This window comes from Cygnus atratus, chromosome 4, assembly GCF_013377495.2.
Source record: "Cygnus atratus isolate AKBS03 ecotype Queensland, Australia chromosome 4, CAtr_DNAZoo_HiC_assembly, whole genome shotgun sequence".
NCBI classification, from domain to species: domain Eukaryota; kingdom Metazoa; phylum Chordata; class Aves; order Anseriformes; family Anatidae; genus Cygnus; species Cygnus atratus.
The window spans coordinates 32128634-32258414 of NC_066365.1; the positions used below are offsets into that span (position 1 = coordinate 32128634).

At 42.0% G+C, this 129781-nt stretch overlaps 3 protein-coding genes and 1 long non-coding RNA gene across 21 annotated transcripts; 1 reads left to right on the forward strand and 3 right to left on the reverse strand.

Annotated features, from left to right (window-relative positions):
• Positions 1-13114: 13114 nt before the first annotated feature.
• Positions 13115-15466, reverse strand: TLR2 (toll like receptor 2). The gene has a single exon (XM_035549031.1). It carries the CDS (start codon positions 15464-15466, stop codon positions 13115-13117), a length of 2352 nt encoding a protein of 783 aa, XP_035404924.1.
• A 6397-nt stretch (positions 15467-21863) lies between these two features.
• On the reverse strand, positions 21864-29322 carry LOC118249208 (toll-like receptor 2 type-1). Of its 8 annotated transcripts, none has more exons than XM_035548952.2 (5): positions 29002-29322; positions 28646-28916; positions 26478-26609; positions 25538-25607; positions 21864-24608 (listed from the first exon to the last, which is right to left on the reverse strand). In XM_035548952.2, exon 5 carries the CDS (start codon positions 24602-24604, stop codon positions 22223-22225), a length of 2382 nt encoding a protein of 793 aa, XP_035404845.1. In that variant the 5' UTR covers positions 24605-24608; positions 25538-25607; positions 26478-26609; positions 28646-28916; positions 29002-29322; the 3' UTR covers positions 21864-22222. The 8 variants fall into 8 exon arrangements, with proteins under 8 accessions (XP_035404845.1, XP_050566292.1, XP_050566294.1 ...); XM_050710335.1 differs by lacking the exon at positions 29002-29322 and adding an exon at positions 24785-24941 and having other exon boundaries at positions 28646-28787; XM_050710337.1 differs by lacking the exon at positions 26478-26609 and having other exon boundaries at positions 29002-29198.
• On the forward strand, positions 28761-35616 carry LOC118249278 (uncharacterized). Of its 2 annotated transcripts, XR_004779002.2 has the most exons (4): positions 28761-28901; positions 28996-29189; positions 32843-33002; positions 33616-35616. It is a non-coding gene; the product is annotated as an uncharacterized LOC118249278 (long non-coding RNA). The 2 variants fall into 2 exon arrangements; XR_004779003.2 differs by lacking the exons at positions 32843-33002; positions 33616-35616 and adding an exon at positions 30152-30291 and having other exon boundaries at positions 28996-29875.
• Positions 35617-42641: 7025 nt separating this feature from the next.
• Positions 42642-121573, reverse strand: TMEM131L (transmembrane 131 like). 10 transcript variants are annotated; one of them, XM_035549049.2, is made up of 35 exons: positions 121369-121573; positions 121073-121143; positions 114085-114128; positions 88150-88221; positions 87068-87191; positions 85895-86011; positions 83532-83642; positions 77693-77770; positions 75674-75827; positions 73401-73459; positions 72928-73036; positions 71866-71971; positions 71088-71241; positions 70266-70436; positions 69912-69981; positions 68027-68144; positions 67136-67277; positions 66034-66143; positions 64213-64285; positions 62058-62200; positions 61259-61401; positions 60744-60930; positions 59541-59726; positions 58105-58254; positions 56902-57518; positions 54882-55036; positions 53466-53590; positions 51717-51874; positions 50764-50949; positions 49581-49659; positions 48429-48514; positions 46981-47101; positions 45517-45605; positions 44535-44677; positions 42642-43059 (listed from the first exon to the last, which is right to left on the reverse strand). In XM_035549049.2, the coding sequence occupies exons 1-35, from the start codon at positions 121490-121492 to the stop codon at positions 42781-42783; spliced, it is 4854 nt and encodes a 1617-aa protein (XP_035404942.1). In that variant the 5' UTR covers positions 121493-121573; the 3' UTR covers positions 42642-42780. The 10 variants fall into 10 exon arrangements, with proteins under 10 accessions (XP_035404942.1, XP_035404958.1, XP_035404969.1 ...); XM_035549065.2 differs by having other exon boundaries at positions 67136-67274; positions 121369-121525; XM_035549076.2 differs by having other exon boundaries at positions 42649-43059; positions 48429-48511; positions 67136-67274; positions 121369-121525.
• Between the last annotated feature and the right edge of the window lie 8208 nt (positions 121574-129781).

The window sequence follows — 129781 nt, forward strand, 5'->3', positions numbered from 1 at the left end:
CAATAACAAAAATCTACTGCCTCACTAAGTACAGGCAAGTCTAGATTTCTGCAGCACAGCTCTTCCAGGTGGCAGTTGTTATGCTTACGTTCATGTGCATATCATTTTTGTTTGATTTGGTGGGAAACATTTAAATAAGTCAAATTTGAAAAACAACCACATGCTTGCTAAAGAGAAAACAGCCCTCAACTTTTGCTTGCTTATGCGCTTCTCTTACTTGCCATCCAGCTTTTGGCCACTCAGTTTATGCTTGTGTAGTTCACACACAGGTTACGCACAGCATAACCAAACATTTTCCTGTGTTTGTAACAACATGCTTGCATCTTTAAGAGCAAAAAAGAAGGGAAATCAGACAAAGACATAGAACATGTTATTTTTGATTGGGGGTGTTATTGGTGGTAAAATAAGACTCCTTTTCTCTGAGCAAAAAAGTGCTTTCATTTTGATTTGCTGTCCAAGGACATCAACAAAATGAGTAGCCAGCCTTCCATTCCACATCAAGGCTTGAAAGGCAACAACAGCTAGCAAACCTTTCTGACAAATTCTTTGAGTTAAGGATGGGTGCTTGGTCCCTGCTCCAGATACCCATGCTGTTCACAGACATAGAGCTCGGAGAGAATTGCACAGTTTTGGTAGTAGAAATAAAGCAAAGGATTGCAGTGATTGCCTCCCTCCCTCCCCTTCAAAGTGCTTTGAAAACATGAAAAAAAAGAAAAGTTTGGTTTCTTTTTAAAGGAAAAAGGAAATGAAGGCCAAGGGGAGCATAAAAACAGCCCTAAAAGGAGAGGGCATTCATTAGCTTGCTCAAAAAGAACAAAAAAAATAAAAAGCAGCAACTACTTACTAGATGCAAGAGAAACAGCAACAGCCTGTAGCTTCCAAAAGAGCCTTATCCAGGCTTATCGAGAATGTAAAATGTCTCCTGATGAAAAAAGGCATGCTGGGGAAGGCTCCTATTTCAAAGAGGCAAAAGCAAAAAGTTGCAGCAAAGCAACCAAGGCTCAGCTGTGGATAATTTTGGCAAGAGGGAAGAGATTGCCCCTCACCAGATGGCTAGGTATAAAGTAACATGGGTGTAATCCTAGCAGAAAGTAGGGGGAGGGAAGTAAGCAAGAGGTTTTGCTAGTAAGACTTGGCCTGGACTAAAATGTTTGTGGACCAGTCTGACAACTGTGCCTTTTTTTTTTCTTCTAAAGGATAGCTGACATTTTGGGGTTAACTTCCATAAGATGGGGAAGCAAGTTAGAGAAAAATCATCATTTCTCCATTATTTTTCAGAATTCCATCATCGTTGTTTGAGATTGTTGAAAATAACTATGGAGCCTGTGGTCTACTAATTCACATTGTAAAAACACGATTTTCAATAATTTGCATCTGTGCTCAGATAACGCTCCCATTTCCCTATTTCACTCACAAATTTTGCGTTCCTATAATACACTGAGGTGGAGGCAATTATGTGCTTGCAGCTGTATTATGTGCTCTGGGACATGGGGTGGCAACCACAAATGCTACTCAGAGAATTATGATCCTTGGAAAACCATTCCTACCCTATCCTAGCCTCTCCTATCCATTTTGCTCAGCATAAGGGCAGGAGTCTAACATATCAAATGGGTAAGGAAGGAAAAGGCTTATTAGTGTTCTGACTTCGTCTTTTCCCAAAGGAAAATTCTGACTATCAGGTACTCAGCTGATTCTTATAATGCAATTTGCATGCTGTTGGAAGCTGTCCATTGATTAAAATTAAATAAATGTGATATATGCGAACAAAATTGTTCTCCCCTGGCATAACAGAAATCTTAAAATATCTGAGGTAGAAAGGCAGATTTGTCATGGTCTCAGAACGGTTTCAAACAACAATGAAAAAAGACATACTTCTGGTCCTGTAGGTGATTGCCCATTTTACTGATTATATATCTTCTATCGTGTGGCGATCATGTCGTGAGAACTTACTTGGAACACAGTTCCAAAAAGAAGCAGCATACTTCTGACAGCATTGATTTCTATGTCCCAACAATGAGGCTAAACTTGAAATAAGGTTGTGCAATTTGCTTGATATGGAAGTCTCTGCCAATTTCGAGTGTGCTATCAAGTATAAGCATATTAATTTAAACCTAAGGAAAACCCAAGCATCTGATTTATTACTGCTCTCATGCATATGTTTTTGAGTATTTGAATATGTCTACATCAAAAGAAACTAGATTTTTAGAAAGCCAGTTAGCTTGTGTTGCCAAGTTAACGAGTTCTGGTGAGGTCAGTCTGTCACAATAAATCTAATTATTACACAGTTATTTTCTTTATGCATGCAGTTTTCCCCATATGCTATAAGATGGGAAGGACAGTGGGATAGTGCTCTTCTGCTGAGTTTGCTTGTGATACACATTCTTCCTTGCTCAGAGTGGGGGTATGTTGCGAGGGAGGCAGAGTACAGATGGACATTTTGCAGTTGGTGCTTGTGTGACCTGTTTAATCTGCATAATTAGAAAATGGGAAAGTTGTCTATGACGCTGATGCTGACTTCACTTCTAGGTCTTTTTGAGCTCATTTAAAGTACGGTAATGAGAAAAACATTTTACCTTTGGGCAGCGATCTGATTTGTCAGGAAATTCCTCTTGCTATGATGGGTGGATGAGGAAAATTTGGAATAATATGATCCAGATGTTAAAGCTTCCATTTAGCAGCAATGCATATGTATTATTTTATGGAATTGTCCAGATGGTGACCTTCAAGTATTAACAATAAATCAATACTGGGGTTTTCATCTGTAGGACTAGATCCACATCTTTGTCCATATCTACATGACAAAATATTCCTGCATTTCAAGTAAAGGATTGTTGTATTAAAAATAACAACATGACAAAGATAAAATTCAATACGAATTTTTGAAACAATTATGAATTGCAAATAATATGTACCAATTGATCTGCTTTTAGCATCACCTGAGGTTGTGACACCACCTTTACATTAACGAGGGCTCCATTTTGGAGCTAACACTGCAACAAGGATCTGTTATAGATTTATATTAGAAAGTAGCTAATTTACAGAAGATATATGTCCATACTGTTTTGGGTCTGCCACTGAAATTCTGAGTCCACTGCCAGCCTGCAGGGAAAATAACCCACACCACAGTATGAAAGCCCCCTGGAGAGGGATTGTGCTGGACAGTGGCAAGGCAGGTGGGCAACAGGGAGCCTTTGGTGAAGGCCAGGAGAGCTCAGCTCAGCAGTAGGGACTGCTGGCCTGTGGCATGCCAGGAGGGTTGTGTGACACAGAAGGAGCTCTGACATTTTTCTGGACACAAGCAGCAGAATATGGTCCTGTACCGCCAGTGCTGCAGGGTCAAGAACTGTGTGCCTGTGATGGGGGCCAGTGATGCTATGCAGTCATCTTCTGCGGGTGTTTCTGTTAATTTATTTAAATTCACAGTGTGAAATACCAGTCTGCTCAATAGTTGCATGTTTTATGGGTTGGGGGAGGATTTTGGGGGGGGGGGGGTTACTCATTTTTCATAGAAGAAGGAAAAAAAAAAAAAAAAAAAAGAATCCAGCCCTGCTTCAACTTTCAACTGAAATCTAACAAAATTCTCTTTGGTTTCACAAGATGAAACACACGTTCCTTAGCATGCTATTTTTTGGGTTAAGAAATGAGATTTGTCTTCCATAGAAGTAACATTTTTGTTTGCAAAAAAAATCCCACTGCCCCACACCAAATGACATTTAAAACTATAACCCCTCAGATATTTTATTTTTATTTAAAATGCAGGAGCTAATGCTACAAACACATTCTTGTTTTATCTTTGGCATCATCAGGCTTGGGGAAAAGTCATGGGGAAAACTGACATAACAGGGCTTTTAACTATTTAGTGGGTTTCAAATGCCTGTGTATTGGAAAATAACTAAATATTTCCTCATGGCAGGCAATTTGAGCAAATGTAATTCATTAAGTTTGATATCACCTAGTTAAAAAAAAAAAAATCAGTAGTGTGGTCATGTAGCTGAGCTGCATCCCAAATTAATGCAGCTGAGTGTGCCTCTCTGACAGTGCATAAGAACATCTCCCAGGCTCAGAGGCCAAACTGTCTGCACTGATTTTAGAAGTTGCTCCCGAAGCTTTAGCCCTGCAGTCACCACCATATGTAACTTGAGTTAGAAAATAAACTTTAATGGTTGTTTCAGTAGCACTGGTTGTGTCCAAAAGACACTTTAGCTTTTGCGGATAGAATGTGTGGGTCTGGCAAGTTGTATCTCAGTGTTATAATCGTTTGCTAGACTGGGATTACTAATTATTTATGGGGTGCAAGACAGACTAACGTTGTTATTCTAGGGCCAAAGGCCCTATTGTGTCAGATGCTGTACAAATCACATTTTTGTGTAAATTTTGCCATTTGGCAATCTTTTAGTCAAACCTAATCATGCAAAACGGAGCTGTAGGATGTCATTACTTTGAAATGACTGTCTCAGTTTTGCCCGCAGCTAGTCACACCGCTGCAGATGTGGGTTGTTCCTCTGCATTTCACCATCAGGCTTTGCTGGTGGAGATTTCTGCCCACGTGGGGAGTTCTCACTTCTTACCAGTTACATCATTTTCAGAGCAACCCACAGGCCTCTGTCAGGAAAAACTCCACAGCCTGTTCTTTTTTGGTGGTTTGTCTTTGTGTAGGTTTTTGTGTTATGGTTTTTTTTTTGTTTGTTTGTTTGTTTTTTTGGGGGGGGTATTTGTATTTATTTATTTATATAATTTTCTCTCAGTTTTGTTAGTTGAAGAAAACCTGTAGACGGAGAAGATCAGATTAGAATTCCCCTGCACCAAGCCTTCACAGATTACAAATAGGGCCATTAGCAGTTGAATTTGAATGCTTCTTACAACTGGAGTATGAATAAATTCTCCTAACTCAGTGTTTATCAAACAGGCCATGCAAATGAAAAAAAATATATATATTAATCAAGAGTTCAAATTAAATCCATCCCATCATATTTTTTTTCCTTCTGCAATCTTTTACCAACAGCAGTCATCTCGGGTCTTATGGAGCCTGGAGAGGAATGCATATCAAATAATCTGAATTTATTTCTTAAAGTCTCATCTGACTCTCTAAACAGAGGTCTGTATTCTTCCTTCTCCAGTCTTCTGGAGTTATCTCTAACTTAACTCCACTATTTTTCACCTGTTCTGGATTATGTCTCCCTCCTTCACATTATGTTAGCAATCTGTTGACCGTTACCATTTCTTGTGACAACAGAAGCAAAACAAATAGTTCCTGTTTTTATGTTTGTTTGCTTGTTTGTTTTTTCCCCGGACTTTTCCCTGTATTACACATTTTTATTCAGATTTCATTAAGGGAGAAATATAGAAGTTTAAAACTTCAGTGGATTTACACAAACACTTCAGTACGAGTCACATATTCAATACAACACTTGGCATTTTGTGCCACTCTGCTAAACACACAAGGTCTTATAGTGTCTTTCCTTTCTCTTATCCATAGGTTGGTCTACACATGGTTCATCCTGATTTATAAACTGAGTTATGCAATTGGAATTGTGGGTTATTTAGCCATAATGTTTACCATGTTTGGATTTAATTTATTTTCTGGGTAAGCATCTTCAGGTAAAATTGGGATTGGCATCTGTTCTGAATTCCTCTTGGATATATATATATATTTTTATTATTATTATTATTATTGAGTGAAATGGCTCCAGGCTGGTCTTCTCACCACCTACCTCAATATATGAAATCCTTTTTTATGTTGTACGGCAGCAGGTTCTCTTACTCCTTAATTTTTATTGCCACTTAATTGGTCTGAGATTTGGTATTTGGTCAGTTTACAATTTGTGTCTGTGATGTGAAGAGAAGGGGGGAAAAACCTGAAACTTCATAGAGCCACTGTGTTCACTGACTGAATACCTTAATTTAACTGCTGAGTAAATCCTCAGTCCTTCATTTACGTACCTGAAAAAAGATGAGACATAAAAAGAAAATATACAGGATAAAAATAGCTCAGCACACTCATACCAAAAACACATTATAGTTCTTTCTGATAATTGTGCTTTCCCATTCTACCAGGCAATAATGTTGCTAGGGGGGTCTCCTCTTTTTATTTTGACTATTTCCCAAGACAAGACTATATGTGCAGATGGTTCTAGACCCAACCTCTTGATCCAGCAAAAATTTTTGTCTGGGTAGAATGTGATTTTATTTTGTGCGTGTGTTTGTCAAGGCTTTCTGCCTGCCTTGCAGCAGCCCAGTCAGAGCTACTGTGCGGGGCTCTGTTTGAGGTGCCGCCTGACCAGAAATTCCAGGCATTCCTCAAGAGCATGTAGAGGGACTACATAATGCATCTGCTCGAAGTCCCACACTGCTTGGAAGTATTGGAGATACTTTCTGCACATACATAAATCAGCTGTTCTTTTAAGTGTCAGATTTATTGCCCATACATTGTACAGTTGATTCACCCAAAAGCACATAGCTCTGTTGGAACATTTTCCCGGCAGAGATGTAACAGCCTTGTGTTACCAATACTGCAAGCTTTATTCCACTGAGGTAATTTGTTTAACCACCTAGCTTCCCCCACCAGTACATTTTAAAAATGCAACCGCAACATTTGCCAGGTCTGTTTTAAAGGTTCTTACCTTGTGCCCTGATGCAGCAGAAATGACAAGCCTTTTTAAACGTTCATTGATAAGGTCCGTTTTTATGAGTAGCCCTGTTTCAGACTCCCAGGACACACAAAATCTCAGATAAACGAGACTAATGTCAGCATTTTTGCCAACTGTGACTATTATTTGAGGGGAGTGGGGTGGGTGGGGAGGATGGTTGTTAAATACATCTTGCTGCAATTTAGCAAAGATTTTATTCAGGAGGTCATTGTTGTTTTCAGCTGAAGAAACTTAACATATGTTTTAATGGCATCCTACACTATATTGAGATTTGGCTGGTCTTGTTGCTTCTGCAAAACAATGAAATATACTTAATTGTTGTGTATGATAAGACTCTCAGCAAACTTGCTTTCTAAGAAAATTTTTTGGCTTGACCTTCTTGTAGCAACATCTCATATTTGTGGCTTCAAAAGCAGTTCTTCACCTACTTTCAGCATTGTTTGCTATCAAGCATTCAAGCATACTGATGCTTCAAGTATGAGGGTGTTTGTTGCTGAAAAATAAATAAATAAATAAATAAAGTAAACCTGCAGTTTGAGGAAAGCAGGAGGAATCTCTTGTGCCCTTGGGCTCATGAGAAAAAGGTCTACCAAATGCTCTTGCAGTAAACTAACCTCACTTTCCCTTAAGGGGAGCAGTTTTTCTGCCACAGACAAACCGCTGAACTCCCTTGTTGATCTCATCATTAGAAGATTAGACTTCATGAAGTAGTAGCCAGTGAAATATGCCAGTATCTGATCTGGGATTTCAAACAGGCCGGTCCCTATGTACAAGAGACTACAAAATTTCCTTAACTGCCATGGGAAGACAAGCTTCTTCCCCAAAGTCTGTGAAAAACACGTTCTTTCCTTTTTATAGTTTCTTCTTGTATAGTTTTTCTCATATAGTTCTTATAGTCTATTTTCCCTTTCTAAATAAGGTGACTATGTTAACACAGTTCTCTTATGCTGTTATGTCTCAATTTCTTGAAATCAAGCAGATTTTGTTGTTGTTTAGCTTTTTTTTTTCTCTGTAAACCTGATCGTGGCATTTTTCCAACATCGGTGGCATACCAACCAGAAATGTGTCCAACAACATCTGTGTGGTCTGCAGGCAGAAAATATTTGTGGTTATAAATGAAGAAAGAATCATTGAAAATACCTACTATATCCTTTCCGTGTAATTATGGAACTCTTGTTTTCTCCTCTTTTGTGCTACATTAAAATTAACAATAACAGCAATAAAAAACAAGGGAAAGAAAAATAAAAAGGAAAAAGCACATACAGAAACAGCACAGCACAGAAGTAAAAATAGGTCTATGAAATATATTTTGGTTCTGTGACACAAATTGAGTCCATGCAGCTTTTTGATAGACAAACCCATGCAAGAATTGCCATAACCCTACAGTTTTATGCCAAAATCTGCCTTCCAGGTACTTTGCGCACAGCCTATTTGGTTGTACCTGGCAGTACATTTGACCACCCCAGACGTGCTGGCCCATCGGCCAGGTCTGCTAACTCAGGATCCTGTATACTGCAGCCGATTTCCTCTGGCTGTGCCTGGGCTGTCTGAAGAGTTCCTATAAAGCAGCTGTGGAGCCCTTCTCAAAAGATGGCACATCCATAGGCTGCAGCCTGGCTGAAGAGCCCGTGTCTGATACTCAGGGGTACTAAACAGCTCAGCAATTTGTATTCCAGAAACTAAAAGGAAGGTACCGCATACGTGCTGGAACACTGTTACTAATCACCCCCTTCTGCAGTTCATAAGCATCTTGGCTTCTTCTGTGCTGGAAAATATGAATACTGGTCTGGATGTTCAGGCCATTGGCTTCAACTTTAAAATATTTCTAAGTATTCTAAATATTTTAAGTTATTTGAAACTGCTGGGTTATAAAACCAGGCAGTATCCATAATCAGTCATTAAAATTATCTGTGGATGGTTTGACTAGGTTTGCAGATGAATATACTGAGTCTTGTTTACATCTGAAAGATTTGTTAACAATACACCTGATACCAGGTTTCATGAATCCTGCATCCGTGGTTGGTGTGCTGCTGGCAAGACAGAGACTTCCCCATACCGCAGTGAGAAAGTTGATTTGAAGAGGATGTTAAGTAACCCATATCCTTTCCCTCACAAGTGTGCTTTTGATTTGGATTTTCTAAACTGTACCCTGATTACTTGCTAATTCTTGTTTTGATCTGCAGTAGAGGGATGAGATGCCCACATTAAATAAATGGAAAAACAATTATTATTAAGGAGCAATTATATTTAGGGAAGATGATAGTTCTGTTTGGCTTTATCTTATCTAAGACTCCAAGCAAGTTAAAAAAAGAAAAAATGCATATATATTTTCCTCCTTGGTTTTAAGACATTCGGAAATCATTTATATAATGAGAGGAACATTTTAAAGAATGTAAATCATAGTTTTAGAAAGACCATGCAGTGGTATTTGCTCTTTAAAGTAGTAACAAGATTGATATAATCCACTTTCAGAACAAGTGATCTTTTTATTTTGCCTCCTCTTAGTAGTTAGTAAACTTCCTTTTTTCTCTAGCAAATGAAATAACAGTTGGAGATCTGCTGTTGCATCAGTAGAAACCTGCTTGAGTTGAAGCAAAGTTTGACTTACTTCTTTGAAGCCTATTTTAAATACGTGTGAGGAGGAAATTCAAATTTAGCCTTACCCCTAAAATATATATATATATAAATAAAATAAAATAAAAATAAAAAATAAAAAAGAAGTAAACTAGAAGAGTTAATGTAAACTCGAACAGATAATACTTTTGCTTTAATTCTGGCCTAGAAAAGCACCAAGATTTATCTATTGATAAATTTAATCTCCAGTTTTCTTAAAAACAAGTTAGGTGGGAATGCACACCTGTATTGCATGGGCAACTTTTGGACTGGCTCTGCTACCTGATGGCTTGGTAACCAGTAGTTGTAGGTAAAATCAAGACATTAATTACTCCCTGGGTCTATAACAGGACTAAGATTATTAGTGAGAATGCACAGAATTGAATATTTACCTGTGTACAGTAATATGCATAGTATGTTCTTAGTTTTAAAAGACTAGAGAAAGTAGTTGGTTGAACTCTGATGTGCTATGCACACTTTTAGAAGATAGTGCATCTTTTTACACTGCAGCAAGACGGTATAGCATTTTTTTTATTTCCTCATAGAATTAAAAGTGAGAAGATTATGCTAGGGAAAAAACAAACAAACAAACAAACAACTCATTTTCTTACCATGTATATCCCTTAAAAAAAAAAAAAAGGAAACAGTGCCAATATTTAAAGTTTGTTTCATTATCAAATATATTGGTAGTGGCTTCTAGTTGAAATTCTGACTACAGAAAGTAGTGTAGCAGACAAGGAGAATTTTAGGTCTGATAATGGTTTTGTATACAGCAGATTCTGAAACATGGCACCCAAACAGTTTCATCATTCAGTTAATGTAAGGTAATATGAGATTACCATTAGCTTTTTTCATATTTTTTCCCCCACCTCTTTCAAGAACTGCTGTATAGTAACTCCTATGTCTTCCAGTGGCCATTTATAGAAAGCTCTAATAGCAGCAATGTTTATGGAGCACACGGTGGCCAGATAGACCTCCCTGGCATCTGAGATTTTGGCAAATATTTTGTGCTGCAGAGTTAGCTGGGGATACATATCTGGTGGCAGAGGAGATGCTCCAATTGCTCGTGCTGTGAAGGCAACAGAGGATGCAGATGATTTTTCTCTTTTGCTTTTTTATGCCCACAATTGTTCAAGTTGTCAGTTACAAACTGGCTTAACTTCTAAAAATTGAGCCACCCCACACATACCTTTTTAAATTAATGTGTGTTCAGAAATAGAACAGGTGCCATTTAGTGACCTTACTGACAAAGTGTTTTCCCTGCTTGATTTCTGAACTGCTGCAGAAAATACATCACAAGTAACTTCCTCCTACTTACTATCCAACAGAGAGGAGCTGTTTTATTTGGAGGGGATTAAGTCCTGTTTGACTTACTGTCATGATGCTCAAAAGGCCCAACTTCCAATAACCAGCTTCTCAAACACAGGAGGAGGGAGTTAGGATCTCTAATCACCAATTACTTATGTTGCTATTGCTTTTTTTTTTTTTTTTTTTTTTTAAATAAACAGATCAAAGTGGATGCATAACTCTTCCTGCTTAGCAGCTGAATGTTTGGCTTCTAAAATACCCTGGCCACACCATAAGGAATTGAAACACAGTTTGTTTATGCAACAATAGCCAGCTCTGCTTAGGAGTCCGAGAAGGTAGTCTTAGAAGCTAATTTCCCCAGCCTTGCTAAAGTAGCTTTTGAACTCAGATTAAATATAGTCAGTATTTTAAGAATCTTCACAGTGTCATTAGAAGTGACAAATACAGGTTAGCTTTACTTACATCTTGATATATATGAGAATAAAGCAGAGATTGTATGAAGCCATCTAAGTGAAGGTAAGGTTTAGATACTAAAAATAGGAAATGATACAACTGAAAAAAAAACACAAACACCTTAGGTAAATGAAAGTGAGAGCAAATATTAAGTATATAGAAGGCAGGTGGCTTTTTGCTTAGATGAACTAGCAAGGTTAGTAATTTTTGTAATGCTTTAAGCCTGTGTTCACGTATGCAAAAATGGATGTAAATAAATTTTTCTTTTTGTGTTACACTGATAGAGTTGCTTAATTGTGGGTGATAGGGACGAATGTTTGTCCTCAGTCTTCTATCTGGCTAGATAAGGACAAGAGGACTTCTGCTCTCACTGAAATACTGTCTGCACAGAGAACCTCCTATAAGTAACACAAAAGGTAACTAGCTATGAGATGAGAGTTTTGGGGTTTAAAGTCAGATGCAAATACTCAGGTGGCTGAACAGAGATTTTGTACACTTAGGATGCCAGAGACTAAAACACAACAATAAAAACATAACATGGACATGATCTATAAGGTCCTCCGATGCTTAAAGGGGGCCTAAAAGAAAGATGGAAGAGACTCTTTACCAGGGTTTATAGTGATGGGACAAGGGGTAATGGCTTTAAACTTAAAAAGGGTAGATTTAGATTAGACGTTAGGAATAAATTCTTTACTATGAGGCTAGTGAGGCACTGGCACAGGCTGCTCAGAGAAGCTATGGATGCCCCATCCCTGGAAGTGTTCAAGGCCAGGCTGGATGGGGCTTTGGGCAGCCTGGTCTGGTGGGAGGTGTCCCTGCCCATGGCAGGGGGGTTGGAATTAGATGGTCTTTAAGGTTCCATCCAACCCAAACGATTTTATGATCTAATCCCAGATACAGCAAAAAGCTCTGTATACATTTACATGGGAAGGCTTTTAAGGTCTGCTTCTGTACATACCTGGAAACGTCTGTTGCAAGTGCACTGTACCTAAACCCTGACCTGATCAAGTAGACAGTTCTCCCTCTCATCTGTCAGACAAGCTGTTAGGGTTCATCTGAAACTTCCTGTGTCTGCAGGACAGGTGTCTCCTGAGATACCCCTTTCTTCTTCAGTCACAACTGAAGGAAGAGGCTGGTGCCTGTGTCTCCATTTATTCCACTTCTTCAGCAGTTAGAGTCCTTGTCCAGTCATCTTCTTGAAAGAACATGGGCCCTACTGGCAGCAAACAAAACGTTTGAGGTAGGACACTACCCAGCCATTCTGGTTTTGTGGACTACATTTACAGAGAGAACAGAAATGTGGGAAATGCCCTCTTCATGCTGATGCCAAGGCTGTTGATTAGAGAGAAGAGTATGGTCTTGAATTCAAAGACTACATATATATTAGTAGCCCACACTCTAAGTGAGCACTCACAGAGCTACATATAAGCAAGTCAGAAGGGTGTTTGGACCCTACTCTAATGCACCTGTTCCCATGCATGGTACAAAGAAACTATACTGAAAACATCCACAAGTGCCTTTCACCAAGAAAATTGTCTGCCATAGAACATGTACATTACAGCAGCCAGCACTGCAGTGTGAAGGTGCATTTTTAGATTAAAGTTTACAGCCATGATTCTCAGAAGATTTGGACATTTAACTTACAGTGATTGTGAAATACTGTTGAGAATATGTCCTCTTAACTAGGATGAAAACTGCATGTGATAAATGCAGTAATAAACTGCTGCATAAACTAACCTTTACTGCACTTGATTAGAAGCAGTTTATACAAAAAATACAGAAACACCCTTGGCTAAGCAGGCTCTTTCATACAGCTATTGCAAAGATTAAAGTATATAAACTACATAGCCATGTATCCAAATAACTTTTCATCATTAAATATTTAAATGAAACTGCTTTTGTTAATAACGCTGGTTAAAACGCGTAGAAAATTCATGACTACAGTAACAAAAATAAAATAATTTCACAGCAAGTAACAGAAATCTCAGTAGCTCAAACGTTTGTTATAAAGATATGGGTAAATGATGGACAAAGAGGCAAGGGAAATGAATCCAGCAAATATTTTCTACATACTCAGTCTTAAATGTCTCTGTCTAGGATTTTAGAGCTACTTTCAAATTAAACCAAAACATCTCCTGCTGCTCTTCTTCATGAGGCCACTCCAGGTAGGTCTTTGTGTTCATTATCTTCCGCAGTTTGCAGAACCTCTTGGGAATAGCTTGGCTCTGGATGGGCTCCAGGAGGATGAGAATCGCCGCATCATTGTTCTCATCAAAGAGGCGGAAGTGCGAGAAGTCCAGCTCGTACTTGCACCACTCGCTCTGCACAAAGTGCTCCGACAGCACAAAGAGCGTTTTGTGGCTCTTCTCGATGGAGTCGATGATGTTATCCACAATCCACTTCCCGGGCACAAAGTCCCGCTTATGGAGGCACAGCCTAAAGGGGGGACACGCCTGCTCCAGCTCCTGCACCATGACGTTTTCCACCCAGTTGGAGTCGTTCTCGCTGTAGGAGACAAAAGCATCGTAGCAGATGTCCTTTGGGGGGGCTCGCTTGGGCTTCCGCTTAGCTTGGAGCCACGCCCACGTCATTCTCATGTACCAGACTGCATGGTACTTGTACCCAATGGCCACCAGGATGAGGATGACCAGGAAAACCACAGCGCAGATCAAGGACACCACCAGGGACCGGTGACACTCCATCAGTGAGAGCTGCACGGCTCCAACCTGCACCCCCCTCACCGCCAGGGGAGAGTCGCAGATGTAGCTTTCTGGCCACCCCACGAGCACCTGGCCTATCCCTGCCTGGTGCTGAATGAAGGAGAGGAATTCACAGGAGCAGATAAAGTTATTGGCGCTGGCATCCAGCAGCTCCATTTTCCTGAAGGACTCCAACTCTTCCTTGGAGAAGCTGTTGAGCTTGTTTCTTCTGATTGACATGGCCACCAAGTTAGGAATGCTTGCCGCATCAGGCAAGGCCTTCAGCTGGTTTTTTGCAAGGTACAGCTCTTTGAGAAATGGCAGATGCAGACTAAACTCCTTCAGGTTATTTGCACTGATGTCCAACACTTCGAGAGTTGAGGGAATGCAAGCCGTTAATTTGGGAATTTGAGTACTGGAGAGATTCAAATATTTCAAATTTGCTGGCCACTCACACACATCTGGAATCTCACCAAAATTGTTTTGGCTAATGTCTAAAAGAATTAAGTTTCTTAGATGAGACAAGCTTTTAGCTGTCATTTTTAAGTCACTCAGTGAATTCTGACTTAAATTTAAAGTTCGTAGTAAAGGCCAACCACCTGGACAGGCTGAGTGCTCCAAACTCTGATCTCCAAGCAAATTTGCACTAAGGTCAAGATACTCTAATGACAGAAGTTGTTTTGAAAGCCTGCATGGTACCAAAAAGACCTTGGTATTTTCAACTGTGATTTTGGTAAAGAGAGATAGTAGATCTAGTACAGCCTGAAGATCTGTAAACAAATAAAATTCCTCTATAGATAATTTCTCTATTGTCAGAACTGTCAGAGACTGTGATTGGTTTGCTTGAACTTTTAAATCCCATTTTCCAGTGCCCAAGAGTCTACAGTCTTTCATCTCCACCTCAACTAATTTTGGCACATTTTCTAAAATACTGACAATCCCAGGCACAGTAGCATCTGTGAGTAAGACCTGTTTAAAAGAAATTTTCTTTGCAAAAGACAAAGATATAACTCTCAAAAGTTGTATTTCTTCAGGTATATTGAATGCTATTTCTCTAATTTCTAACCAAATGGCAGAGTGCAGAAGGTCCCGAACAATTGCTGAGAACAGATCTACCCTTCTTATGCTTATGATCATGTGACTTATCTTCTTAATTGATTTCAGACTTCCAGGCTCATACAGACTGAGATTGCTGCCCTCGATCCACAGCTGGTTGAGAAGCGTAATGCCCTCAAAGTTTCCTTGCCTTATTGTGGAGAACCGCGGGTTGCCCAGGTGGAGAGAGCTCAAGTTTCTCAGGCTAGAAAAGGGAGAACTTTCCCCCAGGTCGCTATAGCAATTGCCATGAATGTGGAGGTGCTGGAGTGAAAACAGGGGCTCAAACCACCCTGGGGACAAGTGAGCCAGGCTGTTATTTGACAAGTCCAAGAGCTCCAGTTTCCCCAGGGAGACAAACGAGTCCTCGTCTATGGAGCTGATTTTGTTGGACTGCAGCAGCAGGGTTCTCAGGTTCACAGCCTGCTGCAGATCGTGTGCTCGGATGTACTTTATCCTGTTGCGGGCCAAGTCTAACACTGTGATTTTGTCCGTGAGCCCCGAGGGAATGAAGTCCAAGCCCATGGAAGAGCAGTTGCAAAACTGTGTGGCATCGCATGAAGGACAGGCCTGCTTCAGGGCTTGTTCCTCAGAGAGACTGACAGCCAAGACCATGTACATGGCCCACACTTGCCAGGTATGTGTAGACATTTTTTTTGCCTAAAATATGAAATAGAGAAAATACAAGATGATTACTTAGTTCTGAAGTAGCTACATTTTGGATAATAGCTATAACATAACCCTTACTGTTCCCTTTAAAGACACTGTGACTATATCAGTTTTTAATGCATTTCAGAGATTACATAGATTAGTCAAATAAGGGACACTCTACATACATATTCCACAATCACTTGATAAATGCTAAGTATATTGCATTAATTTTTTTCTTTTCTCCTAAGGGTTCCAGTTTTGGAATTAGGACTATCAAATTAATTATTAGTTGTACACATTTTTGACAGATTTAGCTAAACATCTGAATAATTACAACATTCTTGCTAATATGATCCTTTGCCTGTTTAGAAAATAGTCCCCATATATCCCATCCCACCCCCAATCCTGTCTTAAGTAGTTTTCCTCTGGATCTGTGAATATTACTTTGTATATTCATTTTTTTACTATGAAGAGTCTTGCATATGTGATTCAAATCCTGGTCACATTAAGAAGAGCCTGTGTCTTGTGGGAAATAGAATTACAGAGTATCCTGAGTTGGAAGGGACCCACAAGGATCACCAAGTCCAGCTCCTGGCTCTACACAGGACCAAAAATCAGACCCTGTGTCTGAGAGCATTGTCCAAATGTTTCTTTGAACTCCGGCAGGCTCGGTGCTGTGACCACTGCCCTGGGGAGCCTGTCCCAGTGCCCGACCACCCTCTGGGTGCAGAACCTTTCCCTAGCACCCAGCCTGACCCTCCCCTGTCCCAGCTCCATGCCTTCCCTCGGGTCCTGTCACTGTCCCCAGAGAGCAGAGCTCAGCGCCTGCCCCTCCGCTCCCCTTGTGAGGGAGCTGCAGGCCACCATGAGGCCTCCCCTCAGCCTGCTCTGCTCTGGGCTGAACAAACCAAGGGACCTCAGCCACTCCTCATACATCTTCCCCTCTAGTTCCTTTGCCATCTTTGTAGCCCTCCTTTGGACGCTCTTTGATAGTTTTATGTCCTTCTTATATTGTGGCACCCAAAACTGCACACAGTGCTCAAGGTAAGGCCACACCAGTGCAGAGCAGAGCGAGACAATCACTTCCCTTGACCAGCTAGCCATATGGTGCCTGATGCACCCCAGGGTATGGTGGTCGGCCTTTTTGGCTGCCAGGGCACACTGTTGACTCATATTCAACTTGACATCAACCAGAACTCCCAGATCCCTTTCCACAGGGCTGCTCTCCAGCCTCTCATCCCTCAGTCTGTACATATAGCCAGGGTTGCCCTGTCCCAAGTGCAGAATCCAGCACTTGCTCTTGTTACACTTCATGTGGTTTGTGATTGCCCAGCCCTCTAGTATGTCAAGATCTCTCTGCAAGGCCTCTCTACCCTTGAGGGAGTCAATGGCTCCTATGAATTTACTATCATCTGCAAACTTTGGTGTTCATTCAAGTCCTGCTTCCAGTATGTGGATTCAAATCCTGGTCACATCAATAAGAGTCAGCATCTTGTCGAAAATAGTAACTTTCACATTTAATATTCATACCAGCATATGTCTAATCTCACTTCTGGCAATAAGGAGAAGCTGGTTGAATATGTTTCTGTCCCTTTCTTCTGCCTTAGGCTATTCTGGGTATGCGTGTGCTAGGAGCTGGGAGCTACGTATTTGTCTTGATGTCTTTGTAGGCCATCATTACCATGCTATGATCAGTCTGACACTTGATACTGAAACTTAAGCTGGGAAAACTGACCACTGTAAGCAGCTGACTCTTAGCTCTGCCTTTTTACCGCTACATCTTCCTCCTCTGCTAGGGGCTTTTTCTGCTTTAGGTCTGTGTGGCAGATCTGGCTGGTCAGGCCTAGATGTAAGGAAGATCCAGGGGCTCTTGGAGCTTCCTGCAGCCAGACCACTTGGCTGGACTAGATCAACTTTTTCTCCATCCTCATAGCTTGTTCCTCATCTTCTAGACCAAAATGATTCAAGAACATCCACACAGTTGTAAATTCTGTCTCACTTCTCTTTCTCCTCACATTCATGCCTTTTATAATACTGATTTGAAATGGCTTATTGTGTTACAGAGCTTGCCATAAAATCCAGCCTGGCCCCCCTTCCAACAGAGACATTAGATCTTCTCTCCCTTTGAGGAGTTGGAAAAACGATTCTTAAAGCCTGGGAGGGCTGTTTTCCTTTCAAAACACTTATTACATATTGAGTTATAAATCTTTTTTGTTTATGCTTTCTTGGCAAGGATCAAAGAGCACTTTTAAAGCATGAGACAACATTCCTCAGTGTGTCACAAAACCCCTGGGATGTAGGTATTTTACCAAGGGTGAAAAGAATGAACCAATTCCAAAAAAGACCAGAGAACAGGTTCCCAAAGGTCATCATGGGATCTACATTAGGTTAACTGGGTTAGATGTACTCACTGAGGAGAATTTTCTCCTTCGGTCATCCCACTGAGACTCTGTGCAGAAGATCTACTGTGGTTTGAATTCATACCCCAGTTTGTTTTACAGTAGCTGACCTACAACAGGAAAATTTAGGCAGACAAGTCCTACCATTTCTAGTTGCGTTATTTTTAGCCAGAGTTGCTTAAAATCTTTCAAAAGGGGCAGAATTTGAGCATATGGGGAGAGGAGGAAAGGATCTGGATAATTTTTTCAGTCCTTCCATCTTTTCCCACCTAAAAGACTACAAGCATTTTGACCTCTTCTGCTATTTTCCTTTAATCTCTCTTTTTCTCTGATATGGAGTTTTGCATCCTGAAGGACACATTCATCTCCCCAGACTTCAGATGCCCACAGCTGAGGTGGTCACTCACTCTGTCCTCCAAAGTCAATCAAAATAAATAACAACTTTCAGGGGCAATTCACTTCATGTCTCTTAGACGCCTACATTAAGATGGGATGCCTCCAAGAGAAATTACACCACCAGCTTAAAATGGTTTAGGTATCTAGATATTTAAGCAGGTGAATCCCACCCAAAGAGCTACAATATGTAGTCACAATCACCTGCTATCCAGCTGAGGCTCTTTTACAGGGCTTCTTTGGTCACATGAGGCTGCCTGGATAACACAGTACTGTAAGCCATAGGAGAAAAGCTGTGGTTAAGATTGGTTTCACAAGCAACACACTGAAGTGGGATTTCTAAAATGAATAGCAAGCCCAAGTTGCTGTCAAACCGCCCACTGTTAGAAAAACAAGCAAACAAACAGAAACAACCAGGCAACACAGTCCATCGAAATCTATCTATAGGTAAGTTATTTACAGATGGAAAATTGGCAGAACAGAAGGTAACTGGGCAGGTACTAACTACATTGGAAACACCAGCTGAGCCCAACAACTCTCCTCCTTACCAGCAGGAACTGAAGGAATGAACCCAGTTTGGTGGTACAGGAAGAGATTTTTTCTTTATTGTCACTTCTTATTGTCACTTCCCTGAGCACCTGTTTAAGGTTGTTTTGCTTGTCTGTCACATGGGGCAGATACCTGGGGAAATTCCATTCCTACTCTCATTCATTTTCAGACATTCTTTTCCCCTTCCCATTCCTGTCTAATAATGCAGTTTCCTGACTTCCAGGGTCCTTTCAGGCCTCTCCACATCTGCTCAGAAATACAGCCCCACTCCCTATCATCAATCTATCAAAGAATCACTTGTTCCCCATTGCACTGGACAGAAAAAATTGCCACATAGAAACTGAAACACAGCTAATATGCGGAAACTTGCACAGATCTGGTTGTACTGTAAGACACAGTGATGAACTAAATTTTCAAAGTGTTTCTAGTTTATGGACAAAGGATCCAAGCCATCAGACATGCTCAGGGTTATCTTTCCTGGTCCAGACCAGTAGAAGTATATGCACATATTCTTAAAGAAAACAAGTGTCAACAGACCAAGGTTCTATAAACGCTGATAAAGGTGAATTTAACTGCGTGCCAATAGCATGCAAATTGTTTCCGGTTTGGGAAAGAGTACCAAGCTAAAAGAGAGCTACTAACTTCTAGCAGAGCTGCAGTCTGAGGGGTCACTGGTTGGTGAAAGGATCAAGCCACAAGTAGATTGGGAAAGTCGTTACTTCCCACTTGGTTGTGTGTGGATTACATACATCCTGGGTATTGCTCACCAGCATTTCCTTAAAAGTATATATGCGTATATACATACATACTCACACATGGCTGTGCAACGGGGTGGCATGACATAAGTAGCTAGCTGATCACACAGCCCCAAGACCTTTGCTTACTTAGCTCTTTCCTGGTTGTATTCCTAAAACAAAAGCAGCCCATATTCACACCTAGCTTTCCCTGGGCAGGTGGTAGTGATGTACAAATGGCACAAAACAATGAATGGGACAAAACACACACAGGGCACCCTCTCAAGAGGAAACTGAGATGAAATGACACAGCCTGACCCAGCTTGTCTTTTTTTCATGTGCTGCTTTCCTCTGTCGCCCTTTCCTGAAGGACGTTGCTCCCATCAGCATGTCCCGGCTCTCCCAGGGAGCCTTCCCTCTCGCTGCCTGCCTGCCATGCAGTCCCACCAGCTGCCTGTGATTGCTCCTGCCAGGAGTCAGAAATCCTCCCCACTGTCCTGCTCTCCCACAGGAGCCAGACCATGCCCAGCAGCCCCAAGCATCCCAAATCTCCCATGCAGAGGAGGACAACATGGTGGCGGAGATTAGATAGCCCAAGTGCTCCATCCCCACTTCTCACTACAGCATTGCAGCCTCACTCTCTCCCTGCGTCTCCAGCCTCCACCCGCCTGCAGACTTACCTCCATGTAGAAGACATTCCCTGGTGCTCCAGCTCTGGTGCCTGTGTGCCAGTTAACTTATTTCATGTTTCATCTCTCTCGGTGATCACTCTTCACTCAGCTAGCTCTCGTGCCGCTGTCGCCTTCCCACTTCACTTCTCAACTTGGGCTATGCAAGCAGGGGAATTCCCACCTAGAGGATCTGATTGGCATAAGATCAGTAACGCTGTTGGTCTTCTTTAAATGCGTGAGCCCATAAAATTCTGTGTCTATGGTGAGAACATACCACATAAAAGTCAAGGTTTTTCTTACCTCTGCCTGACCTTCTCTGAAACGTTTCCCTCCTTACCTCTAGGCATGCAGCCTCCTAATCAATCTTATCTGTGCTCAGTGTTTGCTATCAGATGATTCACTCATCACTTGCCTGGAACTCAGATTTGATTAGCCCTTGAGCTATTCTGATCCAAGAGGGTGAACAGAGAAGTTCCGTTGTAGACTTTGGACTAACCATAGAGATGTCATTGTAACAGGAAAGTAGAACCGAAAGTGGAGTTTGCATGCTAACCCCCAGAAGCTGCAATCTTGTGTATCTATGCAGACACATGCACACAGAAGTGTTAATATGTACATATACATAGGCACATACACAGATACATATATGTACACATATGCCTGAAGAGACACACATGTATAAGCAAATTTCCTCATTTTTCAACCACTTACTTGGACTCTCAGTCCATACATCAAGACTTGCATTTCACCATAAAATAATTGCATGTATAAAGTTTAATCAAGATTCATCTATACTCTTCTGTGCTTACACTCCAGCAACACAAGAAAAGTGGAGCATGGAAGTGGCGAGTTATACAAACTCACATATAAATTTATCCCTCCAGAGACAATTCAGCTTTCCACAAGCAGCTCTAAACACAAGAAACCCACAATAAATCCAACTGCAGGTACTCAGGGTGAGACCAGCTATCATAACATAAACATCTATATCTACCTGCTTGTCACAATTCCCTTTCCAACTGGTGAAGAGCAATGCAGTATATCCAGGACGTATCTCACACTGAAGTAGAAAAGATGAATTCCCTCTTACCAGTGTAGACTTTCTGCACTGGTTACAGAGGCAAGTGCGTAGGGGTGCATGGCCCAATGATTAATTAAATGTGCTGTGCAAAATAGAAGAGCAGAAACCAGTCTACAGTACCATCTACCCCACTCATTAGAAGCACATGCTTGCACACCACAAAAAGGAAGCAACTATTTCTATTTGTAGGTAAGGACACGTGGTAACCACAAAGGGGGAAACAAGAATCCCCAGGGAGAAAGAAGACTAAGAAAATTAAAAAACAATTGATTTAATGCCTCCGAATTTCAAGTTATTGTACAAGGTGCCACAATACGTCCTTGACCATTATTGAGCAAAACCCAACCTGTGCATGGTGGTATGGACTCCAGCATGAGTAGCCAGAAAAACAGTGTTATGAACAGAGATGTACATATTCAGTACTGTTTGTTTCATGTTCCATGGCAATGGTAGGGCTTCAGAAAGCATATTTTGATGTAAATTCTCCGTTTTTTTCTCAGAATGTAATTTTATTAGCATTCTGTGCATGATGGTGCTGAAAAAAAAATGAAAGAACAACTGACACGGGAGTATTGAACCACTTGGATTTATTTTCAATTGTAAACTACAAAGGGATTGTCAAGAGCTAATCAGTGATATGATGACAGGAGGAAAGAGTACAGAAAAACACTAAATTCAGCTAAATGTATTTAGAAAAGTATCGAAAATCACACATGGCTTCCAAATATCACCGTTACTAGCAGGGAAGATCACAATATCAAATCACTGGAAAGCCTTAAGTGGCTCTTTTTCATTTATTAACATGACTATCCACAGGAAAGCTAGTTTTTGTTAGGCAGAAAAATAAGAAAGATAAATTTCTTAGCAGGAAGAAACACTGACCTATATCCTTTGTGTAAATACACTGAAACAAGAACTACTAAATTGTCCTATGATTTCAAAGCTGCTTTCAAGTTTTCCCAAAACATCTCCTGCTGCTCTTCTTCATGAGGCCACTCCAGGTAGGTCTTTGTGTTCATTATCTTCCGCAGTTTGCAGAACCTCTTGGGAATAGCTTGGCTCTGGATGGGCTCCAGGAGGATGAGAATCGCCGCATCGTTGTTCTCATCAAAGAGGCGGAAGTGCGAGAAGTCCAGCTCGTACTTGCACCACTCGCTCTGCACAAAGTGCTCCGACAGCACAAAGAGCGTTTTGTGGCTCTTCTCGATGGAGTCGATGATGTTATCCACAATCCACTTCCCGGGCACAAAGTCCCGCTTATGGAGGCACAGCCTAAAGGGGGGACACGCCTGCTCCAGCTCCTGCACCATGACGTTTTCCACCCAGTTGGAGTCGTTCTCGCTGTAGGAGACAAAAGCATCGTAGCAGATGTCCTTTGGGGGGGCTCGCTTGGGCTTCCGCTTAGCTTGGAGCCACGCCCACGTCATTCTCATGTACCAGACTGCATGGTACTTGTACCCAATGGCCACCAGGATGAGGATGACCAGGAAAACCACAGCGCAGATCAAGGACACCACCAGGGACCGGTGACACTCCATCAGTGAGAGCTGCACGGCTCCAACCTGCACCCCCCTCACCGCCAGGGGAGAGTCGCAGATGTAGCTTTCTGGCCACCCCACGAGCACCTGGCCTATCCCTGCCTGGTGCTGAATGAAGGAGAGGAATTCACAGGAGCAGATAAAGTTATTGGCGCTGGCATCCAGCAGCTCCATTTTCCTGAAGGACTCCAACTCTTCCTTGGAGAAGCTGTTGAGCTTGTTTCTTCTGATTGACATGGCCACCAAGTTAGGAATGCTTGCCGCATCAGGCAAGGCCTTCAGCTGGTTTTTTGCAAGGTACAGCTCTTTGAGAAACGGCAGATGCAGACTAAACTCCTTCAGGTTATTTGCACTGATGTCCAACACTTCGAGAGTTGAGGGAATGCAAGCCGTTAATTTGGGAATTTGAGTACTGGAGAGATTCAAATATTTCAAATTTGCTGGCCACTCACACACATCTGGAATCTCACCAAAATTGTTTTGGCTAATGTCAAGATTATTCAGTTTGGGTAGATTAGTTACATATTTTGCAGTCTGGTTTAGGGATTTTAAAGAATTTTTACTTAGATTTAAAGTTTGCAATGAAGGCCAAGCACCTTTACAGATTGTCTCACTTAAGCGATTATTTACAAGCAAATTATCATGAAAGTCAAGATACAAAAGTGATAAAAAATTTCTTGCAAGTCTGCATGGTACCATGAAAACTTTAGAGCTTGCAATGCTGAGTCTTTTCAGTTTACTTATTTGTGACTCCAAACCTTCGAGGTCAAAAAACAGATAAAAATGCAGAATAGTCATATTTGTTACTGATACTGTTTCAACAGAACCTGGTCCACTTCTTTCAATTTCTGTAGTATTCCATTTTCCTTTCCCCTCAAGCACACAATCTATTGCCTCTACCTCTCGCAAAGATGTGATTTCTTTCAATAACACCATTATTTGGCTGGCATATTTATCTGAGAATGAAGCTCTGCTAAAAGTCATTTTTTGTATCATTAAAGGAAGTGTAGAATTCTGCACCAGTTTTTCATTTTCTATGTCCAATGTAATTTCTCTAATTTCTAACCAAATGGCAGAGTGCAGAAGGTCCCGAACAATTGCTGAGAACAGATCTACCCTTCTTATGCTTATGATCATGTGACTTATCTTCTTAATTGATTTCAGACTTCCAGGCTCATACAGACTGAGATTGCTGCCCTCGATCCACAGCTGGTTGAGAAGCGTAATGCCCTCAAAGTTTCCTTGCCTTATTGTGGAGAACCGTGGGTTGCCCAGGTGGAGAGAGCTCAAGTTTCTCAGGCTAGAAAAGGGAGAACTTTCCCCCAGGTCGCTATAGCAATTGCCATGAATGTGGAGGTGCTGGAGTGAAAACAGGGGCTCAAACCACCCTGGGGACAAGTGAGCCAGGCTGTTATTTGACAAGTCCAAGAGCTCCAGTTTCCCCAGGGAGACAAACGAGTCCTCGTCTATGGAGCTGATTTTGTTGGACTGCAGCAGCAGGGTTCTCAGGTTCACAGCCTGCTGCAGATCGTGTGCTCGGATGTACTTTATCCTGTTGCGGGCCAAGTCTAACACTGTGATTTTGTCCGTGAGCCCCGAGGGAATGAAGTCCAAGCCCATGGAAGAGCAGTTGCAAAACTGTGTGGCATCGCATGAAGGACAGGCCTGCTTCAGGGCTTGTTCCTCAGAGAGACTGACAGCCAAGACCATGTACATGGCCCACACTTGCCAGGTATGTGTAGCTGTTGTTTTTTGTTTTGGTTGGTTGAACATTTTGCTGTAGGAAACAGAAAGGAGAGAAGACAGTATCAATTTTGGGTTTGGACAGCAACTGGCAACAATTAGAATCCTGTGCAGTTTTATTAGCAAATCCATATTCAAATTTTATCTTGTATGAGATATCATGCAACATCTGTCCTATTTGAGCTGCTGAAGCCTGGAAACACAGCATACTTATCTCTGAGGTACAGCCATATAGTGTCCCAACAGCCATAAAGGATGACTCTTAAAGTCCTGCCTTCTCATACACCCATCTGCTACAGCTCCTGTCTCCTAAGCCTTCAGCATTATGCCTCCTCTTTGGAATGAAGTTACGACTGGATGTTTCAACCTAAGAAGGGGAAGACTGTTAGATACACTCACACCCTTCGCAGCATTAAACGGTCCGTCGAGTACAGCTACCAGGAAGTCAGAAACCAAAAATTAGAACAGGCTTATGACCACCTAAGTGGTACACACTGGCCCTTTCGGCCCTAAGAACAGGCTGCGGCTTCCTACGCTGCAAACCTCTGCGGAAGAGACCCTGGGGTCTCCCACAGCAGAGCCTCAGGGCTTCTAAAAAGCAAAGCCGAGTACACTTCTGGCACGCCCTTTTAAACACTCTGCAAGCAATTTACATTCTTTATCAGAAAGGCTGAACAAGCTGATATCCAACCCAACAAAACTATCACCCTTTTCTGTAAATCAGTGCTGGGAGTAGACGAGAATTAGACATTACCGTCACCCTATAAACTGAACGTAATTAGAACAATACTGATTTTAATTTACAGAAGGGCTGTGTTTCCTGCCATCAGTGCCAAAGAACATTTCACCGTTGGCTACACCAGCAAATAAGTCACTTATTAAAGCTCACAAGCTGCTCTAAATGGTTTCAGTACTGACAAACAGCATCACCCAATGCTGAATACACAAAGAGTAAATACTTACCTTGTGTACTGCACATTGCATTTCTCTCTTCGTGTACCGATCTTGTACAGACCAAGTAGTCACCTCATACCTGTAATTGCAGAAAGAGCTGGAAACCCTTCGGCAGGTCTGGAGCTAGAAAATATTTCAGCCTGTGCTCCTCAAACAAAACCTTATTGACAGCTTCCCAATCTCCACTAACTACTCAGGCAATGAAGCATATTGCTGTGCATGGCTATTCTTTAGTGGCTGCTCTCCTAAGGAAATCACGGCTTCTGAAGAGTCAAGATTGTCCACCATGCGTGACACTGACCTTCCGGCTCACAGTCTTGCAGTGTTGTACATTTTTGTACCCTCTGCTCTGCAAGCTGAAATTCAGCAGCAGATCTCTCTCCTTCCGACAGTCAGCTCCCATTGCTCAGAAGGTGATGCAACCATTTAGCGCAAGTCATTCTTTCCCAATTGCTTCCTGAGGCATTAAGGGCAGAAATAGTTTCAAGGCAGAACGACATTCTGCTCCCTACCTCTCTACTTTTGGTATTTATTGCTTGGTATGTGTTGGGGGCTGTTAACTGGACTGAACAATGGAAGATATCAGCACAGCCAAGATGTTTTGTTGTGTGGGTTCTAAAAATTGTTTAAATATATATATATTTAATTATAAATAATTTGGAGTCAAGCTGTTTAGTCAAAAAGAATAATGGAGAAACACACAGCATCACCTCCTTTCCTAGGATGCTGTGGTCATAAGTTATCAACAACTACAAAACGCATAACATTGGAACAATACTTGGTCTCAGAAAGAAGACAGCTTGAAAGAAAGTATCCCACTGTAAACATCCAAGACAATTTTGAAAGGGAAGGCTTGATGATATTTATTTTCGCCTGACTGAATGGAAACGCACATCTGGTCAAATGACCAAGCAGGCTGCAAGTATGAAGGGGTAGGAAGACTTCTTACCAGCACTGAGAGGGAGATCCATTAAATTCAAGCTCCAAACCTTCTGACAGCAGTTTCTATCTTTTTATATTTTTTTTTCTGAGCACAGAAATTGTCACAGTCTGCTGCGCACTTGCTCCGAGAGGTACCTGCCTGAAAGCAGACAGACACACTGACTGCGGCCACCTGCACAGCCACACGTCAGGGGCCCAGCAGCATCTGACGGCTCAAGGTTGACAAAGCCCAGGCAGAAGCTCAAGTGCATCTGAGAGCATGCTTCAGTCCCACTACCTTAAAATTAGCATTGCACATAAGGTTAAAAAGTTGCCAAAAGTTCCCTAAAGCTATCTGTTCCCTCTTGCACCTCTCAGCTGGAATAGCTCTTGTTTTTAAACAGGGGAAACTTTTGGTTTTCAAAACTTTTCAAAATGTTAATTCTGAGTTTGGCACAACTCATTCCTGGGTTTTTGTCATCAAAATTGCAACTCCTCAAGAAAGTTAAAGAAGTTACATTTGTGAAGAGCTTTCAAGATACATGTGAGGCTACGTACTTCATTTAGTGCATAACAAGCACGCTTTCTTGTGTCTTACGGAGTCACTATCATGCATTCATGGAGACTTTAGGTAGGTGTCAGCTTTTTTTTCAGAAACACCAACTGCCTCCCAACATTCAGGCTCAGCCTACTCTCATCACGCTTCTAAACTGGAACTTGGGGAGTGATTCGCTTGTTCAGAAAGCATAGGATGATAATACAGACCCAGAGGTTGCATGCAAGAGTATAAAATGAGGCATAGGGATGTGGTTTCTGGTTTCTTCCAGAAAGAGAGACTGGAGAGACTCTGCCCCTCTTCCCCTGGGGACCTTTCCCAAAACAGCTTGGTTCAGCAAGCTGCTTAAAAAGCTGAGAAGTCAGGATGGGTGTTCTGCTTGTTTCCATCTGTAGGGGAAAAAAAATAATCTACACAACTTCCCCCTCTCTCTCTCATTCCAGGTCAATTTGTGGGGATTTCTCAGGTTACCTGGAGTCAGGAAGGTCTGACAATTCACAGTGTGGCCAGAAACACTGGAGACTGGGCTCAGAATAACTTCTTTCAAAGTCAAAGTAGGAAAAAAAATCCCACTTTTTAAGGCAAGAATAAAATTCATCTCATCTGCTTTTTCTCCAGAGCAATCACATGTTCTGCATTGAACAAAGTTGCATCTGGTGAGTGCTTTCTCTCCTCCTCCACGTCTGACTTGAAGCTGTGATTATCCTTCCTCTTTTGCAGTGCTTCACAAGGGTGCATGCCTCCACCGACCAGCATACTACGTTTTCCCAGCAGAATGGCACAGAGCTGCAACAAGCCTGTACTCTTGTAACTGCAGCTGTTCCAAGCAGAGACCCCACACTGGCCCTTGTCAGAAGATATGTAGGGGTGAGGGAGAGCTGTGCAGGCCATTTTTGAAGCTTTAAATGTCACTGTGTATCTGACGGCAGCAGATGCAGCACCCATTTCCCTCAGATGGCTATGCCCTGACACCCAGCTCCAGCCCTGGGCTCTGCATCACTGCTCCTGCCGGAGGGACAGGCTCCTACCTTGTCCCACCTCCAGTATTAAATCGCTGCTGCCGGGCAGGGCAGCCACAAATGGAGGGAAGGATGTATTAGATGGGTGTGGACCTAAACAGACATAAAAAAATGTTTATGCTTTTGTGTGGGACAGAACCCTACGGAAATAGGTGTGCTGGTCAAACACCATGAACCAAGCAACGCTAGTCTGTGGGGGAGCTTGGCCTCGGGACCAGGCTCCAGCTGCCAGAGCCCTGCAGCCCTCTCCTCCTGCCAGCCCTGGTGCCACCCCCCATGGGCACGTCTCTCTCTTTAAGTCATTTCCTCTTCACAGTCCCACTGGAGAGAATCCTGCAGCTGGTCCCCTCCCTTCCTCTCCTTCCTCCTGCATGGCAGCATCCACGCTCCAAACTGCTCTCATTTTGCTCTTCCGCTTGGGAGATTGAGAAATGATGAGCAAGCAGCACGGGGCGGGGCTCACCAAGGGCAGGCGACTCCCTCCTTCTGCCCCTGCCTCGAAGAAAATGCAGAAAAAGCAGGGCAGGGAGGGAGTTCATGAATCCACTGGCCAGCAGCAATTTTAGCAGAAATGCCTTGCGAATTTTTACAAGCGGTGCAGAGCTCCTTCCTGATACTCACCCCGGTGACTAGGACGCGCCAGCTTGTCTGCAGCAGCGCAAGCTGGGCTGAACCCGCAGGGATCTTCTCCTGACCCCGCCTCGGAAATGGCTGGTGAGGAAAGGTGGTCAAATCTGTGCTTGCAGTCTCTGGAGCAGGAGGTATGAGGCTTGTGTAATCGGAAGCAGAAGGCTTGGCATTGCTTCACGGTTCTGCAAGCAGAGCCTTGGCATGCACTGCTGGTGCCTATGCTTTAATCTGACTTGCAGCACTTCAGGTATTCATCTTCAAACTAAAAGAAAAGAAAAAAAAGAGTATTATAATGAAAAATGATGGAGTTAAAATTGCTTTTTCATAATGTTCCCTATCAGGCTTACATTGACAGCAGCCGAATCCCCTGGTTAGACCTGCAGATGCAGCTTAAATGTAGAAGAACAGATTCCCCTTACTTTTCTTCTGCAACATCCTCGTTCATCTTTTCGTTGGGCAGAGTGTGAGACAGTGTTGTGTACCTGACTGCACATTCAACAGCCAGCCTTTTGGACTGTCTTTGCCAAGGAAGCAGGTTTGTGATATTGTTCTGTTTTGTTTTTTCTCCTCCTCTTGCTCATATCCTTTCTGAAAGCTCTCAGTCAGAAATGAAGCTGATTTGCTGCCTTAGCAGAGGAGCAGCTACCAGGGAGGGTTGCAGGCTGTGACACTCACAACACAGAAAGTTCTGTCTTTATGGAATAGCTGCAACAGCGTGACTCAACAGCAGAAACATCTGAATTTCTCCCAAAATAGTCCTGTTGATTTTTTGACTCCCAAGGAACTGCATCAACACAAAGAAACCAACTAAACAACTCAGCACCTTTCTTACTCTGCATTTTAATAAGTGAGATGAAAACAATTTTTTTTTTTCTGACAGGAATGTTAGGATTTGCAGTTGATACACAGCTGTAAAGCAGCAAATACTACAGCAAGTTTTGACACCCTTCCCTTGCAGAACATCATGACAAATGCATAACAAACCCTGTTATCCGTGTCACACAAATTTGTTACTCCAAAATGAGACAGCTCACCTGGCATGCTGCAGGGAGCAAGGCAAGGTATAAAGCAGATGCCACCAGCCAGGAGACTCCCTCGGTGTGCGTGCAAGTTCATCAGGTTACGTACGACTGCCTCTGAGCACTGCCTGGGACATCCTGCACCCCTCAGAAAGGGGCCTGGTGCGCAGGGAAGATGCAGGGATGGGGACCGCGCTTGCAGGTAAGCGTCCAAGAGCCAAGACATCAGCTTTTCCTACAGGCTAGCTTGGCTGCATCGACCCTTACTTGTATTTCCCATACCCATAACCCAAGATCCCCACACATGCTCCACAGGGAGCCTAAACAGCCTGTGAAATGTAGGAGCCCAAAACACAGCCTGAGGGCTGGGCTCCCCCTTAGGTACCCTGCAAGCAACAAGCTGCAACATGGGGGGCAGGAAGGAGAGAGGAATCACATCTCTTAAGCTTACTGTTGGACAGATTCTGCTTCATTTCAGCTCACCAGGAGGGAAATACGCTGTCACAGTCTGCCGGGTGCGAGCCATCACCAGCAGGCTGTCGTTAGGAAGCGAGGGTTTAACATCCCAGCGTTGGAATTTCCCGTGAAGGGGAAAAAAGGCTTCCCTCCACTCCGAGGAAAAGCTTTTTCAAACATGCTGGGCAAAGGGACACGCATGCCGGGAAATGTCACTTTGGGAAATGTCCAACAAACTGTGACCTTGCCTAGTGGAGATGGGTGTGTGGACACGTGTTTTGTGCCTGGCTCTGCCTTGATACACCAAAAAAAGTGCCCTTTCTCCCCCCCCACCCTTTTTTTTTTACGTGGAAGAGAAACATACGTGGGAATAGGACCAAGTCGCCGCAGAAACAGCCAGAGTTTGTTTCTTGCATGGAGATGGAAAACGCTGTGCTGGGATGCAGAGATACATTTTTAACTGCTTGTTACACAAAAATAAAATAAAATAAAATTCTATTTAACAGTCGGGCAACAACCTGAGCAGGAAATGAATCAGGTCATTATCATATACTATAAAAATATCGAGATGTTTGTATTTTTTCCAAAAGAGACAATGCCAGGATATATTTTGCACAGGTAGCTCAGGCTTTGCGTCCAATTACTGCCTCCCTCTGTCTCCGATGCTATGAAGTATTTCAGATGTGACAGTGCATCTCAGGAAGAGAAAACCAGACCATCCCAAATCCTTGTTTTCAGCTTTTAAAACCTCAGAAGCTCTTTCTTTGGTGCAGACACTTTTCTTGCTTTATCTGCTGTCAAAGCACGATATTTTTAAAAAATTAGGCAAAATCTAAGCAGCTCTTCCCAAGTTCGTGTGTACCAGAAAAAATGATATCTTTCACGAGTTTCTTGCAAGGATTAATTCTATTGTGTTCTTTTGAATTTCTATTTTTTTTTAACCAACTTTTTTAGGAGCTTGAATAGAGCAAAGTTTTAATCAGCCATGAAAAATAACGTTACTTAAAATGAAAAGCTTGATCGTAAGATGGTGTTAATAATTACTTGAAAAGTGTGTGCCGAATCTGATAGAGCCACCAAAACACCTTCAAATAATTAGATATTTCCACTATCTGACCATTCCCTGACTTTCCAGACTTGAATATGATTGAAAACAGACATCCTGAGCTGATTTTCAAGTACGCACTCAGCTATTTTAATCATTCCTCCTAAATTATCCTCAGATTGCATTTCTTGCTCTTCCCTAAGTGTGAGCGTAGCACTACCAGCCTAGTAATACTGCAGTCAGAACTCGCCCTGTAGCTGCGGTTCCTCTTCTGCATTGCGCCTTTTTGCCTTTCTCACAGTTTTCACAAAGCAAAAAATAACCTGTGCTAGGAGATCAACCCCCAAAACAAAGTGCTGTCTAATACTGTGAAGTACCCACCTGTAAAACTTTGTCGAATTCAGCTCAAATAGCCAGTTACCTGGACTACTTCCACAGGCTGGGCAGCGGTGGCATGGGCTTGTGAAGGATTGGTCCTATCTCAGCGATGTCCCATTACCCCAGGAGCGATGGTCCAGAAGCACTGCTGACCCTTCAGGCCTTTTAGCAGGACATCAGACCTCTGGCAGAGACTAAAGCCCTGGTGCGACAGGTGATTACAAGCACAGAGTAGAAGAAAACAAAACAACCCCCCCTGCTCTTAACCTGAAATCAAGTAGGCAGCCTGTACAGGTTGCAACAGGGGCCATAGTGATGCTGAAGATTTTTGCAGGTCTTTAAGAAGCGTAGGACACATGGTAACGCATTCTTTTGGGCAATCTGATCCCTAATTTGCATCTTTTGGGTGGAAGAGATATCAAAGGAAGAGGAATCACAGGAACTATAGGCAAAAACATGGTTAAAACAATCAACTTTCATGATAACAGCTAGAATTATAAAGCAAGGCTAAATTTGTTCAGCGGTAACCATAGGATAACAAAATCTTAAATCCTCTCTACTGTGGGAAAGAGCATCTCTCTCACCTTGTCTCAATGCAGGGGATATTCCTCCAACCCTGAACCCGTGATGAGGTTTGCACCTGCAGGCACAAGAAGAGCTTTGTTTCTTTGGGTCCCAACCTCCAGCACTTAACAACTCTCACCCAGCAGGCTGGCCACCTGGTTGGCTTTCAGCTTAGCACTTACCCAAGTGTCAGCATACAGATTCTTTTTCTATTTATAGAGGTTATGCTACGTTTGTGTTTCTTTCATGTGCTATTATTATGACATCATTTTAAATTAATTTCCTGTCTGTTCCATGATTAATAGTCTCAGCAAATTTCCTCTGGAATCAGTCCTTCAGAGCACCTTATTTCTCTGGGGTTGGTTCCTTGAATTCTTTGTTCCCACCTCACTTCTAGGATCAAAAGGCCAAGCAAAGTGTATTGAGGTGCAGGATCCTCTGCTGAGAGGATTCCCTCTCGGCCCTCTCTCTCGTGTCTCCACATCTCCATCTGTGATAGTGCCTTTGCTGTTTGCACTGCCCTCCAGCTGAATGCTATCTTCTAACAGTCACTAACAAAAAAAAAACAAAAAACAACTAAGTGGAAGATGGGATGGATAGGGCAAAGGCTGGCTGGCGTCTTCTCCCATACTGTTCATAGTTCCAAACTTTGCTGTAAAATCAGTTTTCCTTACACTTACCAGCACAAAGCACAGCCTTTGAATGACTTTTGCTCACTTTCTGCAGGCTGAGGCTTTGGAAATCCTGTCCCCGGGCCAGGCGGCCCCTTCTCGTTCATGGGGAACACTGCAAGGAGCTGGAGAGCTGGCTGGCTAGGCAAAAAGCTGTGAGCTCGTAATGTCTCAACAAGTAACAGGACAACTTTGATACCACTGACTCACTGTGGGTAGGTCAGGTCTGCAACTGCTGCAAGGATTAAGGGAGGAGGGAGCGCTTTCACCCGTCCTGGCTCTGTGCAGCTCCTCCTGCAGAAAAAGCCTCCCGGTGGCGAAGAAAACGCTTTGCGCCCTGCTCTGCCTTCTCTTCCCCATAGGAAGTCCCCAGAAAAACCCCCCCATCCCCCAGAAAGGCAACTGATCATAAAATAATCCCTCTCTGTTTGCTTTCCGTGACGCTGCTGGCACAAGAATGAATACGAGCGCTGCCAAAATTAACAAGCAGGCATGGCAATCCCTCCTCTTGCTAGAGAGCCTTTCCAGACCTGCCTGAGCTTTCTTCTGGTGGCTGCACACAGAGGCAGGCTTGAGTCAGAGCCTATCTGCAGGAAAGAGGCAAGCGAGCACCTAATCTGACGTGACTAAAGCGCCCGAGGGCAAGGTGCCAGCTTTGCTGGGCGGCTGACCTCTTTGCTCACAATTTTTCATTCGGGTGGTTTGCTTTGGCTAAGCATCTTCGGTAAACGTCGCGAAACACCGAAACCAGGAAATAATAATTCTTTTTTTAAAGGAAAAAAAAAAAAGGAATCAAAATTACTAATAGATCTTTCTTTGTCCTTCCAGGAACCAGCCTTACCCAGGCCAACACACACCATCTGGAGTGGAGCAGGGCCTCCTCGGAGACCTGCAGCATTGCTGGGGTACCCAGACACCCCACGCCTGGGGATTTCCTGCTCCTCCAATCCTTGCTTTTCCCTGCAACTCTTGGCATGAAAGAGAGCAACTTCAGAGCACCAAAGCTGTGCCTATCACCCTCTGACAGTGCCTTTGCTCTCTGATTAGATGGTCCCCTCGTGCATTTTGAAGGGGAAGGCAGGTAGTCAAGCTGCTTCTTTCTCCCTCCTTTTGGGGCATGAAGCAAGAAGAAGGGATGAACTGGAGACAAGGAGGTCCCCCAGCTCTCTGTCCCTGCTGGTGGAGACCTGGTGCAGAGCTGGGTCCCCACCGACACGCGCACTTAGTCTGGCCTGAGCTTGTCAGGCAGTGGGACAAGGCTGCTCCATCACGCAGAGGGGCTGGCTCTGGAAAGCCACAGTCTTCTGTTTGAGGGGAAGTCACAGATCTGCGGGAGAGAAAAGCCAGCACAAATGCTCCTTTTCCTACAATGAGCGGAAAAAAGAAATGTGGGGCAGATCACCAATGCCTGCTACTGCCTGCTCCCCTCCTGTGGAAGAGGGAAATTTTTGGAGCCGGAAGGTTCCCCACACCTCTCTAAGTGCTGCAGCTGAGATACTGAAGAAAAGGTGCTGCTTTCTCCTCTTGTGACTGTTTTCTGACGGGCAAAAAAGCATGATCTGGGAACTGGAGTTAAGCCTTGCAGAAAAGACGGGTAGCGGAGATGGATACAAGGGAGAGCTTAACCACAGAACACAGGCAGGGGTGGCTGGCACCAGCAGCACTGAGGCATCCTGAGCATCCTCAGAGTGGGGAATGCAGAGGAAGGGTACCACCAGCACCAGGTCCAGGGGGTTCATAAGCATGCTCTGGATATGTAACTACTGCCAAAGGTGTGTGTTTCAGTCAAGCCAACTACAAGGTTAGACTCCTTGCAAACAAACAAACACGCACACAATGTACAAACCAGGCAAACAGAAGCCATGTCCTGAAAGGCCGTATTTCAGTGAGATGGATGGAGTTAAGAGTCATCGCGCACGTAGCGGCATTCCCCTGTGATATTGTGGGCTTTGGCCTCGAGAGCAGAGCAACGAGGCTCCGTCTGCAGAAAGAGACAGACTTGAAACTAATGTTACATGTTTGTGGAAAACAGAAGCAGCTGTTTTGCAGACAAACTAATAAAAGTCGGCATCTCTCGTAAGAACAAGATTTAGCTCAACTATAACTCTAAAGTATCTGCATTCCAAAATGCTTTGGAAAAAACAGACTCTTCTGCCTTCACAGAATAAGTTGAACAATCAAAAAAAAGAGTTTTCAAAATAAGTTGTGCAACTGGAAAGCCGCTTTCTGAGTTTACTGAAGCTGGTACACAGCATTTCTACCTGCTGCTGGGCAGCTGGGGGTTTGATTGCTTTAGACATGATAAATACAACCTGTCCAAGAGACCACACTGAGCTCTGAGCCAACTTGTACCAAACTAAGCCAGGCGTCCTGCGGTCTTACTTCTCCCCATCACCTTCTGGAAGTTAAAACTGATATCTGTGATTAAGTGGGTTGCCCTAAACAGACAGGGATGGTGATATAATTAAGATATCTAGGATATCTACAGACAGATATCTGTAGATCTATATACAGATCTACAGGCTCTCTCTCTTCCTACCATGAAATACATCCTTATTAGGCTCTCTCAGACCTCCAACTTTCAGATTTTTCCTCTCTTCTCCTCATATCTTCAGTATGTTTTGAGGCAACACTGAGTCCACAGTAGTAGTAATTAAACAAAAAACAAACAAACAACAAGAAAACAAACAAAAAACAGAGCAGTCATTAGGCTTTATTCACTGCAGGAATAGATGGGGGAATTTGAAATCACCAAGTCAGTCCCATTACTGTACGGATACATTTGGTCTGTCATCTATTAAAATGCATGACTGTATGTGCCTGGCAAGTGCTTCAAAGTTGTTCTTTTGATCTTTACAAAGATAAAACTGTAATATTTTTGTAGGTATATAAGAACATTAGTTACTGGACTAGTTAAAAACCACTTAACTTTTGAAACTGGTGCCATCTGTTTCCTATTTTTATTTATAGAACAAAATACTCAGCCTCTGAAGACTTCTCTAACAAGCCCTCTCTTACAAAATATCAGTGATGTTTTGGCCAAGACAGCTGAGCTCCTGCTCGACGGGTTTGTGGATGGGGCTGGCCATCCAAACAAAGGACTGCGAAAATGAGCAAACAAGGAGAAAGTCAGACAGCAAGCCACCTAAGAGCCTTTCACTCATCCCTCAAGTCAGCTCTTCAGTAAGAACACTACCTTGGTTAGGCTTCAGGCTTCTCTATTATAGCAAACGGCGTATGAGATTCTTGCAACCCAACCCAAACCTGCACCTTACTGAGCTTCATGCAAGTCCCTCTCGGGGATGCACACAGGTTTATATTCCACTGAGAAAACCAGTAAGTAGGAATTAAAAGATTTGTTATATTGGCACCTCTCCCTTAAGGATTTGGAAATGTTTTTATAAACAATTATTTGCAACAAGTTTTAGTCATTAAACCGACAAATTATCAAAAAGGTTTCAAGTGGAAATAAAGCTTCATTTCTCAGGGATAAAAAAAAATAATACCCTTAAACCAACAACCTACCAACCAATGAACGTTCAGGGCATCTCTCAAGGGCATGCAGACACCTTTCCTTAGTGGCATTGTGAGCTGAGGGCTTGGCACACCCCTACTAATTGCAACAGCACAGCAACTGCTGCAAGTCGCATGTTGCTGTAGGGTATCAACCTACATCACGAAAGTTCAGCTATTACAAAGGAAACCCAGGACCTCACCCACGAATACCTCTCAGAAGGCAGAAATCCCTCAGGCTGGGGCAGACAGGAAAGGCTCGTGCCCCCACTAGCTCAGGCTGCCCACCACCATGTCCTTCATTTATGTCCCAGCTTGCTGTTGCCATCAGGAGCCCAGAAGCCCCAGCCCAAAAGTTGTGGGCATTTCAGGCCACGCAGACACACGATGTTCAGGGCTGCAGCTGCAAGCAAGCTCTGCAAGCTTACAAAGAGGAAGACAACTACGAGGTAGTGGTGGTGGAAGCAATAGCAACATACTGGGAGAAGGTGACTGAACAATATTTGTGCTCACCAGAGCGATGGTGTGGCAGGGTGCTGGGGAAGTGCCCGAGCTGGGCAACTGGGCCTTGGTTAAACAGAAGATGCCTACAGTCTGGTTTCTTTCAGCCCTGGAAAGAGCATTCATTGCGTGATGAGGATGTACAGACCAGAAAACACTGAAACTCGGCATTCAGAGTCATTTGGAGAGTGCATGACCTCAACACAGTACTAGCAGTGGGAGCCCAAAGGCAGGTGTAGGCGTGATGTCCTTAGCTGACGAGAAGGGGTGACAGGTACAGCACACCATGGGTCACAGCCCTGAGGAGAGCAGAGAGGAGACAAGGGCTTCCACGCTGCAGGATACACAGGGCAGCAATGAGATCATTTTCCATTGGCTCGCAAGCGCTGCCATCACCCTGCTTCGCCCCTGCAAGCACGGCCAAGAAGTGAGCAATATGCTCCCACGGCCACATTGTCATCTGAGGAGTGTGATGGAAAGGTTACCGTGTTTTTTGTTGTTTCTGCGGGGTTCCCTTATCAGTTTTGACATCTGGCTTGCATGCTCTGGTGTTTCACGCATGGCACTGCAAAACACCTTGACTTTAACAAGGCTGTGCCGAATGAATGAAGCGAAACCCGCCTCTCACTAAATCAGAACCAGAAACCCCAGCAGGCCTCATGGGGTGTCGATGGCCTCACTACAACACCTAACCCGCTGTCCTGCGCGAGAAGAAAGTTATGTTTCTAGTTTCGAGACAGCCCCGACCCAGCACATCCTGCTTCCCCCGGATGCCGCGGAGGCAACCGCCTCCCTTCCACGTAGCTGCTTCTGGAAGCCGTGGCGAGTCCAGTGCACAGGCTTCCCACACATCTGCGCTACGGAGGACGTGTGAAAGCGCTGACTTCCCTCCACAAACTGTACATTCAGTCAAAATTAAAAACAAACAACCAGCTCCCAACAAACCAAGTGTTTCGCCAGCGCAGTTTGAGAAGCGAGGTCTGGCCAAGCCCGTCACACCACAGGCTGGGTCCGGTGGACGGAGCAGCACTGTCCCGAAACCACCGCATGGGCACTGGGTTTGCTGAGGAGCAGCTCTGTGGTCGCTCCCCAAGGCAAGGCACACCTCAGGAGGTGCACACACACATGTACCATGCTCAGCTATGAGCCAGGCCTGCCTCCTGGTAGAGTGGCTGAAGACAATTAAACAACCAGCTCACGCTGGACAAGCAGCTCAACCACTGGCTCATCCAGCACCAGTTTGCGGGCCGGGGAGCCCCATGGCTGGGGTCGGCTCAGTCCCTGCTCGCCCAGGCCAGCACCAGCCTGCAAGCAGTGTTTGAGTGGTCCCAAACAAAAGCTCCAGAGGCACGTGGCCCAGCAGCACCAGCAAGGCTGCCGGCAGCCCGGGGCGCTGCCGCCCTCCACAGCCACCCCAAAATTCAAAAGCGTTTGAGGGGTTGGGCCGCTGCGGTTTAAGTGACCGGAAAGAAATGAAGCAAAGCAAAGGCCGGGGAAAAAGCGAGCCACATGGTGTACAAGGCACAGTGACAAGGGTGGCTTTTTTGTTGGGGAGGCATGGAGAGAGACTTCTGCAGGGAAAGCCACCCCAGGGATGAAGGGACAAGCATCAGCAGGGGAGCACCTGGGTCTGTGCCTCTAGTGATGACCACAGCAGTGGGTGCAAGCTCCCAGGACCTCAGTTGCAACACCTCTTTGTAGGGCTGGGACAATAAATCCTCCCCCGTGCTACTCCACATCCCCCAGCTCAAGGAGATGGGGAACAGTGCCAGGCCTCTCGCCCACCAGAGCAGAAATGGGCAACTGCTGCCAGAAATGCTTGGGCTTGCTGGGACACCCACCTCCGCCAGGCCAGGCGAGCGAGCCTGTCCCCCTGCAGCCACGCCGAGTGGGCATAACTGCTGGGGACGCTCAGCCCACCAAAGGTGCTGTGAAGAGCACACAGTAAGCCCTGCCCCGAGCCCTGACAAACACAGCAAGGCCGACCCAACAATGGGATGGGGCAGAGGAAGCAAAGGTGCAACCAGAACGTGACCATGGTGACGAGGACGTGCCACCCTGCACCTGTCCCACAAATAGCTTACAGCAAGGAAAATATGTGGAAAGGGCAAACAGGGTGACTCAGGGCCTAGCACAAGCAACGGGCGTTGCCTGAGACTGGAAGGGAAAAGAGCAAATGCTGGAAAGCAACGCCCCATCCGCCACCGCAAAGACCAGTCTGGCCACTCCGGGTCCCTCCCTGCAGGAGGTAAGCCCAGTGGGACCAGCCCCACTTACCGGCAGGGTCCTAGGGAGCACTGCCCGCTCCTCTTCCCTCAGCTCCAACACAACGCTGTGCAGGTCTCACTAATCCTGCAGGAGAAGCTAGGACAGCTGAACAGACACTCACTGTTCTCAGAGTCCCTATAAACCCTCACAAAATGTGCCGAGAATATTCCCTGGATCCAGGATGGAAACTGGGGACACACCAGGCAGACTTGGCTAAGACGCCCGGCACAAATCAAGTACAGCAATAACTTCAACCTCCGTACCTCCAATTCCCAGTGCATGTCCATGAAGCCACATGGCTGCCTGGAGAGGGAGCAGGTGTGGCTGGGGCTTCTCCAAGTCTCTTCTTGGGAAAATGCTGAACATCCCAAGCTTATGTAGCGTTCACACCAGGACAGAAATCCACACTGAAAGCTTGTAACTGCCCATGATTTCCCCCCTCCCTCCATAACCAAGCACACTAGTGAACTGTGCAAGATACTATTTTATACCACGATTCTTGTTTTTCCCTTTGCAAACTGAAGCATTTCTTCGATTTACTGAGAACTTTCACAGAAGAGTCTCAGAAAAATGGTAACAGTTTCACAGAGATCGGCAACACTCAAGACCCTGCTTAAAAAGAATTCCTGGCACAAGGCAATAAACTAGAAATTATTTTGCTCAAGACAATTAGATGTCTTTATAGCTATCCATTCAAGCAGCCTTTCCAGTTTTACTCTAGTAGAATTACAGTAATTTTGGTACAAAGAAATTTGTAGTGGAATTAATTATTTCATCTTCTCCTTTACTGTAGGGGGAAGATGATTTTTAATGGAGCCCAAATCCACTTGTATGCCGTGGATTGCTCATTAAGCTATAGATGTCTCCTGATGGCAGCAATTATTCCTGGTAACCTTAATGAGCTTGTTACATTCCTTTGTTATTGTTATGAAAAGTTATATGAGATACTTTGCCTAATACTACCCAGCTCCTGGGGGAATTACTTCTTGATCTGTTCTGGTTTGATTAAAGAGAATGATTGTTTTCTTTCTCAGCAGTATTTCTCAAGTTGTTTGTGGCTCATTGCCCTTGTCTGTTGCTGGCACTTTAACCACTCTAACAGAGTTTTTCACAGAGCTCTTTTCCAAGCATTTCTAATTTTTGTTGTTCTCCCTGAACTCTCCAGTGTCTTTGCTGGGATTATTTTGTTTGTTCTCTCTCAGCAATTTATTCAGCCTGGAACACAACACATTGCTTAGAACAAGAACTCAGTGCTGATCAGAACTCTGTGGGTTTTTTTTTGTTGGTGTTACAGTTTGTTGCAAATCTAAGAAAAGCATCTCCTTGTACTGGTGCTTGAGGGAAAAAGCTTCACTTCAGTGCAGGGACATACAGATACCATTACAGCGATGGAGTTAACAGAACAAATTGGGTATGCTAACCAAGGGCAGCTTTGAGCATCCTCTGTTCTTTCCAGTGCCTTTGCACCTCCAAAATTCAATGGACACAATAAAACGAACAATATTAACCAGGGAATAAAGAACTTCATTGCATTTCAAACCAAATGATCAATTGTTTTTTTTTCCCCCATGTTTATTGTGTACGCACTCCCAGTCTATTCCTCCTGAAGTCTCCTGCCATGGACAATAGGTGCACAGAAAGCATGTCAGTGGTTATGCCTACTTCTCATGGCTTTGCACTGGTTTCAGGATGATACGAACATGTGAACTTTCCTTCAGAATCACAAGCAATTACTATTAAATTCCACAGTCAGAGTCCCATCCTGCAAGACACATCATGGAAAGCGGCCAAAGACTCTCGGCGCTATTTCCTGATAAAGCCATTAAAACACCATGGTTTTGAAAGCATTCAGCGACGATCTCATTTTTCTGACACTGAAACCAAGGAAAGGCTTAGAAGCACCCTCCACCTGAGCAGCTAAAGCAGTAGCTTCCAAATAACCCACCCAATCACCCTCTCTGAATTAATTCTAATACACTCTATTTGCTGTGTTTTAATGTATCTTTCAACAAAAGTTCTGCAGGAACTGTTGATTTATTGAAATGAACTTTTTATGGAAAGAGGATGTTTCTGAGGAGGTACTTCAAGACCTAGGATGGCATTTCTGACCAAAATCAGCATGTCAGAGGAGCTGGTCCGATAGCTCAGCAACACGATGCAACTGGCAGAGCCAGAATTGTGCGGGCTCTCAGGTTGCTGAGTAGCCTTGCATGCAGGTTTATCAGCTATTGCACAGTGCCTTTGCTGCTCTGCCTTCAAATAAAAACAAAGCTGAGCGCTTCAGCATTTTGTCGTCTAACAGTTCTCGTCTTCCTGTCAGGCTGAGTTCAAAGGGCGAGAGGAAAACAGGTGAAACAGCAAAGAGTAAGGAATTTGCTGAAGTTTGCAAACTCCTCAGAACAGTGACTGGACCTTGGTGGTCTCACCTCCCACACAGAGCAGGACTGTCACTGCCACTAGAGCAGGCAGCACTACAAACAGCCCCAAGCACGGAGATGCACCCACCCCTTAGGACAACCCATCCTCATGCAGCACCCTTTCCAGGGAAGCTGCTCCTCCTCCTGCTCCACCTGAGCCTCCCAAGCTGCAATCAATCTGTGACTGCTGCTGCTTGCTGCCAAGCCTGCAGCCACCGCAGAGGTTCTGCTTCTGTCCTCTTCGTAACTCTCCTTCAAGCAGCAGGGAGAGGCTGCTGCTGGATGCCCCTTTGTTCTCTTTCTCCACTTAACAAGCCCTCTTGCAGAAGACATGCCACAATTCCCTTGCTGTCCCCTTTCTTTGACACCTGAAGAGTGAAGACACCCAGACATGGTCTGCAATACCAGAACAAAAAGCTCTATGGGGATGGGCAGCAGAGACAGCTAGCACGATGGAAAGATTCAGCCCTGAACAGGGTCGCAGCCCTTCCTTGGTTGCCTTTCCCACTCCAAAGATTTGGTCCCACAATATTAATTAACACAATGCTGTTCTGTTTTGGAGAGTGGTGTGAACTCGCTCTCAAAGCAACATTTGTTCCAATTCAAGAACCAGCATTTTAAACAAGGGCAATTAATTGCACCGAAAATGCTATTGCAACGTGAAGGCTAGAAATCCAAACACAAGATATCGGGAGTCACTGGCAAGAAAAGCTCCTGGAAGAAGTGCCCACTCACCCACACTGCACAAGTGTAATATCATCCGACTGATAGTTTGCATTTTGAAGCCAGATAAGCAAGCCACAGTTCAGCCTTTTTTTTTAGCGCCAGAAATTTACACCCACAAAGAACTATGTCAGCAGTAAGAGTGGAACCACGTGGAAAATACCTGATCTGCATCAATAAGTAGGTTCCTAGCGTTAGTTTGGCACAGATGCAATTATTTACAGGGATAATTATGCACCTACAAATGCTAAAACACACCTAGTTTATACCACAAAATGCAAACTCCAGAAGAAACATGCGCAGTACGTGGTCATGGATACTTCTAAGAACCTAACACTTTTTTCTTTAAAAAATTTGGGTTTTAAATTTATAGCCTTCACCTGACAATAACAGTGTCCTGAATGTTTTGCTTCTCAAAATGCACTGAATGCTCAGACTTCAATAAAAAAAATTTATTTTCAATATAAAAGTGCCAAAATATCCACCAACATTGTAATCTATTCAACAACCAACTTACTCTAGTAATCAAAATTGCAAGCATCTTTATTCACATTTTCAAATCAAATTCCTTTCACACATTTCCACAGTAACCCGAGTCCCTTGAAAGTGGGAAATTTGCATTTCGGTTGGCTGCTGTAGTCCATATGTCCAAGTTCATGTAGGCACGGAACGGGTTAAACCTCGGATAGTATTCCTGCTTACACATAACTGCCTGGTTCTCAACATGGGTTGAGTGCTGGGTTGTGGCACTGACAGGACAGCAGCTTTCATAAACATCGCTCTGAGGTGCCCAGATGGAACCAAAAAGTCCAGACATTGGAGACAAGCTTCGGGTGCTCGAGAGGTAGGGCTGTAGAGCAAGATAAAATCATCATGGGAAACTGCAAAATGGTCTGTTTGCCAAAGAATGCATGGAAATGTACTAAATGGGAGGAATCAGCACTTAGGCAGAGAACTTGGGAAACACACAAGTAGAAAATTACGCAAGTTTGCAAAGCAATATGGTTGCCCAAAAGATTACAGCAGCATTAGTGTGCATATTCATGAAATGAATCCGCATGAGCTCCTCTCTACATGGCACCAATATCACTGTAACAGGAATACAATACTCAGCTCTGGCTGGGTTGTTAAGAAATTTAAGGAATAAATGGATGACACATGAAGAGCACCATGCATGGTTTCGGGAGTTAAAATTAAAAGAGAAGGACAACTAAGGAAAGAAAATTAAACGGTTGAAGTATGTGTCAGTACTGAAAGATTACGCACACCAGAAGCAAAGAGGGATATTCAGCATGGAAAAGAGAATATAACTGGGAGCTGGGGAATTCAGTTAGAAAAATTTCGAAAGCTTATAAAGAACCTCCTGGAGAGCAAGACGTGTTAGCCTGTGAGGAAGTCTCTTGGAGAAGGTCATGGAAGTCTTGGGACTTTTAAAACTGAATGAAACACTGAAAAGTATTGTGGGGAAAAGCTCAACAGGGAAATGAACTGAATTGTCTAATGTATTTTCCAATCTCTACCTTCTGTATTTCCTGGCATTCTTGAATAAAAATATGGCATAAAGCTACATTTATCTCAGGAAACAGAATTCTACCAGTTTTGCCACTTTTTAAATACAGTTGAATTTTTGTTTTTGCAGTTAGAAATATTTCTTGCTTTATTTGGTTAGTTTTCTTCAAAACAAACATACTGTAAGTACAATTTTTTGTTCTAATATGTAAGATTTTTGAAATATGAACAGAAGAGAAGGTGGTTGCAATTAAAGACCACCTTGAACTGAAGTCAGCCATACATTGCACTATGGGATGACATAAGCATGGCTAGTCCAGAGCATAACAGGTCAAAGTCAGCATTCAGAAATCTGCACAAATCCAGCTTAAATCACTTGGATTTCCTAGCAAAAAAAAGACTGTCAAAGTCACTGAGAGCAGCTGTCCATTCAGCCCCACCATTTTCAAATCTCTCTGGGTTTTGCTGTCAGCACTTTTTGTATTTTATCCTCATCTGGAAAGGTTGATTTTGATAGGGAAAAGTCTCAGTAGACTACATAAGTCCAAAATGTTTTTCCATATGTAAGATGATTTGCATCAATTTTCAGGCAAAAAAAATATCTATCTTGCCATTTAATAGACAAAGCCGAGCAACAACCCTGACCAACAACTGGGAAAAAGCCATGCTACCAACACCAGCACCAAACGCATACGTCAGGCTACTTAAAGGAATCACGAGGAACATGCAAGCGATAGGAAAGGGAAAGACGGGCATGGACTGGAAAGGTTTTTGAAGAGGTGCACGCAAAGGCAGCCTGGCAGTGACAACACTCACTGTGGAGTTGACATAACTGGCGGGCTCCCAGGCAGGCGGCATGTTGGGAGGCGCATTCCAGGTGGAGGGGCAGCTCTGGTCAATGAAGGCTGTGTTCTGCACTGCGGCCGTACCCGGGAAGCCACTGGGGTAGTTCATATTTTCTACAGTTTATAAAACGAGGAAGACAAAATAAGGCTTTTGCAATGTAAACACCGCTAACATTTCTGTGGAGGAATGTTGAATCTTCTTGGAGCAAGACATGCTGGAACCAACCTAAGCTTTTGGTGACTTAAGGCAGCTTCCAGGCAATGCAGCAGCGAAGCGTAACGACTTCTGTTAACAAGGCTACCATTTTGTACCAGGCACCCACTAACAAATTGCTATCAGGAGGATGGGGTAAAGAGTAGGCAATCTCTTTAACGGAGAAAGGAGTCTTTATTAGCTGCAGAACGTGCATGGCAGAGCACTACCCTGGCTTCACTGCCAACATGCCTCAGCTCTAAGCACCCGAGGGAACACCGTGCTGCCTGTGATACTGTAGCTTGACTTTTAATTATTGCTTAGGTAATGCTAAAGAATTTTAGGTTCTTGCCAGTGTGCATCCCAAGCCAAGAAACTCTAGCCTGGAAAGGTAATTGGTCACAAGAGGCCTTCTGTTTCACACACTGGAAGGCAGAAGCCTGCCAGAAGAGAAACAAAGAAAATTGTGCAAAAAAGAATTGTGTAATATTGCGGTCACAAGCATTTCTCTCTATTCTGTCTCAGAGTAAGTACTGCATGCTGGATTTTCAGGCTTAAGTCTAAACAAAGATCAGTGTTCTCATCTACCACACGCAGATTGTGATTTTTCTATAGAACACCCGGTCAGCTGGAAAGTGCAAAGTTTGGTCAAGCAATGAATGTCCAGATGCTTATAGACAAACTCCGCTTTTTTGTTTTAAAGAAGAAAGTGAGAGAGAAAAATATGCTCAGTGATAACTTGAGTTTTATATCATCTCACCTTCTGGGAAAGCACCGTATTCGTTCATCTCTAATGGACAATACATGTTGGAAAATTGGCTGTCACAAGTTGCGTTCCAGTCAATGAAGCTGTCCCAAGAAAAAGGAAAAATTTGCTGTTAGAAGCAGTTTGCAGAACTTCTGAAAATTATTTAGACATACTTAATTTACTGTAAAGCTATTGGGTGTAAAATGCCTGTAACTCATGATTAGGCTTTTCACATTCCACTTGCCATACAAATCCTGCCAGTAACCACTCTCTGCCAGTACCTAATCAGAGCGATTATCTTGCTGATCTCTTTTTCCCCCGCGGGAGGATGAACAATTTGTAATGACAGCTACCAGAGTTCTGCAACACCTAGTGGGGCTCAACTTCTTCCTCCATAAAAAGAAAGTAATTCTATTTCTTTTCGACAGCCACATCAGTAGTAGATAGAAAGTGAAATGATTTGAAATAAGAGAAAATGTAATGCATTCTCTAGCATTTCTATGAATAGCACTCAATATGGGCATTTCTCCTGTCCCCACCACAAGCATGAGAGCCCTGTTCGGCAATGTTTCCTAAACTACACATACTTAGTGAAGGGATTATACATATTTTCATTAAAATAATTCAAGTATTTCAAGAAGACTTTCAAGAGCAATTCTTAAAGATCTGACTTAGAGAGCCAGACAGACTGCTGGCCATTATTCCAAATCATCAGGACTGCAGTTTGTTGACACACCAGTTTACAGTTGAGGTTAGCAGCCTGGTTAGAAACACAAGATCGTCACTTGGGGATTTCTGCGTTACCACTCTGTCATTTCGGATGACAGGACGACCTGAAGAACTGACTGCACTGCACTGCCAGGGTATTTCTTCTCCCTAGTTTGTCGTGAATTTTGCATTAGTAAAATTTACAGCGCAGTAAGTCTCAAGTACAAGAAGGACTCGAGTTCACTGCTGTTGGAAGATCAACTCAAATCTATACAGAGCCTGACCAAATAGCCCAACCAACTTTTTTTTTTCATATACCATCTTCACACTGGGCTATTTTATTTTTTTTTAACAATGTCTGTTTATGCCATATAACATGAGTACATACTTCATAACACTCCCTCTGATATACAGAAACCATATGTTTAGCAAGAGGAAAGCAAACCTAAAAGGCAGGCCCTCTGCCTGGTCATGCAAAAGAACTGGAAGAAATTAAAAATTTTCCAGCAAGTATTTAATTAAATTTGAAAAGAAGTTCTGGAATATCTACACACGAATAGGAACACCAGTGAATTTGTCTGAGCAAAATTAATCATGATGTACTAATGGAAAAGTATAAAAAACCAGGAGATAGTTAAAATCAGATTTGTGCTGTTGCTTCTATCATCTGCCTTACAAATATTATAAAGTAGGCTTAAGTGCAGTGCTCTGTATCACAGAAACCTGAACAAAATGTTAGCCATACTGTTGACATGAGACATAACTTGCCTGTTGTGGACCGAGGGCGTTTCTTGGATCATGCATGGTATATTATTCTCAAGGTTGTAGTTTAGGCTGTTTGTCAGGCAGACTGGCTGGGCAGGCCACAAGTCTCCTGCTGGGTAAAGACCTAAACAGGGGAACGAGAATGAAATGGAAAACAGGAAGGAACCTTGCACAAGCTCTGAGAATCAAATGTCATTTGTGATATTCAGGTCCAGGCAAAAGAGAATCCAGAGATGCCAATGAACCTATTTATGTGAAAAAGGCCAATCTTTAAACAAATCTCAAAATTTCTATTTGTTAAAAAAAAAAAAAAAAATAGAAGAAAGGACCTGAATCAAGAATTTGAAATTCCACAAAACAGGGCAAGAAACTCCTATGGAGAATTCTCAAGCCACTGATCACTGGTGGCAACACAGCGCCCTTCCTCATGGCAGGACAGGCTGGTGGACATGATCCCCACCAGCCTCTCCTTCGCCCCCACCCTTCATTCGATAATCAGGTCTGAAGTCCAGCCACAGAAATGCAGCAGGAACAGTCACGTTTTTAATGCATGGGCAGTGCTGCCAGAGCTATCCATGAGCGAATACTAGGTGAACTTGCTATGGCTGCACTTAGCCTGTAGAGCAGATATTCACCATGGTACTGTCTACAGTCTGAACACCTAACTGCCCAAAGACACGTTGTTCCTATCAACTATGAAAACATAGCTGGATAAAGGAAAAAGTTCCAAATTAGCAGTCTTTATGAGACAATGGCTGCAAAGTTAACTCAATTTCATTATTTCACATGATAGCAATTCGTAATATCTACCACAGAAGCTTAAACAGCCTTTGTACCTTGCCAGACACGTTAATCCTACAGCAAAAGGCACAGCTGCAGGCAGGCAGCTCTGCTGCTTAAAGAGCTGTGAGTTTTAAACAGTTTTCAAACTCCATCTCACCATATAAAGCCTTTTGCTGTTACGAACTCCAGTGAACAAGTCAGTACTGAATAAAAATAAAACAGAAACAATAAAAACTCAAAGAGTTTTAAAAGCCTGATCTAGTCTTCTTCATTATTCCTTTCAAAAAGGGCAAGTCCTTACTGTGGACATTTGGAGAGAAAAATGGTCAAATTTGCTTTGATGCTGAACTTCATTTTAATATAAGGATCAGTGTTATCTCCCAACCATGTTACTTTTAGACATAAATCTATGCAAAGCAAGAGAAGAAAAAACAAATACCTAAAACATAAGCTGAAAGCTAAATGCTGTCTTAACACAGAGAAGATTCAAAACAACATCAAAGCTGTAAGACTGTTTGCTAACTTTGATCTTAACTTGCTTAGAAGTCATTCAAATTCTAACAACATCTCTGTGAATTTTGTGTTTACATGGGTTATTAGCAACATTATTGAAACTGCTTGACAAATAGTGTGCAAAGCCAGCTTAAGTTGTTAATTAAGTAACCGACCTTTATTCTTGTCAGGATCTGCAGCTATGTCAGTGAAATTGGCACATAAGGTTTCAGGATACTGGGGAATGCTGTTCATGTCCCTGCTAAATGAAAAGAAAATTTCATTTCTTAAATCAAGGCACTCATGTTTCATAATTCAAAGTATTTCACAGGAAAGATACAAAGATGTAAAAAATATTCTAGTGAATATCACGGTTGCTATTGCTTTCCCAGTTTCTTTCCTGATTTTCCTTAAATTACCACTGAGCAATTTTTCAAAATTAAAAGCCAACTACTAATTACAAATGCAAAACAAATACATCTTAATTATCCCACTTTTATTATTCAAGTATCAACCTATTGCAAATTAATTCAACACCTCTCCTCTTGAAACTGGAAACAAAGCTATATTCCATTAAGATGAGTACGATCTCACATGATGTTTCAATGCTCCCAACAACTTTCAGACAAGTATACTTTTATGTGCATGAAGACACAGACATATATGAAGACTAATTTCGTATTCATTGAATGCCAAAGAAACTGGTTAATATGAGTGGAAAGAGCATTTTTAAGAACCAGAACCCCAGAGGAAAAGGATTAAATTATTTCTGCTAGTGAAAACAGACAATCATGAATGAGAAGTGAAGTGAGGATTCATAGTAATAAAAACTGTAGATGCTATCTCTACAACAGCAAAGTAGAAGAAAGGAATGCGGGGTAGGGGGAAATCAATTTTCATGCTGTATATCCTAGAACATTAATTTCATTAAAAGAATAACATCAACTTGAAAGTCTCACTTCCACTTTTTTTAAAAACAATTATTACTTTAATAAAACTAAGTGCCAAAGGAAATGCAGTAAGTTGCTAAGATCTGGAATAAATTAGAGGGGAAAAATCACTTCCTTTTTTCCCCAATTTCATTTTACATTTGGAAGTATTTATCGTATTACCCCAGCACAATCCATTTTCTGTCACAATTGTACAGATCTTCTCACATACTGAACATGATTCTTCTTTTTCAACTAGAAAGTCCAATTAGAGGACCACAAAATATCGTAAGACAACAGATAGGTATGATTTATCAATATGAGACAAGTTTTCAAGTTGGTGGAGTTTCTTTAATGTCTTACAGGTGTAGATTCAAATTTATTTATTTTTTTTTTTACCTGGTATTGCAGATGTTATGAGACAGATTTAAAGTGATAGGAGTTTCAGATGGAAAATCATTTTGTGAAATATTCTCTCCTAAAGAAAAGAATGACTGTGAAAAATCAAAGATCCTAAAAAAAGAAGTATGCACAGAATATTCATTCGCGCAGATGGACTCAATGGTTTTAACCAATTTTTCTTTCAGACTGCAGTATCACTAGCTGCAAAGTGTGCTATTTCCCCATGGTCTTAAATGTATTTTGTGACTTATAAGTGATTACCAAACTTTATTTTAATGGAGAGATTCCTTGTTACTATCAAATTCATTTTGTATCTGAAATGACTTTTAAGAGGCAATACAATTTGAAAGTAAAGTCATGTGCCCACAAATCATTATCCATTACATCGCAGGTTCAGACCCATCAAATAGAAACTTCATAATGTCAAGTTTTGAAATTTTATACACATACAAATATACATATAAATGTATGCTCATTTTTAAGATTATTGAAAATAACTTCTTTCAGGTACTCAAAGCGATTTTTACTTGTGCCACTTCAGCACTTTAAATTTACTACTATCACTACAGCAATCTGGCTAGTAATGGCAGTGACAGAATCTTGGGCGTTCAACTACGTAAATGGTATTCAGGCATTCAAAAAGATGCAGTGATGAACCACAGTTGCCACTTCTCACGCCCCTGAAGTGCCTTCACTTCTACCCTGACGTAGCTCAGGCCTCCTGGCTACTTCTACTTCAAATACGCCTATCCAATTCCAGCACCCTGAGATCCGTTCTTAACTGCTTTCACACATTTCTCATTTGTGAACTTTCTTAAATAGCTCCGACAAGAAGATTGTATTTTTATGAGATTAATGTGATGTAACAAAGTCAAAGACTTAAATTGCTTTGACTAGTGACTCTCAGTTCCATGGAAACTAATTGGGCAGCTCCTCAGCACAGAGGACACCTCCTCTGTATCGTTCTAACACTCTCTGTAGCCTGGACAGCTCGTCCTCATCTCCACAGAACTTGTGGTACTTCCCTCCCCCAGTAACAAGTATCTGTCCTACTGTTTCTGAGAGGTACTTTCCCCTATAAAAGGCAAGTTACATACTCCATACCGTGGCAGCCCTTTCCATTCAGAAGGAAGACAAACTCTCCCCACTATTGTGCAGAGGTGATATTTGCAGAACTTACTGGATGGAAGAAAATGCCTGGCAGTAATCATGGGCTTTTTATCTCCGTCAGAACTGCTGGTACTGCTCCAGCTACCCCAACTCCCACGACTGGCACGAACACTTCCTGATGAACTTCCACAATCTGAGCTTGAATCAGAACAGAACTTCTCCAAACACTTCTTTTTAGACCGTTGATAAAAGCTTTCTAAAGAAGTTTTGGAAAAAAAAGTCTTTCAGTTAAAGTGAAAAGTTACTTAGAAGTGAATTTACATTATTTTTCTAAATTTCCTGATAGCAGGACAGAAAACAGTATCTACTGACAGCCTCACCAAGATAAACACGCCAGGCCCTACAACACAAGGGGCTTATGACCTGAATGACGTCCCCAGTACAACGAACACAAGTCAGGGCACAGCGCAGTTACAGGCAATAGTTATGAAACAGGAAGCAATACTGCTCATTGAAATACAAGGTTATTATTTTCAACAGGAAACATTCTGACTCTGAGAACATGCACACTAAAAGCAATGACAAAAGTTATAAGCAATGAATCTGTAAGTGATAGATTCTCCTTCCTTAGCATCTCATCAGGGAGACAATCTTACAGGCCTTACAATCTTACACCTCCTTCAGCCTGCTTACTCTAGAGGTGGCCTCAGCATTAAAGCTGCTTCAGTTAGTACCAGCAGAACCTGGACACGCAAGCCAACTGTCAGTCCTTCACCCAGGAACGATCTGTTACGCCTTCAGACTGACATCTGCTGATTTGTGCCGAGAACCACCCCGTGAAGGAAGCACACGGAGAAACGAGCAGGTATTATCATTGCCGACACTGGTCCGCCTGCCAGCCTTGCCATCTCGGAGTCAGGGTTTGAAGCCAAGAGGGGCAAAAAGGTCTTAGGAAAGGAAAACAATCCTATTGCCACAAAAATCATCTTATATTTCTTCAGTTTGACAATTAAGATTGCATACCTGTTTCTCCCTGTATAGACAAGCTCCCAGATTTCTGGTCTGCTTTGCAATTTTCCCCATCACCCTGAGGACACCAGGCTCTTATTCCAATATTTGCTCTCAGATCCGGTCTTTCATATTCGCTGCACATATGCTTCAACTCACTCTGCTCAGGGACCCTAATACAACCACACCCAAAGAAACGCATTTGCACATCACATTTCAATCGCACTTTTTCAGGTATTAAACTAACTCAAAACGCTACCAAGTCAGAATGCAGGGCAAGGAAAAGGCCGAGGAGTTTTATTCCCCACCTTTATAGAAACTTAAAAAAACATCTGTTAAGGGTTTCCCAAAATGCTATATCCCATCATACAGACTGCTACTTCTCAGCAGGAGGAGCAAGACTGTGTGTGTATGTTTAACTCCGTTCTCTAATGCACTTGCAGAAGGCATTCATACGTTACAGTAATAAACACAGTCTAGCACCGTACGGAGATCTAGGTTCACAGGAAAAATGTGCCCTACATCTATTTCATTGGCATAATTATAACCAGAATAATCTGGTTGTAAGATCTGAAGTAATCTCAAGGTTTTGCTAGTAAAATTGAAATATCTGGATCCAATCAGAGTATTAAGGGAGAAGGAATAAAATCCAGCTGTCAAGTTTCTACAGGAAGGATATGGCTACATCTTAACTCAGAAAGGAGCAACTACTGAATCAGTTGAAGGAACAGACAAAATTTCAGTAATTCCATGTTTTATCCTTCCTACCTGCAAATGTCTGCATGCTGCAAAGAATTACACATAAGCAGACTTCCCGCAATGAATATTAATTGGGTTATAATGGGTTATAACAACCTCTTCAGATTTTGCAATCTCCTTGTTAAGCCCACTGACCTCAACAGGACCACGCACAATAAAAATGAAGTCAGTGAAGGCTTTGTAGGACTGTGACCTTAATTCAAAGGACTGTGGGAGGAAGAGAGGGATTTTCTCCTAATAAGCTTTTCTGTTCTAGCACTAATTTACTATTTGTATTTTTAACAACACTCAAAATAGCTTAAAATTATAAAAATATGAAAAAACATTTAATATAGTAGTTTACAGTTGACTTCAGAAATGCATTTAAATGAACCTCAGGGAAAAAAAAAAAGCAACTTCCCAAGGCGATCTCGAAATACTTTTGAACTTAGTGCTGTTCTAACTTGTTAATGCTTATCTATGAAGCCCCAGTGATATTACACATCTGCTTCCCTGAGGTAGATAAATTTTAATCATTATGGCAAAAATGAAAGTAACTTTATCTCGTCTTCCTCTTTCAAAACTACCAGAAGACAATATTCCCTAAGTTAGTCAACACAGCAAATGATTCTCCTAACAGTGGAATAGTTTTAACAATTTTGTCTTCCTCTTTTCACTGAAAAGAAACACGACTGGATCTTACCCACACAACACAATAACGGAAAGGAAGTTAACCGTCCAAACCTCAGAGACAGCAAATTCCAGACCATAGCAGAGAGCAACCACTGCTACGCAGAATGGGGTGCGTCTATATACATACAGATTTACAAATGGATAAATATTTCTTTTGCTGGCGATATTTAGTAGTGCACATTCTTAACAATAAAGCCTCAAGCCAGGACTAGAGAGTGTTTATTTAACAAGATAAAACAATCTGCCTAATGTACTATGCAAAACTCAGCAAAAGCCTGCGGAAACATTACAGCAGCTCTGGATTTCTTCATGACTTGGTGAGGCAATACGTACCTTGTAGATATATTAACATTCTTTTTCTTATTCTTTCTAGATGTTCTATTTCTATTCCAATTTATGTTTGATACATTTCCTTCCTTCTTCTCCTGAGGTTTCTTCTTCCTAAATGCATCTTCTTGCTGAAGGTTTAAAAAAGAAAAAAAAGCTGAGAATACATGCTGAGGTAACTTCATTTTATACAGTAAAATGAACTCTATCAGATTTTCTTGCTAAATTTCACTGGACAAAACAACTCAACCCCAATTGTATAGTTACTATATGATTTACTGTCTCTCCACAGCACTTCCTCTTTCCAACACCATCCACTTGATCAGTCTTTCCAAGACTCTGTCCTTCAAGACACCAACAGATGATGAGAGAGAAATTTTTGAATTCCCAGTGTTAGCATTTCACCCCTCACACCATCTAGCCCTGACTTCCAGGGAAAAAAAAATACAGGGAGAAAAAGGAAGGCAGTCAATAAAATCCCCAATGTGCTAAAAACAAAAAACATCTGCCAAATTTATGATCAGTTTGTGTGCAAGTTCAGCAGCAATAAATCCTCCCTTTCCTCAGCAGCTGGGGGGGGGCATTCATTTGAATTACAACTGAGGAAATTATGGGGTAACTTAACCAACAAAGAACAGTGACTAAGAAATTCAGGAAACAAAAACTGAGCACCATCAGCCACACACAAAAAGGAGTCTGTAACAATTCCTAAAACAAGACTGTACCCCATCTTTTCTCATACATATTCCTCGAGCACTGTATGGACATCATCATTACACTTTATTGTCATGCAACTCCTTTCCAGTAGACAGAACACACACAAACCAAATTCTTGGATTCTTCTTATTAATTCTTAATTACCAGATGAAATTCTTTAAGTGTTTTACACTGCCCATAACACATGCAATGCATTGTGTTTATCATGTGCTCCAAAATCAAGGATACAGAATGATCCTTCTCAGCAGCTTCACAATCTGTTACGGGACTTCTGCCTGCTCTGTTCTTAAATGCAAATTTCTTACACAACCTCCTGTATTTGGAGATCAGGTCTGTGAACGAAGGGAAATACACCCATCTAGACCACTTCCTCTCTAGGATTTGCTCCCACATCATTACCATGGCTAACAACTGGCATTAGATTCCAGCTCTTCTGTGTCTACTCTGGTAAGGAAGAAAATGGCTGTGACCCAGCCAGTATCACAATATAAGGGCTATTTTAATTTTTACCCCAGCTCATCATTCTATACATCATTAGGATGCATGGGATGTGGGACAGCACAACTGCGTACTTCCTCATTCATCTGATTTACAGGGTTTTAGACGCGTGTCTCTGTGACTGTATGTAACAGTCCCCACATATACATGAGAATAAGTAACAAGGAGATTATTTTAAATTTAAAAAACAAAGATTGCAATACAAACCTCAGAAGACGTAATCTCCTCTTTTGCACAGCACAGAGTCTCTTCCTTAGGTCCCTTATTAATCTTTTTCTCGGTGGAAGGCTTTAGGTTGATCTGCTTTTTTAAGGTCTCACAGTTTTCTGTTTCATTCCTGAGAGGCACTTGCTGGTTATTCCCTACAATTAAAAAGTAACACAAGTTTGCTTGGGAAGTGAATGGGCTCCCAGTCATAACCACATTACTTTCAACCTTCACTTTGGCCTACCTCTTTAAAAAAAAAAACAAACATACAAACAAAAGCAGCAAACTAAAACACATGACTTGCGTTGTTTTCCAAAACACTAGGGGACTAACATCTAGGCTGATGATGCTGAAAATTTCAAAATCAATAGCTAACGCTGTGTAAGCATTCTGACTGCAGCTGCAAAAAGTACCTCTGTATCAATTCATGCTCATGGGCACACTACTCTTACACACATAAATTACCCCATCCCTACTCATCTCATCCGAATTTGAGCTGCTCCGGTCCCAGCCACAGGCTTTGGAGGGTAGAACTGGAAGCCAGAGAACTTTGGGCTTAAAAACAAACAGAAAAACCCTGCAAGCTTGTGGAGAAAACTTCTGAAAAAAGGGTAAAAAGTCATCCTTTCTTTAGGATGGGTGCAGCACTAGAAGTTTCTTTTCTTGAGGGGCTTATGAGGAAGTATTCTTGCGTAACGAAAGCAAAGAGATGAAGAAAAAATGAGGAGGCCATTCTCAACAGCTGGCTGAGCTGCCCAGCTGAGCCACAATCCTCTGCTGGGATCCTTTTTAGGCTTCATTTATCCTACCAAAGGAAATAATCAAAACCCCGACAGTGCAAAAATATAAATACAACTGCCAACAGATCCTTCAGCAGATTACCTTTAGTGCTTTACCACTGAATACAAAGTATCTGTCAGTACTCTTTAAATGATCTCTCAAGGTGGAATTTGTGCTAATGAAAACAATTCTAGTATCTCCTAACTGGTTTATGTATGAACATGGTATCTGCAGTCTGTACTCAAAGTTACCTTGCTATGTACATAAATACAGGTAAGATGTAATTATTGATTTTTTTTCCATCTGATTTTTTAATTTAAAGCAAAGAAGGAATAATTTTTTGCAGTTTAGGAATGTATGAAGCATCTCAAAAAACTCTAAGAAAGAATAAAATTACCCTGTCTCCACTCCTGAGACAGCACACTGGTACCTGCCATATCTAACAGGCAAGGACACAAAGGGTAAGCAACCAGTGCAGGCCAACAGAGACACACTACAGCAGGGCCCCAAATCCCTGTGTTACATACAGTTCATTCACTAAATAAACGGCCATAGACCAGAGACACCATAGCTTCAGCAAATGCCAGTCTTCAGCATATAACTACTTTGCTGAGCTCTTAAGTAAAACCAAAATTGCAGAAGAAACATCTTCCTAACCTACTTTCCCTCCAAAGCACTCTTGAGATTTTCTTAAAATTTTTAGCTGTGAAGCTAAGAGGTAAGATTTCCCAGGCAGGTTAGTTCCACTATTATAAAAAAAAACAAAAACAGTTCTCCAATTAATGACAGCATGATAATTGGCAGATTTCTGCAAAATACAAAAATATCAGAACACATTTGCTCTTTTAGGTGTTGTTATCATAGGAATTCTGAATACTTGGTATCAGTGGTGCCTGGTGATTCTAAAAATAAGGTGTCAGATTGTCAGTGGACCTGAATATTAACAAACTAGGATGCTTCTGTATACTTGAGAGGGGAAATTTGCATCTTTTAAGCAGATCTATGACAATGATTTTAACCATTAAAATACCACTGTACAGTCTTGAAATCTGTAAACCAAGGCCAACTTACGATTTATGAAACAACTTCTACTGCAAGCCATTTGCTTAGAAGAGATATATCACAGTGATACAGAAGTAATATCACACCTTGTCTCACACAAAAGAAATTCCTGACCACAACGAAGTCAAGACGACTTCACTCAATTTCACCTGATAGAAATTAAAAATAAAAAAGATACCATTATTTTTCCTAGAAATTTCTTGCAGTTCTGGCTGTTGCAGAGGTGAACGTCTTGACAAGTGACTTTCAGGTAGCTTCTTAGACATCTTCACAGGACAGAACTCCTGTTCTTTGAGCTCAACTAGATTTTCTGAAGCTTTAAGGTTAGTTTCCTTAGGAAACATACATGTTTGAAGATCTTCCTTCAGATCACACTCTGAAGAAGTATTTTTAATGAGAACTGTATTTTTCAGTGCAGTTTCTTCTTTACCCAGAAAGTTTTCTGGAAGAGTTAAATTCTTGTTAACATTTATGCCATTTGCATATTTTAGAGTTACCCAGTTCTCACTGACAACATCAGTGCAAATGTCCTCTTTTGGTGCTGAGATTTGGTTCTCTGCAATCTGATTTTGCTTCTCATCAGTAGCTGTAATGGCATTGACAGCTGCTGTGTTTGGCTTTTGCTTACTGTAGTAAACTGAACATTTGTGTTTCTTCTGAGAGTGGCTGTAGGTCGCAGGACTTCTCTTGGCTGCATTTTGACTTCGGCTGGACGAAGTGCCTACAGACAGGAAGCCCTTCCCTTTGCCTTTATCTGATGAACTATAGGAATCCATAAATGTCTTACAGCTTCCCCTGGAAAAAAAAAAAGACAAACTGAGTTGCCTTTTTGTTTTTTAAACATCTATGAGGCTGTCATAAGTTGTTTTATGGGATATTTTTGTAGTGAAATGAAGGGGGGCATATTCACAAGCTGAGATTTTGTTAGGCCTTCAATGTATCATACCAGCTAAGCACATTCTGATTTCAGTGGGAGTTGAGAAAGATTAAGTAGATGCTTAGACTTCAAATACGCTTACTTGCTTGAACAAATGCCTAACTGACCAACCAAGAGGTCAGGTTTGAGGGCCATTAACATCATTTGCTATTCTTAGCTTTCTAAGGCTGCTGCGTATGGTGTATCCATTAATTTTATCACACAACTTCTATCCTGTGTACTACTGACAATATACAAAATGAATAAACCCTTGAGTTCTTCCATTTCTCTTCTGAAGAGATAAATACATGCTGCAACACTGAAGCTCTCTGAAGGAGGTTGCTTTGAACAAGACCTCTTCTAAACAAGTCCACAGCAATGTCAAAGTACCAACAGACAGAGAGCACTGCTCCATATTAAACAGGTGAAAAAATGCAAATCAAAAGAAGAGGAAAGTGTTTTTACTTGTAGGAATCAGAGCTGATTACGTCAACAGAGTTGCTGTTCTGCTGTGATGAAGAACTAGGATTTGGCCTCTGTCTTGATTTCATGAACTCGGCTAGAATATATTGGGCTTGCTGGAAGGCTATCAGAATCACACCGAGCAGGGACAAACTGTCAAAGAAAAACAACATTGGTGTCTACAATTTTCAGGAGCGTTCAATGGAAGTTACAAAGCTTGTAACAAGATGCATTTTTCAAATATTTTGTTAGTAATTTTAAGGAAAACAGCAGATAGGAAAACACAAAGTAAGTAACAGTTCTAATGGTCCCCCTCCCCCTTTTTATTAAACATCATAGCCCCTGCTAGTTGTAGTCTGGCAAAAAGTATCTCAGCCTTGAGCTTCTTAAAGAAAAATCTAAAAGAAAAAAAAAATCCTAGAAAAGAAAACTAACACTTGGTTTAAAACTCAGAAAGAAATCTCACTCAACACAATGACAACATATCATAGGATGACACATCTACTGAGTACATGATAGTTATATCACTATTTTGTTATTTATTTACAATTGCCTCTTCTACTACTCAGAGAAAATGCTGACATAAAATGCCATCATTCTTCTGAGGTAAAACTGAAGCTGCAAAACGCCTTCTCTTTCTCTCTAGCACATTAATTGCGCCAAACATAAATCAATCAGAACGAAAAGCTCTGTAATTCATCAAGTCACCTTCTCATATAGGATATATTTTGTCAGCTGGAAAACAAAATGAAAAACTCCTGATTTTTCAAATCCCTGTAGTATCCTTCTGTTGCATCTAGAGCCATGTTACATGGTTACTCTTACTGTTCAATTGTGCTCTGTTTTCAGCGTCAAAACAACAATGCAAGCAGAACAAGTGTGCATCATGATCTCAATTATGCATGCACTGGCATGTATATGGATCACCATGACATTTGTGTTCACTCCTTGCTAGTTCTGATTTTTTTTTTTAATACGTTAAAGAAGGAAGCAAAAGGAAAAGCAGGTCCTTACTCAGGTGTCTGAAATCTCATAAATGTTAATTTTCCAGAAATACTTTAAGATAAGACATCAGTCCACTCCATTCTACCGATGACATTCAGGGACTAACAGGATCCACGTGCATCTCTATGGGTGGGGAAGTAAATCTTCTAGCAAGAGGGGTAGCCACTGGCTCTTCCTGTGGGAATACCTAACCTGTCTTCTTTCCAAGCCTAAAATGGGAGTTTATCAGCAGGAGGAGCATGAAATGCTTGTCAATTCTACCACAGGCTACTGGATCACACAAGCTCCTGCAGACAGCTGGCAGTACTCCCAAAAGACTTAGATGCAGTAGAGATTTAGGCCCTATCATCACATCTACCACAAGCCAGAAGTGCATGCTGCTCTCTCACCGGCGGGTTTCTTTCAACCTAGCCCAGAAGCTCTGAGCACATTACCTTACAAAGAGGACAGTGAGCCGCCAGAAAGACTCCTCCCAGCTGGGTCCTGGCACCACATCTGCACACAGCGGTAACAAATGGTGAGGAAGAGTCACATTGAGGGTGAAGTGGAACTCCAGATCCGCAGCAGTCACCAGGGTTAGCTCCCGGATTACCCACGAAGATGTAAAATCAGGAGTGAATCTGTCAGGAAAGTAGACAGAGCTGGTGTTATTTTTCCCATTCGCTAGGCTGAATTTCATTTTCTGAACTCATATTAATACAAAAAAAAGCATACATGACTTTTGATTTAATAGTATGGAAAAAGACAATGAAATTAAGTGATCACTGTCTGCTTAAGACTACGCAGGTGCATTAGCACCTGTTTAAGGGGTTAAGACTTTGAGGTCATCCTCAAGCAGTAAGATGTGTGTACACATACACAACACATTATTGTAACTCATTTTCCTTATTTCAAAGAGGTGCAACAAGATCAACTTGTGTTAACTGAAAGATGCTTATAAAAAGCATAGTTTTCAAGTATAAAGCCAATATTACTTTGGAAAGGGTCAGATTCTAAGATAAGTCTAGAACGAGGCTAAAAAGACAGGGAAAGCAGAAGAAAACATCAGATTTGGCTCTTCCATTCATTTCCCTTGCCCATTCCATTTTTCTGTTTGACTGCCACGTGTGCTGCTAGAAGGTGTGACTTGCCTTTCCAATCAGGAGAGGTGATACTCATTGTGTTCATAATCACAGTTACTGTAATACAGTAATGTTAACTCTCCTTATGTCCAAATCATGGCTAACTCAACAGGATTTTTTTTAAAAAAATCTGTTTTAGACATGTGTAACGTTAGGTAAACATGACTAGATGGCAATCAGGCTACTTGGAACAAAGGAAAGCAAAACAAAGAATGAGAAAAGCCGGTGGCAGAACACTCCTTATTTATTGTGACTAGTCTTTTGGTTTCATTTATTCTTTCATAAGGCACAGATAAAAGCATGCATATTGCTTTTTAAAAATAATGGGCTATTATAAAGAAACGTTATTATACAATCGATTTATTAGTATTACCCTTACTGAAAAGCATATTGAAGCTTATTTTCAAAGCTCACTAAATTTTGTGTGCGTGTGTGTTACTGGAGTGTCTGTTACTGCAACTAATTATTTCAAATTTCCACTTAAGTTAACTTGTCATCAAATTTGTCAATGCTTACACAATGCTGATCTCCCGTGATGAGTTCTGAGCCAGGAAGAATTCCTGACAGTCTAACACTTCAAATCCATATCCTTGGCAACTGTAACCATTGATTTTCATTGATGAAATTGTTATAGGGAGAGGCCCAATATTCTCTACTTTGAAGTTCTTTGTGATGGACAAAATTTGCTTGCTGTCTTTCAGTTCTTAAAAGGAAAAAAAAAGAACAATTATTTTAGTGCTTAAAAAGACTCTCGTGTTTAGAAAGAAATAGCTGCTTTTAATTTCAAATCAATTAAATATTCAGAAGAGACCAAAAATTTAATACAGACTATTTTGCAGCAGTGTATTTCTAGAATTTGTAACTATTATCAGCCAGCATTTTGAGACATCAGAACCTACACCTCTTACTACCAAGTTCTTTAGTTTCTTTACTTCAATATCCTGTTTACTTAACGTTATTGCACGATATCATTACCACTACGGAGTAATGCAGCCAGCTACAAAATCAGAGACCTGTTTCTTCTTACTCACGTCGTCTGCAGTCCATTAGTGTAGCTTCTGGCACCTTAAATCTAAGAGATCCTCCTGTACCTGGCAGTCTTCCCCCTACTTTAAGTAATTCTCTGGCTCCATAGCCTTCTACGTTGACCACATCCAGAACAGTCAAGTTGTTTCTGCCACAAAATAAAAATCAAACCATCAGCCATTAAAACACAAATGAAGTTTGCAACATCATGGCTTTACTATCTAGGTGCCAAACCAACACAACAGCGTGTCAGTAACAGAATCACTGGCCACATCTGGAAAGGCTTCCCCTAAATACAGGCAGGATCACCCAAGAACCATTCACCACTGCATTTCACACAGTGAAAGAGCTAGTTTTGTTACCATTGCCACTGGATAATAGCGCTACCTGGTAAAAGTAGTTGTTCCTTCCATAAACTCTCTTCTCCAGAGATAATCAGTTATGAATTTGACTCACTGGATTCTTAAATCCTATCACTATGAAGTTAAGTTTAAAATAGCAAAGCCACCCAGCAGGAAAAGGCTGTTGATCTGCTGACTGAAGAAGTGCCTCGGTCATACATACAGTATATATTCATATGCATTTTCTAACCCACTGATCCATGCCACAAGGAAAAAAAAAAAAATCTGAAGTTCCAGATTTAATGACCTAGGTAGGCATAAAGTACAAATAACCTTCAAGCAACTTTTATTAAACCGGAGGTGTTCTGACTTGCAAATTTTGACTATTTGACTTTGCTCCAAGATTTGGCAAATTCATTTTCACATTTTGTTGGTTGCTTCTCACAACTGAAACCTGGCTTACCTGATTAAAATAAGTGAAGCTACTCTTTTGTAGTCAACTGGTGTAAAAATTACAGCAACTTTTCTGGTTTCCAGTGGTTGTAAATTTAACCGAAGCAGCTCAGAACTGCATTTCTTGTTGATAAGATCCTCTTGACGTGCATTCTGTTAAACAAAAACGCACTTATTTACTCACAGAAAATGTGTTTAAAGATCTTAATAAAAGAAAGCACTGCATCTTTTCTTAGCACCATATAAGATATTTTTGGCAAGGTGCAATAACTCCTAACTAACTTGTTACACTAAAGTCTTTCAATCTGACAACATAAAACATCAGATAAGGTTGTTTATTTGAGCAAGTGTTCATATTACTGCACGTATTATTATAAGGAATGTATTACTTCATTTTTTAAAACAGATTTTATTTGTTCAGATGGAAAAGAAATTACACTGTGTCCTTCATATTCAAGAAATGCTGAAACACTTCACAACACAACTAGAACTGACAGTACACTGATTGCACGGGGAAATGTGGCAACCATTATACCATCAGCGTAAGACTTGCAACTTGATTTAAGTGAGAAAGGGACTGTTGGCAAATATGTTGATCATTTTAAGTCACTGGAAACAAGCCAAATTGAACTCCCTACCATATTAACTGAAGACCACCACTACCAGAAGCTGTGAGAGTCTGGAAATTATGTAAAATATATATACTTCTTAAAAATTTCAATACTGCTGTTTATATTTTCCCCCCATTAACATAAAAAAAAAAAGAAAGAGAAAGAAAACAATCCTAAAAGTTTCTCTAGCAGAACTGGGGGGGTCTCCTCTTAGAAAATCATGATTGGACACCCATAGCAGTCAAAACAACCAGAAACATCACAAAGTGGGCTCTTTCTTGGTTGTTTTTAAGTTCACAGCTGTTGTCCTAGTGTTTTTTCTGATCTTTTCTAGTCCAAAATGTTTTTATTCTTAGTCTATTTTATGAAAAAAAGAACATACAAAAAAGTTTCAGAACCTTCCCTCAACAGTTAACATTCATTAAAAGCAAAACACGTATGGATTTGCAAACTTCACTGGGTCACTCTCTACAAAGATGCACATGCACAAATGTGAGACTGACTACTCACTACACATGTATATAAAGTGACTAGAAAAATGACATTCAAAAATGTAAATATTAACAACTAGCAATTTGGCCAACAACAAGCCAAGGTCAGTCTCATATACAGATATACTGAATGCCTACGTAACCATAGATGCTCCCATAGCTCTTCAAGTCTCCACATGAAATACAGGCAATACACACACCGGTGTAAAGACCCACCACTATTTTACAACAACTCTTCACTGTTGACAAAAAACAAAGGCCAGCTTTGGTAAGTTTAGCAAATATACTCTTTTGTTTTTATAAAGTACCAATCTTTCAATAGGATCTTAAAAAGTGTTTGTAGAAACATGTACATAGCATTAAGGATGAAGCTGCAGCATGTACAAATAGCAAAGAAAATGTCAATTCCAGGCTTTCATGCAAACTAGAAATGTAAGAATGAACTCTGCTGGTACCCTGGACAGTACTCTGATTGTCAGACTGTGCCAACATCCCTGGTAGCACATCTTCTCTCTATTATCCACAACAGAACACCTGAGGGTATAATCACAGCTCAGCGCTGGCATATGGCACAATTAAGTGTCATCACACTCATATTAAAAATGAGGTAATGGAAACCACAGACAGCTGTGACATTCCAACCTGAATCTGGGAGTTGCAGTGAAACTGAGGTGAAGTGCAGAAATCCATCTTTCTCCTTCTTTGAACTATTGGCCAACATTTCCTTCTACTGAAAATATTATCTGTTAGCTTCTGAGGTCACCAACAAAAGCCTTACACCTCGTGGTCAACATAGGGCTAAACCGAAGTCCCAAAATAGAAAAACTGTAGCCTTCTCGACACGCACACAGGCATGTACACACACTCTACAGTTGTTTTCAATTTAGAAAACAACAAACTCTGGAAAGAAATTAACTGCAAAAATACAAGCTTGACAGAAAATCAAGAAAACACAGTTACACTGTTTTCAATAGTACTTAGTAAAAACTCAGATGTAATGTAGCTAAAGAAGAATTTTTCTAGTGTGTCAGATTGCTTCCTCTATCAAAGTTAAACATCTTACCCTGTGAGAACATTCATCCATGAGCCTGAACTCAGTGGTGGTGAAGTTAATAGCTTGGACATTTACGCCAAACCTAAATAAACCAAAACAAAAAAAAATAAGCATTGCAAACCTAGTCTGTCAGAACTATACTGACTTATTTTTACATAGTGGCATTTATTATCATAGAATCATAGAATATCCCGGGTTGGAAGGGACCCACAAGGATCATCGAGTCCAACTCCCGGCACCACACAGGTCAACCCAAAAATTCAGACCATGCGACTAAGAATATTTTCACAATTGCACTTTGGCAGATGTGAAATACTGGGGAAATGCATATCTGCATTTTAACAAAACACACTACAAATCAGTTTTATGTGGATTCCATGCGTTTGGAAAACAGAAAAATGCCTAGGCATTTCAGATCTCTCAGTATACAGTATTGCAAAAGATAACAATCAAGAAATATTTCTAAGTTGTATATAAAGAGAGATGTCCCACAGCTTCTTCTGAAACATAGCTGTTGAGAAACAATCATTATCAAGTCTCAATAATTTACTCACATGTCCCTCTTTCTGCTCACAATTTGTTTGGGACAAATTCACATTTTCCTCCACATACTTTGCGAATCAAAATCCCTTAGAGAAACTGATTATCTATCTGAAAGCAAATTTTAAACCTATGATACTTAAGGCATTAAGAATGGACAGAAGAAAACCAATATGTAAAATTTAGGTCATAGAGGATTAGTGGACCTCCACCCACTGAATTAGAAATTCACTTGTCACAATTTTTTACAACATTATCTTGAAAAAAAAAAACAGTTAGTGAACATGACTGCTGGTAAACCTAGATGATCTGCAGAAACAGAAGTGTGAAAATTAGGAGAAAATGTAATTTCAAACCACTAGAAAGAGTCTACATGGAAATGATATTTTGCATGCAAACACATGTAGTTACTAATGTGCCTGTCTCTATATATACACATATATACACATGCGTCAAGAAATAATGTTAAGGAAGCAGCTATACAGGGACTGGTACCCCAAATAAACAAGGTACACTTAAGCACGTGAGCAGTCCCACAGACTCCAAGCAAGCCAATAATTACTACCAACTGCACATGTATTGCAGTTTTTCAAAGTTAAGCATGACAGACAGGGCTTATTTTGGTGAACTCCATGTCCCTTTATAATCTCCATCTAACTCTATCTAGATTTCTCATTAGATCTTCTCATTTGTAACACAGAAAGTTCAAAACGACATTTAAATATTTGTTTAGCTGCCCCTAAATGTTTATGGTGGGGTTCCTGGCTCTAGACCTGCTGAATTTTTCTTCCCAGCTCCTATTTCCTCTTCTTAGAGACAGGGTTTTTACCTAAGAAAAAGCTAAGAAAAAAAAAAACAAACTTGTTCTTAAATTAGGTTCAGTTACCTTCCTCCTCACAGACCGCAACCTACAGACTGGGTATTTCCCAACCTGCTTTGCTGGGAGCAGCACATCCCCACTTGTGAGAGTTGCTCCCCACAACTGCATAGCCTGCACAAGATTGCACTACGCCTCAGATCTTAAAAGATGACAGTTTGTGGCTGGCATACACAAACTTGCTGAAAATATGTTCAGATTGTTTTTTTATCATAGATCAGTTGCATTACACAGTCAGGTGCCACACAGAGAGCTGCTCTGAACATGACGATCTTCCAAAACAGAGCAGAACGTTGCCCCCACTTAAGTTACGCTTTGAGAAATTAAAACAAACAATAAGCAGCAATCAAAAGGCATAGCAAACACAACTTTTTAAAGGGAAAACAATATTCTGAGACAGTTATACTAATTACCATTTGCTGAGCAGACTCACTGAAGCTTGGGGATCAGGGTAGTAAGAGAGTGGCACAAGCTGCAATGCAACTGGAAAGGATGACGGGTTTCTTAGTACAAAATACTTCACCTAAATAGTTTGGAGGGGAAAAGAAAAGTTAAACTACATACTTGATAATAAGTCAGCATTGGTAATGTGAGCTGCATTTTCAAGGAAATTCAGCCCGGCTTCATCAGTCTTAATTCAATATAATCACGTGCATACAAAACTGCATGGAACAGCAGGACGTCATCACAATGCCATCATTTGCAAAAACAGCTAAGAGTGTACGAAGAGTGATTTTGCATGTGCAAAAGTATAGACCTCTCCTCCCTCAAAACAACCCTTTCATTTGTATTTTGATTTGCACAGACAAACGAAGCTCTTCCTCAAAAGAAGGTCAGTTAGTAGTAAGGCGTCACCCTTTCATACGGAAGTTTGAGTCCAAGTAGGTTACATACATTACTATAATGACAATCAAATGGCATAAATGGAATATCAAGGTAATTCACAACGTGCGCATATGAGAAGCATCTCTGTATGACTGGTCTGGCACAGACTAGGTTAGTACCAACCAAAATCTGACAAATGAAGAAGTAACTGTCAGCATGGTTGCAAGACACATTGCACCGCTGATCCCTCAGTTTTCCATCTTCAACATTTTATATGCTTCTGTTATGTAAGGCCGTGGCAGAAGGAAGGCTATCCTGTATGCAGAATTCATCATTAATGACAGCACATTCTATCCCAAGTCCCTTGTTCAATTATTTTACCACAAGCATGTAACTTAGACCACAATGTGAGGAAAGTTTTAATAACCATGAATAGTTGTTAGTTAATACCTACACTGCTTTACTCCTCTCCTTGTACTAAAAATACTACAATTTGATAGCTAGAGAATTTATCAAAGAGCCAAAGGGATAAAACAAATTTGGTGTCTTGTATTAGACTTGTATGAAGGTTTCAAAATACCAATCTAGAAGCAGTATGAAAACATCACCAAATATTAACTGCAGACTCTGTTCTTTAAAGAAGCTAAACATTTTATCAACTCAGAAGAAGTGTAAGAAAACCATCTTTACCATACTACTTTTAACTGCTGTGGCACTGAAGTTGAGTGTAAGGCCAGGCTCCGCAGTTAACCGTGGCAAGAAAAAGGCGAGGGACTCCTCTTCAGGCTTCTTCTGGTGAATAAAGCGAGCTGATCCTAAAATACTTCTCCTGCTTTATTGGCAAAAAACACAAAGATTTTTCTCTTTTTCTTTTTTCTTTTTTCTTTTTTTTTTTTTTTAAATCAAAGAACAAAAGATGATGATTTGCCAGGACCTATTAATTACAGCAACTAATCCTTCCTTGAAAACGTTCTTCACAACACAAAACCCACAAACATGTAATCTAGTCATAGAGAGTAATTCAATCTCCCACTTTTCCACCTGCACCACAGTGACTAGTTTTTGCAGCCGTACTTCTCTACTCTGGAAACTGGGTGATATCACTGATGCACTGTCTTTACAATTGCTCAGGCACAGTGACTGCTTCCCTCCCCGCTTCCCCAGTACATAGCATCCATTAGGTCAGGGACTAAAAACGTTGAAAGCTATTTAGAGCTTCTGATCCTAAAAAGACTGCTATGGGACCTGTTGACAAAGGATTTGTGCAGCTCCATAACTGATCTGTTAAAATATGCTTTGACTGCTTTCAAACTGGGTAGCTGTGGTGGGGACTCAGTCAAAACATTATTTACATTCTAAAATTCAGGCATCTGAAATGTTTACTTATCGCTGGCAGTGCCTTGAAATTGAAGTTAGAAGTGTTTGGGATGCTCTGAAATTCCAGATGCTTCAAGATAACTAACTTACATGCAGCAAGGTCAAAAATGTTTGTTCTAATTAAGAATATTTCAGAATAAAAATATTCCCCCTTACAACATTGTACTGGCTTGAATTAAGAACCTCAACAGATTCTGTACAGACCTGCAGGCTTCCCCACGTCTTATTTTTTGCCATCTTTCATAAAGTTCACTTGCAAGCTCAGAATCCACATCCCAGGCAGAACGGTCCAGAGAGAGACTCTTCTGCCAAAGCAGATTTACTAAAACGATAACAGATTTTTCATATTTTAAAGAGGCAACATTTGCTCCTTCCATCAATGTACTTCTTAATGTGAGCGATCAGTATCTGCAAAGGGTCTCAACACAAAAAGAAGTAAGGCAAACTAATTTTTTCCTTCTAAGCAAGCATGTGTGAAGGTACACATACTAAGCAAATCAGATCGGAGCAATAAGACATCCTCAAAACTGCAGTAATTCTACATGCAAACAGCAATATGGGAATTGCATAGATTTCCTATGCTCTGGTAAGCCCTTTTTACTGTTGCTGTTTCTCAAGGATGCTATTGAGAAATCATTAAATTATCAATAGTCTTTACACAGAACTTTCCACTGGTATCAATAAAGTATCAAGATCTCTTCTCTGTACAGCAGTACAAAATTGTAATATTATAGCACAGCAGGCAGCAAAACAAATCTCCATTTTGCAGAAACGGTGTTTCCATTTCACCTTCTCTTTTCCAGGTCCTGACTATTTTCTCAAATTCTACATAAGCTAAATTTCCAGGCTTTACATCAGTCCAAAGATTAAAATCTTTTTTAGAAAGTTAGACTCATGCTGCTTCAAACAGTTTCACACAGCAGAATGAAGTTAAATAAGCAAATTTCTTTTTAAAGAAAACAAAGCCAGCTTATTTTGAAAATACAAAATGCAATTTACTGTGTTATCCTTAAGAGTTTAAAGTAATCAATTGAGACCAATGACGACTTGAACAATCCAGCTACAGGTTGTTCAGGCCAGTATTTTCAGACTTTTCTATTTAAGGACTAGTATCCTAAATTATGAAGTAGAATATCTACATATAAAGATCTGATTATGTTATTATATTATTATGTATATTATTAGAATGGAAAGTAAGCAAGCAGTAAGCATTTACTTATATCAGCAATACTCTTTTATAAGGTTTTAAAATATCTCTTGCTTTTAAGATATTTACCTAAATGTGCCTATGTATTAATAATGCTTCAAGCCCTGTGTTTCCGTGTCACCTCAAATCTCCTTTTTATCTTTGACTGACTACTATTGCCTTCTTCGTATCTTCATACAGAAACATACTTTAAGAAAGCATCATCTTGAAAATGCATTCAGGAGAACACAAATATTTAAAGCCTATGGTACCCAGCTGTCTAATGAAATTCACTCTTCAGCAGAGATTTTTTATTTTTGTTATTATTTAAAAAACACTATTCTGAATAAGCCTTCATCAAATTATACATTCTTCAGGCAGTATTGCGTACATATAGTATCTAACATTGTGTTTCTGTAAATGCTAGCTAGGTACTTAAAACAGCTCCTAGCATTATAGAATCTAGACAAATCCCTCAGTTCCAGGAAGAATGACACCACTTTGTTTTACATGGCACAGCTTTCATTGCTGTTTTATAAGCCTGATAAATTGTCTTTTGCAGAAATCTATGACATTATTGCTGTGAGAAACAGATAGAGAGAACAAGTTCAAATAAACTCTGGCTAAAGGTCTGACATCAGTCAACATGTTTTTGTCCAAAACTATGTTACAAGACAGAACAACAGTTTAGCAAGTGATACTGAATTAGAGGTTTGAAATACTGCACATTATACTCAGTACGAAGCCATTTATATCAGTAATGGTCTGAGAAAAGCACGTGTTTTTAAAAGACAAAATTAAATAATTGTATTAACAATCTCAATATTCTCATTACAAGTCCCGTTACATAGATTTTTCTATAATACTGTCATTAGATGCCTAAAAAAGCCAAGACAAGCCTACCTGAATCAGATTTTCCCAAGTAGCACTGAATATCACAATGGGCAATAGCTTCAAAATGAAGATCTCCTTGCTGGAAAAACAAAAAACCCAACCATTTTCCATGTGACAAAACAATAGGAAAAATTCCAGTTTTTCAGTGCATAATTTGGACAAGTCAAGGACAAGAACTACGGTTGCCTAGAGATCCATAATTCCATCACTGTTTAACTCTGAGTGCTTAACTTTTCAAGTTAAAGAATGGTCTGGTATTGAGCATTTTTCAGGACTAAGGGACAAATTTCTGACCAAAAAAGGAAGCTGCTGCAGTTTGGTCCGCAGTGCATAATAATCATTCAGTGCAACTTAATACAATACCTTGGACACAGTTGAATATATCTGCAGAGGTATTTCAAACATCACTCCCACATTGGTGGCCAAACAAATACTAGAAAGTACATTTGTTACAGTGTCTTTCATACTGAGTTTCAAAGAAAATACATTCCAGCAGCCTGGAGGTAGAGTCAAAGGTTCAGCAAAGTTCAGAATCTAGAAAGAATCAAATGACACCTGAATTAAATCTGGAACGGCATTTTTAGTGCAAGCTGTACCTTGAAGAGTATAAACTTTCTGTTTCTTTGTGGTTTTGCTGTTAATACACACATGTATGTGCCCGTAACTGATCCATAGTACGCACATATAAATCTCCTATCTAAATATATGAATGGCCAACTAGATGCTTACATCATGTGCTTATTCATAAAACTGAATTGCCTGGTTTGAATCAAGCCAGTGTACAAGTAAATTATTGGCTTCGTATTCCAAACTTCAAAACTCATCTATGTACTGAAGACTTCCATTATAGCCTATGAAGAAACACTCAATCCTATAGAGCACAAACAACACACACAACAATCCTGAGAACTGAGCAATGGTCTATAATTTGATGCATCTGTAGCTGCAACTGAAATGAGAAACAGTTGCTAATGAAATAATATAAAAACAAGCCAGACTGTAAATAAAGCCTACAGAGAGCCCAAGCTTTTCAGTGCCTAAGTTACAGGTGCACAGCTACCTTTATTTTTAACTGATTTCAATCAGCACTGAGAACAAAGTCCATGAAATAATCTATTTTTATGTCAGCAGAGCAAATCCCTAAATCAAGGACAAGACACTGTATGAAGCTGAAATAAAACTTACTTTTAAAATGTTATTTGTTTCTCTAGCTATGTAGACTTCGTTCAGTTCAATGCTGAAGTCAAAGTTGTTTGTAAACCATATGGACCAAAATCCTGAAGTATTATGGTGTGGTTCTATATGAAACATTGCTGCAGAAGGATTGACATCAAAATACCTGTAAGTAAAAACAGAATAAAAATAAATACAACTGTAATTGCCTTTGAGCATGCACGAGCAGTCCACAGATAACTGTAGTGTTCTAGTACAATGAGTCTCCTAAGGTTTTAAGGAGAAAGTAAATTAATTTCCTTTAAAATACTTACATATAATACCAGAGTAAAACTTGACAAGAACAATGTAGAAGAGGTAGGCAGGTAATCATTCCAACCTCCTGCTATGTCACAGTACACTGCTTATTGCTTTGTGATAAGGTAGGTTGGATGAAACTGGCAGAAGAAAACTGAAGAAATGTTTGTGATTTTTCTACCACTACCCTGCTCCTGAATTGGAGGAGCAAGGATGGTGGAAATTTTATCACATCCTCCAAGCAACGCTTATATGATGTAAACTGTGTATGTTTTTTACTGACTCCTGAAAGTCTTACTGTATAAAATACAGTATTATTACTTGAAATGTCAAGGGTCTGTTTTGGCAAATGACACAAGAACAGGAAGAAGCCTCTTCACTGTCCTTAGAATTGCTCCATGACAAAGCAAGCTAACTTTGTTTCTTTGAGTAGGTTGCAATATTCTTACAGTATCATTGAATGTTAATTAACAAAAATCCACCATTAACATACCCTTCCATCACAGGACAAGAAAGACAGGCTTTTAGTGTTGTAGTGCCTTCCAATAGGTTATTCTTCTTGTCATCAGAGTAAGGACTTTCACTGTCACAGGATGCAGCTGGATAAGAACAGACATACAGAAGAATACATCATCAGCTGGAAGAACAAAAGCAATGATTTCCATGTGAGGATTCCAAAGAACGTTACCAAGGGGAACATTCGCTGTTCCACTTCTCACACAGGTGAACGAAGAAAGCATCTATTGCTAGTGTCTTAATTTTCAGAGGTTTGAAACCTTGATTTAAGGAGAATTTATGAATGCTAAACATTTTAATAATACACACCACACACAACAAGGCTGCTGAGAGCAACCTGACCAATTTTAACCACGTCATCAACATGGCATTCTTATTTAACAGAACATGCTGCCTCCTTTCAATAAAAGGAAGCATTCTGAAAAGAAAAAAAACACCACTTAACATAGTTCCTTTCTTTCTCCTTACTTGCCTTTTTGAGGAAAAACAAGTGCCCATGTCATTATGAAAGCAGCCTGTTTCAGAAACATTTAAGTCTATGCACTGCAGTCTAGTGGACAGAACAGGAAACAAACTGGAGTCAGCAATGCCTAAACTTCAATCTTTGCTCTTCCACAAACATGCCTGGTCTTGGGCAAGCCTCTTCAATGATCTTGCCAAGAAATGTCATAGAAAATGACCACCCAAGCACAATAGCCTTTTAGAAAATATATTGGAAACAGAAAAATAACCACAAATTATAAAAGGATGTTGAAAAAGCATATTCAATAATTATGCTTATTTTAAAATCAGCTAACAATTTCAGTATATGTTTTCTTCTTTTTGTAAAATATATAGCTTAAAGCCTTAGATCAGCGTAAAAAGAAGCATATATACACAAAAATGATGGAAGTAATTAACAGAAAGAATTCATCCTCCTCTTCAGAAAATTCCTAAGTTTTTTTTTCTGAGATTTTTCAAGACCTGCCTGCTGAAAAAAGCTACCATTGTATAGATGATTAGACAGGGTTTGATTATATTAAGTATATGCATGCTGTACCTTTACAAGAAATAGAAGCAACTTTTGTAAAGTTAGTAGATGAAGAAGATAGCAGTACTGGCTCAAATTCCACAGGTGATCTGCCATTTTGAGACAACTGTCGTATTTCCTGCATGAAGACAAGATAAGATGATCCGTGTAGCACTACCATCATTATTATTGTAGCTCTCATATTAGCGTATCTTCTTGTCAAATTTGCAAGCCAATATCTGCAATTTTCTCACAACTTCTAAATAAGCCCATGGATTTTTATTCAAAGATAGCAGCTTCTACGTCTTAAAAAAAAATCCATTGCTGGAAGTACAACTCTAAAAGATATATTAAGATGTCTGGGTACAATGTAGAAATACAGACGTGTAACATTTGCCACCAGCAAAATCCCATCTGCAATTACAGAGTAAGCCAGTGGGTTAATTAATTCCCTAATCAAATTCAACAGCCTAAAATACGGCTTCCTGTAAGCCTATACTTACCTGTATATGCACATGGCTGTTCCCAGAATGCAAGATGTACATATCTACCGTGGAATCACCTGTTCAAAAGAATGAACATCAAGGTAAGCTCACCAAGGACTGAAGCACCCTTGCTGAGCCAGACACTCATATTAGAAGCAATCATAATTTAAATAGCTTTCTGCGCAACAGCTGCCCTCGTAAAAATGAGGAGATATGCACATCTGAGGCCGGAAAACCTCTGAGACCACTTTATAAAGGAGCAGAAATGCACTTAAGCTTTTTGGCCTTAAGTACGAAGACAAGCATCAACAAGGTACCTTCCTTCATTATCTCCTAAATCCAGGATGGAACAACTCCTCTTTCCTACAGGCAGGGAGACAAGAGGCTCAGCTGAAGGAAAGACAGGTGGCTGATGTTGCTATGAATTTTTAAGGGGCCAAAGCATCAATAGCACGCGATAGTCCAGTTAAACACAAAAAAACACTAACAAAAAAACACAGCCTGTCTAAGCACACAGCTATAGAAGAGCCTGGGTCACCTGCTCTGAACCACAGGCATTCTCAGGAGACAGCGCAAAGCTAGATTTGGTGCCTCACACCTTTGGGGCTTAATCACCAGGTATTGTAGTAATTTTCTAAGCTTAGCAACAAGAAATGGATATAAGCCAGCTTTCACCTGTAGGTAAGGTGTTTTTGATTACCACCCTTTGTCCCTGTTGAAGCTACACTCCTAGTCACTGGACGCTACAAAGATCTGGAGGACCAAAAGAAGAGCCACAGGACAGACCAGACACGGCTATTACACCAGGGTGGTCGTAACACTTCAGTGAAGGAAGGAGACCTGAGTTCTTGCCCTTGCTTGTACCTGAAGTAAGTAGAGGCTAACAGTGCATCATTCTCCCAGTTTACCAGGTAGAATTTCTGTGAATGAGTGTGCTTCGCTCAGCTGCCTGAGAGCAAGCCTACAGATGCCACCTTCCCAAAGAGGGTTCAAGATGTTGATGGAGATGCTCCATATTCCCACAGCTGTGAGATTTAAAGCGCACACTCATCTACTACCTTTCCAGCTGGCAAGTTCCCCTGTGCAGACCCTGCCTACTTGCTTGTCCCACTCTAACGCGTGTTGAGCAAAGAGACTAAAACAGCATCGCATTCCATTTTGTTACACCTTCCCCTCAAGACTGTGTCTCTCGTTTAATTACACAAATGGAAGGCAAGCAAGCAAACACTGCTGTTTTGATATGGTACAGAACTGGTACTGATGGAGCAAGACGTGGAACTTCCCACTGACAAGTCCAAAGGGATAATAAGATAAACCTCTAATCCAATGAGCATTCATAACCGCATTACATTTAGTAGAGAACAGCCTTAAAAACATACCTCCAGCACTTTACCCATCAAAAGTGTCAACAGCAAACACCCTTGAAATGACAGATGTGAACAACTCTCTGCCAGCACCAGAATAAATGTACATCCACAATTCAACATCATCCCATGGGCAGGGAAAGTAGGTTTACAGGGGGTATTTCAGTTTCAGTTGTGTAAATATCACATCACAGGACAGGCACGGGGGAACAGCACATAGTGTTTTGTGACCAGACCTCTACCTGAACTTCTCAGAAGATAAGACGATCACGCACTTTTGATTAGCATTAAAAATTACTATTTTAATCCAGACTCTTAGGAAGTCCTTCCTTCTTCGAAAAGTAGAACTGGCAGAAATGCCTAAAAAACCTAACCAAACAGACCACAAAGCTCTATAAATAATTTAAAACCCCTTGGATTTTTAAGATTTGTTCACCCAATAAACGTAGCATAAAGAAACTGTAAGGAGTTGATTGTTTTGCCTGTGGCATTTTAGCTTAGAAGACCAAATGATGCACACATCTGTATTACCTCATTACCCCACTTTCCACAATATCCACTATTCCAAGTACTGTACAAACCATTCTGCCTTCACAGTCTTATTATGACTAATTTAATGGCTGGGAAACTAGGCACAGAGTTGTAGAAATCAAAGGACTACGATATCTTTTCATACCATTTAAGCAGATATGTTTGCACAGGGAAAATAGCAATGAAGCAGACTTAGCAATTGTTACCTTTATAAAGAGGACTGCACTTAGAACAGCTCTGCCCTAAGCAATTGGCTGACAAGCTGTATTTAACTGTTTTTCCTTATTTGCAGAAACTTTAGAGTGTCGCTGAAATTGATTCAATTTAGCACATCAAATTATAATGTATGTATAATACCAACTTCTATTACAATTAACAATGATATTTAGGACTTACCTGAGGTCTTCGTTTTTTCCATTGCTACATACACTACAAAAAGATTCTCCAGTAAGTATTGTCTGTGCTCCACAAAATCTTGTTGGGCATTTTCCATTCTTACCGTTAAGCTCATTTCTAGCAGCATTGGGTCATCGGACATAAAACAGCAACTCTGGAGCGAGACAAGGGGACACAGTGTGTGTGTGGGGGGGGAGGAAATGGAAAAAATAATTACAGTAAGGTATCTTGAGAAGTTAATCAAAGGCATTATCTAACAGACAAGGTCTTCAGCACGCAAGTGCTGATAAACAGGAGTAATTAGGACCTCTGCTAAAATTCTCAGCAGAAACCAAAGACAGTGCAGATACAAACAGCACAGCAAAAACAAAGACGAAAAACAACTAAAAAGGACACTGAACCTTGAAAGAATGCAAATTTATAAACTGTCTTAGTCAGTCTCACCTCAGGGACTGCAAAACAGTTTCCTTTGTTAAATCCTCTGCCTTCAATAAAATGTGCCATAAACAGACTGATGCATGTGTCTTAATGGTAGGAAGACAGTTCATGTTCACTGGTCTGTTTATAGTTAATTTTTCCAAATCCTGTGTTTTTTGTCTCCATTTCTCACTGAAGTAATTTTAAAAAAACAAACATACATGTACAATTCTTAATAGAAAACACTGTCGTCTGGCTAGAATACTTCAGATAAATACAAATAGGATCTTATTTCCTCTCTAAGTAGTGGCTGCTGTTAAGACAGCTGAGTCTTAGCAACTACAAAGACACAGACACCATTTGGCAAAAAATTAAATGCAACAAGCAAAACAAAACTAGACAATCAACAATGAGTAACAAATTTGACCTGCATCACACGATGAAGGTCACTGAACTCAGACTTTGCTGCTTTACCACAAGGACTACTTTGGAGGTAGAAGACTTCCACACCTGACACAAGAAGTGCTCTAGCGAAGGGGCAGCAAACACCTTCAGTTAACCTGAAGTGCCACAATGAGGTGTAAGGGGAAGGGAAGTGTTTGTGGATGTCGGTTCCCTCCCACCGCATCAAAGAAACCCTCAGTGCTTGCAATAGCCACCAGAAGCACAGAGGATGCTGCTGTAGAGACTCAAGCATAGGGGTGATGTGCCTTTGGGAAGCTTGTATCGGAGAGTGGGCAGCTATACTACATGTGATCTTAAACTTCCAGGTGCATCTCAAGCCTAGCCTTGTTTACCATGCAATGCAAGAGTCAAACATGGAAATAAAACAGTACAGGATCACTATGATCTGGAATGTACAGAAAAATAGCTATGGAATTTTGACCTAGTCATACTTGATGAAAGAAAGGTGCTGCAGACCACAGCTCTAACCTATAGATCTGATCCAACAAAATACCTGATCAAGTGCCAGCATCACTGTGAACCATTACTTATTTACTATGTAAACTCTTTTGAAGACAAAGGGGAAGATGATATTCTGCTGGCACTGCCCAGGAGTAGGAAATCTAGTGCCGTAAGTGCTTGCTCAGCACTTTGGAGGGGGCTTTTCTGCAAAAGGATTCGCCCCTCCTCAGCTCTGCTGAACATCAAAGCCTCTTGGAAACACAACTCAGGCAGTACGGACTTAAGACTCTCATTTCATTGTTCTTTTGCCAGTATGAACCAAAAATTTGTGAAAACGTTTCTGGAGAAAGAAAATTCCAAGAATCTAAACTAATACTAATATATTGTTCTAATACTTTATTTAAATAATATAACATGCATTACAATGTATAGCTGGTTAGGAATTTTGTAGGAAGGGAAGGGCGTTTTCTTTTACCGTCTCACCTTCTCCTAATGGTAATGGTGTGGTGTGTGTAACATTTCATTTATACCATAAGGTACGGTTTTATAGAATCATAGTTAAAAATCACAACTCTTTTTTAAACTGAGACATCTGAAACTGCATGGTTGCTAAAGCCTGTAAAACTCTGGAAAGTGTCCCTCTAAACATGAACTGTAAGACAACTTAAGTAGGCACCACATGATAATAAAACATACCTTAATTTGCTGATATGCATCATTAGGTAAACTGCATTCAAGGTGAACACGTAAGAGACTGGCATTCATAGTTTCTGCCTGTAAGAAAGAAAAGTGAAGAAAACGTCAAGCAGATTGCTTCAAAAGATGTTATCATAAAAATCTGATTCACACACCACAGTTTATAAAGATAATAAGACTGTCTCCACCCATGCATGACACAGCAATGTAAGAAAAATGTAAAAAAAATAGTATGTATTCTGTACAGTAGGTCAGCAAACTCCAGTTCTCAAGAAATGAACTCCATTATTACCTACTTATCAAACTATTATTATACACGATTCCTAAATATTTATACAGCAGCAACACAAGAAATCCTTATAAACTTTCATAAGACAATAACTGTACCAAACACAGCCTTTTTGTTTAATACAAAAGCTTCTTTTCTTATTTTCTGTATATTTTCTCTGTCGGTTGTATACTGAAATACAGTTGCTAAGCCAAGAATGTAATGCCTCTTGGATATGGTCTATATGTAGGTTTCATGCCAAAACGGCCAAACAGAAAATGCTTGCTTCACCTTTTTATTGATTGGAAAGGGAAAAGCGGTGATTGTGCCAGCTTGTAAAGCACTCATAAATCTAATGGGGCAACAGCACCAACAAAGCCAAGCATAGTTCATGAAAGCTATTTGGGAATCTGAACTGCCAACTTCACTGCACATACTGCTTAACCAGTATATGTTAATTCTAGATAATAATTATGAGAGTTCTGTCACTCTACTTGTAACTTAATTACAGCAAAATTACCTGAAGACTTTGAGACTGATGTGGAACCCCGCTCAGCTTGTCTTTTGATACCCAACTAAATCTGAATGAGGTGTCTGCAGGTTCAAGTTCCTGAAGGTGTCAATGCAACTTCTTTTAAAGAATGTAAATAATTTGATGCTGAGAGGCAGAACTGAATAAAAGGTTTTAAAGTATCCAACAGCCTACTTCATATCTCCATGGGACAGACAGAAGGGAGCAGGGTGCATCTGAACAGAGAGTTTTATCATATTTCATTTATATGATGGGTTATGGTTTTAGAAAAGCACAGCCCAAAGGAAGTCACTGCAAAATCTGCAGTCTTAGTTCAAGTGGATTTCATACCGAAATGACTTAGGCTTCACACAAGGGGGCGATCCAACCTCTGCAAAGGTTATTAGCAGCACCAAAACACAGGCACATGCCTCCAGCACAGCTCCCTGGAGGTGTACAAACCCCAACCAGCTCTTTTCTTCCTGCAAACTTTGTTGTCCTCATCAATTTTGAGAGCGGTAAAAACCATTTGGCTCCAAAACATGCACCACTTACCAACGTCTCACAGCCACAATTGCTAATAGAGTTTTAACAAGGCAATCAAGGATGAACAGCAACTTTTGGGATTGCTTTTTTGATCAAATAAACCTCGTTACTTAAAATTCCCTTCTCAGTGGCTTTAGAAAAACCACTGTAATTTCCATGGCGATAAACAATGAGGTGTTAACACTTACTCAATGCCATGGCAGACCCCTACCCCCATAAAAATTCAGTTAAATCATGTTTTTCCAAAGTTTTATTTGAACTTCTCTTCTTGGCCTGTAATAGGCCTACACAACTATCTGCTATTACGTTAAAAACTGAAGCTGCTAATATAATGCACAGTGGCAAAAACATTATTGGGGTGTATTCAGTGTTGACCTGTTCTCTATTGCAATTCTTTATTTCTCTTTGTAAAGGTTATCTTCAGAAAAGGAAAAGGGTTTTCATTTATCTAAGCCAGACAACAGACGCACAACTATTGTGCCTACTGTCTCAAAACACTGGTAGCACGACTGCGTTAACCATAAAGACAAATAAAGAATCTGGGAAGAAGATATCAAGCTGAGTTTCCCAGACAACAAGCCCATGACCATGTTCGCTCTTCCAGGGGTGGAAGCATTTCATTTACACTGCGAGCAACACTGCATAGGAATCAGCAGAGTGATGAATTTTACAGTGCACGTTCACACCAGAGGCAAATTCAAAAGGAGAGGCAAATTACAATGGGAAAAGTTAGAAAAAGCACTGCATAACAAACACAACCACTGCCGCTCCTTCAGTCACCAGAAAGTTAGATGGTGGCTCTGTTTTGTATTAGATATGCATACATACCTACTTGCACATGCACACAGCACCCACAAACCCTGCAGGAACTGTATCGACAACTCTGATGGAAGCCACTCAGATGAAATTCTGGCCAATTTTGTTACGTTTTTCAATTAAAAACCAGAGAGGGACAGATGCCTCTTTAGAAAACTAAATAAATTCAACCATCTGATGTGCCAGGAGTGCCATTCTGCTAGAGAAGGTCTAGGATTCTTGTTGGGGGACAGAACAGTTGGCAATTACTCAGGAAATAATTCACCCATCACAAGAGACAGGCCTGCTGGCACAGGCCACCTCAACAACCACCACACAACTGCAGAACTGAGGCCACTTTTAGGGGAAGGATTCCTCCTCATTCTGCCCCAGATACCCTGTCAGTCAGACACGGCTCTACACAAGATCTTCAGAGATATTCCTGCGTTAATATCAGGACTTGTAGAGTTCAAACCTCTTCCTGGAGTCTGACCGTATTATAATTTGAAATGAACAAACACAGAACAAGCTTCCCCTTCTTTCTGAACATTGATACATTAGTTTCTTTCCAGGACAGTCCCAGGTCCTGAAGAGCCATTCCTCTGTTATAAGTGAAGAACTGTTAATAAGCTGTTCTTGTAACAATGATTCAGCAGAGTTTCATCAGTTTTCTGCAGGCAGTTATCAGGATGGCACACCAAGAAAACTCTACTATCCTACCACAGTCCCTCTCCACACCCTAACAACACACTGCATAAATTTGCTTCTGTCATCTTCTGTTCACCTGCACAAAACATAACTTAAGGAGTCTTGGGAAGCCAGGAAAGCGATGCCTGTGTCTCCTGTGATAAGACATCCCTCCCTGCAGCTCCCTCCTCCACTGACATTTCCAACCTGTTTGTACAGCATTCTGAACACAAGGCACTGATGTAGCTGCCTGCTAAGTGCCATGCAAATATTAAACAATGCCCCACAACAGGCAACTGGAGCAGAGGCTGTATCCAGAAGCTGGATAAACAAAGATGACCTACATGTGCTCCGCCATCTGCCATGGCTTAGTGGTAACTAGTTGCTGCTGAACGGCCATGTGGACACATTATGAATTCAGTGTTGGATACAGCTCCCTTCCTCCCAGCTCCTGAGCCAGAAATACCAGGACCCAGGACCATAGCCAGAGCATGCTGATTATGAACCCTCCACAAGCCAAAACTTTGAAAAAAGCAGCAGAAAGAAGGTGAAATGCAACAGCAGAAACAGCAACTTTGTCTTTCTTTTTCATCCTCATTAACCACAAGAGCTTCTAGTTAAAAATACCGGGGAATGACCAAAAAGCCTGGGTACCTTCACTGACTTAAGAACAATTAAAACCCACAAACTCGGCACAGCATGGAAGCTTGTTTTCCCCCAAAAGAGGGGAAACTTAATCCATATCCCTATGCACAATTCTGACCATTCATCTTCAAAAGAAGTTGTTACTAACTGGAAAAGCTGCAGAAAGGCATTGTCAGCTTGGTTAAGAAATGGCCAACCCATCACAGGTAAGGATACTAAAGAGCTTGGATTGCTCAGCTTGGCAAAAAGAAAGCTGAAAGATGCGATGCCACCTACAAATCATTCTGGGCTTAAGCATCAGAAGCATGAGGTGTTTCCTAAACTGAGTGTGCATCATAACAAACAAATGAAACTGGCAACACAGAAATATTCAGACTGGAAGTCGGATGTAGGTTTTGACTGCAGAGGAGTAAGAACAGGTGTTTGAGTAACGATGACAATACATCCAGCAGTCGTGGGAAGCCTTTTTACTCATCACCACTGGATTACATGAAGATGTTACCTTTCCAGCCTTGACAATGATGGATGATGCCACTTTCAGTATTAGCAAGCAGCTTAAACACAACCATCTTTAAAAGAAGAGCTAGTAGATGGGGGGAAAAAGACAAGCCGTGGAGCCCTCACTGACCTTTCTCACAGGTTTCCAAGCAGTATCAGTAGACTTTAGAGGCAAGGATATCTTTAGCATATCCAAGTGAGGCTTATGCTACCCTGAACTTACACTAGTATTTTACTTCAGTTAAAAACAAACTTCAGAAGTAAGTAAATGAGTGATTAGGTAGGTATGGGTGGTTTGTTTTGAATGTTTTTTTCACTAAAAAACTCCATTGTTTAGTATTTATGTGTCCTTATGTTTGCATGTGTGTAGTCACTCAAACGTCATAGACCTCTTCCTCACATAGCTTCTAAGCCTATAATATAAACTGGAGAAGAAGGAATCATACCAACTTTTTTGGGAACCAGATCAGACCATTAGTGGGGTAAACTGAAAGAGACACTGCTGGAGCAGACAGCTATCTTTAAAGCAGTGAGAAGGGATCCAAACTTGAACCACAAGCTCCACTTCAGTCCTTAGATCTCACCTACCGCCTTCAACAGCTGAGGAGACTGTACCATTGCTGCAGCGCTTGTGTCCAGATTGATAACATACAGTGAACTGAAGAATAATTCCCCAGTTGTAGCCAGGCATAGAAAAATTACACCCAGAGCTAGGAGAACTGAGTCAACACCCTCTTGCATCTCATGTACTGAGACAAGAAGGGTGCCAGGTGGTACCATCCTCCACTGCCAAACCACCTCAAGCTCGTACTCTAGAGAAATAAAGCAGAGGAAAATGTTCCTCACCATATAGTAATGAAGACAGCAAACACTCCCCACAACTTGTCTAACTCAGACATTCAGATAGAACTGAATGAACAGCAGAGTCTACTTTCAAACCTCACGTGGTACCTGACGACAATCCATCAAGCCAGTTGAGAAGATGCAGAGCAACATGTCATGAATAGCATCTTCCCTCCCTCCACCACAAATTACTAAACCTAAAGATTTTTGGTTCCTTCACAATTGTTGGCCTACACACACCCACAAGTGTACATACTTGTATGTATACAGGAAAGACTGTTACTGGGGAAAAGAAGGAAAGACAATGAAATTGTGAGATATCTTCGTGGAGAGGTAAGACTGATCTAACATACAGAGAGCAGACTTAAAAATGAGATCTAAGGTGAGAATTTCTCTCAGGTAGAACAATCACAAGGCAGCATTGTGAAGGCAATCAGTGCAGGTTATATTTAGATACAAGATTAAATTCTGTTATGTGCTATAGTATTCTAAAATACGTTTAACAAAACTAAAAACATGTATTATACAAAAGTTCTTATCCATTAAAAATATGAAGGAAATCCGAAAGATCAATTTTCCAGTTATTCACTTGAGCAGTACTACACAGCTCAAGTATGTATCACAGCTCTGAACTGGCATAGGGAACAGGTCTGAAATAAAATGGGGGGAAAAAACAAACCAAAAAAACACACAGCCCCTCTAAAGCCACTACCCCTCTGACCCTATAAGTGGATTTATTTATTTTCAAGACATATCAATTCTCCACTCCGGTTCAGAGCAAGGGCACACAGATGGCACAACTGAGAGGACAGCACAGAAGCAACACTCAAGAACAAGTGGAAGTAGCTTTACGGCCAAAGGCTTTTGTCTGAATAGAGCCAGAACACCAGCTCATCACAATACCCTTGTATCTTGTAACCCCTCTCCCACACTCACTGGTACTTGGATTTTCTGTTAACATTACTTGTACCCAACAACCTGAGGACAAAAATCTTTTATGTCTAAGTAGATCAGTGTTTCACTACGGTTTGAAATGTATACTGTACCAGTGTTTGCGATGCCTGGATGTTTTGAATATGTGGAAGCAGTAAATAGGCATTTGCTAGCTGCATTCTAGGTTCTTCTGGAGTAGACGTCAGAGTTCCCACTCCAAAAACCTTTTGTTAAAAAAATAAAGTCATTGTATCAATATACAGTATTTCGCTTATCAGAGTAATACAGAAAATTATTTTACTAATAAGAATCCCAAGGAACAGACTGGTTTTTAAAATTACATTCTTTTAAAGATAATATATATATTAAAACAATTTCCACTGAGCAAAGTAAATATACACACAAGTGGCACATTAGCATCTTCACTCATTCACTATTACAAAACAAAAATGCTTATCAGCAGAGTATCAGGTTCTCTCATAAAAAAGCATTTAAACTCCTACTGTTCTTCAGGCAATTACAATACAAGTATCTGGATATACAAAATATTTGCAAACTGGCAATAATCCGTATTTTAACCATGATAGCTAAGCTAGTTATCAGACTTTTTTTTGATGCAAGTAAACAGGAGGCATTATCTTTCAAATTGTCTTCATAAATGATGGAATAAAGCAGAACTGTTTTTCAAAAACTACATGCAATACTTACACATACCATGTAGTCTTTGTTGTCAACAGACTACTCAGTAAAACAGGAGGCTAATAACCACATACACAGTTTTACGGTCACCATTTGGCTGTGCGGTAATCTCTGGAAAACTATGTTTCTAGCCTGAAGGCATACAGAAATCAATGGCTTTGACTTCAAAATTAAGTAAAATATTTTTTGATCGTTTTGGTTTTTAAAGCCTGCAATTTTCAGAGCACTCAAGATTTGCAAGTTTTTTTTTTTTATTTTTTAACGCATTTATATTCCACTCTGCCAACCGAGATTAGTTTAAAGACAATGAGATGCAAGATAACCTCTGATGATTTTATTCTTTCCTCTCAAGAAAAACCCACTGGGGTTTTTCACTTACTTGTATGAAAATAAATCTTTAAAACAGAACAAAAAACATGTTTAAAATTAATAGAATAACAGTGTTCACTGCAGACCCTCAGGCATTGGATAGAAAATATCCAATCAAAGGGAATATGGGGAATTTTTATTTATTTTTTAAATGGAGACATTTACAAAGTACATTTTACTGCAACTGTGGTACTCCTCCATTTGGGAGGATCTTCCATATGTACTTCTCGCATAAACACATTAGAAACAAACATATTTCAAGGCTTTTGAGCTCTCTAGAGCACTGTAGCTGTGCATCAGTCACTACAGTTATGCCCAATTTTGAAGCTCTTAAACCTAATGAAGGCTGAAATCATGGACAGTCACTTCCTCTGTTACAGATGCCTGGTGAAACTATCAGTAAATAACAGTATGCTACCGATTTTAGGAGCAGTCCAACAGAAGACAAACCGATTTTCTGGTGACACTGACAACTGCTTCCCTGCAACTTGTTCACAAAAGGCCCTGGTTGAGCTGACTGGGTAACAAAAAACAAGGGGTCAGGAGTGAATGCAAAGAGGGGATAGATGCAAAAAAGAAAAGGTCAAACACTCTATAATGCCGTGTTCCCCTATCTTTGATGAAAAGTTCCCACAAAATTTGGCATTACCCCTAGTATGTGCTAGACAATGGCAATATTTGTATTCCAAAACCTGTATTTCAATGAAGTTATCTATGCTTCATTTCAAGGAGGTCTGTCTTCCAGCACAGCATCAAAGTATGAGAATAAAGGAGCTGGATGGTTGATTAAAGCTGACGTTGTTTTTAAGTCACTAAATTCAGGTTTAGATTTTTCTTCTACAACTTAGTAAAAGTGAAGAACTTGAAACGTGTAACATCCCTTATAAAAATCAAATAACTTAAGACTCGCTTGAATTCTCTAGATAATCAGACAACAGATGGCTTCAACGCAAAGCCTGTAACTTCCACTTTCATGTTATAAGGACCTAAAGCTCTCACGTGTGCTACATCCCCAATGTATTTAAATAAAATGCTGCAGTGTAGTTGATGACCACCCCAAATATTTCCTACATATATTTTTCATAACAAACAAATTCCAGCACAGCACATTCTAGACAATAATATTATATGGAGCCAACCAGTATTGACAGGACCATGATCTGCTATGTAGAAACAAACACACTTTTTTTTAACTACCACAAGTAGTCCCACTAACAGTAGCTATTTTAACAGTATATGAGTATGAGGGATCATGAGATCAACAACATCTGGTAATAGGGATGAACTGTAAAATGTTACTCCACTTGACTTGTTATCAGGAATTCAACGAACATTAAGTTCGAAATACATGAATAGCACTTCTTAAAAACACAAATCCAAAACTCAAACCAAAAATAAGCAAAGTTACCTGATATGAAAGTACTCCATGAGATGAGGTATTTATAAATAACGAGCTTTCAATATTGCCTTCTTCTGTTGGCAGAAAAAGCACTCTGAATGAAATTTTTCCCATTGCTGGAATCACCTACAGAGACCACAAAGAAGCTTGCTTGCTCAGTGCAGTTAATCACAACACCCACCATTCACCCACAGACATTTCCATGTGTACTTCTGTATCCACAGATCCCAGTAGCAGAAACTCAGCCCTACAAAATTTCACCTGTCCGTAACTCCCTCTCATCTCTTGCAATGCAGAAGAACTGAGAGCACTCAGCAACTTGCTGTATTATGGCTGGAATTTCTCAGCTAGCTCAGGCCTCAATGTTCTTTTTTGCACAAGAAGTTCATCATGCAGCACTAACAGCCTCCGCATCCTTTAAAACTCTTCCCCGCACATAGATACCACACAGCAAGTCAATCACCTCTGTGACACATAGCTAAATGAGTCAAAGCCAAACCTGGGCAAAACAATTCTAACCAAATAGGCCTGTCTAACCAAGAGAGCAATAAAGTTTGTTTGCACAGTAATATCCATTCAGGCATGGTGGGGAGAAAAAAAAAACAGCAGAAAAAAGCATAATAAAATGCTTTGCACATCAGCAGAGGGTAAAATCTGGGCTTCATCAAACTCAGATCCCAGTGACTCATTCTTAACATGTGTTATATTGTTATACATCATAAAAAAAATCTGAGTTAAAATAATGGTCTTAGATCCTATGGCAATTATGCTCTAAATTGCAATACAAAAATGCATAAAACATTTCACTATTTTTTTTTTGGGTTGAATATGCAAGACCATTGAAAAGACTGAAAATTCAAGGCTGTAAACACCCACACGCCTGTGGATGACTGCATAAAGCTGCATATAACAGAATGAGATCTAAACAGCCAATTTAACACTGAAAAATTCTTTTCTTTCTGAGTTACTGTAAAACACATTTCCTACTGCAGGTTTTGGATGTCTTCTCCATTACCAATCTAAGTAAAAACGAGCAAAAAGTGCTAGCAAAAACAGAAAGAAGTTGGAGGTCCTAAGGAAAAGCACGAAGAGAAAACACAGAATGAAAACTTTAGGCCAAAGGAAGCATGAAGGCTTGGCACTTGGCCATTACATAGTTTCCAAAAGTACATCAACACTCACCCGGCTATGAACAGGAGACACATGAAACTGTCTAGTAGCTGTAAACACTGAATTCACCACAACTTCTCTATCTCTACTAGGGTTGTAGGCATGCAGCATTTTAGCTCTGGGTAACCCCAGTAATCTAAAGCGGGGAAAAAAAGAGAAAGAAATTATTCACTTTATAAGAATAGGCAATGTACAAAAAGCATCCAAACAAATCACACCAGAACATGTCAATATGAAACAGTTTCCCAGATACGATTATTCTTTGGAAACATACCAAACAAATTTTGCCCTTTAACATATAAATAAATAACACTGCAATGCAAGAGGTGCACCTAGCCAAAGCTCACTTGGGTCACTCGTAGTTTGTTTTCTTTTTAAATGCAACCCTTACTAGGCACAAAGCTTTCAATAAGAAAGTTCAAATAACCGAAGTCTTGTCTTGTTTTGTTTTGTCAGCTAAAACAATGATCTCTTAAGGCTTAAGTTAAGTTGAGTTAGCTAATACATCTTAAAAACAGCAGCTTACATATACATCTTCTGAAACATTCCTTTAACTCACAAGGGTACAGTGTTTCTGTTCTGGTTATTGACGGAAGACAGATCATGATTTTAAAATGTTGGGTTTTTTGTTTTGTTTTGTTTTGTTTTTTTCTTAGAAGAAAACTAAAAATCTCAAGTAATCTACCAGTATGTTTTGCCTTGGGTTTTCTGGATTTTACTTTTGAAAGCTAAAGGAAGCAACAAGCTCTTCCCCCTCTTGAAAGGCAACTTTTCAAGAAATGAACAACCAGCATGAGGAACTGATTTGACACACATGCAGAATCACCTGAGAAGGCCCTTCTGTTCAGTGTCTACCCAGAATGCATTACAGTTCCCTGTTCCTTTTTCCTCCTTTCTAAAACTACATTGATTTTCATTTACCAAGTGCCTCAAGGTACAAAACGATTCCAACTCCGTGGCAGTTATTTACTATTTCTCTTTTTTTCAAAGGATAGAACGATCTCAGCTAATGATCTTCACCCAAACGTAGCCCAGCAGAGCTGTTCCTCCCCACTTAATTATTAATCGAGGTAACAATAATGCAAGACACTTACTGCATTCCAAAATGCAGGACTGAAGGGTGAAAATGTAAGGCCTTCCCATTTGGAGGCATCTTTGCTGAGAAGCTGAAAAAAGAAAAGACAACAATTAATATTTAGTGCATGTGATACTATACATAGCAGGGAAGGAAGACATTACAGGCTGTAGTTCCTTGTATTCCTAAACATGCTATTTCCAAACCTTTTCATACATTCCTCTCCCTGCCTTGAGAATGACCTTTTAAGAATGTTTCTGTACAATACCACGCGTTGGAAAGCTCATGCTAATAAAAGCACAGCTTGATAAGCATTTCACTCTAGATGCAATGCTGCCTTGAACAACCTCCCTTCCTTGAACATATCCCCTCAGTCATACTGATACACCTGTTTACAAGGGTGTGTAGGGAGCCATAGAGAAGTCATTTAAGAGAGTCCTGAGGAATGAAAATTATGTCAGCACAGAGCAGATCCCCAGTCTATCTACCTGGCATTCAGACAAGCACTTGTACTAGCAGAGCTGAGAGATGCACAGGTAGAAAAGCAAATAGCAGCTTGTGAAAAACTGACATCAAAGGAAGTGCTTGCCTAGCTGGCTTTAATACAAAAGCCAACTCATTCCTTACAAGAGAATACGAAAGAGCGTGGAAACATACACGTCATCATCTTTCCTTTGCCCTAGGAACATTTACAATGAAGTTCCCATCGGTTCTAGCACATTTTTAGCTTATTTCAACATGAGCCGAGATGCCCTTAACATAGACAGAAATCCCAGGGCATCTTCACCACTTTCTCAATTAAAACGTGTTCTCCACAAGCCTAAACAGCCGTAGTGGTGAAAAACAAGCCCAGCACTTGATCGTTACAGCTACATACCCAGTGCGCCATGCTGTTAGAAACCTCCCCAGAAGCAGTCTGCAGGTTCCATAGCCTGAACCAGGCTCGTCACTGCTGGGTGATGCTAACAGGCATCCTAGCAAGGGCAAGTCTGAGACGGGAGGGAAGGATTGTGGTCTCATTTGTTATCCAGCTGCTTTGCATAACATGCGGTAGTGCAGTTAATTGGTTCCCAATTTAAAAATGCAGTCCTGTAACATTACACCTATTATATATTAAAGCACCTATATAATTCTGTTTTTATAGCCCAAACCAATACAGCCATCATAATTTATTACCAATCAGGGAAAGTTAGGTTTATTACTATGAAACCCACAACTTTTATGAAAACATTTCTCAGAGGAGGGAGTCAACTCCCTTGCCGTTGTAGCAGGAGAAATGTGATACATCCAGGTAGTGCTTCTGGGGAGTTGCTGGAAAATAATGTAAGAGCAAATGATGCAGAACTATGAAGTCCAAGTGAATGACTGAGTCTCCTTCCAACCACCCCCAGCCAGCTCCTGTCCCGCTCCCACAGCATCTAGCACCTTCCAGGCCTCCAAAAGTCATCCTCAGGGACATACCCAGAAGGAAAGTCTGAGCACTGTCGTAAACATAAATAAATCAAAATTGCCACTAAAATAAAAGCCCCAGACATTTCAGGGAAGGCACGTTTCTTAAGGGTACTTACATATATATTTATATGCATATATGTATCAAAATAAAAGTCAAGCCATACAGCGTATGTATATAGTATCACCTTGAACCCCCTCATCACTTTTCTTAGGTTTTTAGCACCCTGCAGGTACTGCTGAAATATCTTTTCCCACCTGAAAAACCTCTGCTAAGAAGGACAAAAAGCTGAGTGCTCCCCTGTGCCAATTTGTGTAATCAGCAGCAGCTCTCTAAGACTTACTAATCTGTCTTCTGGGGAATTCAGGCAGCAACAGCTTTTCTCCTCTTGACCCCAACTCTGCAACAGGCACCCAGTGCTTTGGGGATGCAGTAGACTGCATTTCACTGAGTTAGGGAGAACAAGGACGTGACATAGCAGTGGTTCTTCAAAATGCACTAGGTTGCTGTTCAGCCAACAACCACAGCCAACCCTCTAGCCACAAAACAGGAAAAGCCCCGTGAGAGCAGCAGCAGGGATCCCAGCGCTGGCACCCCATTCATTCTGGAGAAGGCAGCCTGGACCTGGGAGGTCCAGCTAACAAACTCTGCAGGCTCTGAACTGGCTTCTGCACATCACCATGGAGGTGATCTCTTTCACAAAAGCTGGGAGCAGTACTGGACCCAGCCTCACTCCTAACACACAGTGGCCCTGCAGGGAACAGCTCAGCTCCAAGCAGACGAGCACTCTTCTCGCAGAAGAGAGCTATCCCTACACGGAGCTACCAAGCATCTCCACACACTGCTCCCCAGCAGCTCCGGGGATGGGACCCTGGCTGCAAGACACCCAGCTTCTGCTCTGCACCCCATAAGAGCTGCTGAAGTGCTCCAAGCCCCAGCCTGGCCCCAAAAGCAGAACAGCCACATTCCTGCGGCGCTGTGCTCATAACCCTGCCCAGTGGCCAGCTCCAGGGCGTCTGCAGCACTTATCAGCAGCTGGGAGCAGTCCCAAAACGTAACTCGAGAGCCGAGTTTATTCGACGGCAGGACTCAGAGAAAGAGAAACCTACCGTTTTCCAGTTCTGATTTTTTTTTTTTTAATTTTCCTCCCCAAGGGAGAAAACAACAAGCTGGAATAGGAGGAATGGGCAGGGGGCCACTCTACCCTCCACACCCAAGGCACCAGTATGCATTTTGAAGCCCACCGCTGTGAAGAGAAAGGGACAGCTCGATCAACATCAGAAATATGGTTCTCCAACGTGTTAGTGGTCTCTCAAAGCCAGCTGGAGGCTGGCACAACACCCTTCTGCATCCCTGCCTTTCCAACGCAATGCAGCGCATCCAGACCTCTGCAGGGGAACTCACACAGAAGTTAAGTTTCAAAGACAATTTATTAAGATGCTTAGAAGTTGAAGTCACTTTTAAAATAGAACATTTAAAGAACCTCATCTCACAAATGGATTCACCTCAAGTTATGCCAAAAAAGCTCTCTTTTGGCTGCAGACTACATGCCCAAAAAAGTACACGGGACATTTCACGAGAATGTTACAGCCCCGGGAAAGACCCACAAATATCAGCCTAAGAATGGAAGTCTTGAAACAACAAACGTGGAGAAAGAGTCCTCTCTGCAGAGGAGAAAGCCTGGTTTCTACCCCCTCCATTGCCATCACCAAGCAGCCGGCATCACACTGAGCAGTCTGTCTAGCAAAGCTCAGCTCCACGCTCCACTTCGGGGCATCTCTCAGTTTTTTTCAGGCTCACCACCTGAACACCAACTTCCAGGTGATACATTTTGACAGAACGGGCCAATTCTAAGATTTCAAGGGACGTTTCTAAGTACAAGTGAACAGAACTAGAGAGAAACAGGAGGAAAATGAAGGAGAGGAAGGGAATTTCTGGCAACTGCCTTGGCACCTGAGCAGTTTCAGCTAGGTTTGTACTCATCTTTGTATCAAAGTAGTTTAGTTTCCTCCATCACCACTAACAATTCAATACCCTTCCTCCTTCTCTGGCTAGCCCAACCTCACCATACATATTGAAAATGCCGACACGCTGAAGCATTGATTTCCAAAGGAAAGAAGAGGAAGAGCTGAAGGGATGGGGAGGTGGGCAAGGGACCAGCACGGTCACCCAGAGCACCCAAGGCAAACGGAAAGAGGCAGGCACTCTCCTCGGCGGAAGGAGAGGGTGGGCCCGAGAGGTGCACCTCTTTCTTTATAGCAGTATTACTCACACTTCACAGGCCAAAAACAGAAGAAAAGCGTTTACCCCCTAAAAATGCAAACAAAAGCCCAAACCTACTCTGAACAAGTTGTTCCTTTTTAGAAAACTTAAGAAACGGAGTCAATCCTTCCGACTATATATATATATATATAAATATAAATATATATATAAATATATATATATATATGAAAATAACAACCCAGCAATCAGCAGAATAAACAGCGGCTAAGCAGAAGTTCAGAGAATTATACCCCAATGTCTCATTTTCTTCCATCAGCTCCTCCAAACCTTCCTTGTACCCTTATTTCTTTGATTACTTCAGATTACCTTAGGATCCATATTATCTGGTGATTCATATAGCAACATCTGTAGATGGAATAATCGTAACCATTACTTGGTGAACTTTCCCCATCCTTCCCTTTTGTGCCCTTTGTTGACAGCATATGGAGAAAAAACAAAGGAGGGAAGGCACTTTGTTGTTTTTTTTTCCTTTGTGGTTTTCTTGGGAGCAACAGGCAAAAAATGACTGGATTTTTAACATGCAAGAGGTCCTTTTAAGTGACTCTGCTTAGGTAGAATTATGCTGTTTTTTTATTGATAAAAATAAAATCCGACTTTTTATGTTTGGCATTTTGGCACTTTGTATGTTCAATGTATGAATACTAATGAACCCACAGAATGAGGCTTTGAGATACAAAAGCATATACATACTGTATAGGAAGGCACAATTTTTATATGTAAACTGAAAAAGAAATTAAATTCAAAAATCTCATTCACTGACTGATTTTAGATTCATTCCTCCAGACTACACATGATAAACAGAAAAACTAAGAGGAGATTGACACATACTGAAACAACCGAACCCAAACACTTTCAATAGTGCTGACTACAGCTGATGCAAAGAGATCGTGTTGACAAATGAATAAAATTGTTAAGGGAGAATTAACACAGATACAGAAACAGATCCCAGCAGCAGCTGAACCAAAGTCTTCTGCAGACTGGATGCAAAGCTTTTGTTTGTCAGGTCACCTAGCCCCTCTTTTCTCTTTTACATTAACCATCAAGACAACTCTGAAAAAAAAAAAACACCAGCAACTGGAACATTTCTAACTATGGGTGTTTTTTTTTGTTTTGTTTTTTTTTTTGTTTTGTTTTGTTTTTTTGCAACCACCAAACTTAACATCTATCCTAATGGCAGAAAGAACCACCAGAAAACCCATCTGCCCTGATACAACCCTACCAGGCTCACAGGCAAGGTCCTCTGCAGGCTGCGGCACCTGGAGCAGCACTGCTCCTGCCTGGCTCCCCACGTCCTCACCACCATGTGGGACCTCCAGTGCTCTTCTCAGCACCCAGAAAATCACGGTGTTTTTTTTTGTTTTTTTTTTTCCTTGTTTTTTTAAGAAAAAAATGCCTAGCAGGTGAAAGAACAAACATGAGTTTTAAGCACTGAGAACCTAGAAGGCGAAATAGCCTCCGCTATTCTTAGTGCTGCATTGTTTAGGGAAGAGGGGGAGGACTGACTCACTGCTTCTGAATGCTTGGGGACAGGCAATTTGTCGTCAGGATTCATTTATATATATTTTACAAGAGCGCTGTGCTGTCTCTGGAAGAAGAGTGGTGGTCTTGTTCTCTGAGCTACCCCACATACGTCAGGAACCGGCCCCCAGAGCGCGGAAGGCAGGAAGGGACAAAATGGCATCACCCATCAAAAAACACCGCGTGCAGGCCTGCTATTTTGCCTATCTTGGCTAAAAATAGGAAAGGGGAGCTAAACCAAAATAAATCAGTGGGATGGACAAGACAACTTCTCTCCAAAAACAAATCCCGTGATTTACAGCCACGAGTCATGACTTAAGGGGGCAGACAGGTCAAACAACCTTTTTTTTTTTTTGTTTTTTTGTAAAGTTGGCAAAACAGCACAGAGCCAAAAGTTGCAATCTGGTTTATTTTAAAAGGTACTGAGGTAAAAGAGGTAGGTAAGCCTAGTGAAACGTGTAAGACACCAGCTGTTCCTTGCTACTTCCAAGCGGCCCCTGTGTGCGGCCTCCTCTCCTCCAGCCTCCGGTTCCCGCTACCATTCGTGGTCCTTCTGGGTAACCTTCGCTCACCTCGCCACTCGGTGTCCCCTTCCTGTGAAATTCTGCAATAATGTTTATATAAGCTCTTAGCAGAACAGTTAGCTAAGCCAGCACTGCTTTATTTTCACTTATTACAAAACCACAACTGCATCAAATTCATAAAGATCAAGTTCATAGGATTTGATGGTAAAGCGCTTACGAAGTCTCATTTCTCAACAGAATAAGAATATAAAGACACAGATAAATCTGTTTTTTCTCCCTGTCCTCACACCCAAACAGACTCCTTGAAAAACGTCCAAAAAAGTTAAATGCAGACCATGATAAAAATCAGAATAAGACCCGTGAAGAATTTTAACAGAGAAGATGAGCAGTTAGACATGAAATCTTATAATGAATATCTTGGTGAAAAGAAACGGCTTTCTTCTCCAGATGTCTGTGCGGTTTATATTTTAGCAGCAGCAGCACAATAAAGCGTGTTTAACAACAGAATGGAATTATTCTCTCCCATAAATCAATCCTCAACTTAAGAAATAAATGAAATCTGTACTAAATTAAGAAATGAGTTTACAATGACTTCAGTTCATTTGAAATTGTTTTCTGAAACCTCTTCTTTCAAAATCCTTCAGCCACCCAGATTTCAAGCAACAACCAAAGCTCTCTAGAGATGGTCCAGAGGGAGCTTGTATCTTTTAGGCATCTTGGACAGTTGCTTCAACAACTAAATAAGAGCAGAGATTCTGGAAAAGGCACAGTGGTGCTGCCGAGAGCATTAGCAACACTTTAGAGCTGCCTCATTAAGCCTGGTTTCCCAGTTGCTTTTAAAAACAAAGGGCACAAAATCCTAAAAGCCCCAAGCTCAGCTCACTGAGACCACCACATAGGTTCCTGCACAACGTGGGTCACTCTGGCATGTAGTCAGCAAATCAAGCATGAAAACCAGGTATTCACGCACCTGTGGGGCCTAAACTGAACCTGAGACTACTTGTGGACACACACAAAAAAAAGATGTCTTGTTTCAGCCAGGCCAAAAACTATCTGAAGTTATTTGCTTTGGATGAGCAGACTGGGCCCACTCGTTCAAAACACACATCAAACACTTTCCTCTGAAGCATCTCCATCACCGCCAGCAAAGCCCGAGTATCCCGGCAGGCAGAAGACCTACCTTCATGCTCCTTTTTTCTTCTTACAGTGAAATAATTGCTTGTTCATTTTGCAATACTTCAGAAAGCGATCTCTAAGTACCTGAGAGGATGGTAACTGCTCTGAAATAAAGCCTTTAATTTACCTTTTTTCCACATTTTCTTAAGTTCTTAACAAAACAACAGAAAAAAAAAAGTCACTTGCCTAATGAAACAAAAACTTAAGCTCCCTTAGAAGCCCGGGCATTCTTGACGTTTTATCCTGAATTACCAGGTCCTGGAATTCAGGGGTTATGAGAAAATGCTATATTTCAGTTCCGTTTAAAGAATGCTCCTAGCCCATGAGTATGTGAAATAAAAACACAATTCCCAAAGGCACAAAGCAGTTCATATGTGTTCTTTTTTTTAAAAAAAAAAAAAAAACTCAGCTTTTCATCCAAATTCACTCTCCCTCTCCCCCCGAGTAATTTGCTTACCCTGCAGTTGCCATATCCTCCAAAAACTTAAAACTGCCTGCACAACCCTGGTTTGTTCTTCAGAACCTGACACTAAGATCACAAATCATTTCTAAGATGCTAACTTGTGTCCATCTGACTTAATGAAGAAACATTAAGGAAGACAAACCTGAAAGCCCTGGTCTACACTTTAGAGGTGTAACTAAATGTCTTTTTGAAGAGCGCTGACCACTCGCAACCCAAATCTGTTTCAACAGGAGCTACAAGACTCCGTGCCTCTGAAAAATCACGGATTATCCAAGCTCCTACCTAGAGCCTCTAAACTGAAAAAGAAACATTTTAAAGCCGAGATGTGTTGCTCACAGTCTTTTTCAGACATCTGAAAACACAACTCGAGAGAAAAAGTACACAGAAGTACCTAGCAAAAAGAGAAGGCTTGTACAATGCCAGCACAGCACCTTCTCAGGCTAAAAGCCGAGCCACTCTAGCTGCAAGTCTTGCACTGGAAATACCGTGAAATTTAAATGGCTGCTCCCTACCCAGTTTTCAAAGCATTTCACTGGAAGCAAACAAACTTTACAGCACACCCCTGTGAAGGAGGAAGAACAAAAAATTCTCAAAAAAGGCAAAAGGTCGACCACATACTCACTTACCTTGTACCTAAGGGCAGCATATTTCTTCCCGCACACTTCTGCGCACCAGGTAGGCTAAATATCAAATTCTGCCCTTGCAACACTGAAACCATGGCAGAGTTCAGTGGCAAGTACTGCTTCTAAGCATCATCCTGTATGAATGTAATTAGGAATCTAACAAAGACAGAGAATCAAGAGAAAGCAGATACTGATTCTATCACACCTGCCTTAATTAAATTAATTCCCTTTAAAATAACAATGGACTCATTTTCTCTTCCTGCAGAGAGTGTCTACGAGGGGAGAAAAGATGCTGAAATTCAAAAATGAAAATTAAGGAGGGACCATGAACAGTACAGAAGGACGAGATCCCAGTCCAGCCTTTGAATGCATCAACTGCAATTCCAATTTTACTGAATAAAATAAAAATTCTTTTTATCAAGCACATAATCTCACTCAAAAATCTCCCTAGGTGCAACAGCAAAGGGCCAATTTCTGTCAATTCAGCAGCAACACCACTTAAAGCGTTTCACTTTCATGTGTAAGGTCGCTGCAGTATTTATCTCATGTAGCAGCACATCTCTCTCTGGTCTTGAGAGAATGGGGGAGGTTATTGACAGGAAACACAATGGGGCTGCAAAGCTCAGAGTAATAGGAAGTTACATTCTTGTTAAATATCATTGCACTCAACCATTTCCTTTTTCTATTTACAGCTGCAGCCAAAAATTTCCATCTTGACAGAAACCATTTCAAGTTAGAATAGTTCAGCAAAATGCATGAAAGAGCTCTGTGGTATCTGATAAGCTTGACCTGCTTAATATTTAAGAGTGATAATCTTCCTACAGTAGCCGTCTCTTGCTGTTTCTTCATTAATTTGAGCTTTTAGTTTCTTCTTATAATGAATGAGCACAAGCCTTTAAGACAGCTAAGATTTGCACGGTAGATCTTAAGGCCCATAAGAAATTTTTACACTGCATCTGGTAAGCACTAAAAATCCCCTCCCCTTTTTTCTCTCCATGAAGCAGAAAAAGAACATTAGCTAAAAAGGGAAACTAAGCAAACACAAGCATGCTCAGACCTAAGATTTAAGAAACAAACATAATTTTTAAAAAATCTGGGTTTGATTTATTGCCTTTGGTCTGGACAATGCAACTGATACCACCTGCCCCTGAAAAGAAGCCATGGAAAAGTCAGCAAGCTCAGATGCCATATAAAGCTGCAAAATTCAGCTTTGACACCGAAGTGGAAAACATCAGCCTGGACTGCATGTCTCCTATCGTTTGTGAATTACAGCCCAAATCTTTAAACAAAAGCATAAACTTTAAGCATAGTATCTTCCCTCTGATATCCAATGCTATTCCTTGTTTAAACCAGCACATGAAGATGCATGATCATGGGCTCAGTATGGAAAACTGTGCAAGGTATCTACAAAGAATTTTACCAGATAGCTTCAAATGCTATTACTGTGGAAAAAACAAACACTACACCATTTAGATGGATTAGGCAGCAAATGTTTACAAACTCCTAGGACACTGGATAGTCCTTGCAGAACACAAATACAGGCACCTCTTTCAAAACCCTTTCACCAAGCTTTTGCAAGAGTAACACACCAAGCCCAGCTCTCTCTGCACTATGCTAATTTCAGTTTCATAAGCGAAAAGTTAGAGCTGCTACTGACTGCCTGGCTTATTAAAATCTTAATTTTTTCTTCCAACAGAGGAAACTTCATGCAAGACTTCCTCAGGCATGTGCAAGCTATCCAGAATTTAAACAACATACACTACTTCTCTAGGAACATCTAATTTTTTGTTTCACCGAATAGCATTTTCACAAGTTGTATTATATGACTGTGGAAATACAATTTAAAAGAGAAAGAAATTAAAAGAACAAGGCTACACTATCCTTAAAGGTACTTTAAGCACAGTGCCGCAGAATGAAATTGTGATTACACAATCCTCCTCCACTCACAGCCAGCTCCAGCAGCAGCTGAAAATGCCGCTCGCCCACCCCAGGGGCCACTACAAAACCTCACTGGGGAGAAAAGTAAAAGATAAGCATGAGCCAGTAACCAGACCGCAACATGGAAAAAGTAGTTTCATCCCAAAATCACCACCTCTCCATCTCCCAGAGAATCATTCTGTTCTTCTTCACTCCTCCCAGCTGGGATGCGTTATATCCTCTTTGCTTCCCTCTCCTTCTTCTGATGTCACTTGACAAAGCTTTTTGTTCTGGTGCAGCAACCTACTGGATTCTACGCCATCTGACTGAAGCACTGCATGACATTATTTATCACGCTTGATATGTATTTTCTCCAGCAACACTGATTTTCTTCTCATGAAGTACCTTTTAAAATTTCAATAGTGAAAAAAAAATTGCAGACTACTTTTAATGTTCATTCATATTTTATTAACTGACTGCACTATGCAATTTCATCTTCATCCGTATGCTTCAACGCTCCAGTCATCTATACCTACCATCAAATTAATAGCTTCTGCTTTCCAGCTCCCCATATAAGACTCCGGTTACACTTCCAAGTGCATACACCCCCTTCTGCGGACAGAAAAAGGGGGAATCCTCCGCAGCGTCAGATCATTTCCACATTTTGACCTAAAGCAAACAAACCACTGCAGCAGCAGGGCACCATGCAGACAGCCTGCAGAATTTCCCTAGATGCAACCTTTTGAAATACCCAGCTTGCTGGTCTGTCTTATGTCACTCAGCACTCGCGGTCACGGCATATAAAATGGAAAGACAGTTGCGTGATTTAGTGCTATTAATAAAAGGAAGCACTCTCAACAGTGTATTTGTGAGCTACTCCTAAGTACTAATAAATATTTATACTTTATTACATTATGTTGTTAAAAAACTTAAAAACACACAATATGAAAATATATACAACAGAAAATCCAAATTAGCCCAAAAAAGGTCATTACTAGGATCAGTAATTACAATGCTTATTGCAGAAATTATCAGGTCCTTACAAAACATCTGGGATGCATTGAAGTCAATGCACAGCACGTACTCTGAGCCAGCTTCTTCTGATGTATAAAATGCTGCAACACTCTACTAAGAAGGAAAGCAGAACTATACGAAATACACCCTGTTTCACAGGTTTATTAATGAAACGTCTACCACCAAAAATCTCAGCTATGTTACAGCTGGCACATCAACCTCTGGAGCTCTGATGTCCAGCAATGGTCACCTTGAGCCTTTAAGCTAACATTTGCTTCCTTCAGTACGATAGCTGGTAGGGGAGGGAAGAGGAGAAAAAGGAGCTGGGAAAAAAAAAAACAGCAGGAAGTCAGCTTTTGGTATTTTGTATCAGTTCAAAAAATATATATTGCAATCAAGTACTATATTAAGACCTCACTCCCCAGATTCTAGTATTTCCTCCTTTATTTCAATGCCAAGAAGCTAATCAGAGTTCAGCGAGTTCAAATGTCAACCCATTGCTTTTAACTCCTTATGGTCAGCAAAAAGAAAGGGAAAAGGAGCAAGCCTCATAAGCATTTTTATTTTTTTTTTTGTCTCTAAGGACAAAGAATCAGTAAAGCTATTCTTAGCGTCTCAACGATCCTCAAAAAACAGAAATTTGCTTCAACTGAAAGAAAGGATGTGCTTCACTGCTGCGTGCTCCACAAATTAATCTATTTAATATGGAGCTTCTCAAGCTTCCTACATCAGGAAAAGCTGCTACTGACAAGACCATGGATTTCCCCGCGGCCTGAAGATGTATTTAACATGCTTGGCTGTGCTCTTCTCACTGCTCCTTTCTCTGCAAGGTAACAGGGATGTGAACAGCCCAGTCCCAGCTGGGAACCCGCACCTGAGCAAATGCCCACTGCAGGCAGCAGGACTCGATGCAGACAGGGGGGACAGCAGCAGCGGGCCGAGAAGTCCAAGGAACCCATAGCATTTGACCCGATATTATGACCACATTGAGAAGAGAACGAAAGCAAATGCATTCAACCTTTAACAGGCTTCTTCCTGTCACTCAGCAGTGACACTTTACGCTAAAAAAAGTTCAGTTTTGTTCATAACTCGTCCACCAAAACGCAGCCCGCCACCTCAATGACCAGAAAGCACTCACGATTTACAAAAAGGGGGAGGAAAAAAAAAAATCTGTGCAAGACTGAAAGCGTGGGGATGGTGGTGGGGGGTGGTGGTGTTTGTTTTAAAGTGGCTACAAGCATCTGCAGTATCAGGCACGTTATCCCAGCAACACTGGGACCACTCACAAAGGGCAGAAATGCCTCCTTTTCAAAAGAAGGGTTTAAATGCTCCAGAAAGTAGGTCACCAATAGGCCAAAGAAATACCTAAGCAGGCAGCAGGCACCTCATGGGTTGCAGGCAGCAGGCTTGCAGCAAAGGACTTGAATAAAAGAGAGCACACCAAGACAGAAATGGGACAATAGCTATTGAAGAAAGGCAGTTAATAGCAACAAAGCACGTAAAGCACGGGTCAAGGAGTCGGTCAAGTACAGGCCCTTCAGCTCCCCACCCTCCTCCAGTTGCCAGGAATCAAGATTTAGACACAAAACAGCGATGCACATGGCACACAGCACTAGCAGGCAAGCAGACACAAAACCAGAAAGGGCTCATTAAAGCCACAAAATGAAAAGGAGCTGCAAAACATGGTCTACAGTATTACATGACTACTCATTTCCTAAGGGCAGCGCAATGCTTTTCAATGTTCCAATCCCATTAAAAAAAAAAAAAAAAACAGGAATTACGTATTTATGCTTATAGGGTTAACACATTCATTATCTCTGTGTTTAGGTCTTTACCTTGGTGGTATGTTTATTGCAGAGACCTTAATTGTAAAACGCCACGCCACAACTTCAGTCAGCAAGACAATGCAATTCAACATAAAATACATCTGTAGACACAACCTAAGAGGTGACCTATGATGTCTCTGGTGAGGTCCAACTTGCCCACTGCCTCGTACCTCGTGTAGTAACCTACGTGGAGGGTGCACACAGCAGGGAAGTTGCACGCTTTTGACTGCCAGAGAGGGGAGACTCGATTCAGTTTTTTATGGACTCGGTCATCGTATGTGAACGGCGGTGGTTACACAAGATACAAACAGTTATGAATCAGTCACTCCCTCTTTTTTTTTTTTCATTTCACTTCCCCTTTGCTGTTGTCTACCTTTCCTTTAATCGTTAAGATTGCTATCTGCTGTTGTCGTGCCTTATCAGTTTTGTCTATCACTTTAGATAAGCTAACTTTCATCTTTCCCCTTCCTACCAGTATTCTCATTCACTAGACATTTTTCCAATAAGTTTTTTTTCTTTTCTTGGCGTTTTTCTTATTTTTGTTGTTCTGTTCTGTTTTTGCAGGGTCTTTTTCCCCTCCACAACCTTCACCATCGTTTCTTCTGTCACAATGCTCTTCACTCCTGCCTTTCCGACAATCACACCCCAAAATTCTTCCCCCGCTGCTGAACTCCAGCCCAGGCAGGCTCACCATCACATCTGAGCAGCTTCCAGAGGTGCACTAAGCAGGACACCTCACCAGCACCACGTGCGATCTGCTCGTGGCCCAGCCCTTCCTGGGCTGTGCAGCCGTGCGTGGACGGCAGCCTCCTGTTTCCGTACGGTTCTGCCTGAGCGAGCGTGCTGCTCCGAGCCTCAGCTAGAGGATGCAGGTCGAGGAGCTTCTGCAGAAAGAAGGAGCCAAGTGGGCAGGACAGGCTCGCTGGGCCAGTCAGAAATGCTGAGGGTTTGGAAAAATTGCTGTAACCTCACCTGGCTTCTTGTCTTGTCCTGCAATGGGAAACCACCACACAGGACAGCGGCAGGCAGGAAAGCTCCACCAGGATGGGAACGCTCCCTCACCTCGGGCTCTGAAATTGGGAAACCTGTCCCTCCCACCTCCCTCCGCAGGCATGGGATAAACAGGCAACTCCACATGCACCTCAAAGAAGCTGAATTAAACCCTTCCCCCCCACACACAACAGAAGGAGCCAGAGGAGACCAGCCTTCCAACACCTCAAGCTCTGTCCCAAAATGACTCTCCATCAGTCACCCCGGTCGGTGCCCAAGGCGGGCATTTCGCCACCACTGAGATCACGTACCCGTGGTGCGGACGGGTCCTGCCTCTTCCTCGGTGTCAGCTCCAGGTCATGTCGGGGGTGAACCTTGCCTGGCTCTTGCATTGTTTTGAAATGTATATGTTTTTTTTTTTTTTTTTTATCCTGACTGGTGCAACCGGGTCACCGTAATGCCCTCTACGCTGACCTGCTCTCAAACAGCAGATGGGCAACGCCACAACAGCGCTGTAAGCGTATGGGACACCACACTATAATCAGTGGCAGCAATACCATGGTGTCTTAGGGCCTCTGTACACAGCAGACTTCCCCATCAGCCACTACTTTGCTGTCACCTCCTTGCAGCCCCACAGGCTCTGGCACCAGCTCCCCTCCCAGCAAAACCCTGGAGAGGGACAGGGCTGCTGCACCCCTGGGTTTGCACCTCCTGGGGCATTCACGATGCTGAGCAGTACTTACTAACACCGGTAGCACCGCTACTCCAAAACACTGTGGCAGTGCAGGAGGCGAGCTGCTAAGGCCCTGCTCCAGGCCGAGGGGCTGGGGCCCATGCCCAGCTGCACCAACGCTGTCCCAGCCCAGCTCCCACGGCAGCCAGCAGTCACTGGCCCATAGCTTCAGCTGGGCCCTGATTTCACACTGGGTAAAAACACAAACTTTTTACATTTCAGACGTTTGTAATACATAGTCTTTGTTGGTCTGCTCTACTTTTCAAGTAGAGAGCAAACGGCTTCACACGGCAATTTCTGCATTAGCCCCAGAAAAGACAAGCCAGCCCTTCAGAACAACATCTAACGTCTGCAACTCCAAAGTTTCACCAAAGTACATCTTCACAGTCTAAGCACTGCCTCAGCAGCAACACTCAAGCAAGTATAATTACTTTAAACTTTAGAAGTAGTGCTTTTATCTTCTACCAAACATAATCATTTTTTAATGAATTACAGCAATTTATCCTTGAATAAAACTGTTGTATCGAGTCAAATAATTGCCTGACAAAACCCGACCAGTTTTGCCTTTTATCCTGCAGCTCTCTCAGGCTTCAGCCCCACCGTGCAACAACAGCTGATAACACCACAGCGTATGCGAGGATGGCTTCCAAACCGAGCGAGACGTGCATGTAGGCCCCACCTGTCTGTAGGACGCCCTATCTCAAAGAGATGAGGGATTAACAGCTTCTGCAAGGAAGTCATCGAGGACGTGGTGCACTTCGTTGCTCTGAGTATAGCGAGCTGGACACAGAACAGACAGAAGGTCCGAGCCTTAAAAAGCGTGCGCAAGCACACTGTCAGCTGGTTGGGGAAACTGCACCTTTTATCCAAGAGCACCACGGCTATGGAGTTAAAACAGTGTAATACGTAGGAACCTCAAGACCTTGGACATCACACAGAGGATCCTCCTCACAAATAATACAAAAACCAAGAGCACATCTGTTTTCTCTCTCTCTCCAGTGCTAAACACATCGCACTGAGACCACTGGCTCGGAGTCAAGGAAGTCTCCACAGCTGCTCTTTATTCCAGGGGTATTCCCGACGGCAAAGCAACACGCTGCTCAGGCAAACGTGGACCCACGTCCCAAATGCCTAGGGACGGCATTCAAGCCCATACACTTGCATGCATACAGCCTAAATTTTGCTTTGATACGTGACTGCCAAACCTGTTTTCATTCTCACTAGTACGAAGCAAACACCTACAGCTCTAAGACTGCAAGGAGTTGCCCGATCCCACCAAACCCTTGTACTGCCTGTGGAGGAACTCTTCAGAAGTGCTCACCAGGGCAGGAGGAACCAGCAGAAGGAATATGCCGGGCGGCAAATTTATGGCTTAATTTTGAGAACCCGAAGTTGCAGAAACAATTGAAGCAGCTTCACAAGGAAGGTTGAGACCTCAACGCACCAACAAGCTTTAAAGACATCAGGCACTAACATTTGGATCCGCTGCTTGCCAAACACTGTCAGCTCTGAAAGAATCCTGCAAGAGTTGACAGCAGATGTTCCAAGTGGCTCAAAACTGGTCCCTAAAGCTACTGCAAGTCTAAGGCTCTTTATTAAAAAGAACTCCACTTCAAACCCTCTTGCAAGGGGGAGAAGACCCCCAGTAAATCGGGGGGGTAACTGCAGTGTAAAAACATGACAGCATTCAGAGCACATAGAGAGGAATAAAGAGCAGTAAAATAAGACTTAACTTTCCACTAGATTACATATCAGCATTCACGCATGACTTAAAAAAAGCTGGGAAAGTCCCACTCAGAAGATAAATATACATGTGCTACCAACAAGGCAGATAGTAGCAGAGACTCAGATAAGCAGAATATGAACTGCTCACTTATTACTTCGTTTTACCCACTTCGTAAAGCTGAGACTGCCTATCCATTTTAATTCAAAGACTTCAAATTAACTTATTTTCATCACTGATGAGATATGTGACAAAGGGATTAACCTTCAGTCTCTCAAAGAAAATAAACAGATGCCAGAGAGAAATATTAAAACAATGGACAGCTATATATATATATATATATTTATATATATATATATATAAAATAAATAAATAAAGCTTTACGTATACAGAAGAAATACTAAGAATGTATGTCAGATCAATATTAACTTAAGGTCACTTTTTCTTCTTTACATATACCATTCGGGTTTCTGAAAGTCTTCCCAAGTAGAGCGAAGTTAGAGTGAAGTTGGTGAAGTTATCATTCCATCGACATACAAGCCTGTCCAAAGTCCAGATCAGCTTCAAATTTTCGGAATGCAAATGAACTGAGGTCATGCATAAAGAAGGCTCAGCTACATGACTAGAAGTGTCATCATCTGCCACCATCCCATCATCTGAAAGAACAGTTTCTAAACAAGCTAGGCTTACAAAGTAGGGCTGTTTTCTGCATTTCTCATGTTTCCTGAAGCAGCAATGCTGTTGTGAACAAGTATTTAACATAACTTTTTCTTTCTCACAAAGTTCAACCTCTAACCAAAACACAAGAAAATCATGAACCAGGGGAAAGACACCCTGAGCTTTCAACGGCACTGAATGTTTTGCATTATTTTCACTTTCTCTTTTCTACGTCCAAGCCCTTACAGCTTCTTCATGTGTCTTCAAAAAGTTTTACAGTAACAGTCAGCTTTTATCAGGCAGTAACAAAACCCATTATTTTGCACTTCTAATTTCTTAATTTTGATGTCTGTGGATTTCAGGTATATGGGTGGGTTAGATAGGAAACGGCTAACTACTGGTTCACTGGGTACTGCAGCAGATATCTTGTACTAGACAGGGAGCTATCAGAAGCCAAGAGGTTCACAAAAAAAAGAAGAGGGCTGTCTCACCACCCTCTTGGAGAGCACTGCTCTATTTTGAATTCTCAGTACAAAACTTCAAGGCGATAGGTTCTGACTGAGAAATTATTGTGTTTAAAGCTTATACAAAGCCCATTTGTTCTACAGAAAACAAGGTCTGTAGAGTATACAAAAAAAATGATTTGGCCTTGTCTAATTGCATTTCCATTGCACCTTCCTAAACTTACCAGGACTAAAGAAATGCAGCGTTATTTATGCATCGCTTTGGGGACAGGAGGAGAGAGAGAGAAGAGGTGACCATTGACACAGCCTGGTTTTGCTCTCCAGCTTCCGTATCTCAGGCAGCAGGCTGGACATACCCAAACAGCAAGCCCCTCAGAGGACAAGACAGGCACCTAAACTAATCACGCTGCCCCACACGCTTCTCCTTGGCTTACCTGATGAAAGCACGCTCTTGTACATATGTAAAGCAAGTATTTGCAGTGAGTACTCAGAGTTCTGCAAAAGCACCAACACGTATCACCACCACATGCAAATACCATATCTGATAGACTTGTCCTGCCCCTGACACGGACAGTACTGCTTTGTCCCATCAGGAAGGGGGGAGCTGGCCGTTCCTCAACAACCACCACAACAAAAGAAGTCTCTACCCTAAGCAGCTGCCAAAGAAAGTGGATCAAAACTCATGTTAAGGCAATGCAACTGAAACAGTTCAGAACTCCAGCCTGAATTTATAACCAAGACTGAACTGAAAGCGGTAGTGATGAGGTATCTGTTTTCATTTCCTGTCCATGTTTTTACCTACATTAGTGTGGCAGACACCAAAATGACCGAAAAGGCTCCTTCATCCGATTGCTTCCAAGTCACCACCTGGACCCACAGCCAGGGTGGGAACTCTGCTTTCTCAGGGCACATTTCCTATTCAAATTGAAATACGTCAATGTTACAAGCAGGGCTGTATCAACCTCTGATTCTCTAGGAAGATGGGAGGAAGATAACAGCAATGCCCGTTAACACTTTACCGCACTGCTTCAGAGACATTTCAGGTAACCCCATATTCAACTTACTGAAATCAAGACAACGTGCTGGCGCTGATGATTCACGAGTGGATTGTTTGTAAATTCCCAAAAGCCAACAAGCTGCTTTATTTTTTCTACTCTGTAATGATTTGCCAAATCTCTAACAGCAGGAAAACTAAGACTCCAAATGCTTATAGGGCGTCAGTTTTCAGATTGCTGACAATGGTCTATTATTCTAGATGTCCATCTTTTAACTGCATAATTGTAAGATTAAAATTACTGAGAATTAAGCCCTCTTAAGGAGAACTAAACAGCAGCTCTTAGGGAAGCAAAACTTATTTAGTAATAATAAATTTATAGATATAAAGCTAAATCTTTTGCGGCCCACTGCCCACAAATCAGAAGGATTATCTTGAGATTAACACTCATGTGAAGTTCATTATTAGTGTATTAAAATGCAAAAGCAGAAGGATAAGAAGAGAGTTCCTACTCTGAACTACGTGTATTACAGAAGTAGCATGCACGGGTGAAGGTGACACCGAGATTACGATTGAGACAATGACAAACGTGCCACAGCAGCTGTTTGCTTTCGCTATTTTTTTCCCTCTCTCTAAGCACACGGTGCCCTTACGTCCCCTTCTCCAAAAGCAGGCAGGTTAAGCTGGACAAGAAGGACGTCTGGGTACCAGGCTGACTTGCGGAGCGCTCGTAAAGACAGTGCATTTGGGGCGCACTCTTGTCCCAGTGCACAGGCTACGCGTAGTTTAGCAAAAGCCTTAAAAAGATTAAAACCACCCATCCAGGCAGCAGGAAGAAAGAGGAAGACAGGACAGAGGAGACTGCAGAAGGAAGCCACAAGGTCAGGTCCAGAGCCTGGACGAGGAACGTGCTTGCCAAAAAACCCGCTCTCCTTGGGAGGAGCGCGGTGGTGATGCTATCCCCCGGGGGAGCGCAGCCTCCACACGCAGCTCTGGTTCAAAGGTCCAGCACAGCCAGAGGAAGAGCCCAAGGAAGGAGCGTTGTGCACATTTGCAGCTGACACTACTGCAGAAAGAACAGCCCCCAGCAGCCCCCGCACCATACGCACCCTTCTGCCATGGCTGCAAAGGAAAGCGGAGAACGATCCCAGGCTGATGTTAACCTTGCAAAAACTAAGACAAAGAAGCGCTCTGAATCCAGCGTCGTCTTGTGATCCGACGTGTAGAGCTGCACAAGGTAGGGGACAGTACAGGGACAACAGAGAGGGCAAGACAGCCTCTTTCTCTTGCTGTGCAGGCTTGAAAATACAACCATTTCAGGCATGGCCTGGACAGGAACTAAGAGAGGAAAAAAATGCTGTCATAGTAAGATATGCAAAAGATCTGTGGAAGAGACAGAAAGCCAGAAAGTGGGAAGAGAAAATGAGGAAGAAATTAAGAGAACAAGAGAAAGAAAGAAAGAGATGGGTCACCACAATGTGAAACCCGGTTCATTTCTGTTTCAAATGGGTCATTACAGGCGAGAAAGTTTCCTCCAGCAGCACAAATACAGCTTCTTCAGAAATACTGATCTCTGTGCAAACAATAACCTCACAGCCCCAGCTGGGAGGAGACTATCACTGCCAGAGCAGAAAAGGGGGTAGGGACAGCCTGCATGGCTTTTCAAAGCAGCACAAACCATAAAGTGTTACGCAAGTGTTAATCCTCAATTGCTACACCAAGACTGTCTTCATTTCTCAAAGTCAAATTGCCACCCGTAGATGGGGAAGTCCCCTCTAGGTCAGCATACAACCTAATGTATAGATCAAGCTGTCTCTGTCCTGATGATGGGCATCTTTCAGGCCAGGAGGACTCACAACAGCGGGCTCAAATTCATACCCCACCAGTTGTTTTTGTTTTAAATTCAAACAGACAGTGTATGCTTGAGATGTATGGCAGTGTATTGTGGCCGTGTATCAAAGACAAATTGAACCTGGTGATGCATCACCTTTAAAATACTCCAGTGAGGGTCAAATAAGACCCATGCCACAGACAGGAGTTTGACAGATCTTTGCACGATGCAGCAGGAGTGCCTCATCTGCCACTAGCTCCAGCTCCGAAGCAGCCGTAGCATCAGCTCCTCAGCCTGGTCTGAAACAGTGCAGCTGGCCCGGCTGCTGTTCTCATTTCAGAAATGGTTGAAAGCGACTCTGAAGTAAATAAATAAACGGGTAGCTGACTCATTTGCTAGCACACAGCACTGGCATGCAATGAAGTGGTGGGAAAAAAAACAGGTCTTTTACTCCCTGTGTCAGCAGACAAGCAACACAATTGCAAAAGGACCCGTATTTTGGAAGAAGCAATGCACATAAGGAGCACAGCTGTCCCTAACAGCACGTAATGCAAAGTTCATCAAGGCAAAGTTCATCAGTGAATGAATTACAACACATAAATCAGAGATAAAAAGATTAAAGAAACAAGAGTTCAGTATGCCACCCTGGCCATGCCTGGCAGAAGTCTAACAGAGTAGGAATAATGCTGACAGCTCCTTCCAAAACAATTTGTTTCTTCGTCTACAAGAGATCCCTTAACTTTGTCAACCTTCCAACAATTTTCTCTAGTAAGCCTTTCTTATTCTAGCTTCAAGTGATCCTCTTCAGTCCCTACAGGGAACCCAAACATTAGAGGTAGGTACATACATCTCATTCCTACTCCCTGACTTCTATGCTCATTTCTTTATGCATCCAATAAAACTTAAAAAAATGACAGTCCCTCGGTGATTTGGTGAAGTTGTAAGATACAATCTCAATGATGGATCAATTAAACATACAAGTTAGCCAATATCAAAGTATTTTTGGTGCAATTCAGTGAGAACACTGCATATTGTACAAGTGTGTTATTTTATGCCATAGCAACTAAAAAGTCTTTTCCCAAGAAGAAATGTAGCTTTATACATGTAAATATATACAGACATGTATATGAATAGACACACACATATATATGTATATACACATGCACAGATGCCTGATTCTTCCTAAAAAGTTCAAAATAATTTAAAACTTAATAAAAGCAATTCTCAGTATTACGAGTTAGGATCAAGCATATATGCTCGGAAAAGTCTTCAACTAATTTTTCAAATACTTTGGGTGGGGGAAGGGGTAATTTCAATGGCAATTACATGATTAGTGGTACTCAGTACAAGCTTAGGTTGAAAACACTGCTTTAGGATGGTTCCTTGTGAACGGTTTCACATCATACATTGACATTCCCAAATGACTTTTCGGCTTTTCCTTTTGAAACAATTTCTTAATGGATATTCATTTTAATAAAAAAGTTTAAAAAGCAAATGCCACACAAAACAATGTTTTGTTTACACTTGGACATTTGAATCAAATCTTTTTTTTTTTCCCATTTTCAGTAAGAAAAAGTAGAAGAGAAGAAAACAGGTTGATCCTAAAGATCCTAAACTATTTTTCAATCTTTCTTTTACTGAGTTAGCCACCACCAAAGCTAATTATCTGGCTCGCAAGCTTAATACCAGCTCCACGCCATTACTTTCCAAGAACTGGACTGTCATATTATGGCACTAAGATCACAGGCTTTTTTGAAGGATGAGTCACTCACATAAGTTTTTGGCTTTCCAAAGTGACTTAACAGACAGCCCTTAGTGCCAGACTCATCTGTACCTCTTGACTGCAGAAGGGATGAAGTTGTGGCCAGTGAGAAATTGCCACATATAAACTTGTAGAGTGAAGCTAGGCTAATTCCTGCAGAAAAAATTATCACTACATCTCTTAAGTATCTGCAGGAGTGTCGACCACCTGAGTAATTTTGCAGTTTGTGCACCATGTCTGCATTGCTGTTTCACAGTAAACCCTGCACTTCCCAAATGTTAGTTCAAACCTTTCCAGATCACCAACTTTATTCCTCCTCAGCGATGTTAAACATTTCGCTGATCAACACCAGGAAAAGGCAGCGTGTCCTACCTTTACCTTCCAATTTTTCCTCCATGTCTGAGGCACTGTTCCACAGACAGCAAAAAATGTGGGATGAGGAACAATCCCACTGTGCAATCAAGAGAGGTGAAAGAGCCAGGCACCAGCTGTGACTCCAGTGGCTGGAACATCCCAGCAGCAGGAACCCACCTGAGACCAGTACCATCAGTGAGCAGCTGCAGTCCACTGGTCAAATTCTTGGGGATCAAAGTCAAGCAGCAATGCACGACTTAACTCACTGGATCACACTTGTAATTCTCCTATTAGTTGATACCTATCTACTGAAAGCAAAACATGCTTCAGGTAAAGGCTGGTATATAATCAGTGAGAGGACATCCTGCATACTCTTATTGTCTCTCCTTTCTCACAGACTATTAATACATGCCACATTCAGAGTACACAACAGTATTTGCTCAATGTGTTTTACTGAGTGCAACCTGGTACAACTGTTATTTAACACATCAGCTTGGAATCTGGTTTCTCAAAGCCCCCCCCTTGAAGTCCTCAAAACCACAGATTAACAACGTCATATGTACCTAAACTCCTTTTTGCTTTTGATAGTCCAATGTAGTTCTTTAAAGCAGAAAGCTAAACAATTCAAAAACATTGTATACATCACTGAACGGTACTGTACCTTTAACTGTGCCTTTTGACTTATTCTGCTGCTTTAGCAAAAGCACAGTAAAGTAATAAGCTTAAATCTTCAAAATTTAACTTCCAGCTGTGGCAAGTGAATATTCACCAGCATGAAGGAAAAAAAAAAAAAAAAAAAGATTTTCAGTCAACACCTGTCATTGACTTTCTTCTAACACCCTGAACCAAGTTATTCTTCTGGAGAGCATCTTTTCACTGACCACATGCAAATGCAAGAAACAATTTTTAAGGAAACGTGAAGCTTTTTTAACAGGCTAGTCCAAATAAGCATGACTAAACATGTTAAAGACTGTGGCCTGAAGCAGTATATCCAGCAAGTATCTACGATCCATCATTTCTTATTTTAGAGGCTGATCCAGAGAGACAGAAAGCAGAGGAAAGCAACCTGTGGTAGCAGACAAGCAATCAGAAAGGCAAGAATTGCAGACTGGAAATTAAGGAGTTGCAAATTACCCTTTTTTCACTCAAGGCAACAGGAAACCTATGGATCTCCATATCAACCACTTCCCATTCACCTCTGAACCAGCTCTTTACAAAAAAAATGGTATTTTGGCAATGCCTTGTCACTTTCACGCAAACTTCTCTATTTAATCAAGTTCACCCTAGGACAGAAATGATGAGACAACATCCATCCCTCCAGAGCACTCAGCCAAAAACAAGAGCAAAAGACCACCACCCCACATGGAAGATCCTGTGATGCACATGCCATACACAGGAAGCCAGTTAACAGACTGTTAATGCTTTAGTATTTTTTAAAGTGGGTTAACAAGCTCCCAAGAGAGCCCATTAACTTAGAATTAAAATTGAATAAAACAATGTTTTGGGAAGAGACTTTCTCCTTTATGCCCCAAGACGCTGAACTCTCTCTGCTTTCTTTGGCTCTGGGGAAATTTTTGATTTCTCTGTCTCCATTAACTTTTGTTCACACCACTGCTCTAAGGTGCTTTGCTTCTGGTGCTCGAGGGGCTCCACATCAAGCCTCAGTATCTTCAGCTGATTTCCCTAGGGCATGCTGGCAGACGAGATGGAGATAATGCAACCTCTCAGGTTCTGCTGCTATAGGAAAAGGAAATCCCCATCATTTCAGCACACAGTAACATAAAACAAGGGAATGAAAGCTCATCTGGAAAGAAGCTCTTACCCTTCTAACAGCTCTTTGCTACATACAGCCTACACTCTAACATTCCTTTGATACACACAGATCAGTGTTTACCTACTACAGCAAACTACAACAGCTTAAAAGATGCACAGAAATCAGCGTGTGTTTAGGTTAGCTTCCTGAAGCATCTGAGTGTATGACAATAGAAGGATGTTTCCATCCGTGTAACAGTGAGCCTTGGAAGCTTTACTTTCAGAAAACAAGTTCACTAATGAAAATGAGTAATTACTAGAAAATCTTTAAGCACCTGAAGGACAAAACCAAACCACTTTTTCCTATCTGAGGATCAAGAACTATTTATCTCTCAACTGTATTTTTATTATTGCCATATTAGCCAATCACTCCATCTACCTCCTGAGAGAGAGAGGCAGGTGAAGGGGTTATTTTCCCTAAAACACCTCTCTTGCTACTAACAAAAGCCTCAGTAACCACCTTAAGCACAGCATTTGAGACTGTTGTCTTCTAACTATGTCTCAAGAAAGAGAACATGCTTCGGCACGCAGTGAAAATTTTGCACCAAAACCATAGTAATCCCCAGCTGGAAGACAGAAGGTTCTGTATTTGTGCAGAGAAAATGCCAGCTTTCAACAGTTTATCCCCTCGCAATCCTCTTCTCAAAGAGGAGAGAAAAAAGATTTTTGTTCTCCGCGCAGATATGAATCAGAGGACGTAGGTAAGCACAAACTGCCAGTGACACCTGTTAGAGGCAGCAATAACACTGCCATCCTGTTTCTACACCACCTTTGTCACTTCCATGTAGATGAGGCGCAAGAGCCCTAAACTGATGCTGGGTCCAGAAGAGAGGGTTCCTGATGGGGCAGTGAAAGGGAGAAAAAAAAGCTCTGAAGAAGTACTGCAGCGCAGGACCAGCAGATCAAAACCATCCCCTTTCTACTCCCATGCTTACCCCTGCTGCCAACTCCCAGCAATGCTTGCGTTTTTAAACAGATCTACTCACTCTCAAACCCTCGCTAAGGGCAAAGACAGGAGATAAATGAGAAAAGCATTTCAGGCGAACTACAGCCGTCAGAACATGGTGGTGTTACGCGTGTTTATTTTAAGTCTTGTGATCTTTGTGACTGGCATGGCATGGAAAGCTGTACCCACATTAACACATACCAAAGGAAGGAAGTGTTTCACTGGGAGATGTCCAAGCATTTTAATCTAGACACTTAGAGGAAACAAAATGTGTGTTCAAAACATAAAATCTGCAGCGCTATTTACCCAACCCTCCAAAACAGAGGAGGCCTAGCGTTAAAGGAAAGAGCAGAGTTGAAGGCTACGTTTAACAGCTTTATTACTTATCTGATTTAAAAAAAATAAAAAATAAAGCAGGCTATTTATTGTTCCACAGCAACACATTAATAAGTCTTTGGCTTTAAATCTTCCTTATCCCCACAGTACACATTAACACTCCAAGACTACTTACGTTTGCAAGTTTTGGAACTGAAAATCGTCCTCTTGTTTAAAGAAACAACTTACAAAATATAAAGCAGAACTGATGAACACAGTATTTTTTCTGTGTAAAAGCGATGAAAAGTAAACGCAGCTTAGAGATGGAATAAAGAGAAACAGATGCAAGAGGGCATTTCGGTCTTGCATATGCTGTACACTGTTTTTTGGCTCTGCTAACAAATTAATATTAACATCAGTTGAGAAACTAGTAAGTCACACGTATTGAAAATGTATTTAATACGCAGCAGAAAAACATCATTTTTAGTAATCTGCCCAACTACACTTCAGTATTTCCTAAAGTAAAAAAAAAAAAAAAAAAGAAAAAAAGCTTCAATACTCATTTTAAGTTTTGCTTACCTCTGCTCTTGTGGATGTTCCTCCACATCCTCCTCAGAATCAGCCTAACAAAGAAAGAAAATACTGCGTAAGGATCTCAGAATTGCAACAGCATGCACTGGACATACGCACCATTTCTAACCCCTCTGAAGTTCGACTCTATTCTAACTTGTCTGGAAAAAAAATAAAAAATCTAAAATTCCTCCAGCGATTCCTTTGTGGTCCAAGTAAGGTGGATGTTGGCCATCCCATTTGTGGTTACAGCTCATTTTGCCAAATAAATGGTGTCTTATCATGGCTATTCCATTATTTTTTCAAATGTTGATTTAACAGACTTATTTTCCATTTATACAAATGCATCTAAGATTCTGTTCATACATACAATTTCAATCTGAAAACATCAATTGCCCTCAAGCTACGGGAAGGCTGATTATTTCCACCTTCAAATTACGTGCCCTGTGTAAGTAAATGTCATTCACCAGTATCTGAGCAAGCATGATGTGTAAAACCTTGAAATTCAGGTCACACGGTAACGCCAAAAGCAAAGGCAAGGCAGCAAGTTCTAACTAAGGCAGCAAGATCCCAAACCCAGATCTTACCAACAATCAGCAAAACGTACAAAAATCGTGCAGAGCTTAAGCTTACAGCACAGCAGCTCAGCTCAATTATTGGACAAAGGTAATTTTCAAGACGCGCAGGAAACAAACCATGGCAGCTTGCAGCTGACCACTAAACACTTTGAAGTGTCTACAGAAATGAACTCAAGCGTTGGTTCAAGGAGCTCCATGCAGGAAATCCATTTAAAACAAGCAGGTAGCTGTGTTCTGGACCAGCTGAAATTTCCAGGAGAGCTGTAGGTGTAATTCAAAGCGGAACATGTTACAACAGCCCAATCTGCTCTGATGCAATGAGGCACAACTTCGGGGAGATTAACATTTTCGAGACAAGGTCACGGTTCTCCTGCCAAGCACAGCTGGTAAGCTTTCCCAGCCACTGCAGAAGCAGGTGACGGTTCCACAAGACACCAGATAAAGATGGCAGCAATGAAAAGGTAGGAAAAATATAAAAAAACAACTTTAAAATTAAGAGAGAGCACCTTCCACCACTCCTCCCACACATTTTCCATTTAACTGCATCACTCACAGGCCACAAGACACTAGCTTTCACCAACTTTTGTTTTCTCTACACAATGGGGAGGAAAAAAAAAATCACTTCGTTGTCCAGGTCTTTCTGCAGCATGGACCCACCTGGAGGTCCTGTGGCCAGCGTTCACGGAGGCCTGGCAACCTCCTCCAAAGACCAAGCAGGCAAAGGTTTACTAGACCCTACCTGAAAGGCACAACACAAAAGCACCACCGGTCTTCCATTTTCTCCAAGCTCGTGCCACATTTCCAGGTCCTTGGTACCATAACACACAAAATCAGAGGACTCCTCATCCACCTCTCCCAGGAACAGCTTTTCTGCCACACAGACTGGCAATCTATCCTCATTTTAAATGGCTTAACTCTTCCTTTAAATGGTTTAACATCTGCCAGGCATTAGAAACCTGGGACTGTCATCACACAGTGTTCACTCTTAACACTCATTATCTTTGCATTGACTACTTCTCTTCTTCACATTTTGTTAAGCAATGACGAAGAAAAACGTTCCCAATCTACGGCGCAGCCACAGCATGAAAATTCAACTGTGCAAGAAAAAGAAATATATATATAAATACCATGCTTGACTTGGGAGCACGCATGCAGAGCTCCATTTCCAGCATTCTCCAACCTTCTCCCCTCCTCTGTATATGTCACGCATACGTCATGCTACACACAGACTGAGGATTTAAAAAAGAAAAAGAAGGCAAAGCCAGCAAGCTTTATCCAGCTACAATTTTGCCATACAAGTACTACAAGGGGCTAGAAGGAAACAGCTCCTGATGCCAAAATGCAGGCCACAGCAGCCTATCCATGACAGGAAAGAAAAAAAAAAAAGATCCCCTTCTCCAAACCTCATCCTGAATACAGGCAGGCACTTATCTTGTGCCCTGAAAGAGCCTCCCTCATGTCACACAAGGCATGAGAGCCTGGTCTGACAGTTTCTGCATAATCTGCATGGCCAGCCAGTCTCAAGTCATATCAGCACCATCCAGAAGCTCAACTGGGAGGCTGGAAGAGCCTTTTAACAGCCCAAAGAGGAACATAATCCCACCCTAAGTCTGTCTCGGGCTTTCACACAATTTGTGTGCCTTCAGACAAGCCCTGCTTTGAAGTAGGTGACTCTGTATATTCAATTTGTGCATGGCTGATAGGATATGCCTCTCTTAATGACATACCGCAGTGCCACATATCTCTGATACATATGCAAGATCAAGGTCTTCATCAGCTTTCGCAACTGGCAGACTAATTAACCTTATTAGCCCCTGAGCAGCACTGAAGAACAGGAACTGAAGACAAGTCTCTACTACATGGGCCAAAAGGAAAAGAAAAATACGTATCTTTCAGACCTAGGCAGAATCTTTATGGTGAAAGCCCACACAGCTCTGTATTTGCCCCTTGCCCGTAACTGACTATAATACAGCAAATATTGTGGCATCTTCCTTTTTCTCCAAAATTCAATACCTGAAACATTATCACAATAATCTGAAATAAGCAGTCACTGTAACTTCCTACATGCCTGCAAAGAAATTCAAATGTACTCAAGGCGTTCCTCTAATGAAACATCTTGCTCATGTCCTACACACAACATGCATAGACAGAAGAAAACCCATTACATCAGATAGACACAAACAGACACCAGGAAAAAAAAAGGTTGGTACATACTACCTTTGATGCCTTGCTGTCATTTTCAATTGTAAGACCTCAAATTTAGCCTTCATTATTTCACTTTAAAATTAAATTGAAGTGGCTAAAAGGAAAGCATTGAATGTCCTCCTCCATATATACCTAATTGGCTTGGCCCTGCCTTTAGATTCTCAGAGTAATTACCACAGCAGTCTCCGATGGAGATAATCACACTACATCAGTTCCCCAGTACCTCTTTTAAGTGGTGTCCATCATAAATAGCAGATGGCATTTGTGTCTCTCCTTTCGTTTTTTTGTGGCTGTGGATACAGAAGGCCAGATCCCCTTACCATGCTTCTCCTTGAGTTCTTTTCTCTCCTCTTTAGAGGAAAAAAAAACAACAAAAGACACACGTAACTAACTACGCTGAAGTTTTGCACTAAGTTTGACTGTTTATATTTGGAGCTTTTTCAGCCTTTCATGGTGAAGGGCTTGACTGTTAAGTCCTACCCAAAGAGCTCTTCTCCTGAGCATTTCAGTTAGATAACTATTAACAGGTTACATACAACCAAACCCACAAAATAATAAAGTTTGAATAAAAAACACAACTGCTTTAATCAAGGCTCTCCCAACTGGTATCTTCCACGTCAAAATCTTACTGGCTTTCCATTCATCTCCCAACCGTCAAGGCTGGCAAGACTTCATATTCTTCAGCATCAGTGACAAGTACCAGGAAGCAAAACAAAAATCCAGCCACCCTGGAGATGTTTCGTGTCATGATGCTATAAAAAGAAGGTTGAGGAAAAGGAGGAAGAGGAGGAGAACACAGGAGCTCTGCGGCCACACTACCTTTACAAAGAAAGAGGAACTCGGCCCTAAGGGAATACTGACACCACCTCGGGCTGGAAAACTGAGCCCATTTCAAAGCAAAAAGGAAGAAATACTAACGTTGGACGAAGATGGATGGAAGGACGCTATCCTCCCCGAGTTCAGGGGCCCACGCACCCCCTCACAGCCCGCGACGCCCGGCCACCCTTCAGGCCTGGCCATGGGCCAGCAGCCGCAGGTGAGCCACCACACCCTGCAGTCAGGGCGTTTTCAGAGGGAGCCAAAAGCAAGAGAAACGCTCCCAAGGAGAGGGGAAGAAAAAAAAGGCGTGAAGCTACACACAGGAGGGAAGTTGGGAGGGCGCCTGCAAACAATGAGAGGGAAGCAAGAGGAAACAGAAGGTAGAGTGACGAGGGTGGAGGCGTGTAGGCCGCCGGCGGCTCTGCTCCAGCGGGCGCATTCGCAGAGCGCACGCAGACACAGTGATGCTACCAGAGGCCTGTGGAACGACTACAAAGATTAAAACACCTCCCCCTTCCTTGTAACACGATTTCTTTATTCCGCTTGTGATCTTGAAAACAAAAGCAGGCATAGGCAACTTGGCAGCTGACTGGGCGACTGGCCGATCTAATTCCCATTCTCAAATGCTGCATGCAGCAAGAAATGCTCAAAATTGCTATGTCACAGACAGTTGATGATGCATGGAAAATAACATAATAGTGCAAAGCCACTACAGAAAAGCAAAAGCATCATTCAGACAGTGCTGGTAGCCTGCCAAAGCCAGGCAAAAGGACTGGACAGACGGGACAAGCTCATCTCTACCCCGTTCAGAGCTCGCAACGTGCGGGCAGGGTAGAGGTACATTGGAAGAGTGGCACGCATGGCTCCTTCCTGGGATTCTTCCTTTCTGCATGGGAAGTCCTTGCTGTTGTGCTGCACTCCTTCCTGTCTGTCTGTCCTTCCTTTCCTCTCTCCTCAACAGAAGAGGAAGAAGCCGATCAAGAAACCAGGATGCTTCCCATGCCCAACGCCTTCCCTTGGACCCATCTTTAAACACATGGATGAATCTACTCATGAGTATTCCCTATCAAACAACATTTCTTACCCACTCAAGAGGCAGGAAGTTATTCATCCTACTAGATCCTTACCACCACATCACCACTGTTCTGGTCCAGCGACACTGGCAATAACCGCCTGGGTGTCTACCTGGGAAAGCCTGCTCTCGCAAGGAAGAGAATATGGACAACCTCCTTACAGCAGCAAGTCAGATCCTTTTCTTTTTGTGGAGTGTGGCCACCAACAAGCAGTAAATCTCTTGTGAGTTTAACCATCCCTCCAACACAGGAAGGGAAGTCAAACGTTAACAGATGAAGAGGTTTTCTGAATGTCAAGAGCTAATGCTAACACCCCTGCCAAGCTCCTCACCAACCCATAAGGCAGCAGGGCGACAACGCTGAATTGTTTTCACTAGCTCAGACATAGCAAAATAGGTACGTACCAAAGGTGATCGAAACAGGGCAACGCTTGGTCCCTCAGGAGCTCAGAGAAAAGCTACAAATAGCAATAGCAGTCCAGTGGCATTGCTCCTCATTAGAGAAGGAGTCAGTCCATCACTAAGGAGATGGCCCATCAACATATCCACAGGCACACAGAGAGGTCGCCTTTCCTCTTCCTGCTAACTGGAAAGGCAGCTTCAAATGGGTTATCCAGCTACAAGCCTGAAAAGAGCTAAGTAAAGCCAAAGCCCACAAGGGAATAGAAATTTGAGCACCAGGGCTGGGCCTGGAACCACACTTCGGTTTTAAAACCTGACTGCAGAACCTCCTGTTTCTGCTTGAGCAGTGTCCTACTACACAGATGCTGCTTGCATCTCCAAGCTCCAAAGAGAAAGCTATGTAAAGCAGTCTTTGCACCACCAGTGCTCACAGACACTGGTTCATCTGTCTCTTAAAGTCAATGTTTTACTTCAGCGAGCCTATCGTGATTTCTTCTCACCCTGTTGCAACTGAAATTAGGTCTGTTTTCTTCCCTGCATACCCAATGCTGCATCTACAGAGACGAAAGAACAGGCTCATCCTTTCTGCTGCTGCAAGGGTTCAGGTTCAGCAGGACCATGCACTGAAGGACAACAAGTTCCAGGGCCATTCACGACTGGTTTTGCTGCAGCCACACCAGAGCTCGTTTTTTGAGGATGCTCAAGAACAAAGTGTTTTCCAAGAGGACCTAATCTTCTCGGGAAGTAAACATTACGTAATCACCTCTCTGCTATGAAAAGCAACTATAAACAACTGCATTACATGGTCCTACATCTAATGCATCTTAATGTCTTCAAGGTAAAGGCTAACAAGGAAGAAGCAGACTTCTCTGAGCACCTCTGGCCACAGAGACTCTGCACCTTCCCCCAGCTGTTACCGTATCTACACTTCTGAATAGCACCAGGCAAATTCAGAATAGCATAACAGATAAAAAAAAAAGGGGGGGGGGGGAGGGGAGGGCGAATATGAAATGTACAACAGAAAATGCTTCCATAATACCAGAACAGAGAAAGCTGGGCCCCAGGAAGCAGCGTCAACCGGCAACTAGCTGCGGTGAGAAATAACACTTGTGCTGTTTTTCCCCCACGTCAGTGGATATCGGTGGTCGAGCACTGAAGGCAGAAGGGCGTAATGGCTCGGGAGAAAGGAATTGCTCTGCTTTCCCTCTCGCACAAGACGGCGTCCCTAAGGACTGATTCTCCCCAGTTATAAGCCTGGTGCCTTGAAGTCTAGGAAGGCACAGCTCGACATATGGCAGAGTCCGTCACTGCGAGTTAAATGACTGCCTCAAATGCCATAAACTCCAGGCCACCGCTGCCAGCACTCCTCCTCCTGCACAGGCTCCGCCGCGTATTTTTACCGTTCCAGCTCCTCTCCCCATGCAGATTTCTGCAGTTTTCGCCACCGCTCGACAAAAGGAGCTAAACAAAACCAAAATGCACCACGACGGGGGGAGTGACATCATAAATGATGTGTCATTTGAGGGGGGAAAAAAAACAAAAATGGCTTCACCTGAGCGGTGCTGCGAAATATAAATATATGCATATTTACTGCATGCGCATTTGGCGTTTGCCACGCAAAGGCGCAGGCAGGCAGGCAGGCACGCTCGGCCTTTAAAAAATAAAGGGGAAAAGAAATAAAAAAAATAAAAAAAAGGGAAAGCGGAGAAAATAAAGCTAATAAAGCTGACCACCCCCCCCCCGCCCCGGGTGCAGGGGCAGAAGGCGTGCAGGGGAAGCAACCCCCGGGAACATGGACGCCGCCTGACAGCACGGCCCCGGCCGGCCCCCCACCTCCGGCCCCACACCCTGACCCCATAAGCCCTCCCCCGGCCCTATAAGCGCCCTCCCGCCCCAATAAGCGCCCCCCGGCCCCCCTCACCTGCGCGGGCAGCAGGAGCTCGCCCTCCTCGGCCTGCCACAGCTCCACCACGCCGGGGATGGGCTCGATGGCTGCGGGCAGAGAGAGAAACCGCACATGTACCCACCGCCGGGGGGCACGGGGGCAGCGGGGGGGGGGCGCGGGGCCAGCCGCGGCCGCCCGCCTTTGTGTCCCCGGGCTGCCACCGCGGCAGCGCCCCGGGGACGGGGGCGGCGGCCCCGCTCTCCCCCCCCGCAGCAGCAGCAGCAGCAGCAACAACAGCGGCGGCGCCCCCCCGGGCCGTCCCCGTCGCTCACCTTGCCCCTGCGCCTCCCCGGGTCGGAAGCAGGGCAGCAGGACGTGGAAGACGCCCAGCAGGAGGTTCATGGCCGCGGCCGCGCGGCAGTGCCCGCCGTGCTGCGGGTAGCGCAGCCCCGCCATGCCGAGCCGCGCCGCGCCGTGCTGCGGCTGGGCGGGGGCGGGGGGCGGCGCCGCGCCGGGCAGGGCTCGCCCATCGCCGCAGAGGCCGCGCCCCCTTCCCCGGCCGTGTGCCGGGCTGGCGTGAGGCGACGCCGCCATCTTGGACCCCCGCGTTTTGGGGGAACCGGCAGCTTCCATCCCGGCGCCAGGGGCACCGGCAGCCTCCATCCCGGCCCCAAGGGCACCAGCAGCCTCTGTCCCAGGCTCCCGGTCAACGACCGGCAGCCACTGCCGGGGCTTGTTGGTGAGGCACTGCTCACGTCCCCTGGGCGCTGGCTGGGCTGGCAGCCCGTCCGTCGTCAGCTTGCGGCTCGTGGCAGCCCGTTTGGTGCCACAATTGACCAAAATCGCGCTCCTGTTTCTGAACAGAGTTGCTGCCGGCTCCCCCTGCCTCCCCAGCCTCATTAAATACGGCCAGGGGACCCGCACACTCACCTGCCCTAGTCTTGCAATTTCCCCCCCTTGTACATTTTTCATAGGAGGCTGCCCAGCGAAACACATCTGTACAATCACACAGAGGACTCAAATCAATACAGGAGAACACTGAGTTATTAGTAGAGCCCATCAATGATTGAGACCAAAAAAAAAAAAAAAAAGCTTTACTTTTTATGACTAGGCAAACTATTCAAAAAGAGGCTCTTCCTCCGACATCTCAGATAAGCAAATCCCAAACTTCCCTGAGTATCCAAAAAAAAAAAAAAAGCAGCAAGGATAGCTAACTTTCTTTTTATTTATTTTAAAAAGTAGTGTTACTGTTGTAGTATCCACCACATGCTAGGTAATTCAAAAAATATGCTGACATGCTCTGTCCTCTCCTTGCCCTGCTCTGCCTACATTTTTTAGCACATACAGTGCATCCACTTGAAAGCGTGGTGGATCCTTGCACACAGCAGGATTTGCAGTCTCCTGCGGGACCCGCCGCGTTACAATAGCGTTCAAAGCTTTATAAGCTTCATTTAGTTTCAGAAAGCCTGTCGGAGCATTGTCTGTGCTTAAAGAGGCATTTAAAACTAAAGCGAAGCTTTGAAAGCTTCAGAGACAATGACGCTGGGCTGCCAAAGCCCACGAGCTCAGGACACGTTTTGAAGAGATGGCATCATGTAGCAAGCATTGCACGCCGGGCTCTGAGCCCTGCAGTACCGAGGCAGGAGAGAGCAGTGAACAGAAAATGTGGACTGCATGCTGAGTTTATGCAGCTACGGGTCTGCGCAAAGTGTCCTTAATTCTGAACTGTTCCTGCTCTTGAGACCAGCACACATACATATTTATTCTCTGGGTCTGTAATGATTTCCAAGCCATTGCTACGTACATTTCTTTGCTGTAAAGGGTAACAGACGACAACCCCCGGAGCGTGCATGATAGAAACTACCCGCGGTGCAGCAGCTGTGCCAGGGGAGCTGCTGAAACCCGAGGATTTGTCCAGCTTTGAATCCTCCTCAGCCCTGTGATGCTGGGTTTGTGTGGGTGCCATTCACACCCCCCTGCGAAGAGGGCTTGCCATCCGTGTAACCGTGCCGACCATAGCTCGAGCCAAGAGGAAAACATTCCTCCAAAACCAAACGGTAGCCAGTCCTCAGCCTGCGGTGGCACCAAGTCCATGCACATGGGTTGGGAAATAAGTAAGTGCCTCCCCGCTGCACGCCGAGTCCTATCAGTAAAAGCAGAGTGCCCTCACAAGGAGGACCATCACCGCCAGCAGGCTGCCTTCGCTTCCCCAGGATCACCGTTCTTCCTCAGGGCTCAGCTGCAGGCGAAACGCTCGATGGAGCAGAAAAGGAGACAGCGCGAACCACGGCAGAGTTGCCATGTGGTTTAATTTTCAGCTTCAGATGGTTTTAATACGGGCGAAATGCATTTCTACTTAATGTCAGCCCAGCTGGACTATTTTTCACTGCGACCAAAAATTAATAAAATAAACCAGCTGGGCAAAAATAAGGGGCATGGGAAGCGTTAGTCCAAAGTGTTAAACCCTGATAGAGGCATAAAGGAACGGGAAGCAGTTAATGCTGCAGGATATAGGGGAAAAGTCTGGCTGTCCAGGATGCCAGCAGTGCCATGTAGGTGCATTTGAGGGAGGAAGATACGCTGATCACATGGAAATACACAGCATGAAACCAAGAATAATTTCAAAATGCATTCAGATTGGAAAGACTACTGTTAAAAAGACTACTTTGATACAGAAAAACTATTCTGAAGCTCTTGTATGAAATCCTGAGGTACTGCTATCCCAGACATGACACTGGAGAACAGCACCGCCAGGCTTCCTTGTAAGTGTGAGAAGGATTTGCCCAAGCTGGCCCTGCAAGCCAGGATGCCACGTTCGTGGGTCCCAGACGTGCTCCTGTTAAGGAGCCAAACGTGTTCATTTCTTCAGGGTGTAACAGAGGAGAAACTGCAAAGCTGCAAGCTGCAGTTACGCGACTGAGCAACTGCTGCGATGAAAAGGTGCCGCTGTGCAAAGCTGCAACCCCCCAGCTTAGGCAGCAGGCTGGGTTTCACTTCCACTTGAAACTGAGGGGGGAATTCAGGAATCTTTGAAAAACACCATAAGGAGCCAGGTTTGTGAAGTACCAGGGATTTTTCGTGCCACAGGCTTGAGACAGGCTCTATTCGCACACACCAGGCAGAACCCCCGCAGCCAGCCCCGCTGGTTTGATATCATTTTCTTTTTCCAGGATTCTTCACCAGAACTCTTGCAGCATGGTGGGGTTGCAGGGAGGTCGAAGCCACCCAAAGGAACACCAAAAGAGCAGCTTTTTTCTCTTATTCCTACAGCAGTCTAGGTAATTAAGACATATTAATCACCTTTCAGATGTTACATAGAGAAGCGCTCTAGAAAAATCAGACAATTTGGACACTTTGAAGAGCTTACTTCCCAGAAAGCAATTTTAGACTTGGCGGTGGTTTTTCAAAGAACATCTGCAATTCCCTGCAGCCTTAAGTGCTGTCATTTTCTTCTGAAAATGCCACTGTCACTTACACAGCATCCTTCCAAATAATTGCATGGACTTGCAGTTGCATACAGGAATTGTCCAGCGGCAGCAGCTGGGCAGGAGGTGCTGCAGGCCAGCGCACAGCCCAGCTCCTATCGGCTGCAGCGGCCTCCTGCCTCATTCTCCACACACCATGCTGGAAATGTGCTCTGCAGCATGCCCGATGGCCGTGCGGGGCTGCTTTTCCAAACAAGAAAACCTCTGAAAACACTGCATCCAGCCTAGGAAATACGTGGTGGTTACTCTAATATATTACGTGTTTATACCCAAAATCTGTTTAGGTTCCAACAAGAAATTAGGAGGTCTCTAACGTATAAAATTTCCTTTAGAACCTGCCAAAACGGCCATCTGTCAGTTGTGCAAATGCAGAAGGACTGGGGCTTTCTTTTGGATACTGAAGCCCATCATACAAATAATAATAGGTCAAATTTCAGTGCAAAACTGTTCGCTTTTTAACATTGCAGCTTTGCATGTGGCTTTCTGAAGCATTATTCCTTATGCACACTTGCACTTACATGTTTTCTTATTTTTTGGCTCACTGGAGCAAGCAGTCAGCTTTTCCCTCATTCCTGAGGGATATCAGGTTACAACGAATGTTGTTCTGCTCTTATACACTTACCCAGTGGCACATTAAAAATGCATATTTTTCCATTCGATTTTCTCCTTACCAGAGCTGGGTTTAATGCCACTTTTCTTCTCCCACTTGCTAGGTACTGTTTACAAGCCACGAGCTTACTCCCAGCTATAAAAGCGCAGGCAACAACGCAAACCCTGTTTCACCCCAGCTAGGGATACAGTCCCTGCAAGTCACCGAAGCGCCAGCTCATTTTTAATGAAGGAAATTTACAGCATATCCCTAAGGCTAAAGCATTTTTTCAGCAAGTTTGTTTCGCAGGAGGTCAGCCGAAGACCAGCTCTGGGGGGCATCAGGGACCCCCTCGCTTGGGTTTGTTCCAGCTCTGAGATGCGTTGTTACAATCGAGCAGCAAGCTTGAGGGAAAAAGAAAAACCCACCAGAAATATGGTGCGCTTAAAGCTGCGTGCCGAGTTCTGCAGCGTGGTGAGCTTCCATCTGCCTGTTCCTTGGCTGCCACTGCAATGGCTCAGTTCAGCAGTTTCATCTAAATCCTGGAAGAAATAAAAATCAGGACGACATCCAGTGGGGTAAGCTTGGCTCCCCTCAAGCATCCTCCTGTGCTACTCCTTGAATGCCTCAAGGCCCTTCATTTGACCTGAGCAGAAGGCCAAACAGTGCATAGCTGGCATCTCCCCACACCTCCCCTTCCTGCCCCCATGGAGCAGAGGGCTGTTTCCCCCAGCCCCTGCCCTCAGGCCAACACACCTCATGCCCACCTTGATTTCCCAATCTGAACTGCACCCGCAAGCTCCTCTCACAGAAGCTGCCTGCTGATTTTGAACAAATTCTGCCCAGGAGAAAGAGTGCACACACGGGAGCCACTGATAGTCCTGTTCCCAGTCTCCAAACACTCCAGCTCCAGGAACAAGTTGGCAGCTTTGTTTGGCTTACTGTCCTGTACAAGTGTGCACTCATCAGTGTAATAAAAAGAAAAATATTACTGACCTTATCTTTTCTTTTTTGTTTGTTTGCAATCAGGTTAAATACATTGAATCATTAAGTGGAGTTGATGCTAATAATATTCTCTTAGAGATGTGCTAGACACTGCTAGTATAGAACACTTGAGCAGCGATTTATCACTATTGTAATTCCCTGAAATACAAAGAGGAGGGTTGTAACTGCTCTTTTTCCAGGAGAAAATGATGAAAGTCTCAGCCAGAAAATATATTTGTGACTTGGTAACTGCTGTGCATGAAGAGCATGAACTAGAGGACTAGACAGAAAAGGCCAGTAAATCATATGGATGTAAAAGCACGTTAGCACTCAAGCTAGAAGCACTCTTTAAAGGAATTAGATTGTCTGATGGCACAATATTTTATTTTCTCTTAAGTGAGCATATAAAGAAGTAGATCATTGCTCAGTGCAATTGTGAATCGGCACCTCACTATGTGGATTTATCTATGGCCATATAATTGTGCATGATCACAAACAATTACATGCCTTTAAGTAATGATCTCACCAACACAAAATACATGACACCGAAAAGTCAAAAGAATCATAGGAGAACATGTTCTAAAATTATTTATACATTTATATTCTAATAGGATGTATAATAGCAAGGAGAGAAGACGATATTTCTAACAGGTCTTTTTGTATGTGTGTGTGAAAGTAACCAGCAGTGAAAATAAGGGAACCATGTATTCCACGATCCATAGTCCTAGAAGCCAGAGGTAGAAAGCTGGCACACACATACTGTAACATTTAATCCAAGGTTACATCTAGGTTTTATGCCATCTTGTGCATCCTCAGCAGAAGAGCTAGGTTATCTATCCTTGCTTCATACAGATATAAGCACATCAGGGCTCTTTGGAAAAAAAAAATCAGAAGAGACTTTATTTCGCATGACCAACACATGCAAAGAAAACAGAGAATGCTTGATGTGACTTGCTCAAGGAAAAGGAGAACATCTAAACCTAATGGTAAATGTTACCATCCCAAAACAAACAAACAAAGCAAAATGAACTAAACTTGAAACTTGGTTTGTTTCAATATCTATTTTAAGTAGTTGAAGGTAATACATCTGTGCTTCAAAAGCACTGAAAGCTGAAGATGATTCTCAAACTGTAGAGGGATGAGATTTCTGTCAATCCCAAGAATACTTATTCAGAAATCTGCTTTCCTGCCCATCTTTCTTAAGATTCTTCATCCTATTAAAGGTATTCGGGCTCTGCAAGCAAGTAGTAAGCAAAATGGCTTTCTTCTAGACTGCGTATTCCTCCTGTACCCAGAACTGGGCTCAATGGCTCCTGCAGCCATTGACAACGCAGAGCTGAGGTGAATAAAAAATTCACAAAATCACTCTTATTGATTTAAATTCATCCAGCACTCTGGGGAAGTGGCCTAAGACTAATTCAGAAAGGTTTCTACGCTGCCAGAGATTTCAGCAGATCTGAAGACAGGCATGTCCACCAGCAAGGTGCACAGCCCGAGCAGGATCCCAGTGCGAATGCTGAGCACACCCAGCAGCCTTCCGAGGAGCCAGGAGGGAACACGGTGGAACATCCCAGACCTTCTGCAAAGTTGTGTTTTCCAGGTCAAAATGAGACGCAAGTGTAGCAGCTTTACCTAAGAGGTCAGATGGAGCAGAGCGGAGACATGTCAAGGAGTCACGCAGCACCTGAGTGGGTTTTAACCCCTGAAGCAAAAAGCACTGACTTCAATTTGGAGAGCAGGATGGGGTGGAAGAGGGACATCACGGGAAGGGTGGTGAACCCCAGGATAAAACTGGTGGAAGAGAGTAGAGGAAACAGTCCTGGTCCCCCCAGAAGTAGGTAAGTTTCAAATGAAAAGGGAGTTTTACTTGGCTAAGCATAGGATTGCTAAAGGAAATTATTTTCATCCTTTTCACTGACAAAAAGATTTTTCCAGTAACAGCATTACCATGGAAACTGATTTTAAGAATAACAAGAAGGCTATATCACAGAAACCTTATTTTAAAGAAGAGCAAACCAGTAGCATCTCATTCCCTAACCAGACTGATGACTTGGTCAGACAGCCCGAAGAATTACAATAATCCATTTCAAAGTGGCATGGAGCAGCAACGCCAAATGGACCTGCAGCAGTATCCTATTGCTGTGTCTGCACACCCTCCAAAACTACAGGTGGACAACTCGAAAGGACGTTTCTCCCAGGCCACAGCTGCTGCTGGGCAGCCTGGCTGCACACCAGGCCTGTGAGCAAGCCGAGCAACGCCCTGCCACAGCTCAATTAGCCTGCCATTTTCTCTCATTCACTTTTACTATGACTGAAAATTCACTGTGGCTGAACAAAAAGGCACGCTTGGCAGGCTGAAGCTAGCTAACAATATACTTTTACAGTCACATTTTCCTGTTTCACTTCCTCTTTCTGCCACAGGGACGAGGGAGGCCGAGAGGTACTGGCTGCCCCAAGGACGACCATGAGGCCTGCTGCATGCAGGCCCATAGCGATGGTCATCACAAGCGTGAAGCCACTGGCACCTAAAGTTTTCACTCCTGTTACACGGAAATGTGAGCAAATAAAAGCAACTTATATACATCGTCCCCAGGTTTCCTGTCCTGGGAGTAGCCATGTGAGGCTGCGAGTGATAACACTCATATCCTCTGTGAGTAAAAAGTCTGTTTTACACTGATCTGGGATTCGAGCACCAGTTAGAGATAAGAAAAGGCATTTCTAGGGTCTCTCTCCTACACGTAACGTTAAAATGCTGACTTCGGGTAGAAATCAGCAGAGCTTTTTTCACCCCCTCATTTTAGTCTTCAGCTCTGTTTTGTATTTGCTTTCTATTTTTATTGCTTCTCCTAGAGCTTTGAAGGCTGTGGGATGAGCGGCTGGATATGTGAACAACCCATATTTCAGACCTGTATGTGAATCTTTATTTCAGATTCAGTTTTATATCATGCTTTCTCAGAAGAATGAGGACGTATGGCCTATGCATGTTTTTTCCTAAGTTTAGACAATCTTCTTATCATTTAGGCATTCAATGATAAGGAGAGGGCTCTTACACTTTCTCTTAAAAAATAAATAAAAATAGACAGCCTCAAAGCTGTAATAACCCAATTTTAATAGAACATTTTGATTTGAAACTTTGATTTTGAATTGCTTAACACTTTTCATTTTTACCTTTTCCAACCTAAGGACAGAACAGTAAACCAGTATTGCTATAACACCTTTAATTGAAGGGACTTGCCTTTCACCAGATTAAATTGTTGAGTTGTAGTTCCTGGTATCACTTTTTTCGGTATGGTTTCTTATATATCCTTCTCATACAGATACAATATTAATGACCACGGAATAACAAACAGGTCTGCTACAGATCCTTGACTGTTGTTATTTTATTTACTAATCTCAGGAATTGACTGGCTTTTTAAGAACACTGAAATGTATATTCCCTAGAACATATTTTAGGAGGAAAAAAAGCCTACAGAGGAATATAGTTTATTATGATGATTAATTGATGTCCATGCAAAAAAAAATAAAAGCATTTTTGCCACTGGGATTATGGTTTTATCAAGTACAGCAGGCAAAAAAAAAAATCTGACTCAATAGCCAACTAAATTTTCTGTAAAATTGAAAACAAGATATGGAAATCTGACTTTTATCTTCCTTCAAAAATCCTCCAGATTGCTAGAATCAGCCAGA

Bases quoted from the DNA above. Each gene is read 5' to 3' on its own strand.
- LOC118249208 (XM_035548952.2), bottom strand. From the start codon at position 24,604: ATGTTCAACCAACCAAAACAAAAAACAACAGCTACACATACCTGGCAA.
- TMEM131L (XM_035549049.2), bottom strand. From the start codon at position 121,492: ATGGCGGGGCTGCGCTACCCGCAGCACGGCGGGCACTGCCGCGCGGCC. The intron at 50,950-51,716 runs GTATGCAATCTT...AAACTTCTTTAG, and splicing joins GTCTATACAGGGAGAAACAG to AAAGCTTTTATCAACGGTCT. The intron at 47,102-48,428 runs GTCGGTTACTTA...TCCCCTGTTTAG, and splicing joins AGATCCTGACAAGAATAAAG to GTCTTTACCCAGCAGGAGAC.
- TLR2 (XM_035549031.1), bottom strand. From the start codon at position 15,466: ATGTCTACACATACCTGGCAAGTGTGGGCCATGTACATGGTCTTGGCT.